The sequence below is a fragment of the Channa argus genome, chromosome 13 (assembly GCF_033026475.1).
Source record: "Channa argus isolate prfri chromosome 13, Channa argus male v1.0, whole genome shotgun sequence".
Taxonomy (NCBI): Eukaryota; Metazoa; Chordata; class Actinopteri; order Anabantiformes; family Channidae; genus Channa; species Channa argus.
The window spans coordinates 12,114,854-12,220,896 of record NC_090209.1 but is presented as its reverse complement, the minus strand read 5'-3'; the positions used below and the strand labels follow the sequence as shown (position 1 = coordinate 12,220,896).

General features: G+C 39.1%; 2 protein-coding genes across 4 annotated transcripts; one reads left to right on the top strand and one right to left on the bottom strand.

The window, feature by feature from the left end:
* Positions 1-224: 224 nt before the first annotated feature.
* Positions 225-105,798, top strand: cacna2d3a (calcium channel, voltage-dependent, alpha 2/delta subunit 3a). Of its 3 annotated transcripts, XM_067528081.1 has the most exons (38): positions 226-2,903; positions 3,186-3,267; positions 23,801-23,917; positions 31,762-31,821; positions 43,566-43,728; positions 47,225-47,356; positions 48,350-48,561; positions 49,475-49,549; positions 51,795-51,884; positions 52,538-52,651; positions 58,694-58,772; positions 61,138-61,271; positions 62,432-62,449; positions 66,069-66,140; positions 66,469-66,549; positions 67,151-67,225; positions 68,571-68,654; positions 68,753-68,824; positions 69,620-69,681; positions 69,823-69,890; positions 71,761-71,806; positions 72,252-72,349; positions 72,471-72,564; positions 72,762-72,857; positions 73,006-73,127; positions 73,927-74,004; positions 87,466-87,527; positions 87,718-87,762; positions 87,900-87,962; positions 89,783-89,853; positions 91,848-91,923; positions 92,137-92,189; positions 93,295-93,350; positions 95,522-95,636; positions 99,233-99,348; positions 100,816-100,895; positions 101,018-101,106; positions 104,299-105,795. In XM_067528081.1, exons 1-38 carry the CDS (start codon positions 2,779-2,781, stop codon positions 104,345-104,347), a joined length of 3,324 nt encoding a protein of 1,107 aa, XP_067384182.1. In that variant the 5' UTR covers positions 226-2,778; the 3' UTR covers positions 104,348-105,795. The 3 variants fall into 3 exon arrangements, with proteins under 3 accessions (XP_067384184.1, XP_067384182.1, XP_067384183.1); XM_067528082.1 differs by lacking the exon at positions 62,432-62,449; XM_067528083.1 differs by lacking the exons at positions 99,233-99,348; positions 100,816-100,895; positions 101,018-101,106 and having other exon boundaries at positions 225-2,903; positions 104,299-105,798.
* LOC137140037 (leucine-rich repeat and transmembrane domain-containing protein 1) lies at positions 77,568-83,138 on the bottom strand. The gene is made up of 4 exons (XM_067528084.1): positions 82,818-83,138; positions 80,752-81,136; positions 80,432-80,637; positions 77,568-79,141 (listed from the first exon to the last, which is right to left on the bottom strand). Exons 1-4 carry the CDS (start codon positions 82,822-82,824, stop codon positions 78,621-78,623), a joined length of 1,119 nt encoding a protein of 372 aa, XP_067384185.1. The 5' UTR covers positions 82,825-83,138; the 3' UTR covers positions 77,568-78,620.
* Positions 105,799-106,043: the final 245 nt, after the last annotated feature.

Below are 106,043 nucleotides of genomic sequence, written 5' to 3'. Positions count from 1 at the left end.
GCAGATTGGAATTCATTAGAGATTAATGAGATGGTGTACGGTTCCCATGGGACTCGAAGGAGATGTTATACGACAAAAAAAAACAAGGCTTGGGACTCGATAAGATGAATTTCTGGTCAATAACCTTATTGTTACCCAACTTTTATTTACATTGGGGCCATTACAGCATATACAAAGATTTACTTTGACACAATCATAAGCTATAGACTGGATAATACATTATATTTTAAAAAGGCAGTCAGAATATAGTGCAGATGAGTGTGATCTAATGCAGTGTCTTTACGTTGTTTACTTTGCATTTAAAATCACTGCTTAGACCTATAATTTGTGAGAAAGCTCTGTTATACTTATCATGGTAAATAAAAACCTGTCCTGGAAACAAGAGTGAAAAAGGACGAGTTTGGATAAAATAAAAAAAAACACAGAAAGAAATGATCCTTATGACCCACTGTTCCTAAAAGTCCCCTGAACTAAAGTGGCCATTTATTCCACTCACTGTATTTGATATTATTCAGACCTGATAGTACTGTCAAATTAAATGGCTCTTCTTTGCATAGTTACACTTCATAGTCAGGGACTATCAGCAGTGACTTTAGTCTTGTGGATAAAACACCCAACTTTAGCCCAACATCAATTCCAGAAATTTAAAAAAAGTTCCCTCGAATGCCGTTAATTCCATGTAATATGTTTTAGCTCAACCAGCTGAGTTAGCAACCGAAAGTAAAAGGAAGGCATCAGAGAACAAGAAGCTATAATGAAATCATTGTCTAATGACTTTGACATTATTTTGCTGTTGTTTTTGAATGCATGTAATGAAACATTGCCCATCACGCCTGGAGCAGCTTCTCTGAAAATATCGGTATGAGAAAAGAAATGTGAACGTGGCCGGCTGGCAGGAAAAAGTAACTGTTTGTGACACTGTTTGGAATTTCCTGGTTTTCTACATAAATCATGAAACGTGACCGGATCTTTACCAAAGTCACAAATGTCAACAAATACAATATTTCTAAGCTCTTAAACACACCCATTAAACCCGCAAAGTGATGAAAAACGTAATGGCAACAGTATTTTTATAACTGGTTGAACCACCTCTGGCAGCAATAAGATTAAGCAGGTTCTTTGTGTAGCTGTGATTTAGACCTGCACAAAATTCAAGAAAATGCAATTTTGGACATTTCTTCATTACAGAACTGCTTCAGCTCAGCCATATTCTTACATCTGATATGTGAAGTGCTAAGGTGTTTTATATTGGTAGTGATGATTTATTGGGGCTTTTTGCCTGTAACCATTAAATATAACAATGCAACTGGTAAACTGTTATCACTTTGTGTTACAACAAATATTTGTAGTACTATTACATCCTGACACAGACAGGAATGGATGTCCTCTCCTGTGCACAGTTTGCCCTGTTCCAGCCCAGGCTAAGTTCATTATAATCTCATCTTCATTAGAACAGTCTACGTCTGCTGGTTTGAAAACTTAAGAGCTTTTCCAGTGACATGAAAGTAGCTGGCGCTGTCAGGAAAACAGTAAACATAAGAACAAGAGAAGAAAATGCTGATTTGCGTTGTCTCCCTTACTCAAGTGACTTTCAAAGTGTCATCTATGCCAATATGACTGGCAACCTGAAGCTGAATTTTGCTCTGTACAATAAAAAATGAAGCCTTCTTAATGTGATATTGACCTCAGTGCATTTGGAAGCAGTCTTTGTAGGGGTCTTTGTTGTTTTGTTGTGGGGTTGCTTAATTCGCAACAGCTGTTAGACTGATGTTTAACAGTCAAAGTCGAGTCTTCTGGTGTGAAACTTCTGATGAACAGGGCATCCCTTCTGCAGAGCTAAAGATAGGCTGTTCAGTCAGTCTTCACCCCCTTCCAGTGTCTTTCCAAAACCCTTTCAGCTCTGTGTGAAACGCGATCAGTCACACGGGGTCTGTCGCCTGGGGGCTCTCATCCTCTTTCACAAACCACAAGCCCACACACTGCTTCTGCACATCACTGCTGCAAAGTGCCTTTAATTGACAATCGTTAATTCAGCATAACATACTTAAATTTTGGTCTTTCCACCAAGGGACTGGACAACCTGTACCTTTTTAGGCACTTTTTCTCTTCTCCCTTTCTGTCCTGCGTCAGCACTTTGGCAGTAATTCCTGCTTCAGTGAACTGCACGTACAGTGAATGACTTGATCTGAGCTGAAAGCTAAAGGCTGTAGTCCTGTATGAGAGCCCGTGGATTGGAGGAGAGAGAGGAGAGAAAGAGATAGGAACGTCAAAATTATGGCGTAATTCAGCAACAACAAAAACAGCATCCGTGGTAGCTTCCTAGAGAAAGGAGAGGGAGAGAAAGAGAGAGAGGTTGTTCGCATCACTCAAGAGAAGTAGGCGTGCTCTTGTGCGCCGCATCGTTTGATGATCTTCCCGGTTCCCCGAACCTCCACTCTGATCTCTTGTGGGTGAGGTCGGTCGAACAAAGCGACTAAGCGGACTTTTCCAGACGGAGGAGTCGAGCTCGACTTTCCGCAGGGCAGCATAGCCGTGTGCACGGCACCTGTCAGCGTTGCCACACCGCACCACTTTGGATAACTCACGCAGCTTGAGGATTCTGCCGTTCGCCAAGGCGCATTGCTCAACGCATTGTCATGAATGCTTTACTCAGACAGCTTAGGTGACTTTTGATTGTCCTGCTTTTGAGTTATTTCTTGGATTCTCTGGTGCTGAAAAACAACACACAAGCCCAGAACTCGCGCTGTGCGCTTAGGGAGGGTATTTTTTTTGCCCAAGATGCTGATGGATCGGAGCTGTGTGGTTCCCCGTGCGTGGTGTGCATGTCTGCTATTACTTTTCTCAACTCTAAGCGCCGGGGTCACTGAGGTGGGAGGCACCCACCAAAGCATCCCTCCATCAGTGTAAGTAGATGCCGATGCTGTGTTCGCAAATGTGCGCGCATCACTTGAATCTTCAACTTTTCAACCAGAGTGTGATTACAAATATCCCAGCTGTTTGAGGGTTCACAAACTGATAACCCAAAGTTGAATGCTATCCATATATTTATTTCCACATTGCATTTTGCTACATTTCATGAAAAAAAGAACATACAAATGAATACATCGCATGCTGGTCGGGAGTGTTTTCTTAGGACATGTCCACTTTTTTCTCAATTCATTCTAAATTTTTTCTGTTGTATGCAGGGTGAAGCTGTGGGCTTCAGCATTTGGCGGGGAAATTAAGTCTATCTCGGCAAAATACTCTGGCTCCCAGCTGCTGCAGAAGGTGAGCTTCAAGTGTCAAATTTAAAGTCCCCCCCTGGAAGTCAAGTACTTTTGTACGATATTTTTCCATTTCACTGAACAACTTGACCATGGCTTACATTTTCAATGTGAAATATCGCATAAAAGATGAGAAAATGATTTCTTTATAAAAGAAGCTTTGATTTCCTTGTAATATGTTTTTAAATACTCGGGACACACACTCCAATGCAGTTATTTTTTGAAATTTCAGGCCTACTGTGGGTAAAACAGCTGTTTATTTATCAATGTAAAGATATATTTATATATATATAGACCAGCCTTTGAGAGAAAATTACTGCTTTTGAGTAATTTTAGAGTTGAGAGAAATGTCACTCAATACCTCTTAAACTGCAGAACGTTTGCTTTTTAGCCACTTGAGAATTGGTAATGCACATTGACTAGATAAGCACAGATTTAAAAGCATATTCAGAACATGGTCCTGTGAAATAAGTGCCCAGGTCTCAAGTACTCTGACAGATGAATTCACACACAGATACTATCCAGAAAGCACCATTTCTTTCACTAATAAACTGAATGTTCGGCATGTTTGTAATATCCCCATAGCTTTTTCTGTACCTCTCCGCAGTCATCCCCCCCCCCCCACCACCACCACCACCACTTTGCTTTGTGACATTATTGCAAGATTTGCGTGTGATGGAATGAAAATTTTCCTAATGGAATGTCAGTTGATGAAGCATGAGGTAAAATGGCTAATGGATAGCCCATGGAAAAAGGGCCAAGCAAAGCTAACCTCTCAGCAGGCATCTAGAAATAGTGTTCTGCTTGGGGCCAGCAGTTCACAGCTCTCCTCCATGCAGAGACCCACTGTGATGGGTGCCTGTTGTAAGGTGTCATAACCCAGAGAACTGTGACACCCAACCAGGACCCATCTCTGTCACTTACAATGTACTGTGTGCACAAAATCTGCATTATAGAATCACACACACACACACTCACCGGAACGTGCAAACATTCTACACACGCCACAGTCACATAGACACGTATGGCCCTATAGCATGGATTTCATCAGCTGCTGATAAGGCAGAGGAATGGTGCTATCTATTTGACAGGATAAAAAGTGTTCCCCTTTTCATCTTTTTTCTGCCTCCAAAAAGAAGATAACCCTCCCACAGAGTGACGGCCTCTTTATGAAATGCAAATGAGGGCCGCAGGGTTAATTGAGCAAAGAAAAGACTGGGGACCTCTTGTGGGAAAAGTGCATCTTTTCACACTAAACTGTAGTGTTGTTAACTGTGCCTACTTGCTGGATCACACAGTTATTATGCGATGTGCAGAATCTGTAGATGCACACATGCTGTGTCCTGTATGTTGTGCCTTATTGCATGTCTGGTACAGTCTGGTAAGTCTAAGAAGGGGCCACTGTTCCCCTGAGGCCACATATGCTTTTAAATAGGAAGAAAGAATGTGGGTTATACACTGTTGTACATAGAGAAGATGATACTGAGGAGAAAAAAAAACAAGGTTTGCTTATGTGTGTGTGTGTGTGTGTGTGTGTGTGTGTTCCCGTAGGCTGGGAACCGATGGACTACGTCTCTCTTCAGTTATCGTTAGCGTAACAAAACTCCCTTGGAAATAATAAGCACATATACCATAAGTGAAACCTTGCTTGGTTCATGATAAACCCACAGGGATGAGGTGTTATATTTATAGACATGTTGCTCTCAGTATGGAATTTTAGTTTTAAAATTGTTTTGTTCCATCACATCCAAACCTCAGAATTGTTACAATATATAGAAAACATACGTTTTAAAATATACAGAAGGAAATAAAATATGGATCAATAGGTGGGAAAGGGGTTTTCAAAGCCTACATTATTATAACGTACAAATCTAGATCCATAGAAATGCCATAAGGTGTGAAGTGCAGGGTTCTTGTTTTGTTTAGTTTTTTAACATCTCTTTACAGTTTTGAACATCTGGCAGCGATTTGTGATTCACAAGTACTTTGTCTTGCAAGCTGAAATGATACAAAATGTATTTGATTTTTGCTTTGCTTTCATCTAATGCTTGATTGGAAATTTGTATTAATATTTTTAATGAAGAGATATTCTTAAAACATGCGAAAATGGGGTTAATCATAGATAATAAAACAAAAACCGTACCATAAATTACTTAATTATTTTGAATTGAGTGACAATCCTGAACCAAACACAATAGGATCCTAAATAATTACAGATTACAATGTTTCCACAAATAATTAAAATGAGTCTTTTCGGTAATTTTATTTTTCAGTAATTTTATTCATCTGTTCAGTATAATTGCTGAACAGATAAATTATTGCATCTGAACAGAATATTTTGCAAAATGACCCAACATGCAAAAAAAGGACATTAATACTTATAAATATTTTTGAGAATAATGACTTCTTAAAATAAGCCATCTTGTTTGCTTCAATTTCCACAGACACAGTTGAGATCTTAGCTTTTAAAATTTTAATTGCACCAGGTTTAGGCTTTCGTAAAAACTCTGCATCTTACTCTCCTGTCTGCATCAGTTCTCCCTTCCCACTCCATAACCTGCTTCTTATATCCAGGTTTCAAGGTTACATGAGTCAGGGAGTGTGTGTGCATGTGTGTACATGTGATTGCGTATATTTGTTCTTGTAGTAAAACAATTATTCATTAATAACTCAAAGTCAGATGTTTAAAGTTGTTTGATGATGACATCAAGGTTTCTGTTAGAGACACATCAAACACTCCCGCTGTCAGAATTAGCTCCGTGTGTTTTACCCTCTTCACCATGCTAGTGAATTCTTTAATTTCATGTATCATTGAGCAACCTGTCTATATGAGCTAGCCTGTCTGTGATGGCTTTCTCTCTGTGTGTTGTTGGCTGGACTAGTTTTCACCTCACTGGTGTTATGGCTTTCTGGAGTCAAAGTAGTGGGACATTATGCCATGGTGAAATAACTTCAAGCCTCTATGTAATGGAAGATACAAGAAAAATGATTATTCTGCGGGGCCACCACCGCGACTTTCTGAAACTTATCCGTGCACATCTGCTTTCTTATTTTTCAAAGTATAAGCTGTGTCGGAGGGTGAGGAATAGAAAGCAGAAAGCGTATCGGCTTGCTGTGTCTATGTGTGTGTGTGTGTCTGTATGTTAAGTTTGTATACCTACTTAAAGCATACTCAATCATAGACACATCGGCTTTCTCACACTCAGAGGCTCATATACAGAGCAAAAGAGCAGAAGATGATAGGAAGGTGTAATGACGTGTAACAAGAGTATGCTAGAATCGATTCGCCTGGGTGAGGAAGGAGAGTGTGCGAGTCTGGATGTGTGTGCATGTATGTATGTTTCAGGGTGTTGCTATACCATTTTCTTTTAGTGCCAAAGAAAGTGGAGAAATCCGATGATATGTCTGTGACAGCTTTCCTGAAGAATGAGCAAAAGAAGACAGAGTCGACTTGTTCTTCATAATAAAACTGTGGATGACAAATACACCAGTCAGCCACAGCATCTACTCTAATTCGTGGTTTTAATGTTGTAGTAGGCAGAGGTCAGTGTGGGCACTCTGACTTTGCTGCAGCAGCAAGCTGCATGGCACTCTGGGTTTTCACGCCTATCGTCCTGGCCAACATTAAATTTTGTTCATCCTGAACCCTGTCCATCACAACATTAAAAACACCAGGTGGTACTAATGTTTTGGCTGGTTTCCCATCTAGTCAAGATGGAAAAGGCTCACAGAGAGACATGCATCACGCACGTGCTAGCTTTCTTGAGTAAATGTGCAGTAAATAGAAGGAGAGGAACATTTGCCTAAATTTGTGTTCACTGATGCGAACGGTAATCAGCTTTTGCAAGAAAATATTTACTACTAAATGAGTTTAAAGAACTATCATTGTCAGAAATGCAGGTATATAAATCTGTACACTAGAAAATCATACATACATATTTTTCTGACTACATGAATATATGCATTTGGTGAAATTTTTAGTACACACTTCATGCAAAAGTTTTCTCTCTCAAAGTTTTCACTTCCCTTTTGATCTTTACACATGGAAATAGAGAAAATGACCCCCCCCCACCACCATTTTTTTTTATTTGCTTAATACAAGTTTATTTAGGTTAAGTTAGAAGAGTTATATGATTTACACATGTAAATGAATGACTGTATTAGATACAAGACTTGCTCCATGAGACATAATTAAATATTTCTGCAGAAACCTGTTTTGTGTTGGTTAGGGAAGAAATGCTCTATATGTGTTCTGAATATGTATTTTAGTCACACTAACCAGATTTAAGACCATGACTAATTGTCTGATTTGAAGGTGGAACTGATTATACTTTTCAGTTTTTCACATTCATTTAAACCTAATCACATATTTGGATGACAGCAACAGAAAAATTACTCTTCCTGAGTGGAAAACAGATTTTTTTTGTTTTCCACTCAGTGCTTGTATTTACCAGCCCTTATGGTTTTGGTTTGATTAAGCAGTCCTTGTCTTCTTATTTACACATTTCTAATAAATTCTATATGGTAATCCTATTTTTAGGTTACATTGATAAACCTTAGAATTTCAGAAAGACTTTTTTTATATTGTGCAAGAATCAATGTACAGTGCAAAAAGCACACACAATATAATGAGGACATGTCTGCAGTAATGCTTTCGGAAATGAATACATATTAAATACCTGATCATAATGAGGAATTTATACTCCACGGTTAGCCACACATTACACATACAGTAGTAGGTTTTAGGACGATTCTCTAATATTTAAAAATATTACGTTTTCCTTTTTTTGTCTCCTGTTTGCCTTACATGCCCAATGGATGACTTTGCATATACATGTGTGTGTGTGTCTGTGTGCGTGTGTGATTGTCTGTGTTGAAGTGGAGGGGGAAGTATGTGTGATGGTGCCAATCTGCTGCCAGGGATGGGTGATGGCTGAGGCGTTCCAGTGTAACAGTGTGTCAGTGAGGGGGAGATGGCTGCAGATTAGATTTAGCTTTGGGAAAATTGAATAGCTGTCAGGTTTGGTTCAGCATGGCTGGCGATGAGGTGAGGGAAGGGGGTGTGAAGGGGTGTGTACTGATGACTGTCCTTCTTTCTATAACCTCCCCGTACCCTCCCATCTCTTCTCCTGTTTCTCTATGCCTTTCTCTCTTGTTCTCATTGACCAAAGCATGATCTGGCTAAATTTGATTCCTCCACTGTATGAAGAGAGAAGGTTGTGTGTGTGTGTGTGTGTGTGTGTGTGTGTGTGTGTGTGTGTGTGTGTGTATGAGAGAGAGAGACAGAGAGAGAGAGAGAGCAAGAGAGAGAGAACAGAGAAAAGAAGGAGGAATGCCGTGTCACAGAGTTAATTACAGCGTTAGCAGGAGGGAGTGCAGCCTGTGCTGATATCCTTTCATGTCCTAGCAGGCCAGCTTTAGCCAACACAGCTACTCACTCATACTGTAATTAGTGCTTTGTTGGTGAGAAAAGCATAGAGAAAGCCAATGTGAATCAAACACCCTCTGTAGAGTGTTCAGGAGCAGGGAGTGAGGCCCTTTGCTACTGGATTAAAGAACTTAAATTCCTAAAGAGCACAACTGCTGACACTGTGTTTGTGGGTTCAGAAACTCAAGTGTCTTTTGATGGCTTGTTGTGCAGTTTACTTCTTCATTTATCCCCAGTCTCCCTAAGTTCATTTGCCAGCATAAAAAGTGTGATTTAGTAGTTAATTTGGTTTTGGAAGTAAGTTGATTTTTCCTCCCAGTTGGAGCTGAAGATACACATACGGTATACACACAATGTTTCCATACAATGTTACACTGTGTGCTCTGTGCTGTTAGGATGATAAATGTGAACAGTGAAGATAAATATCCACTGTCATCTGTCATCAGTTGCTCAGGTTTGGCTCTGCTTCTGTTAGCCTGCAGATAAAGAGCATCTCACCGTGGCTGCACAGGACATTAATGGACATGCACATATACAAGCGCACACACACACACACGCACACACACACACATGCTTTGCTTTTGCAGATTCTGTAATTATGACAGATTGTTTACCTGGTGTACTCCAGACTCGATTATGTGCAGACAGTAAACATTACCCAAGTTGGTAAAAAGGCGGGACCAGCACTATTATGCACATTAACGTGTGCGGCATTGTGTGAAGGGCTGTCTGTGACTTGCTGCTCCCCACATCAATCATCCTGCCATTGTCTGGGTCTACCCCGTTCGCTGTAGGTAAGGCAGGGACTTCTAAAGTAATACACTGAATATGGGAAAGGAGATCAAGCTTGATGGAGCTACTCCATCAATCACAAATGCTTCCTTACACAGTATGTCCTAAACCTCTGCTTGCTCAGATAATTTTGGTTTATAGGTTATGCTCAAATAAATGATGTACTGCTCTTCTTTCGTTCTCCTTCTTTCCTTACTTCCTTCCTTTTCATCCCGTCTGTTTGCATCCTTGTGCTTCTCCCAATTATTTTTGCCTCCATTTTTCTTTTCCCCTCCCTTTAACATTTTCTCTCTACATCTCTCCTCCTCTCCCTCCATCCCTATGCTTTAATAATGGATAGGAAGTGGCTATGGCACTAAAGAATACATGGGAGGGGATCTTGGGACACACCAGAGTTTAAGCCACGTGTTGTTGCCCACACCCTAAAAAAGTAGCCCTGTCCTGCACTTGCTGTACCCTTGAGTGGTCTCAGTGTGTATACATTCACTCCCTTTGCTTTAATAGTACATCAACTTTGCCAGCATAAACACTAACACATACAAACTCAGTTTCACTGTATTTTATTGAGGTTTGCACTGCACCTTAACACTTCCCATAAACTGTGAGAGTGAGGCCGAAAAGAAATCAGTGGGCCCTCCTCTTGATGACCTTTACCTACACTTGATATCACACATGATACACAATCACACACACTTAATCACACAGTGTGAAGAAGGACATGTTTGCATTATCTGCAATGGGAAAGCACACAGCAGTGTACACACACTCACTTCACTGAGCTTTTCCCGGTCACTCACCGAACAGCATCTCCATCACTACATATCACACAAACTTGCGTTACTCTGAGCCAATGTATTTAAATTCCCTTCTGTGTCCCCTTTACATTCCATGTAATGCATCTTAGGCCTGTGCCAGCTAATGTGCAGATAACTGAGATAACTGTGAACACTGAGTAAGTGACAATTGATCACTGACACAGAGGACCAGTATGGATCAGTGTTGAGCCATATTGATCATGTGGTGTTGCTGGCATTTGCAGTAAGATGGTGTGTGGAAGGGTTCACATTTACTAAGACAAAACTGTTGCTTTTTCAAAAAAAAAAAAAAAATCAGCCTGTTCTTCTCCTGCATATAAATCCATTTCATATTTTAGTTCAAAGTAATGCAGCTGTCACTCACCCAGTTATTATAATAGGAATGTTAATTGATGAATTGGAGGCCTGGTGACTCAATGGGTAGAGCATTGGGTTGAGAGGCTGAAGGCCATGGAATTGAATTCCACCCCGCTAGGTGTGGCCCTGCCCAGCCATCAAGGGCTACCTTGGTGCTGGTCCCGAACCGGGATAAAAAGGGAGGGTTGCGGCAGGAAGGGCCGTAAAAACCTCATGCCAAATCAACGTGCGGAACACGTTCCACTGTGGCGACCCCTAAAGGGACAAGGAGTTTATTATCGGTAGTATTTTAGGGGGGTTAGCAATGCACACACAAACTCAGACCCCAAAATTGTACAGCACAAGTTCTGGATAGCTGGTACTGCTGTAGATTATTCATGTCTTGTCTAATTTATGTTTAAAATATAATAGTAACTGCAAAATTAATTATAATGTTTTAATATTGAATGCCACCAATCAGTTATCAAACTTTTGTGAATGCATGTATGTTGCTTGTTACATCTTACAGATATTAAATTATGTTTATGCTCTGAGCAGAAGGTTGACAGATACTTCCGTAACATAGCAATAAAAATACATTTCTCAGGAGGCAAACACAAGCTATGCTGTAGCTTTTTCTAAGACCTTTCTGATGTCACAAAGAGTATCTTAGTTCAAACAACCCATCAATCCCAGATTCGTAAGGATTGGTACTTTGCTTTTACTTTACTGTTTATTCTTGTTTAGTGTTATGAAAAGCACAACATTTTAGTTTATATCAATGCTTTCTGTCTAAATTGCATTGTTCATTGATTTATATAGTTCAACTTCATAGTGTCCACAGATTAATGTTTTGCAAATCTCAAAACAGTTCTTAGCCACTGGGTGGGTTATGGTTATTTTCTTTGATCTCTTTGTGAAGCAAACGTAGATGAAACTGTGGCACAAAAATTCTAACTTTGAATAATCTTCTTTTGCAAGAATGAACATTGCCTCTATATATTCACTACAATGTTTTGCTCTCTCCTTGCACTTTCACGTTGACTGCTGCAAGAATCAATTTAAGACTGTGAGAATGTATGGGGTGGAATAGGGAAGCAGCAGGCCACATTGTGTGTGCTGCTGTGCATGAAAAATGTTTTCCTGGACTCTGCTGAAAACCAACTGAATGCAGGCAACTACAGATAGACTAAGGACTATTAATCAGTTCCATGTGAACAGATTAGACCTGCTCTCACTGCTATTATGTTTTTTGAAAGTGATTTATGGCTGAATGAATAACAAATCGAGTCAAAATGTCAGAGAGGTTACTTCTTAAGTTTTAAAAGAGCCTTGGTAAAAATATATATATTTTTGGGTAGATAAGTTCTAATGCTCAATGAAGTAAGCCTCAGTCCTTTAGGAGCCTTTGTGTATGTGTGTGGGTATAGATGGGGGGTACATGAAAGTGGCAAGGCATGTGAGGACATTGAAAGATGGCGGTCATTAGAGAGAGCAGAGATTTGGCACCCACTCTGAGGGGCAATGGTGCATACCCAACAGATGCAGTGCACCCTGGGACAAACTCCTGAGTGTTGCTACCCGCCTTGCCATAAGACTGCGTGTGTGTTAAGTTAGTGTACAGCTGTTATTCTACTGTTCATCTCAATAGCCCTCAGGCAGCCTTTAAACACTCTACTACTACAAAAGCACACACACACATACACGCACACACACGGGAACTGCGAGTGGATGAGTTGTGTTGAGGAGCTACATGGGTGAGGAGTGTGAAGAGTTTCAATAATGCTGAAATAAAATGGAGGAACGTGAACTGAAATATTCCACCACATTATTACCAGATCAAAGTAAAAAATGTTCCTCTACTGTGGTTTATGCCACATACTGTACAGGCAAATCAGTTTACAGATCTATCAACCCGTGTTTAGTGCAAGTTGTTTTAGTCAAGTCAGTTAGCATTTAAAAATTACATGAAAGGTTCCTATAAAAAACAATAATTGTACTGCATCTATAAATCCAGTCTCCATAGTGTAAATGCCAAATAATAACAAAATGTCGCCTTCCCACTACCCATTTTTTGTACTTGTTAAATTTCTCTTTTTATTAATTTGTCAATGTTTATTTTTAATTGATTAGATTTTTTTCGTTTGTTGTGTGCCTTTTTGGATTGTTTAACTGAGCTCGGTCACAGGCCTGTGCCCTGTAGGCTCATTTAAAATCCATTTACTGTACAGTACAGAGTCTCAAAGCAGTGACATCCATGACAGCTCTCAAATTGCAGTAGAAGTAATGTTGGAAAAAGAACTAAAGTTCATACAAATTGTTGGAAATCAGCTGTTTATTAAACACAAATAATGGGGATAGGGATCTCTGTCATAGTATTACACTCAGTTGTCCACGGGAAAAAGGACAAATAGTTGTGTTAAATAAAAAGAACTATAGAGCAAACCCTGAATATTAGATTGATTGTTTTGGAAAGATACAGAACTGTTCAGACAAGAATCAGACAGTATGCATTTCTGAAGATGTTCAATTACCTGCCACACAGATACGGTGACACAAATTGGCCAATTAAAGTTGAAAAGAAACTCAGCCTACAGTTTTTGTGTTTTGTGTGTGTTCATTTGGACAATCTGTCCTTAATTAGGCTTTACCCCACAATGAAAGACAGTGATGAATGTGTTTTTATGCCAGTGAATGACTCCCACATTGTATTTATAAACCAGAGTATTTATAGTCAACAACAGTCAGATCAAATTTTAGCCCTATAGGTGATAAATGATTTGCTGTTGCTGCTGTCAACACACCCAAAAATGGGAAACCTAACAGTGATAATAAAAAAGGAAGTTATTTAGCAGTTGTTATCTGGCTGCACTTACAGAACAGGAATCAATACAAACAATGAGATAACCAGTGTCGAACATTGTTATTAAGTCTGATACAGGGGAAGTCAAGTCTACTATTTTAAGTCATCTAGTCTTTTTTATGTCCAGTAAACAAAATGATATGGGGAATAGGTTTGAATTTTTACTCTGTATGGTCATCTATATGTCCAGAACAATTAATTTAATTAGAAAAGAAACCTGATTGTTATTTGATTTCTGCTTAGCCTTTGTCTGCCTCCTTATTATGTGTCTGACCATGCAGTGGATTTTTGGGGGCCAGGGACTGATCACAGTGACATCGTTCCCTGCTCACTTCTCATGCCACATTCAATTATCCTATCTTTCCACAATATGATTGGGTGATCTGTCATAGCTGTGCATGCATGTGTTCTCACAATCCTTTCCACTTATTTATAGGGCATTGATAGGACTTTAAGACATCAACACATTATAATCAATACTACTTTCACTCCCACTGACACAGTAAGTTGTGGTGTAGTGAAGAGAGCAGGAATGAAGGTGTGACCAGTCAGGCAAGAAGAGTTTCTGGTCACCTGAGTTTTATTTGTATTGAAACTTTCTTTATGTTTTTAATTTTATGTCTTTGTGTTTAGCATTTACAGTAAATAATTGATTTACATGTTACATGTGTGTGTGTGTGTGTGTGTGTGTGTGTGTGTTCACGGGGAGTGTCTCTGTGCCACCAGATACGGGACTCAGACCAACATGTTTTTGAGGCAGGGAGGACAAGCGTGAAATTAATTGTTCCACTTCATCTCCGGCCAGCACTCTTCTTTTGAGGGAACAATTTGTCGGCTGCCATACAAGGAAGGGTACGAAAGAAGAAGGGCATAGCAATGATTAGGCATTCCTAGGAGATCCTGTGATCCAGCAGTGATTTCCTCCTGTGGATTTGGCCTGATGCTCCTGTCTCCCACTCAAGTAACAGACAGAGTGTTTCACAGTGGGTGGAATGCAACATTAGTCAAAGTGCAAACGCTTGAGACACCCTCACCTCACTCCTTTTCCCTTGTTTCTGCACATAGGCACACATTCACTTGTGGTGCAGCGACACAGTGGCAGAAAACAGAATTAACTTCATCTGTGTGATGCCTCTGGGTATTTCCTCTTCTCTTTTTCTGTCCTCACCTTCTCTCTTGTTGTTTCTTCACCCACTGCTCTCCTTCTCCTTTCAGAGCCATGTTGGCTGTAATTACATTCATGGCTCTGAGGAATCAGGGGCCCTTTATGTGATATGGTGACACTGCAGGACATCCTGAACATGTTTTAGCACGATATATGGTCACACTTTAGGCACAATCAGGTAGCTTTATTTATGTATAGTCACTCGAAAGCTTACACAGATGGATACACTTCACAATTACTTGCTTAACAATTTTATTTATTTAATTTATTTTCAAATTGTATTACCCAGTTTCAAAAATACATACTGTCCACAAGTACAGAGAAAGAACATGTGGATAATATGTAGATTAGACTTACTTAAGCACATAATTTATACTTTGTTTAGTACCAGGTAGACTAATGACATCATAAATGTATTTTACATATTGCTAGATGTATTCGGAACTTTTGCTAACTTAATTAAAAATTGCAATATTGTATAACAAAAATTACTTTATGTCAAATAAATAGTGTACATATTAAATTGTATTTACTTTCTTAGTATAAACTTGATTATTCACTGACTCTGGCATTGTGGAGCCTGTCATTTATTATGCATTTTACATTATGTATCGGACTATAGCCTTGTGGATTTGTTTCCTAGCACACATTATTGCCAATAATGGTTTCCCACTATTCCATTGATCTGCAGTTGGCATTAATGAATCAAGATATGCAGCAGTGCACTAGCAATAGCTGAATAAGAGTAGAATAAGAGGACATACTAACAGACATGTAAATAACAATCCACGAATTCAAATACTGAAATGAATTTTTTTTTACACAAAACCTTCACAGTGCAACTTTATTCAATGTGCATGGGCAAAATATTTGATGTAACATAAAAAAAATGGCTAATATTTGGCCAGAAGAAATGCACTACTTGGAATCTTACCAAGTCAAAAACTGCATTTCTTTTACATCTATTATTTCACCATAAACTACTGATAGCAGTTATCAGTGATTATTAAATTGAACAGCCAAATACCATTTACAAATGTAAGAATTGCTGCAAGGTGCTGAACTGACCTACCATAAGCAACTTGGGGGTCAGGGACTTGCCCAAAATGATCTTGACGTAGGTAGGAGGCCGGGAGACTGCTCTATCTCTCCTGAGTCCGTTTTTTTATTTATTTATTTATTTTTGTCCTTTTGGCTTATCCCGTGAGCTACAGCAGATCATTTGTCCATATGCTGATTTGGCACAGTTTTTACGTTGGATGCCCTTCCTGACATAACCCTCCCCAATTTCTACCGGGATTCTGACTGATGGGGGTTCAGTGACTTGCCCAGAGACACTTCTACATGTGGTCGGGAAGTGCGGGGCGTGAACCTCAAACCGTATGGTCGGTAGGTGACCACTCTACCAACTGAGACGCTGCCTCTCCTCTATATCCTGAGTCACTGCCTCCCCGATTTTGTCTCTACTTCCCTGTCTTTAAACAGCTATACCCTGTAATAACATGCAATATTATTTTTATTTGGAAGAGTCTCATGCCAGCCTTTCATATGCAGCTTTTTGCCTGTTTCAGTAGCTTCATACCTCAGACAGCCAGCTAAGGGATGAATTGGTCTCTGTGTCCCTGTGTTGTCGCTCATTCCCTCTTACACATGCACTTTCACATATACACGTAACGTACCCACTGTCAGAGGCTTCTCTGAGCCGCGTCTCTTTTGGTCTTCAAAGCAGATTCTTCCACTTTCAGGCAAACAAGCAGACAGAAGCAAGCAAAACAAAGTGGACTGCTTTTGTGAATGAAACCCAAATCATGCAGCTTGAAGGAGACAGGATACTGCAGCACACAGAGATGAAATTAAGTGTATAGTGTGCTTGAATTCTTGGCACATGCTTCCTAATTTGCCTCTTCAACATTTTATAGTGTGAATAATAAATCTTTGAAAAATATACATTTCAAGGAGGAGATGAATGGGGGGTGAGAATCCCACCCCACTAGGTGTGGCCCCGCCCAGCCACCAAGAGCCAACTTGGTGTCAGTCCTGAGTCCACATAAAATGGGAGGCTTGCAGCAGGAAGGGCAAAAACTCATGCCAAATCAACGTGCGGAACACATTCCGCTGTGGCGACCCCTGAAGGGACAAGCGGAGAGCTGTTGATCATTAAGGAGGAGAAGAATAATGTTTAAATGTTCGTGTCTGTACATGTGAGTGTGTGTGAGACTAGCTGAAAGAGAGAGAGTTAGAGAAAAAGAGAGAGAGAAATAAGATTCAAATAGCTATGTGCTAGTCTGAGACTGGGCCAAGGTAAAGTGGGCTCTGGTGATGCTTAAAATGAGCTGGGATTTAGGGGATTGGGGTTCAGTGTCAGTGTGAAATGAAGTTTTTCCCCTTCATTAATTACTTAAATATCAAACTCTAAGGAAACCACATAGATACAAACACGTTATGTTACTCACACGATTACACAAAACACTTTGACCAATTAATGAATTTACATGACGCCTACTGTACCTGTCCTGTATTTGCAAGAAAATTCTTTGGTGTGACAGCCATAAACCTTTTATTAATCTTTCCCCATAATGTCTGAGTTTTCTCACGTTTCTGTGTGTTCTGAGTGAAGAATGTACATCAGTAGTTGATTTATCCTAAACTCTTATATTTTAGTGGCCATGTGTCTATCATTATCCTATAAAATGCTAGGAGAGACATACATTTATGCCTGGACTGAAGATAGTTCAATAGATGGGCAAAGTTATTTCAACCTGAGAAGCATTATTACGTACAAATTATATCCAACATGCTAAGGCCCATTCACCAAGACAGCTGTCAGTCCCCAAATTTGGTTTTTTGGAAGCTGGTGTTATTACACATTATTGACGTAGTTTTATGTACTATGTACTATCTAACTTGGTTGCTACATCTGCAGGTTTTTGTAAAACACACTTAATCAAGGAAAGCAATTCAGAGATTGTTTGCAGAATTGCTCCAAAGTTCCGTTAAGACTCCCTAAACAATTACACATGCTATAGATGTCCAATGTAAGTTTGTGTCAGAGATTCAAAAGGGGTCCTCTGACAAACTGGAATGAAAGTTTTTGCAATGTCTTTCAGGGCATCCTCTAGAAAGACAACGTAGACATCAAGTACAAACTTATAAAATGTCCAGATTGAAAGGTTTTGCAATGTCTTTTCATGCATTTAGCATGTCTTGGGTGTTCCACTGGCACATTTATTCAACATGACTCACAGGTGAAGACACACATATACACTAGGAGCAACTTAACCAAGATACTTTACATATGGAATGGGGATGCCAGGTGCTAAATTGCTATTCCTGAAATGAATTCTTCGCTCTACCTCCTGAGCTAAAGGCAGCCACATCTACACAAGGGGAAACAAACCAGGTGCAGAACCAAAAAAATAAAAATAAAAATCAGACATGTTGAGGCCACTACACTCAGGAACAAAGTGCAATGAAAGAATGCTCGACAAGACTATTAAAAGAGGTTGTTCATCTGCATAAGCAACTTGTATCCATTGCAGGTATCTAAAATAAATTCCAGCAAAAAACATATTTATCGACTGACCACCAAAGATGATCCATTTTGGACATCTATATCCTGCACCTGTCTCAAAGTCCCAAATAGATGTTCAGATATTTAGCTTATTTTAGAAATGTGTGGACATCCCTGACAAATGGTCCGAGAAGTCTTTGTTTTGAGTTTGTTTTCGATTCACAAGATTACAGTTTGCTAGCCCCTCTCTCACACCTACAGTGATGTTCTTCAGAACACATATTGTATAACAAACTTTGACAAAGAACTACTTTGAATTGTCTCTTTTTTTGTATGCAGTGATGCATACACACTTCAGCCACAGTTCCTTATACCTGGCTCAGCTGACCCACGCATTTAAACGCAGCATTAGCAGATTTGTTTTCAGCTAAGGTCATTTTCACTACAGTTAGCAGGATGGAAGTTAAGCTCGTGTCTTTACCCACTTTCACTCACTTCCTTTACAGATGGGGGAGGGCAGATCTCTGCCTGTGAAGCCTGCAGGAATACTTCTCTTATTATTATAAAACTTTTGTAATTTGAAAATTGTGACCAGTTAAATTGGAGTATTGATTGAAAAACAATTAATTTATTTTTTCTTTGTCCTTCAACTTATCCTGTGAGTTAGCTCTATAAAAATATTGCTTAATCAGCTACTTAATAAATTATATTTGAGCAAGCAATAATTTGTTTCCAGCTCAAAGAAGCTACCAAACCCCATTGTACTGTAGATGTCTTTCTCCTTACTCTTCTAAGAAATGGTGGTTCTGGATGTATGTCAGTTGCCTTTTCTGTGATGATGATGTGATGTGAAGAGGATAGCTTCAGGCTAATTGGGCTTGGTCTGCTCTGGTCAGCCTGACTGAACACAGCACTTTAGACAGCCTGTGGTGGGCTGGACCCTCTTAGGCTCTCACTGACCACACAAACATGATCCCAAACACAAACACTTTGGTTTTTACCACTGGCACTCAGTATTTCCTTCTGCCTTGGTAAAATGTGCAGTATTTGTCGGTTGTGGGCATGAGGAATTACTGGAGCAATAGACAAAAATATATTGGTTATAGTGGAAAACACTTTGTGAACATCTTTAGAAGAAATAATTCTTAGTTGTTAATGTGAAGCCAGCCCATTCATTTTTATAATTAGAAAAGGGATGTGGGTGTATTAAGAAAAAGAGAAGATAGGTAAAACAGATGATACTCAAAGTAGAGAAGAATAACCTTATAAAAAGAAAAGAAGACCATAAAAAAAAAGAAAATTTATAGAAGAAACCAGTCAAGTCAGTTCAGTTTTGAGCTGCCACTGACCTGTCAGCTTTAGCAACCCGCCACAGCCAGCCAGGAACCAGGATTGTCTTATGGGATTATAGGTGCGATATTCATACCATTTCGGTTGCTGTGATTTGGCTTCTGAGTCATCAGGCAGTCACTTTGATTGGCTACAGACTTATGTCTGCAATTAATTAGCAGGGATGTTGTGTAAGGGGGGAGGTTTGTGTGAAACTATAGGAAACTGGGTTCAGTCCTTGCGTCCTTCATACTTTACATGTTCTGGTGTCTAATCCTGTCTTTACCGTATGCAAAGCAGGAGTATTTCAGGATGTCCTCACCACCTTTGAAAATAATATTCATTTTTTAAATGTTTTGGCCTTGACATGCAAAAAAATAAGATCATGCAGGCACTGCTTCAGCAATAAGGCACACGATGGGGCAGCATCAATATTATGGACGAGCCACAGGGGACTGGCCCCGTCCAAACAAGTGTGCGTCCTCACTTAAAATCCCTCACTCACATAAAAAAAAAAAAACGAAATGCTTTTACAGCTATAAATTTAACTCATTCATACATTTTGGTGGTGCAATATAAAACAGGAAACAGTGTTAATGTGTGCTTAGAGAGAAAATAATCCTCTGTGTAGCCAATTAAAAACAACTACCATATCCACATTATTTGACCATCCAAAAGAGGTGTCAAGTGGTGCACACTCGCAAGAGTTAGCTTGTGCAGCAAGCGTTTGAACAGGATTTAACATGAAATCTACAAAATTAATGGAAAGATGTCATGTTAAGGAGATTTAGCAACTTGGTTTACGTGTTATATATATTAGTGCTTATTGAAGCACAGCTGTCGATGGAAAACATTTAACTAATCTCCTGCTGAGCATCTTACTTCATGTATAGGGTTATGTTGGGGTTACTATAGCATGTGGTTGCATGCGCATGGATGGTATTTATTCTTTATTTACATGTATTTACTCTGTTAGTTTACTTATGTAAAATGTTAATAGTAATGAAAACAATAATACACTAAAAGGAAAGATGAAAAAATGCCCCCCTGTCAAAATTGATTGCCCGTCCATTCCAAACTCTCTGGTGCCGCCACTGTGATGGGGTACTGGTGGAGATACAGTAAAGATTGAACTGTGAACTTTTCTGGCTTCCTCTGCTTCTCGTTATCTGCAACTCTTTCCTGTTTCTGCTGCTTGTTGTTTCTGTCATTAAATAAACTAGTAGAAACACTTTTCACCCCCCCAGTTGCCATTCTGCTGTAAGCCAGACACTCAAAAATCAATCAAAAAAATCTACTCAAAAAGTACCTTGATGAATAAAACCCTATTTCTTCTAAGCACAATAATTGCTGTTAAATACGCTTCCTACTGTAGCTTATTTTAATTCATTCCCAAGCACCTCTCTTACAGGATCAGTCTGGCACATTGAACCTTCAGTCTCTGGCCCTTGTACTTGGTTGTTTGTACTGTTGTGCCAACTGTCTGGCACAGAATTTGTATAGTATTCTATTCTTCCATTAAACAAATATCAGAAATTATTTTTTTAGCATACTGCAACAGATTTGTTTTTAATCCCAACATTGTTTAAACACAGAAAAACTGTAAATATTAAAGTAAAAATGCAGCACAATAAAATGAAACCAAATGAAACTGGAATGGTGGAATTATTCAAAAATCTAAATGACGACATTACATATTCAGCATTTTACATTTGCTCCTATCAATGAGGCCACAGGTTCTCATCAGCGTCACACTGAATGTTTGCAATTGTTTTTGATTCAGATATGCAAATAGCAACACACAAGATAAGGACTGATCACTGATTGAAGAGTTTTGTGTATGGACGTTAACACATATACACTGACAATCCATCAGCTGGGAAACGTGTTCTCGTTTTGTTTACACGGTCAAAAGTGTTGGGTCACTGTGTTGTAATGACATGTGTGTTAACTGTGTTGAAAGAGGTTGTAATACATGTTTGCAATTGCAAGAGAATACTTCTTATGTGCTAAGAAGGTGATGATGAAGATCAAGTGGATTCCAGTCTCAATTCATCTTAGCAATTAATAAAAACTGTAATCTGTAACCTTACACAGTTCAAGTCGTTGTTTTTAGCATTTACCAAATGGAAATGTAACCTTCCTTCTTTTCACCTGAAGGTCCTCACATACAGATCCAGTCCTATGATAAAATTAACACACCCTCAGAAAGCCTGTTTGTTTTTTTATGTTTGGACATTCGAATATCTAATATCACATTTAACAACACAGAGCGATTCAAATAACATAACTAAACAATTACAACTGAAGAAAGACTTTTTAAAACTTTCTGTGAAATGTAATTTAAAAAATGCAATTTCTGGGGAGGAATAAATTAGGACATCAGGTACACATGACTAAAACATGGTTACTCATGAATTTTACCATGTATCAGAGGGTGCTTGAGGAACATGTGAGAACATCTGTAAAAAAAATTAAAGCGGAAGCGGAAGTGGACCCTACACCATGACAATGACCCAAAATATGCCAGTAAATCCAACAAGGACTAGCTGAAAACTAAGAAATGGAAAGTCCTGGATTGGCCGAGTCAAAGCCCAGATCTTAATATCATTGAGATGCTGTGGGGTGACTTAAAAGCACCCTCTGACCTCCCACTTCAGTCTCCTTGTCTTTCTTTTTGTTTCCCTTTATCTGTCCTTTGCTTTCTCATCTGATTGTCTGTCTGGCTGTGTTTTTCTCGTGGGATGAAGCAAATCCAAAGGTGCCCAGATCCTCCTTGACACACAAATGCCCAGATACAAAAGGCAACTTATCCAGCCTTGATAATTTGCTAAAAAAGATTTCAATCAGTGGTCAGATTCACCATTGTATCTCTGTTTCCCCTTGGTTCTTCATTGTTGCCACTAATGTTGCACAATAAATTGACTTGTCTTTAGGTGCTGTTCACTCAAATGACTCAAGAACATTTGTTCAGTCGATCTTCTTTCAAATTTCACCTTCAACTACAAGTAAAGATTTTACTCAAAAGTTTTTGTCATGAAGCAGTTAAAAATGATCTCTGTTAAGCGACGTCCTGCAGTTTTTCTGATGATTGACTAAATCCAAAAGCTGTTGCCTGAGTGTCTGATGCTTCCCCTTTCCCCTCCTCCTATCATGAGCGCTCTCCCTTGATCCTGCTTCTCATGTGTGTTGCTATACAGGAGGAACTAAGAGCATGCATCTAAGCAGGCTGGCATAACATTATAGAGGGCATGCTATTTGATGTGGTGGTAATCTCCTGTTAAATCCCCTAAGAGTGAAACACAGCTGACGGCAGCTTTGCACACATTTCAAAAATGATTTCCCTTTCTTCTTCTTTTTTCTTTACAATTATACCCACTGCTTAGATCAGTATATTTCTGCATATATGTGTGTGTGTGGCATGCATTGGTGTAGAATTAGCAAGACTCAGTGTCACTGTCCCGAGTTGGGGCACTAGTTAAGCTTAGCACCCTGGTATAGATTTATAGCAGAATAATGTGATTTAGTTTAGTGTAGACAGTGAGGGCAGCAGTGTGTCATCGATGCTTAGTGTGTGGTCGGTAAAACTTGAAGGTGGTTAATAATTTTCTTGGCTAAAATTTATATGTAGATTAGTTTAGAAAAGCAACTCCTACTAAGCTACATCCCACTTTTTTATTATAATTTGTGTCTTTATATCTATTTTTAATTTATTCTTAGGTCTGTACGTGATAGATTCCCTTGCTTCCATATTTTAATTGTCATGTTGTAGTTTTTTTTTACTGCTAATTCTGTTTATTCCGAAAGAAGAATCTCTCATATGCCGCTTTTCATCAGTTTGTTTGTGAAGGTTTTCCTATTACAGATTTAAGAATAGATAATGTTTTATGCTGTACAGTCCCTAGAGAACAACTTTTGTTGACAGTATTGAGTTGACTTGGTGTAGAATCTATTTATATAATTTCCACCCTTCAAAAAGTATGTGGAAAGTGTTAATGCTTTCAATATTAATAATGAGTTTTAAAAAGTCAAAATATGGGATTACTGTTTCCCCATCACCTTGCTTTAGCTGTAAAATGTGTCACATGTGAGCAAAACAATACTGACTGACTTAGATACATTGACATGAGCTCATACTGGGAAACACATGCCATAACCTTTTAGACGAAGGATTTAGTGAAGTTAAGCATGCTTTTTTCAAGTATCCACTGATCCTGTTTAATGTAATATCAATGCAGTTAAGTGTTAAAATTGTGGCAGTAATTGTAACCTGATACAAGTATGTGGTCTTCTTTCAGAAATACAAGGAGTTTGAGCGAGCAGTGCGGGTGGAGGAGATTGATGGGCTGCGCCTAGTGAAGAGGCTGGCAGAAGATATGGAGGAAATGTTTCACAAAAAAGCTCAAGCAATGAAGGTAGTTTGTTCCATAGCTGCATAATTATTTATTCCACAGAACCAAAACTTTTCTTAGCATTAAACCAAAGGAAAAAAGAACATTGAAGGTTTGAGTTACACAACAATGTCAAAACACATTCATGGATGTGTCTTGTCGTGTATGTGTGAGAGAATTATGTCGAGGAGCGGGTGTCGGAGATGAGGTACTGAGGTGAGAGAGGCCACTCATCTGTGTATCTGCAATTATTTGTTTGTTAAATTCTGTGTATATACTTGTTGGTAACAGTTTACCACATTTACAATATTGTACTGACAGAAACATACAGTAGACTCACTGAAGGGAGGACTATCACTATTTTTATCCATATTTTCATATTGTGGTATTTCTACTTTTTAAAAAAGGTCTGAATGCTTAATTGTGAATGCTATTTGTACATATGTACATGTAAATTACAAGGATATTTGTCCATATCTATGTATGAACATGTCTGCATGTCTGTGGATATGTGTGTATGTGTGTGTCAGTTGTAACAGGTGCAGTTCGGGATGTGTCCACGGTACACTGCCTCTCTGGCTGCAGCTCTAGCTCCAGGTGATAGATCCTATCAGGACAACACGTTGCTGTTAACATAAAATTGGATTTTTTTGAGATTCTGGTCCAAGGATACAAGCTATAGAGAAATGAGGGAGGGAGAAAGGGGGTGACAAACCATTTTCATGCTTTAGCTTTACCTGTGTTATTATTCTTATGTATCATAACATATCCTGCTTGGACTGACAATGCCCGTTTTAGAGTCTTACATTCACTTTGAAGATGTACACATTTCCACACATCCACATGCGTAAAAGTCTTCTCTGAGAAAAGCAATTCAATTTCCGTGCAGGCCCTCTCCACTGTCTGTCAACGTGGTTTTATCTCCCCGTCTCCACAATGATTCCCCCTCTTTATCTATCGCTGCCACCTTCGGAGAGACAGTAGCTTTTGCAGCCGTGAAAGGGTGAACCTTTTAATGTGTGTGTAGGCTTGTTGATGTCATTATTTTTAAGTGTGTCCATGTGAGAATAGGTTAAGCGGTTTATGCATATGTGTTAAGTTATGCTTATTGATTTAGAGACAAAGATGATATGGTAGAAATACATGGTTTAAACTCAATTAATTCTTACAAAGTTGCCTGGAGGTTTTGTGTGTCTCTGTGTGTATGTGTGTGTGTGTGTGTGTGTCTGTATGAGAGGGAGAGAGAGAGAGATAGACTGTATGTTTGTGTGTGTAATTGCATTTAGAAATTGGGTTTGTGTCTCACGATAAATTCTTTTATCGTCTCCACATTATTATGCCAAACACAGCCTCTTCTCTGTCCGGCAGTAAATAAAACTTTGGGCAGGAGGAGCTGTGTTTATAGCTGCTTCAACAGTTTAATTGCAACTGCACTATTATAGATAAGATTAAAAAGGTCAGTCACACAATGTTTGAAAGTAAACACATGCTTGTAAAGGACATTTCTTGTTTGTGTCCTTGTGTGTAGCTTTTGTGTGTGCGCTGTAAATCCATAGGCATATGTGTTTATCTGTTTATTCCTGGGCTCAGCAAGCATCTTAGTTTGCCATTGTTATTTTTTAATTGCTGTTACCTTCATCAGTTCTTCAGTCAGTGGGATATTATCATTGTCTAACAGACAGCAGCTTCTCCTCTCCTCAAACTAAAGCTCGTCTCCTGGCTGGAAATGGCAGCAACAGCAGACGATTAAAGAAACACTGAATAGGTTTATATCAAACTTAAAAGGTGTGGAGCTATTGTAATGCCCTCTTTGAAGTCAAGCAAGGCTGTGTTTCATGTGACAAATGCACTTCAAAGCAGAGTGGATGCCTTGCTGCTAGGTGCTTGCCGCACAACAAGTCGTTTCCTAAAAGCCTATTTGAATAAAGTTATATTTTCTCTTTTTAGCTGAGAAACATAAATGTTTATAGGAAAATTCTACTTTTTTAGAACTTCCTTTCATAGTTTTGGCATGATTTGGCCCATCAAGATAGTTGGTGGCACGAGTGCTGTGTGCGATTCCCCCACTTTATATATTATCTCTTTATTCCCTTCTTTATTTTATTATGTGCACATTGGGATCAAAATGAAATATAATTTGTCTTTACAGTAACTCACTTTTCAACATTTTGTGGGATGTAATCTCACTATAAAAGAGAAAAAACGTGCATAACAAAGCTGTAGGTGAACTAAAGTTGCTTTTCCCAGACTTTGCCTAGTCAGTTTGTGTATAGCTCTGATAAGGATTTTAACGTGTGGTCTGGTCTTTTCCTTGCCCTCCTACAAGGTACATCACTGTGTCATGCTGGGCTCACAGCTCTGCTCCCTCATTTCCCTTATTTCATTAGCCTTTCTCTGTCCCAGAATCAGTGTCACATGTCTGTGTGTGTGTGTGTGTGACTGGTTTTGTTGAGACTGGTAGCTACTGATGACAAGGCATGGCCAGCCATTAGATGTCAGGGCAGAAGCAGTCTGTTTCTTCTCTTTGGTTGTTTTCTGTCGCCAAGACATCAATGGCAATGTCTTCAAAACCTATCAAATGAGGATGTACTGTAGGCTGGAAGTATGAGACAGGTAAATGTCAAAAAAAAAAGGAAAACAAGTCAAGAGTTAAGTCTAACCATAGAATGAATATGAAGAGGTGTGACCAAATATGAAATGTGATACAAAGAGGAGAAAGATGCTGTGTCTAGGGTTAAGCACTTCATGTTCTCTTTCAGTCAGCAGAATCGCTAAGAAATTGTCAAGTACGGTGTATTAGGATCTGATATTTCAAAGCGCAACATTCAGCTCTTTGTCTGTGCCTATGCCTCTGTCTTTTTCGTCCACGTCTACCTGGCTTGCACCCAAATAAAATGTGCAAAACAGAAAAAGTAAAGTGTCACGGAGCCCTTTTCATTTTGTTGATGCTGCAGCTCTTCCTCGGCTGATTTGACAATATTAATTGCTGTACCCAATACTATTGATGGTCTGATTCAAGTCAGTCCAGGTCAGCTAATCCTCAATGAATCAGGCCTATGCCAGAACCAAGACCTAGGGCCTGTCCTCATCCAATAGACCAAAGCTTAGTTTGCACTTCCTATAAGATCCAAGAGAAAATAAATCTATACATTCGCTCAAGCAGGATTATGCCAAGTTAAGTAAACATGTTTGTTTACTAGAAACACTTGATTTCTATGTATAAAAACCACGAAACTATTAAGTTTCAAAGCTACTATCTACACACAGTAAATTATACAGTAAATGTAGCCGATCTCAATGTGTTGATACACTGTAATAAAATAGCAATCTGCTCCTCACAGGGCAACATGTTCAGATCTCTTTAATAAATTGTAATTACAAAAGATGATTTTATGGAAAAAAGTGAAGTAAAGTTTGAACCCAGTGTAGAAATGGATTATTATTTTTTCTTGTTCTTGGGCAACTTTGGAGAACATTAACATTCAGTCCACTGCACTTCTCTCTTCTTAGCAAAAGAAATGCCCCCTGTGTGACTCTCATCCACCCATTCTCTGCTCCCCTCTTGTGAGCATAGCTAAGCTATATACGACAGGCTTTGCTAGCCTTCACAGCTTTATGGTGGCGTTCATAAGTGATAGGCATTTGTTAAGTTCAGCAGCTTCGACCATCAGGAATCCCACAGCACTGCAAGTACTGTGCAAGAACAATAAGCCAATCGGTTATGAACTTTTAAAAGTGTAAACAAGCTGAATCCTTTGCCAGGCAAATCATAATCACAGGATGTCAATAAGAATTGCCAAAGTGTTTTTCAGTATCACACGTAATTGTTAACACAACGGATTGTTTCCTGTGGTTTGGATCATTGGTATAAACAATTCAACACATAGAATGAGTCACAGGGAATATATGAAGCCTGACCTGGACCAGGCCATATGGGTCTAATCATTTAATTATGCTGAGAACGTAAGATAGAGACCAAGAGAAACACATTGGGGATCTTTAACCCTACAGATGCCAGACTCTGTTAGCGCAACAAGGCTTGTTAGCTCCCTGCGCTCAGCTTTTAGCCTGTCAGATTGAGTGAAGGCTTGTGAATGTGTACGCGTGTACACATGTGTTTTCGTGGAGACAAGAGGGTCTGCCTCTTTGACTGTGTCAGTTTAATTATTGCTGTCATCTTGTATCAAGGCCAAGCGTCAACAGAAAGGCTTGAGAAGAAAAGTAATCTCCTCTCACTTTTTAAATGGCATCATACTCTTTGGCAGGACCACCTATTGACAGATATCAGGCTCATTTGAATACATGCGAGACACACACCAACACAACGCAGACTGATTGAACCCACATGCACACAAACAAGACAAACACACCACCTGCAGTGTTCAGCTTAGTTATATGGCAGAATTGAAATTCACAGGAGTGAGTACTACATACTTATCTCTAATCTGTTTTTCCGATTGAAAAACTCCTGCAGTTTGCAAGTTATGCAGCTTTAACTTCCATATTCCTGCATAGTAAGTCATCCTCTATGAATAATATGCCAGAATAGATTTTCTGGAGGTGGGAATTTAGTGTTTAATATTTCAGTAGAGTGCAGTAGAGATAAAATTATTATTAGCCATGTATCTATGAATGTATTTTAAGATATGATGTAATTCTTCGTAACTCTTAATGCAGATGTTTTCTATGTGCGTAAATATGATAAATTAATTGGGTAATTTTGAAAAAAATACATGTTGATACTTGTCATCATACAGTCAGATCTCATAACACACATACTGAAATACTTGCACGGGCTCACATTGACATTTTCAAAAGAGGCTGTAAGACAGAATAGGTCAAAGGGCTAATATCTTAACACATGTCAGCTGAGAACAACATTAACGCTTATGGACATACTCACAGCCACACACTGTCACCCACTCACAGATGCTGAAATGTGTGTTTCCATCAACACCAGCTTCACAGGCAGCGTCTGACATTTCGCTGAGAGTGTGAGGCTAAGCGTTTAGACCTTTAGAGAATGTTATTCTTTCGTTCCTCTCTCATCCTCCCTTTGTTCGACTGCCATTATCTTTGTTTAGTCCTACAGCATGGTTTGTTGTGGATTTCAGGCAAATGTACCAGCCTCAGGTTTTGTGGTATCTATAAATGCTGGGACCCAAGTACAACGACACACACACATTCCCACATAAGTGTAAGACTTTTTTATTTGACTTGAAAAAGAATCTGAACAAGTCTCATCTCTCTTTACCACAGAGTGCACAGAGGTGTTTTCTCTGTTCCTCTGTGTTGTCCTGCAGGCTGTCAGACAAAGAAAAAAGCAGAACAAATGTATATATGAATTTATAGCTGCATGAAATGAAACACAGAATAGTATGCAATGATATGCAATAGCCAGGTGTGTTGCTATGGTGAAGAAAATGATTGGCCAGGCACTAGATTACAGTGTTCACTTCCCAAAACAGCACAAAAAAACACACCACAGCAGCACAACACACACACACACGCGCACACACACATGGCTGAGCTGAAATAAGCTGGCTGATTGCAGTAGTTTTATGAGTAAAGACATTTGAAAGGAGATGCATAATATGTGAGCATCACCAAATGTCCTAGACACAAGGACCAGCTGTGAATAAGAGAAATTAGTCACTATGAGAACATACACATCACAGCTGAGAGTACAAAGAACAAAGTTGATGAGGAATGTCACCAAAACCTCTTTTCCACATACTATAAAATTGTTATACCCATATTTATGACTACTAAATGATAATAGCTTTCTTACTTTTTATCAAATTGCGGCGGCGGCTGTAGCTCAGTTGGGACTCACCTCAGTTGTCCATGGCCCACAGGGTCAGTGGTTCGATCCCCGGTCCCGGCTATATGTCGAAGTCTCTCTGGGCAAGACACTGAACCCCTAACAGCCCATTCCCCTCCCCAGCTGTGTAGTGCCGGTCCAATTGGGGAGGGTTGCGTCAGTAGAGGCATCCGGCTTAAAAACTGAGACAAATCAAAAAATGTGGACAATGATCCGCTGTGGTGACACTAAACTTATGGGATAAACTGAAAGGACAAAAAAAAAAAAAAATGTTTATCATTTGTCACGATATAATGGTGCACAGAAAACTATTAATTCGTCCATCCATTATCTTATCCTGTTAGAGTTTCAATGAGATACAGCTTGGACAGGTATCCCTAAAAATGCTAAAAGATAGTGAAATCAGAATAGACCACAGACAAAACACTATGGCTATTCATAAACAGTTCCATAAAAAACTATGACTACAATTATATTACATGCTGACTACTAAATACAAGTTTGTTTGCCCTCAAGTTACTCAGATGTGATTTGGGTAGGCAAATTTACTGAATCACTTTTTTAAAAAAAATCTGATCTGTGCCAATTGGTCCTAGAGCTGATTCATATCCATTTGCTGACAACTGCTGTCAGAATAATCAGATAAAAAAATCACAGTTTGTTTAGCTTCCCACTGCTGTACACATGTGTATATAGCATGTTACCACCAGTCAGTATCTGCTTCTGGTAAAAAAATAAAAACAAAGAAGATCAACAACAGAGATGGGGATAACTAGATTAAGAAGTTTGAGTTTTGTAGGATTTTTATGGAGAAGCTTCTGTTCAAACCAAACTGGAAGAGAAATGTAGTAATCAAGCAGTTTTGGCGGAAACTCCCACCCGTGTAGACAAGTATATGCTGGGATACAGGTAGGGGTATGAATGTGTGTATTGTGTATATGTGTATGGGGGCTGTACCTGAGAAGGTAGAGCATGTCTTCCACCAACAGTATAATCATGTTTTCTAATCCACATGAAATATCCTCTGAGGTTGGTCGGGACTGTGAAAACAACTCTAGGACCATCAAGACTATCACACACACACACACAGGGAGACATTTATAATACACATGTACTGAACATGCTAATCAAAGAACAAAATTGGATTTACGACATGAAAAACTACCAACAATTCACTGGCTCTCTGCTCTCAGTTGACACATTTATGTCATTGTAAAACTGAGTACATTTTAATTTTAGACTAGTTTTAAGAGTCCAAAATTAAATTGGATAAAGCAGGCAAAGTAAAGTCAATATAAAACTGTATTGATGTGCAGTCTCTGAGATGACAAATGCTCCTCAAACCTACCATCCATATGGTGATCTAAGAGTGTAAAAGTTGGATTCTAGCTGTATTCTAACTAATTTATTTAATGCTGTAATGTTTCTGTCCCGGTTGCCACTGCACAAAGAGAGCAGGGAGAAGTTTTCTTTGAAAGGGACTGTACAACTTACATTTTTCCACGATTATCTTTCATTTGAGAATGATTACAGTGATATCATGTTGCCTGCTTTTGATGAAAAGCTATTTTCAAGAAAGATGATAGTTCTCATAAAGGAGAAAGAGAGAAAGAGAGAAAGGAGGGCGAGCATACCATTGACTCAAAGGAGCACAGATACCCGCACCACCCTAAAGGCAGACACAGCAGACGGTAGCAGCAAGAGGATGATGATAGAGTGTGTGTGTTGTTAGGAGAGTGCATGTGTAAAGCAGCATGAGCTCATGATTGAGTTTGTTGTTTGGTGTCCAAAGAACCTGAGGCAGTCATTACTACTGCTGAACTGTTTATGAAAATAGCCTCCTCTTTTCACTAGATGGCCAAATGTCTATCTGCTATCTGTGTCTGTTTGTGTTGTTGTATGTATGATTCTAGTGTCACCCCAGTGTTGAGAAACAGCAAATTTTAAAGCTACTTCCTGCATGGATGTTTCCACTAATATACCGTATATATTAATTCATTCTTGTAAATTATATAAAATCTTTTTTATTTCTCCTCTCTTGCAGAGACTGGTGGAGGCAGCAGAAGAAGCTCACCTACAGCATGAAGAGGATCCAAACCTACAGGTGTGTAAACACTGTATGTGCATGGATCTACATTCTATTGTAGACACACTAACATAACACACCTGAGAGGTAAGGCCTGTAAACAGAGGAAAGTCAGGAAGGAAAGCATTAAAAATCTTGTTCTGTAGTCTCTCTCGCTTGACTGCTCTTAACAGTCTTTTTTTTTTTTTTTTTGCCTTAAAAAGCGTGTCAGTTCACATCTCCCCTTAATCATTTTGTGAGCATATGTCATAAACTGACATTGTAACACTGTCAGGTGTTCACTGTCCTACAGAGGCACATTTGATTGTAAAGATGCATTCAAGTATACATTTTTTAAAGATTTTTAAGATGAAACCGGTTAGTGATTATTTACTATACATTCATGGGTCTGTGCTCAGTGCTTTCAGTTTGAAATGCAGTTTTACAATACGAGGATAAGAGCCACATACAGAGTTTTCTATAAAGTAGCCTTTTTCATAAACACTTAAGCATCTTCTCTCATATGCATACGTTTCTATTGTGTTAAAAACAACCTAAGGGGGAACCCAAGAGTGCTGCATTTCAAATAATCACAAATGCTTTCAGTCATCACATTAAGGCTTAATAATGAATAGTGGCTGAATCATAAAAAAATAGTTTCTTACTGTATCACTATCAGATTCCCACTCAAAACTTAACACATTTTAAACTTTTCTCAGTAAGTTCCAACTTAAGTTCTGCAGACTTGGGCAAATACACGCATCTAATAATATCTGCATACAACCCCTGAAACCCAGCCTCAGCTCTCATGGTTCTGCCTCAAATCCATTTGAGCAGCTTTAATTTTTAGAGTGCAGATTTTTATTTTATTTTGTGTGTGTGCGTGTGTGTGTGTGTGTGTGTGTGTGTGGGAGCCGGAGAGGGTGAGCAGCAGAATAGTGGAGTTGTGTATGTGGTTGTGCGCTTGCAGGCAGCACGTCATGCACATACTGTACCAAACCAGACTTTATTAACGTAGGAGGAGCAACAGCTGAAACTTGAGTTTTAAAGATGAAATATGAAGTTAAGCTGTCTTGAGAGCATTTGGTGATAAACTACTTTTAAAGTCTTTGGTGTGTGTGTTATGTGTAACTGTATCTGTGCCTGTAGCAGTGAGTGTGTTTACTCTGTCAGCTCTTTGAGGCATTAAAGTGAATGCCCTGTGGTATTTTGCTGTCATGGGACATTAAGAGGATCAATTACTAAATTTAAGCAAAGATTTCTTTCCACCTCTGAATCATTCTCACATACACACTTTCATTTTTTGATTTTTGGTTTCTTACTCCAGATGTCCTGCAATTTCCGTGCTCCGAAGAGCAGCAGGACCTTGCATGTGTAGGTTCACTTTAGTTTCAATTGTGTATATTGTGTCTTTTTAACTATATTTTAATAATTTTTTAAAAATTATTTAACACTGGGTTAACACTCTTCTCTGTACTGAGTCTGGGGATATTTTTAGACAAACGACAAAACATTTCATAACATAATAAAAAAAAAATTGATAATGGAAAAAAAATATTGCTGGCCTACGGAGAATTTGATTGAATTAAATTTGCTTTTAATGTACTGCTGTACTTAACAATTCTGGCATGACTGACAACTCTGCGCTGAAAGCTATGATTCAAATGTAGAATGTAACACATTACACTTCCACAATGCTATGAATGGAAACAAAAGGGCTTTTTTTTCATTTATAATAATTTCCATCAGTTGCTATTGCTCCACAACTCTCTCCATCATTGATTGTAGTAGTTTCTCTTTAGGTTTGCACACCACTTTGCAAAATGTACTTCTCACCAGCTGAAGCATCAGGTAGGCAGGCAGATCATTCAGAAAAGGAAATTACAATTTTTATTTCAAAATGACTTTGTTGCGTGTGTCTGTTTGTTTCTAACCCTTGTTGACTATTGCATAGTCCTTATCAACTGACTGCGGTTAGTTACTGATGATTAAATTCTGGGATTTTAACTGCAAAAACAAAACTGCAGTTATCGATACATGCGTGTTCATTGACATGTCACTGTATGTCCTTGTTTGTGTTGCTTGTTGACAGTTGTCTGTGTGTATGTGTTTTTTTTTTTGTGTGTCTGTGTTCATATGGTGCTTGAGGGACAGCAGCACTGTGTGGGCTCACAGCAGTGTTTTATGGCAGTAATTACTTGACGACGATGAGATGAGCCTAGCGAAGTGAGTGTCCCTTTGTTTCGGCTTTAATGACACAGCTACAGAGCTGATAATGGCTGTTTGAGAATCTATTGTTTAATGTAGAGTTTCACAATTTCTAGGGCAAAGGGAAACAACATTATCAAGTCAAAACATTGATGTACAAGTTGATATAATTGCACCTTGTATTATGTCTGTTTTTTTCTGAACATTTGGAAAAGGGGAAATAAACAAAAGAAAAAAGTGGAAAGTGAAAGGAGAAATACATAATCTAGGAAAGAAAAAAATCCTGGCGACGATCACATGTACAGTGACCACAGTAATAACATCTGCTTCAATCAGAGATTAACATAATGGCAGATCTGTATATATTACAGTGTTACTTCATTAGAGCTTAACTTCTAAACCAGGTAGACGTCCCACACAGTTTGTGGGTTAAATTTTCGCATCAGACCATGAAGCATGGTTTAAACCATACTCAGTTCACACACAAGAAATGTAAACCTTTTAACAGTGGGTTTTTAGTAATAAGTTGACAAAACTATACACCCTAAAAAAGACACTTTTCACTGCCTACTAGTATTGGAAAATTGTCATTAGCTTTATATTAACTATTGTCATACGTTGCCTCACTCCTCTAGGTCCTTATTGTCTATCGATCATGAACAGCACATATTGATAATACTGTGGTTTACCAAACAACAGATCTCATCTTCTCCATTTTAATCATCATTTTCTTAGTCTCTTTTTTTGGCCACCTGTGCTGCTGTGACCACCTCCCAGTTGATTCATGAGTAAATGGAATGGAAATGAAACTTTTTCAGGAAACATTTGAATGATAGTGATAGTTAAAGGATAACTTTGGTCATTTCCTAAATTGATAATATTGTACACAATCATCATACAGGTGCTAAAGCCAACAGTGAATCGTCTGTACTCATGTTTGGTTAGCTGTCAGCCTACAGCCTGGACATCACTCCACTGGATGACATATTTCTTTATTCCAAAACCGGTGACCTTTCATTTTAAACAAACATCTCACTGTTTGCTTGTGGTTTATTGTGGAATTAAAACGACTTCAAGTATGGGCAAGGGAAGAGTATTTACAAGGGTCTTGGTCTTTGGAATGAAGAAACACGTCACCCAATGGAGTGATGTGCTTTTAACAACCAAGAGTGTGACATCAAACAGTAGAGGGGATTTAATGCTGGCTTAAGGTTCTTTAAGGTTATTGTGGACAACATGAATCATATAAAAATGATTTAAATTTAAAGAGTTATCGTTCAACAAATTGCAAAATTATTCCCGTTCCAAGTGTGAGAGGCTCCTCATTGGGTTTCTGCATCTGTCACAAGTGAATTCCTGATTTACTAGCGCACTCATCACGGTTCTAATAACAGATTGTGCTGTTATACATCCATATTAGTTTGCCCAAGTATGTGTAACTGTGGCTGTCTGTGTTATTATTTATCCTTAGTTAAGCAGATTTTTCAGCACCTCTCGGCAAATTATGTTGCAGCCATTAATTTTTCATTGCTAAGTGTGTTTGTGCATTGAGCGTAAAATGAAATAGCTGAGCATTATTTAGCTGTGATCACAAACTGCTCTACCTTTATTGTTTCTTGTTTACATGCATGTTCACACACATGTACATTTTGTCAGCACCATAAGTGATGCCCTGTATAGGTGTGTAGGTGTGCATGTCTTTCTGTCTGCACAGCTGTGATGGTGGCATTTCTATAAGTGCATTTTACTTTAGAACGTGGTGAATATACGGTAATTATCACCAGCTGTGCTAAAAATACCACATCCGCGCTGTAGGGTGAAACCTCCTCCATCACTATTCGGGGTTTATTATAAAATGTTTGTGTTTTTTTTTTTTGCTATTGGATACATATTTGGCTGGCAGCGGTTTGATAGGAATTTTCTTATCTGTCTATTCCAGAGCTCTTCTGCTTCCATGTGAAATTGGCACGGTAATCTGCTGCGATTTTCCTCCCTCACTCTTTTACCCACAGTGCTCATGTACTGTAAATAGGAAAGCAGAGAGCAGTCTCCCATGCCCTCTGCAGCCAATGAAATCCTTCCTTGGAGGTTGGAGACAAACAGCCAATTGCCAAGCCCAATGTTGACTGAAACTGTAGCCCCGGTCTGGAGGGCGCAGTGGCAGAGAAAAGCTTAATCTTTTTTATTCTCTGTCACTTTTGTTCTCAGCCTCCCATGTCTAGAGCATTACCATAGAGTGCAGAGAGGTGGCCACATGCTTGTTGATTTGCTTTTATTATAACTGGAAACATGTGGTCAGAATGCGTTTGTCTTTGTACACAGAGTATCCTCTGCCTTACTGTTCAGGGACATGGCCAGCAATGCGAATCTTGGGTTTTAAAACAATTTATGAATTTTTGCATCAGACCATGAAGCATGGTTTAAACCATACTCAGTTCACACACAAGAAATGTAAACCTTTTAACAGTGGGTTTTTAGTAATAAGTTGACAAAATATACACCCTAAAAAAGACACTTTTCACTGCCTACTAGTAATCTATTTTGCTTGCCTTGTACCTCAGTTGTAAGTCGCTTTGGATAAAAGCGTCTGCTAAATGACTAAATGTATATGTAAATGTAAATGTAAATGTATTTAAGTTGGCCTTGACAATCCGACATATAAATCACAAACACACCACACACTTGCACATACACAACACTCCGTCCTTATTCCTTCCATACCATCAGTGACCTGCCTATCAACTTCAGACGGAAAGCATTTCAGCACTACCTTCATCTACAAACTCATAGAAAAAGGTTGAAATCTGAAAGATTGGGTGCTACATTGAATTATAGACTTTGACAAGCCTCTACAAGGTTTCTTTGTAAAAAAACAAAACAAACAAACACGTTTTACAATACAGAGATCATTTATGAACCTGCAAGAATTTAAGAAGAAACATGTTTCCATACATTTTTCTTATGCATGCAGAGTGATAGTATATTTTTTTTAGAAAACTAACCAGATTTAAAGTTGGGCAATAAAGAGTCATGATGTAGCCAGTGAATCACACAGGAAACAAAGCAAACCTGTTTCCTCTGTATAAGATATATATCACACAAAACCTTCTACTGAAAAAATAACAAAAACTGACAGGTTAGATAAGGAAAGATACATTCACCCTTACCTGACGTGACTTTAGTGCAGTCTTGCTTCGCCATTCTCTGTCCAGAGTGAGTCTGGAGAGATACAATCAGTACCCAGATATGAAATTAATTATTAAAATCTCTTTGGACAAAGACCACAAGATGTGTGGTAAAAGCATAAATGACATTTTACTTGCTTTTTCCAACACACTCTTAGTTTCAGCAATTTCACAGTATATTAAATATTAAGTCTTGATTTTAAAAACAGTTCTGACATATTTAATAAGCATTACCGCCTTATATATCGCTGCTATGATGCGAAGTGTTTTCCAGAGCAAGTATAAGCTCTTTCCTTTCCTCCAAGTTATTTGCTCTGTCTTGTTTACTTACTGATTACTGCCAACTTCAAAAGTGTAAGAGTGGTGTCTTTCCCTTTTCCAACCATGAAGAAAGAGAGTGGGGGGGGAATTCAAAGTGGTGAGCAGTTTAAAGTGAACATCAGAGGATGGAGTGTCATGGTCAATTCTCCTTTGCCTCTGTGTGGTATCCTCCGTATTGCTCTGTCTTTTGTCCCCTAAGGCTGTTTACTCACTCTTGTGCTCTTTGTAGCAGGAGTATATATATAGTTATATAGTATTTATAAGTTTTTTGATTGTCTTTGAGGACATGGATGTACTGTAGGTACATGACTGCGTGAATGCATGATACTGATCCTCTTGGCAGGAAGGAAAGCAAAAAAAGATAGGGCTGGGTGGAGCAGAGTGGATTGACTTCAAGTCAAATGCTAACGCTAGTTTAAGTAGCATACTGGAGCTTTAGTAATTGCATTGAAAGTTGGGGTTAAGGTTGTCACTTCCAAAAATGTCCCAACCAGTAAGAAACATGGAAACTTCTTGTTCAGAAACACTGAGATAGGTCTATTTAAAGACCATAATTTCTACTGAGACCATGTCCAAGGGTTAATTAATAATTTAATAAAGATAAAAGATTAAATATTAGATGATATCATCCTATGTTAGAGCACTTTAAAAATTGTATATATATTTTTATTTTAAACTACTGTTTAAAGCATTTTCTACTTCCAATGAAAAGTGGAAATGAGGCCTGTGCACATGAATTAATTTCCATAATGACTGAATTTTACACATGGGTGAAAAAGGTTGCATCTACTTGTTTTGAAATGGCAGAAACAATAACATAAAGATTTTTTTCGCTTATGTAATTTATTTTACTTTGTATTTTATGTTTGTATACACTCTTTAACGGTTTTTGTTACCTCTAATGATGAAAGAACATTTGTTCTAGCTGATGTACATTGTTATTACAATAGGTTTACATTTACATTTAGTCATTTAGCAGATGCTTTTATCCAAAGCGACTGACAAGTGATACAGTGATACAAGGTTAACGTTCTGGTTAAATTTAGCCCCTTAGAGTGAAATGTATGGTGGCCCTGAGAGCTCACAGTACCGCAAATTGAGAAAATACATGCACATTTTAGTGTCCCCCATAATGTTGTAGACAACAGCATTATCCTGCCACCACCATGTAGGATGGTACTGGCCAGGTGGTGAGCGCTGCCTGGTTTCCTCCAGACATGACGCTTGGCATTCAGGCCAAACAGATCAATCTTTGTTTCATCAGACCAGAGAATTTTATTTCTCATGGTCTGAGAGTCCTTCAGGCGGGCTGCCATGTACCCTTTACTGAGGAGTGGTTTCCATCTTGCCTCTCTACCATACACGCCTGATTGGTCTGCAGAGAATCATGTTCTTCTGGAAGGTTTCTCCACAGAGAAACGCATGAGCTCTTTCAGAGTGACCATCGGGTTCTTGGTGGAAAGAGTGATTCCAAACTTTTTCATTTACAGATGATGGAGGCCACTGTGCTCATTGGGACCTTCAATGATGCAGAAATGTTTCTGTACCGTTCCCCAGGTCTCTGCCTTGATACAATCCTGTCTCAGAGGTCTACAGACACTTTCTTGGACTTCATGGCTTGGTTTGTGCTCTGACATGCACTGTTAACTGTGGGACCTTATATAGACAGCTGCATGCCTTTCTAAATCATGTCCAAACAGCTGAATTTCCCACAGCTGGACTCCAATCAAGTTGTAGAAACATCTCAAGGATGATCAGTGGAAACAGGATGCCCCAGAGCTCAATGTTGAGTATCATGGCAAAGGCCATGAGTACCTATCACTTTTTTTTTCGTTATTTATTTGTAATAAATTAGCAAACAAACGTCTTTCACATTTTAATTATAGGGAATTGTTTGTAGAACTGTAACATAACAAAATGTGAAAAACATTAAGCACTTTCTGGATGCACTGTACCCCCACTAACCTATTCCCACCCTCCCCCTCTCTGTCTTTCCCACACTGAGTGAGTGGGTGCTGATGGTACATGTGCGATCTCTCAGCATAATGCACTGCAGCGTTAAAGATCAGGTTGTTAACACCATGATCAGGGACTGCATTAGTGGCACTGGGCACTCCTTCACTGTAATGCTGGAATGGCATAATTGACTTACTCAACACATACACCCACACTTGGACACACATTCACACACATACATGTACACATTTCCATACACGCTGTACACACACACAGCCTCAAATCATGCTTGGGAGCATCCACAGTAGCACACCATGGTTGGTCCCTGCCTCTGTTCACACACCCACACCCACTCCCACATTATTGAAACTCAATAGCTGATGGGTGCAATTTTAATCAAAATTGAAGCCCACATGCTGAGAATTTAAATAGGTCTATTAACAGACTCATTAACTGATGTTTGTTTTACTTTTTTTAGTTATATTCTCTATACTTTTAAAAGCTAAAGTCTTTTGTAGTGCTTCCTTTGTCTTTTTCTTCTACTAAACTGTCTTTTGAGACATTTACTTAGATTATAAAACCAGAACATCTGAACAGCTTAAACAGTTTATTTAGTCAATTCATTAGCAACTGTTGTTTTCTGCCTAAGATCTTTAGCCATTTGTGATTTAAATTGTGAAGTCTTACACATTTCCTTTGCTCTTCTGCTGTTGGACAAAAAAGAGCTGCAGTTGTGGTGAATTACATTTAGTTAGAGAACAGTGTAAAGTGGGAGCACAGACAGTGAGATTGGAGTAGATAGTGAGACAACCTGGCAATTTCAACAATGGTCCTAAAGATAGAGCTGATAATAGTTAGACTTTCCAAAGAAAACGGTATGCATAAAGAAGGAGCCCTTTTGAGTTGAATATTGGAAAAGAGACAGGGGATAGCAAGAAGCTTGATGAGGACTACATATGATCAATCGACAATGAGTGAAAGAAACAGGCTGAACCAGAAAAGGAAAGGGATAAATCAGATTGGAAGGCAGAGACAGAGAAAGTGAGAGAGGGGATGACGGAACAGGTACCAACAAGACAATGGCAAAAAGAGACCAGCGTGAAAATGCAATGGGGACTCTTCTCCTGCAGGTGCAACTGACTAGGCCTCTGTTTACCATCTGTGTGTGCACATGTCTGTGTCCGTACATTATGTATAGACTAACCCAGAATTCTAAAGTATCCTAAAATTGGTGTCAGCCAGTGCAGATGTTAGTTAGAGTTCAGGCCTATTCTGCAACAAGGTGAGAAAGTTTTTTTTCTTCTCATTGAAAGTTTGTTTGCCAACAAGCAAGTCAGACAACTTCTGATTTAAGACTAAAGTGTTTCTAACATCCATTTAAAGAATTAAATAAATATTTTAATGGCCTAATCGTCGCTGAAGGTGGTACATTTTACAGTTTTGAAAGTAAATATTTTGTATGGATATCTTTGGACTGGAGAGCAACATACTGAAAGAGACCTGGAGAGGTTCTGAAGGTGATGCACTATGGCCCAGTTTGGCAGCAAGCACAGGAACAGTTGCCAGAGGAAGAGAGGTCAGGAGCAGTGGAAATTAAAGTAGGTGAAGAGGACATCTTAGCAAATCTCTGGATTGAGAAAGGGTTCCAGGCTTTCCCGTTGCCTGAAGGTTTTCATTCCTGCAACCTCATCACATTTTGTGCCAAAGTTTGAGGCCTTGTGATACTGTAGACAGTATGTAGGAATTCTCAAGGTGCTTTCTTTGTCTTACAAGAACAGTATAAGAAAAAAAGTAGAAGACGTTAGGCCCAATGAAACTTAGCACAGAGATGGTATGGCATATCCTTTTACTTTGAAAAAGACAGATTAAATAGATCTTTATTTGCCTACGTATTAGGGTTTTATTGGCACAGCTATCCTGTCGGCTTTAAAGAAAATATTTATTTCAAAAGATATTTCAAAATTTTCCTCTAACTTCCATCCTTGCTTAGTTTTCTGTCTATACTTTAACAACACAGTTAAAGCGATTCCACAGTGAAACAGAGGAAAACCCTTGTCAAAGTCAACTCATTTGGATTCAGTTCAGCCTCTTGCCCAGGAAATTAGGTACCATGCTGTTTTTAGAAAACGGGCAGTAACCCAAAAGGTCAGATTTTCACAATTGGAGGGCCAGGACTCATGTCTCAATCAGACATTCTGCTAAAAGAGTGTGTTGCATACATGTAAATGCTGACTGAAGAAACCTGTGTCATTCTCCAACTGGCATTGTGTGAAAGGTTTCCATGTGCTTGTCTACTGTATTTCCCTGCAGTTTGCACCATTTGACCTTCCCATGTCACTCATTTTAAGATGATTATTTTATTTTCTAAATAAGTATAAATTTTTAGGTTTTGTCGACACTTGGGTAGAAGAGGTGAATGAGAAGAAGACAAATATAGGCAGAAATATGCAACACAGTTTTCCCTCACCTTGAAGTGGCAGTGTTCCCCTTGATAAAAGGCTAATAAGACTAATCAGGCCTGATTAATTACACCGATAGGCACTGTGTTTGCCAGCCTAATTGATGGCTTTATCTGTGTTTTGCACCAGGCTGAAGGGATGACGACGTTCCTCAGGAGGAGCTTGAAAGACTAATACCCAAACTGAAGGTTACTGGTGCTAGAGTAGAAAAGGTAGGGTGGTGTGGGTGTTTTAACACTCACCCTCATCACCCTGACATAGAAGAACGAGTCCAGTGGAATGCGTGTTAGGACAGTAAACTTTGCCTTAGGTTCAGGGGTTTTGGCAGGATTATGTGGTGAAAAATAGGCAAGACATGGAGACTTTAAATGTGTGCTCCGTGCCTTTTCTTCTCAACACAGATTCCCTCTTTACTTAGTGCTGTGGTCTTCATACCCACCCTCAAAAATCAAAGTCCTGTGAGTTTCTATTCCCTTCTGAATGATAACACATGTAGCTGTGTATTGGACTCCTGAGAATGGCAATTCATTCTTTGCAGAGACCCTTTTCAAACCCTATTCTCTTGGTCATTACAGGAGAAATCAATGTGGCCTTAAGCCATGTAATCACAACCATTCGCCTACAGGAGGAATTGAACCACTGCTGCTGCTGACATTGCTCCTGACAGTGAGAACAGTAAAAAAAAATTTTTTTATTGAAGTAGTAAATAAAGCTTGTTCTCTGCTTTATCTTTACAGCATATACCGTTTTTTATTCTTGCCCACTCCATGACTACAATTGTGCTGAAGATAGTCATGTATTCATTTTTGCTTTGAAGTAAATTTCTGGAACTACAGTAGTTTTGAAAGAGTTTTTGGTCAAGTTTGTACAGCTTGAAAGATGCTACATAGACTTTACTTGTGACCTGGGAACTAACTGTTTTGTAGGGTTAGTATAACAGACTTTGACAACAATATCCTGCTTTTCTGAACTCAAAATTATGATGACACAGACAGGAGAGTACAACAAACGTGAGAAAAGTCAGCTTGTACTAATATAATGTCTAATAAAGTATTATCTAATTTCACCGCCTCCATATTGTATGTTTACACCAATTTCATGTAAACAGACAACAATGTTTTACTTAAAAGAGCCACATTTTCTTTTGAATCACTTGAGTATCTTTATCTCTTTGTTGTCTTTTGCTCTGAATTGGCTTTGCAAGCTATGGCCCTGCACGCTATCTCAGACTTCAGAACCTCTGCGATGCAGGGAGCCATGTGCTCTATATTTATCTACTGCTATGATTTATTAATAGTCTCCCTGGTATGCGCATTACTAAAAATACAGTGAAAGCAGAGCGCCACATGCAGCATTGAGCTTTGAAGAGAGAGTGCTGAGGCTGAGGAGAGATTTGTCAACTCAGCAGCTCCTCACTGTTGCAACATGCACATCTGGGATTACCAGGGGATTCAGATTACCCTACCTCTTTAAAGGAAACTATTCTCTGACTCACTAAGTCATCCTACACATTGACAACACACTTTGGCATGCAGTTAAAACTGAGTCCTTTTTAAAAGCTTCAGTACATTGAAGTATTTAGTTGTATTAGTGCACCTATTATCTTACTTTTGTGTCTTATGTTTTCCACCTTTCTACCTGTGTCTTTGTCCAGTATGAATACTTCAATGCAGTGCTGATCAATGAGGTGGATGAGGAGGGGAACAGTGTAGAGCTGGGAGGCGAATTCATCCTGCAACCAAATGACCACTTTAACAACCTGTCAGTGAACCTCAGCCTCAGTGTTGTCCAGGTGCCTACCAACATGTACAACAAAGGTATGTTCACTATCTCTCAAGCACAGGTATCAATACAGAAACGGTCATATTTATAAGGTCATATTTAACACCATGAGTATACAAGAAAATGTACATCTGAGCCTCTCTGGAATTTTAATTGTTTGCTGAATTGTTGCAGCAAATAATTTTGATAATTGAAACCCCCCATTATCACGATGGCTTATCCTGTTAAGGGTCACAGGGGGCTTGTGACTACCCCAGCTACTACAGAGTGGGAGGCGGTGAACACTCAGTTTATTGCAGGTCTGCCATACACGGACATACAATCATTCGTGCTTGCATTCACGCCACCCCAAGTCACCAGTTAACCTAAATGCACGTCTTTGGACTGGAGCACTGGAGAAAGCCCACACAAGCACAGGTAGAAAAATGCACAAAGAAAGGGCCCAGCAGGCAGGTGGGTTTGAATCGGGGACCTTCTAGCTGTGAGGTGGCAGTGCATACCAATCCACCGCTGTCTAAAAATAAGCAAAGACCAGCGAAACCGTTAGTATGTGTGGCAGTGCACATGGATGTACAGTACATGTTTGTCGGAAGGAGGATTTGACTTCATTAACTGTGACTTCATTAACTCTTTGGATCATCCCTGCCACACACTGACTTAATTAGCTGTTAAATAATCAGACATTCTGCTAATTTACCATCCACTCAAATCCAACCAATGAAGTCATGGCCTCTTACAATCCTCAGTGGACAGAGAGAATGTCATGTCGGCTTAACCCAGCAACCACAGGCAAAGAAATTACATGGCCAGAGACAGAGGATGAAAGAAAGGGAAAGAAATTGAGGAAGAAAGTAGGTTAATTCAGACTGAGCAGTCTGGAAGGTTTGAGCAACAGATTAATTACAGGTAGAAAAAAAAGAGAAAAGCAAGTAAAAGTGACAGGAGGAGAGTGAATGAAATGGAAAGAAATTAAATGAAAGTGTTAGAGGAGTGAGGTTGGCAGGCTGGCAGGCCAATGCAGGGAGAGGAAGAGTAATTTTGATTTAATTCACATTCAAATCAGTAGAGCCACACACACATATCCTACTGTATGCACAGCTTTAAGAGTTTCTGATTTGCAGGCTTTGTTCACCGAGACTGAAACATGCCTTAATATTGGTTATGACATCAGGAAGTTTGTTAGTGGGCAAAGACTCACTGTTCTGTTCTGGGTCTGAGAGAGTCTTAATCAGGAAAGATGATTAAAACATTGAAGTATTTTATGTATATACATATTTTGCCCTTCAATAAATAAATTGGAATGCATTTGCAATATAATCTTATAATACAGTGATAATAATACAGTGTTGGCAGTATTGTCAACAAGGAATTACACAAGGAAATGTGTAATTTGTGTACTGGTGTACATGTGTCACTTTCAGTTATGGAGTTTTCAGAGAGAAAATTGCACTGGTGAAAAAGTCATATTATTATTATTATTATTATTATTGTTGTTGTTGTTATTATTATTATTATTATTATTATTATTATTATTATTATTATTATTATTATTATTATTATTATTATTATTATTATTATTATTATTATTATTATTATTATTATTATATTCTTGAAAATGAAATCTGATCATGCTAACATAAGAAAGGACGTTCACCCTGCACCAGGCAGGGGTGACAAATAGGAGGTTCAGTCTATGATAGCAGAGAGTTTTGTGCCCCCGGTGATTCATTGCAGGAGGAAAGCATCACATCAAACATCCATCTTTCAAACTCACATTGCAGCCAAAACACAACTGACAGCAACATACATTATTAGGCTACATGACAGAATCATATAATATAGATGCCGTGAAGCCATGTACTCATTTGCAGCAGGTCAGTACACTTCATATGATACATTTTTAGTCTCTTTGATATATTAGAGTATTGAGTATTTTTTTACATTCATGTGAGCACAGGCACTCCCCCTCCCTACTGAGCTAAAAGTGTGGTGTGTGGGGTAAACTACGCAGATCTACTAATAGTGTACTAATCTAAGAACACGTGCACTTCATGGAATCATGGGAGCTTCTTTGATCAAAATGACACACAAAGTAGTAGGTGAGATGAAATTAAGTTAAAATCTCAGCCTAAAGGGAAAGTAGAGACCACACTTTCTTCCTCATCATGATGAGTTCAGATAGTAACAGACACTCATGCTGCAACAGAAGCCACTGTATTGTTGTGTAAATAGGGCCTGGATCAAATCCAGCCTCCTCTACACTCCACTCCACAGAGGTGGTTGCATGTTTACAGTCAAGAGAGGGCTTCAGTGTGCTAGCTTCCAGAAGACTAATTCAATCATGGCTTATTGGCATGACTGTTGACAGCAGAACAATGTTGCCAGCTTAGGAGATGATGGGAAATCTGTTATCTGCTTTTCTTTCTCTCTGTCCATTAGGTACTTGTCTGTCTGTCTGTTTCCCAGTAATTTTCTGCCTGCCTTTCCGTCGGCCTCTGTGGCTTTCTTGTTTATCTCTTTCTAAAGGCTTTTGTGTAATTGGCTTACTGTATGATTGTGTCTGTCATCTGTTCATCCATTTCCACTCCAAGCTTCCCTGCTCAGCTTTTGAACCAAGCAAAGCCACAGTAGTAAGCAACCACAATAAGCTTTGCTGTTTGGTCATTTTTCTCAGCCTGTCAAAAAACAACAATAACAAAACTTCAATAAGCATCATCATATATCACAGTTATTATGGACAGAATTACTGTAACAGAAATAGTTATGCGAGACAAAAGCTGTATATTACATATGTACACACATTAATGCTGCTTTACAAAGACACCACAAAATAACCACATTGAACAATGTAATTTAATCAAAATCAATATTTTTCTTTTGAAGAAATCAAACACAAACAACTAACAAAAAAAGATTTTAGATTTAAATTTTAGTCAAACCAGCAAACTTTTACTTGATGCATTTCTGTCCTTTAGCTGTGGTGTTGGTGAGCTACAGTATTTGTGGAAAAGTGCTCTAGTGTTACAGCCCAGATATTATAGGCCACGGTGCCTTGGGTTTGGTAATTACACAAGCAGGTTTTAGCGGTTGTATTTTCGCTCTATTTGTTGTCACTGCAAATTGTTTTCACAAAATGTAAAACAGATGTCACAATATCAGATACATGTCTCGAGTCAATTTTGACCAGTATTTTGCCTCCAATGGGCAATATAGTCTGCAGTCTTCTGGGAGCAGTCTGTGAAGATACTCAGTCATAGTAATCCATGATCTACAGTCTTTCCTATTATTTTTCTTTTTTATCTTTATTTTTCTCTACTGCCATCTTTTTACTTTTTCTTCCTCTGTACTTCTGTATGAAGAATAACTTCTAATAGTAATTTTTGTTGGTGTAGTGTGTGTGATGGTATATGAATGAATGGGCAGGCACAATACCTGTTCTGAGCTTTTGGACTGTGTTTTTTTATTCAAAGTGCTTCTTCTCTCCTCCCTGGCCTTGTCTTTGTCCTGTCATATTTTCCCTTTAAACCTTAGACTCGGCAATTGTCAATGGAGTGTACTGGTCTGAGGCCTTGAATAAAGTGTTTGTGGACAACTTTGAGAGAGACCCATCACTCATATGGCAGTACTTTGGCAGTGCTAAAGGCTTTTTCAGACAGTATCCAGGTAAGTGTTTGTTTGTGAGGGTAGATTTGTGTTGCGTAGTGGATGTGTGTTTGTAATCAAGCTTTTGTCTCCCTAAAACAGATTGAAGGCTGTGTGGGAATCTTAGCTGGCAAGGAGGGTGAATAGAGGAGGAGTGGATAGAGGAGGGGGGGGGGGGGGGGGGGGGGGGGTGAAGTAGAGACAGGTGAGAGAGACTGTGGATATTAAAGAAGATGAAGAAGATGGATAAAATGAATAACGTTAATAAAAACAGAACTAGCATACTGTAATTAAGAACAGTAGCCCATTGAATATAACGTGCTGAATACATACTCTGGAGCATATAGCACTGAATAAAATGATGCAATAGCTTCTTCTCTGGTATTTTATTTTTTTATCTTTTGACCTCTCGAATTTGCATAGAAGTGTTCCTTAATTATGCTTTTACTATAACATGCCTCAGTTTGCATCTGACCTATGCAGCCTCCATGGTCTATTGTTCGTATTCTGACCTCTAAAGGCATCGCAGCAAAATGACACTATAAACCTAAATTATTTTATTTTATGCTTAAAGAAAAAAAGATTTGTGGGTTTTTTTTTCCAGTGAAAACAACTGACAGTGTGGATTTGTTTCATTGTTATTTGGACATATAGTGCAAGAGAAAGTTCTAGATGTTTTTTAAATTTTATTTTACTGTAATTATTTAGCAATGCAGTCTCCTCTGTTGTACTGGGTGGACAGCAAAACTCTAAAATATGTATCATCGTGATGTCTGTGTCTTTTTGTAATTTGTTCAAAGAGAACATTCAAAAGTAGAAAAAGATGATAATTTTTTGAAAAAGTAGATGAGAAATGTGAGTGTTTCGGCAGAAAGCTGTAAGGGCTGCAACATATTTCTTGGGCACAATTTTCTTCAGTTTCCACTAAAATAACAGTTTCCTTTTTGAACAGGTCATGCAGCTCAAGCACTATTGAAGTTTATTTTTTATCTTTCACCTCTGTTGGTCTTCAAGGGATTAAATGGAAGCCAGATGAACACGGGGTCATAGCTTTTGACTGTCGTAACAGGAAGTGGTACATCCAGGCTGCCACATCTCCAAAGGACGTGGTTATCCTGGTGGATGTCAGCGGCAGCATGAAAGGCCTCAGACTGACAATTGCCAGGCAGACTGTTTCTTCCATACTGGATACGCTTGGAGATGATGACTTTTTTAACATCATTGCTGTAAGTCTAAACAGATGTTCACACAAATGTGAGGGGGGTACAAACAGTACTTAACCTCTTTTTTACACACAGATACACACGTACACACGCAAACACACAAGCCCATATCCTCTTCTCCTCAGATCAGAGAATATGCTGGAACGAATCAGCTTTCTCTCCTGTCACACAACCAATTAGCAGTCAACTGAATGACAATTTAAATTGCAAAATAGACAGTTTTGATTGGATCCTGCTTCAGGCTCCCAAACCACTGTTATCACTCCTCAGTCTGATGAAACTGAATGAGTGTAAACGTGTGTGTGTACGCGACCATGCACTGGCACATGCGTGTCTGATGATATTTCACATCGAAATGTTTGCCATTCACTTTGCCAGCCTACATTCTCTTTCTCAACAGAGCAAAGTCTTCATTATCATTTCACATCCTAATCGTGTTATTTTGAAAATTATTCTTTTGAAAAATAGAGAAAAAAAGGAGATTTAGACAATCAGGCAGAAACATATTGTTTTTCCCAAGACTTTTAAAAGGTTGTGTCATTTCGACTCATCTATTTGTTCTTTTACTTTTTTATTTTTGTTACTTTTTGTATAAGGAAGTTCATTAAGAGTTGCTGTGGACTTTGTCTAAAGTGCCCGAAATTTTCTTATGGCTGCAGTATATACTGTGTAACACACAAAGACAGGTACACTGATTCACACATTCACCATCCATTTTCTTCTATTTTCCTAAAATAATTTTTATGCATGAAATGTTACGCATTATCACAGAAAGGCAGGCAGTAAGTAGACTGTGTGCTGTATAGTGTGTGTAATGTGTGCATGTGTGTCTCTGTGTGTGTGTACCCCCTGAAGAAATATTTGTTTTTGTTTTTTTGTTTTTTTTACTCAAATGATTCCTTTTGTGTCCTTCTAGTACAATGAGGAATTGCATTATGTGGAGCCATGTCTGAATGGAACTCTGGTCCAAGCAGATGTCACCAACAAAGATGTGAGTCCTTGTTTGTTTGTCTCCTATTTCTCCTGATACAATAATTTGGAAATCACCAATACACTTTTGTGACCAAGATGCTGGTCAGTTAGTGGGAAGAAATAATTAAAGAATGTATAATTTTATTAGGAAACACTGACTAAAACACTACAGACAACAAACAATCTTACTACTGTGACTGCAGCTGTTGGTGGTCTGTAACATGAATCTCGTCTTTATCTCGGTAATATCAACTCCATCTCCAGGTGTCCACTAAAAATTCCATCAGCTTCATGTTCTTTAAAATTCTATTTAAAAATGCATTTTCTGACCTCTGTTAGTCCAGGCCAATTGTCCAGGATGCAGCTGTTTATTAGCCAATGCTTCAACTACTTTCCATGTGCCATGTGGGAGTACCGTAGGATTATGTGTGTGTTCATATTTGTGTCTGTGTGCGTGTGTGTGTGCTTGTTAGTGTTTAAGTTAGTGTGTTTATTTCTGAGTGTACACTTATGCATATGGATTAGCATTATGAGTTTAATTCCAGATGGTAGTTTAACGTAGTGTGAGTCAGCCAGCTAAGAGGGGAGGCAGTCTGCACTAGCAGATAAGGCTAATGTCTTTTACTTCAGCTGGGGGCAGGAAGGGACTTTTGCGCTGGAACCATAAAGCTACAAATTTCCCCTTCTAAATCTGTTTTTTTTTATATTTAACCCCCACATTGAGCTGGATCCTACCTGTTATCAAGTTTAGATGGGACGCATGCGTCTGGCTGTACCAGCCAAAGTGGTTGTTTTTCTATTTAGATTTATAATAAGGAATTTGAGGAAGTGAAGTCCATCCTGTTTTAATTTTTTCCTCACATATAAAGTGGTTTCAGTAGGGACAATAATTTTTTGTATTTAAAATTAGCTTTACATTATATACTGTAGATTGTAGGGTTGCATTTTTATTGGAAATTTTCCAAATCTAACGCAGTTTTTTTGCTAATCAAAGCATAAATAAAGCCAAAACAAGTCACAGGTTTTGTTTTGACCACTGCATTACCTATTGATCTGGCTTTAAAACAGGCCTATCTTACTCACATCACCACAGTACTTACGGCTTTAGCTCAGCGATACCAACTCCTTTCTAGTGTTTTTATAGATTTATCAGAACAGCACCAGTCCCCATTTGGTGATAAATAACTTACCATAAAAATTAAAACCTTGGGCTTCAGCAAGCTGCAATTTAAGATATTTTTGTTAATTCATTATTATGTCCCTGTAGCCAGGCTGCATCAGATTGATTGCTGTGATCATATTCAAGTATAAAAGGTGTCTGCAGCATTGAAAGATTTGATGTCCAATTTACTGTACATTTCTGAGTCATGTGGTTCAGCACAAAAGCTTGAGAACATTCAGCATTGCATGCATGAGCAGACACACACACACACTTTCTGAATCTAGCCTTTTAGTACACTGCTGCGCCAAGGATTGAACGTAGCCTGCTGTGCTGAGACAAATCACTTTGATCTTAACTCACAAACTGGCGTACACTCAAAGACACATGCGATAAGGTAAGGTTTGCATGCTCCAGGGCACAACCTTTTGCTAGAACTGATTAACCTTTTAAGACACATCAAAAGAAAAGTTTTTGTCTTTTCACCATAGCGTGCAGTCAGTGCCGGTTGTTTAAATGCACATATTTATTTGTGGGTTGCTAGTGCTTTTTCATGTGTGTTTGTTTGCTGAACATGCCTATCTGAGAGATAAGCTTCACTCTGTGGCACAATCACACCTATGAACAAAACTAAACACACACACACACACACACACACACACACACACACACACATACACATACACACATGCATGCACACTTGACCAAATGGTTTTTGTAAAAAAAAAAGCAGAGGGAAAACAGGTCATTTTGGTCCCTTCAATAAATATGTGACATTTCAAGTCAAGATAACGTTGCTGCAAAGCTGGCTCAGGGCTGAGTTACAGAGCATGTTAGACAATTGGTGCATTCTCTATTCACACATAAATCGTGCACACAGTGAACTTCAGTGAAATAATGTGCTTCTCTGTGTAGTATGAGTAAATGGAATCAATATCTGTACATTTTATTTTTATGTAGGTAACAAGCTTAGAAAAATTGTGTTTTTCTCCATCAAAACAATAATAACATCTAATTATGTTGCCCGGTATAGTTTTTACAGTTAAATTATCTCCTTTTGACACCATGACCCAAATTGGCTTCTCTCCAAACTTTATTTTACCAGCATTTTCGAGAACATCTGGACAAGCTGTTTGCTCAAGGCATTGGTATGTTAGACATAGCTCTGACTGAGGCCTTCAATCTTCTCAGTGATGTAAGTATCACACTCATTGATGCAAGCATACACAAACGTGCACACGCTCAAACGCACAGACACACATAAAGCCTGAAAACAAGTAATTTCAAGTGGCCCAAAATTAACGACCGGCCTGTAATTAATTGCAACATTTACAGATTCTTGCAAAAACAAAAAAAAATTGCACTGATGACAGAGGTTACTTGTTTGACTCCTCATCATTATGACCAAACAGTTAAAGCACAGAAACACATGTATTTGCAACATTCATTCATTCAAAATGTTTATATTTCAGGAATATGTGTTTAAGTGTACATTGCAATGACAAATGTTTCAATTGTGCTTAATGACTCCTCTCTGTAATCTCAGGGTTGTAATGTATTCTTACTGTAAATGTTCTTGTGTAAATGTTCTTGTGTGTGTGAATGTTCTAGGAGAAGGAATGCTATTAATAGTCCATTAGCTGGCTTATATGATACAGTTAACTACAATGATGTGAAGGTACAGTAAGTTAGATACATTACAAGCTCTAATAGGAAAAAAATAGATCAACTGTTTGGTAAGTGATTGAAAAAGTCAATTTTGTGTGATGTAAATAGTAAAAGAAAAAAAGTTTTCTTGTTTTTCACCTGTTGTAACCCCTCCACCATCCGCTTTCCATCTTTCTCCAGTTCAATGAGACTGGGAAGGGTAGTGAGTGTAGCCAGGCCATTATGTTGGTGACAGATGGAGCAGTGGACACATATGATGCCATCTTTGCCAAATATAACTGGCCAGAGAGGAAGGTAATGTATTACACACACAAGCACACACATCAAATTATTCTGCCATTGTGTTCAAGGACAGTTGCATTTTGAGGTTTGCTAAGTTCCGTTCCCCATTAAACCTTGTTTGATGGCGCTGTAAACATGTATTCCAATGAATGAAGAACATTGGAGAGCAGTGGACTAATGCCCTACTGTGGCTATCAATCACTTTTTAAATTCACTTTTGAAAAGGCGGGGGGGCAGAAATTATGAAATTAGATAGTAGATCTATTGAAAAAAAATGAAAAAGCATATGAAGGAATCTCAGATTTGACCCATTGTTAGGTATAGCTCTGTCTCCGAAGACTGAGTTGTCTCTCTGCTGTGCTGCAAAGTGATTGTGCTGCTCCTGTGACAGGCCGTGAAATGAAAGGGCAGGGTAAGAAAAGCATTACTGCTAGGCCATTTTATTTTATAAAAAAAAAACAAAAAAACATCAGGGTCTTCAGTCTTTAAGAAATTGAAGCTAGGGTGAAGCCTTGTTTTTTAAGGCGGCTTGAAATGCCTGATTATGCAACACTTTTCTTAAAAAACAATTGTGATGCATGTCGCAATGTTTTATAATGTTTGAAATTGTAAGGTCCTGCAGACTTCGTGGGGGATCGAGTGAATTACTGATGTGATTGTGACGGGGATGTGATTGTGAAGGGGGGATACGTTTTTGGAGTCAATTATTGTGTCTAGCAGATGATAAGAGTTACATCAAAATGTGAATCTGTCTGAGCCAACTGTATGTTATTTGCAATAATACTGAGTCCTTTTTATTACCATTTCTACAGTATTTCCCAAATATGCTTTTATTCTGTGTTTGTGTGTTGTCTGCACAGCCATCAGCAGAGAGGGGAAAAGGAAAGATAGTTTCATTTAGAAGAAGCCCCACTGATAATAAAAGTCTTCAGTCTCTGTCACTCTCTCCAATCTCCCTCTCTCCCCTCCTTCTCTGTCCCTCTACTGCTGCGTTTTAATGGTTTCCATCCAACCAGCTGTTCCACCTTACCGCTTTGTAGAATTAGCATGCTCAGGAAAAACAAATATATATAAGTATCTATAAGAACATATAAAGGTTATAGAAAAGTATCTTAATGGAAACAGTTGCCATGAAAAAATCCAAAAAACAAAAGATGAAGATGAAAAACATTTAAAATGTGTCTTTACTTTTTGTACCACTACCTCAACAATCACAATTACAGTACATTTTATCATTCTGTCTTATTAGCAATTTATCACTCTCCTTTGTAATTTTAATACAAACAATAAGTCTCTTCCTTCTGCTATAGAGGAGGTTTAGCCACATCCTAAAATCGGGGCCAGATATTTTTAAACACATCAAAAGTTAATGATCTATTTTGTTTCTGTTTTCATAAAAATTGCACTACATTCTTAATTCACCATGTTTTGGATAATCATGATTTTTAAAATCAAACCAGATTTAATGTGCTGCACTAAATTTCATAATCATTTGGTCTAAGGGAAATTTTGGGACAACAGGACCCTAATATTCCACGTGAAAAGGAAAACAATTAATGGTGTAAAACAGGAGATCTGATCTTTTCACACAGTAAGGTAGAAACTTATCCTTGATTAAAACAGTGGTGGTCTGTCTTCTCTAAACGAGTTGGACCATCTCTTTCTATGGGGCTGTGAGCTCCCCAGACAGATCTGCTGACACACTATCCATGGACTGTCCTCTGTGACAGAAATTTCCGTTGTTTCCTCAGAGTTTTTGAAAGCTACAGTAGATATAGTGTTTCAAGATGGCACAGAGTTATTCATTCAAGTTTATCTCCTCAGCTTTAGGAAATTAATATGCTGGGCTACACACTGCTCATACCCATGTCACAGTGTATCAGAGGCCCCTGTCTTCTGCATGTATTGTTGTCCCACTATCAAAGGGCCAACTATCACATGGGGGCTACACTGCAGCAGTACAGAATAGAGGCACAGTTGCACTAGTCCATGTGTAATAGGGTCAGAAGAATGGCCCTAACTGGTGAGAAGATGAAACACCCCGTGGCCTAGAGCCTGAAAATACAATGTGCTTCATCTTCTGAGAAGCTGGTCAGAATCTAGTTCAGGCTAAGTGCAAAGGCATTTCAACCAAGCACTGTCTGTCTTTTCCACTGCATAATAAGGGCTCAAGTCACTTGTAATTGCATTCTTTTTGCTTTTGCCATCAGGCAAAATTTGTGGATAGTGTAATTGTTTGTGAATAAGGAGGCGCCTGACATGACATGTGCCTGACACAAACTGCTCAGTGTGTGTAGATGACATAAGTAGATGTATGTGGTAAGAGAAGTTTCAGAGGTTCCTCTGTCTTAAGTATTACTACTCAGAATTTCAGCCCAGGAGGAGCGTGTGGCAGAGGCAAAGGTAGATAGTCTGGTTAAACTGCAAAGAGCTAGGTGAGCAGGCATGGATAGAGGCAATGAAGATGGTGTCAGAAGGCCACACTAAGTGTTAGCATCCTGGTCTGGTACTTTCTGGAATTCACCTATCAAAATGAAGCACCTGCTACCAACGGCTAGTAGAGAGAGAAGAGATGAGCTGAGTTGAACTGGTACTACGTTTGTGAACAAACGGCCAACTCTAACACTCTCTATTAGACTTTGAGCTCAGCGAGTGTTTTTATGTGAATATCTTATACACACACCTCCTTATGCTCATCTTAAAATACCAGATCGATATTAAGATAAAATATTATTAGAATAAAACTTAGAAAGTGATTAGAAATGAGCAATTCCTGAAACTTTGCATAGACTAATTAGGATTAGGCCTGTGTTGGTTCACCAGCTTTTGTTAATGATGCAACGAAAGGTAGCCTTCAAGATAAGGATTTCATTAGAGGTAAAAGATAGATAAAAAAAATGTAAATGAGAAATTAAATCAGCTTCTAACTTAATGTTTAAGAGTGGCAGAAGGTTATCAAGATCTTTGGATTTGACTGTCAAAGTTTGTATTTTTTCCACATATTAACAATTGAAATTAAAAGGATTGCTGTTAATAGAAAAGTTACCAATGGGAATGAAAAAACATTTTTTTGCTGCCTTTAATTCTCACTTCACAGTTGAGTAGAGATTGATAACAAAACAAAATATATAAAATACCCCAATCACTAATCAGTAAAATATTAGAACCAATTCTCACACTTAACCGACGATACTGTAAAACAGGGGTGGTTTGATAATAAACATAACTTAATGCCTTTTGCAACTCATACACTGCAACGTCATAACACTTAGCCAGCTGTTAATCTGGAACAGTGCAAAACCCATGTAGTATAACCTTACAAAAGCACAGCACCAGTGAAATGTTGAACATGAATGTTTACATAATAAATGTTAACGTAACACATGACATGGACTGGGTTTACATGCACTGAAGATGTCAGCATTCTCTTGTAATCACTGAACAGTGTTTACACGCATTTAAAAAACCTGGTTACTGGAAATCTGCGTAGATATGCAGCAGAGGAGTAATTTCTCCTCCACTTTTCACTTATTTTGGAAGCCTGGCTCATAGACTTTACAAAAATTGTTGCTTTCTGACTTTTCTTAGTTTGTGTGTATTCGTGTTCCAGCAGAGTGACAGCACAGGGGAGAAAAAGGGAAAAAAGGGGCGAATCGGACAGCAATAGTCACTGTCTGAGTTTCCAAAATCCATGGGGAAAGTGACTTACTTAGACTTCTAAAATGCACTTTGTGGTAGTTAAGTTTTCTGATTTACTTTTATAAATAGGTGGCATAACCCTGATAAAGATCTTTCCTTTCATTCGGCCTTTCACTCCACTGTGTGTTCCTGTCTGCAGCCTTTCGTTACGCACATGTGCGGTTGCAGAAAGCCTATTAGAAACCTGGTTACACATATACATGGCAGAGAAATCGTCAGATATTTACCTGGGGAAACCAAGTTCTTCTAATCCCACCATCTCGGTTTTGGAAACAAGCTTTCCCGTTTACATGACAGTTAGGAGCCGACTGTAACCTGCTTAGTTAAGTCCATGTAAACATCACTGATGGACGGGTGCACACGTATTAGTGAGACAGCAGCCTATTAAGGTTTGGCTCTGGTGCAAGTCCTGCATAACGCAGATACCTGCTGTAGTATTATTTAAGAACAAACATGTTTAAGGAGGAAGTTACGGTGGATGGATGGAAGCAGAGAGCATCCAGAGTGTAAAAAACGTTCTATTACTTATTGTAACCAGTCATGTGAGATATGGTCATGTAACAAATGTCACGTGAGAAATTAGTGAATTTAAGCAAAACTACAACGTTGTAACTAAAAGTAACCATGTTCATTTTGTGCCCAAACCTAAACCTGAGGCATCCGGCCATGTTAGCACGGTTGCATTCCAGTGTGTTTGATGTTCTAAGTTGAAATAAGTGTTTGACCAGTTGCTGTTTTGGTGCCATTGTAAAAGATGTTGTCTGTCATTTTGGTATCTTGTGGCAAAGGGCAGGTAATTCAAACAGACATTTGCCTCCTAACCCTACCTGTGTGAGGGTGTTGCTTTGTTGGTTGTTTGTGAGTGTAGAGACAAAAATCTGATTTGGATGATTATTTTTGGTGATTAGTTAATATACTGAGTTTAATAGTACCCTGCTGCTTTTTTGTTGACTTTACCTAAATCGCATTTTTTTTTAAACAAAAGATACTTGTAATCCAAAAGTTTGTATCAATCTGAAACTTGCCTGAGGACAAGTTACTCTTGTACACGAATAGAACTGCACGTCAGTGGATACAGATCTGTGCCTTTACAGTTTTGCATGCATGTGTATGTTTTTTTATGGCTGCCTTTGTAACATTTGTGCAGTCAAATAAGTTGAAGATTGCATGCTGTTGCTAGAGGTCCTACTATTTTCCTGTGCTTACCTCAGCTGTAAAGCTCCTCCATAAATAATAACCAGCTTACTGTAGTTTGACCTCCCCCTTGGATACCAGGGAAGAAAAAACCTAACCACAAATAGATCCCGCTGTGACACCTCCTACTCACAGCCCTACATAGAATCGTCATGATCAGCTCCGTTGTTTGTATGAATAGAAGATGATTAGAGTCTAGAAAATGACTGTCTGTATGACAACTGTAGTTATTCACAGTGAAACTCATTACATTGGACAGTGAATCAATAATATCTTTACAAGACAATTAGCTGCCTGTGGTTATATCTTCTGACAAATCTGTTATAATCACTACTGGTTTAGAAATTACGCAGTAATATGAAATAAATATGACTTGAATGGCAATCCTCAAAGTATTCCTCAAAAGGGAAATGCCATGTTTACATGAAATATATTTCTACAATTTCCTTCACTTTTCTGTTAAGTGCAGTCGTCCAAAGTCATATAAAGACACATAACCACATCAAGACATTTGTGTATGAACATGCATAGATACACACAACACCCTGACACATGCTGTCAGGGTGAAGGGAGGCAGTAAAAAATGCAGGAGTGGGAACAGTGGCAGCTGTGCCCCCAGAGGCTTGCATCTGGTCCAATCTGGCAACATGCTCTTCACACACACTCATGCACACCCACATGCATTTATATACACACCTGCCAGCTACACCTGCTGCTAGAGCCAACTGAGCACTGCTGAGCACTGCTGGGCGAAAATGACTTTGGCAGCAGAGAGTTTAGAAGATTCTCTGGAGTGAGCGCATGAAACTCACATTTGGCTTTTTCAACTCACATTTGGCTTTTTCAACTCAAAATATTTGCTTCATGATTTATCATTTCTACTGATTCTAATTGCAGAGTCTAGATATGCTTATCTTAAATTTCAAAATGACCTGGTAATCCTTTTTCGTTTATTTTCTTGAGTTGATAAAAGTATGAAACTTTCTCTAGTCCTTAATTGTCTTTGTTAAACGGGGAAATTGGGTGTGTTAATGACTGACAGGGAAAGAATGAGCTTTCTGCCCAGTTATGACAGTTTTATCTTGTTTAGAGTTGGCGTGTTGCTCCCTATCAAAATGCCATTAAAATGACTGACGGAAGCTATTTGCGCTCTCTCTGCAGGTTCGTATATTCCCTTACCTGATTGGTCGAGAGTCAGCCTTCGCAGAAAATCTAAAATGGATGGCATGTGCTAACAAAGGTGAAATCTCACAACACATACATTGACTGCAGTATACTTTTCTCCTCGTAACCGTTGCAGAGCAATGCTGCTGCATGTTGCCGTCGGTGAGGCAAAATGAATACATTATGAAGCTTAGGATTTGTGTGGGTTGTTTGGCATATGTGACTGTGTGTGTGCATGTAGTTACATCGACACATGTTTGTCAGTGCTCATCAGTATTAGCGTCTGTATATCACAGGAGGCAGTTGATTGCAGTTGTGCAGAGCAGATATGTCATGTTAAATCTTCCTCTAAGCATAAAGTCCTGATCTGATGTGTCTTTCCATCTTCTTTGTGTGTGGTAATGTTGTCTCCGTGTGCAGAACACTTTCCTTTAGGGGCTATATTTAGCTGGGAGGCGGGTGACAGAGACAGTCTGGCTCCATTTCCTCACACTCCCATAGATAAGACAGGCAAGGCATAGGTCACACAAGGGGTGTGCGTGGGTTTTTAGCTGTGTGTAGTATATGTGTGTAGATAAGAGGACAAGGTCATCCACCATTTTGCTTTGAAGTAATTTTGGATAAACTATCCAGTCAGTTTGAGAGTGTTAGTGGTGTATTATGTGTTTGAATGCCAGATACTGATTCACACATGTGACAGTGACATCCTCTCTCTTATTTAAGTCTGCAGGAGTGTACTATAGAAGTCTTCTCTCTGCTAAATAGGCACAACACCACTAATTCGAACTCCAGCAAAAGAGTTGATTTCACTGTAGCGGATTGATTGTTAGGATTGAGATAGGCTATGGTAAACCTTATTACTATACTAACTACTAGGCTTTATATGCAGTCTGAGAAAGGTATTTGGTTGGCAATCAACAACAAAAAGATAGAGTCTTTATTAAAACCCAGATGAGATAGCTTTCGATACGTTCACTAACTTCTGTGGTGTAGGGCAGCTTTGCCTCGCATCCTGATGTTTTTCACCTCCATTTTTGAGGTGTCAGGACACCTTTTATTTTTGCTTACATATCACCCACACCAAGGTCCTTTACAATATATTAATACCCTCATCTTGACCAGATCATGCTGCGGCTGTCCTGCCCTGTATGTAGGACAGGTGTATCATGTCACTGAAAGCAGGGAGTGTTCATTTTTTTCTCTTCCCAACTCATCTCCCTGGCCCCAGTGGCTCAGCCAGAAGGACGCCCTCAGCCTTTTTACAAGGGGTAGTCATTTTTCACTCACCACTGTGATGAACGATGCAGTTAGACCAAGGCAGTTTGCTTTGTGCGTGATGTGAGTCAGTATGCTTGTGTTGTCATTGTACTGTCTGGTGGAATAATGTATCAGGTCCCAGTTTCTCTGAGGATGAAAATGAGGAATCTGTCAACGTTCACATCCAGGTCAAGTTCAAAGTCAAGTCAATTCTTGTTGCTGTAGTTATGGCACTAATCATGTAGTTTATATGCTTCCAGTCTTAACTTTTTATTTTGAAAAAATGTGTTTGTTCGATCACAGTTGTAAAGTTGGCTTATCAATGATAAAGTGTCTCCTTAGTTCCACTGTTTGTGAGAAACATGGCATCCATCATAGATGTGTGTATCGTGTCTAGACTCTGGCTTTTTTGTGACAGTGGAATAAAGGTTGTTGCCAGGAACGATGACCCCAAAATCTATTTCCTCCAGCTATGATTTTCTCCTTGGCTGCCTTGGTGATGGAGGCAGTTTGCTGCTTTTATGCTTGGGTAGAAAAGTGTTGGTCCCTCTCATTTCTCTTGTTTTCTGTTATTTCTCATGCTCACTCTGCCTCCTTCTCAGTGTCTTACTCTTTACTCCTTGTCCCGATTTCCTCTCCTCCACTCTCTCTTTCGGTCCCCCTGCGGAGATAATGGTATATTCCCTCCTGCACACACACATTAGCATGATAATGGTGGCATTACCATTGTAAGAAATGGCATCACATTTGGTTTAACTGAGATAGTTTTTCCATTACATTTATATACCACTTATCTATTCACAAACCCATGCTGGTTTGCTCTCACTTGCACATCACTGCGGGGAATTCTTCAGATATTGCTCAAACACGTATCCAGGTTTCTGACTGCTTCATCAAGCCAATATCTGCTGCCTACTGTACTGTATTTCAGAGGTAATTTCTCTGCTTCAGATCCACGGTAAGTAAAATCGAAGTGATGGTATAAAAAAGATTATGTAGCCAACCTGATGTCACAGTTACAGCAGTGTAACAGTTTGGAAGATTCAGAGCTCTACCTCTGAGGTGTATTGGGGCAGCACAGTGAGTGAGAAGACTGAACCAGTTCACACTCCACTGTTGGCAACTTAACTGATTCATCTTTTTTATTTTTCTCTCTTCCTCATGTCCTCTCTGCCTCTCTGCAGGCTACTTCACTCAAATTTCTACATTGGCAGATGTGCAGGAAAATGTGATGGAGTATCTCCATGTGCTGAGTCGTCCTAAGGTCATCGACCGGGAGCACGACACAGTGTGGACTGAGGCCTATATTGATAGCACTGTGAGTTGACTATCTCTCACGTGGTACTGAACTCTAGTTGCTTGCTAACTACACACATGCTACAGTAGACTGTGTACACCATGGGCAATAATTTTAACAACAAAACCTAATTCACAATGTACTTTGTTTCAGCATGTTTTCAGAAAATTACATTTGCAAGTTTCGGTTGGATGAATTGTATAATCCAAATGAGAATGGTAGTGATAAATTTAAATTGAAAATGTGTTTAGTACTGCATACGTGCTGCATGCGTGTGTGTGTGTGTGTGTGTGTGTGTGTGCGCGTGTGTGTCTATGGGTACACATAGCAGATGGAACTATTAAGTCAATGGGCCTCCTGTGTGTGTTTAGGAGTTGTGTAGCATGAGCCGAACATTGAAGGTTTGGTCTATTAACCTTGTATCCTACCCCAACACACAGAAACAAACATTATATAGACTTAGTTACGAGTTTAATTTGGACACAGAAATTAAACAGTTTATTAGAGATGGTGATTTCATTATGTTATACTTCCATGTGGAGTAGAACAAAGTGACAAACAGTGACAAAATTCACTGCAGTTTGTAATCTCCATCTCTCTCTACATACTAGAGTATTAATACGTGCACAGTGGTCCTCTTTTTGTTTAAGTTATCGCGTTTGACAGTGAACAGTAGGCAATATTCCTAAGATGTTTCTGAACAGATTAAGAGACAGAGAGCTTCAAAAATATAAGGAGACAAAGGTAAGTACCCTGAAGCTGAAATACAGCACCGGCAGGCTATCAACTCCACAGGAAAATAGTCTCTTTCTCTTTGCAATCCTCTTCATACTCCTCATGTTTTATTTTACCCCTTTCTGTCTTTCTCTGCCTGTTTTGTCCTCATTATACCCATCCATTTATTACAAAGTACATGCACTCAACACTGACTCAGTCAGGAGCAGCTTAAGTGTTGTTTCATCTGCCGTGAACCTCCTAGCCATAAAACTCTCCTCTCACAGTTTTTAAAGTTGCACTCAAGTCAATGTCAGTGAATTTAACACACCTACTGGTGCTGGAACTCAATTCAGTGGAAACAGCAGAGAAAGGCTTTCTGACACTTATGCACAAATGTATTGACCCTCCCCCCCTCCCCCCTCCTCTTCCTCCTTCTCGCTTCCTCCCGAATCTGTTCTCTTTAGCTCCCCCAAGCACAAAAGGTAAAACTTTTGATTTGAGGTCATCAGTGCATTGTTCTGTGTTGAGGCCTAGTGTATGTTCATGTGCATTTCATGTGCATGTGCATTTTGGTCTCTGATGTGTGTGTGCTGAAGGCCTAATTTGGGTGGACTAACTACCATACTCATGGCATTTTTTTATTGTGTTTCATGTGGCTTGTCAACCATGCATTGTGGTTGTCGTCAGTTCAGGTTCTCTTCTGCACGTTTGCTCAAACATGCACACACTTCTGTGCACATCCTCACACTCATTGATCATTGGTGATGCTGTGTTGACCATGCTTTGTCAGTATCTCCGAAGCTGGCACTGTGACCATGTATGCAAGTGTGAGGCTCTTCTGACTGTGTGATTTTGGTGTGAAAACAAGATTGCCTGTGTTATTTGTTTTGGTAGACTTCTCCAGAATTAGCTGTTTTGTCATCTTCTGGGTGAAAATCCAATAGCATATAATGACTGGCAGGAAGATCTGTTGTGATGCCTTTTTATCACCTAAAGCGTTTTATTTCTCAGTGTTTTATGAATCATATGTGGGTTGAGATAAGCAGCTCTATAATCATAACAACCATGATGGCGGAACAGAAGCGAGCTTTGCCCCCCCATCAGCATGAGCTGAGCACAGAGCAGTCACATCAGACAGCTGGCAGGCCACATGTTTGACATAGTACTGTTAGTGTGATAGACCTGAGCTGATTGACATCTAAGCGGCTCAGCAGAAAATAGAAATTAATATTACATTGTCAGACATGATAATTGGGATTAGCAATGAAGCTACACTGGTTTTTGAATCTAATCACGCCAGCACAGCTCTGGCATGGGTGCTTTGAAAAGATAGTGAAACACACACACACACACCCTGCATGGTGATAATGTCTGATATGAAGTTAGCAATAATCCTGGAATTGGTTTATTGATAAGAAAGTTGTGATAATCTTGGATTTGTGTTCTAAGGCTGCTGTGTACCATCCTACCAGCTGTCCCTGTTATCCTTTCCTTTTTCCTCTCCATTCCATCCTTCTTCTCCCCTTTCCTCCTCTGCTACATGTTGCATCTCCCTTTCCTGCTCTTTCCCTCCACCTGCTTTCACCTTCTCTCCTCTTCCCCTGCCTCTCCCTCCTATCCTTGGTCTCGCCAGCTTCATCCATCATTCTCTGGCTCATTTGGCTGTGTTTCCCACTCTGTCGGATGAACTGATACTGGAGCTCAGGGATGACGGGAGGGAGGTGGTTGTGAGAGGAGTGTGTCTGAGCGGATATTTAGGGACAGGTGTTGGAAGGATGAGAGAACAAATGTAAGAGATTCAAAGTTGAAGGATATCAGGGAATGTTTAGAAATGATTGCAAAGGATGTAAATAACAACATGGGGTTAAGAGGAGAGTTTTTTTTTCAAAGAACAAGGCTGATACTTGAATAAGCATGAACTCAGACAATTGAGAAAGCTGTGAGAAGTTGATTACACTTTGATTACAGCATTAATTTGTAGGAAGTTCAAAATGTCACAATGGATGAAATCAAACTTCACTCCTTCAAAGCAAAAGTTTTAATATTGATTAGGATTATTGAGAGCTTTCATAGATATTCTCAAAACAGTAAAAATGGAATGGGTTTGTTTCAATTCCACTTCCAGTGGGGTATTTTTTAGTTTTCCCAAGAGCCTACTGAGGGCATTGGCTTCAAAGTGCACACGCACCAACATCATTAAGCTTGGTCTCCAAGGAAACAAGGTCACCTCATCCACCAGTGCACAATTTGTAACAGCAACCTAGATTACTAGGTATCCTGTGAGACACCAAACATGGCACCAGGGCATGTATCTGAGCCCTCTGAGGGGTGTAAGTGTGTGGGTATTTGTATCAGTGGGGATTGTGAGTTTTAGAGGCAAGAGGGGTTCTTTTTCATTCTCTGACCCACAGCAGGGGAAAGGACTCGCACACCTCATTTACTCTGACTGATACAGATAACACCACAGAGGCAATGATGATGCAGGTTTTGCTCAAATGTGTGTGTGTGTGAGTCTTGAAGTAGCATTACAAGTTGGAGGTCATGTATGATTAGTCAGATTCTAGATACAGAGCAGTCCCTTAGAGGCTTGGGGTGTGGCCATGTTGGAGGACAATCGTTTAGGGTTCAAGGCCTCAATCCCTCTCCTTGCATCCATGTGTGGATCATTTGTATCAGTGATTCTGGCTTTGAATCCAACAGATGCCGCTTTCTGGCTGCCTTTCCCCATGTTGCTCTTGTTATCTGCTTAATTCCAGTATGTCATTAACCAGAGCAGCTGGGCAAGCCTAATTTTCACTAGATGCACATATACAAGAAATAAAGCTTCTCATATTTGTGTGCATATGCACACTTGAGGGGACTAGCCAACAACAGTTCGTGTGGCTACAAAATAAATGTTGGTCCATATGTTTACAGACTGGTGATATATGATACAATAGGCCTGTGCTTGGAAATAGATTTTGTATTTTTAGATGAGTCTCTGCTCGTTTCCTCTCTCCTTTCATCGATCCTATTCTCCAGCAGCAAGGCTGTCTATTGTTACAGCTGCTGTACTTAAGTGTGCTTTGTTCTCCCTTTAATGTCCAATGCTGTGCTCTGGATTGCTATTACCAGCTGTCTGAGCTCAGGTCACCAATTCCCCTTTCTCCAGTGCCTGTAAGAAACAAAATGGATGCGAGCAGTTTTCTGTCATTACCTATTATTACCGTAGGAATGAGGGGTGAGTGCCAGAGGAAGGAGAGTGTGTAACGTTCACTTAAGAGGTTTAATTAAATGGGTTATTTCTCTAAGAAAGTACTGTTTTTGAATCTAATATTTAAGTCATAACATAATCTAAATAATATATAGAATAATATTATTTGCTGCAGCTGAGAAAATTCATGTGTGACATGATTGGCAGTTTTTGACACCACATCAAACTTAAATCTTTGTGGGGGCATTTTTCTCTTAATTCAACAGTTACTTGTGACTTAAACACAACCTGCATGAGCGATCGTCATTTCGAGAGCTGCAACATTTCTGAGTGGACAAGACCAGACTTGTTGAGCGTTAAGCCTTCCTCCAGTCTCCTCATAACAGTGTCAAGCTTTCATCTCTAATTGATATCAACAACAGATACAGACAGCCACTGGAACGATACATATCATATTTATTCAAGCACTCTTAGGGGAGGGAAAATGCCCAGATCCAAACTAGAAGCACAGTCTTTGGATAAGCTTTTTCTGCACTACATCAAAGGCAGGCTGTGGATTGAAGATACTTTAAGGCAAATCATAAACATGAATAAAACATGTCATGGGAGTTTTGTAGGTCCCTCAAGAAGTCAATATGACTAGGTGCGCTCAAGGAATTCTTGTCAGTTTCACTACTGAAGGAACAGGCATTATGCAGCTTTGAAATAATCACTGTCTGAGTGTCACTAGACAAGATGGTTCATAAAAAATGCATCTGTGCAATGTGCTGTGTAGTCATAATTCTTTTGTAACTATAACAATAATCCTTCATCATTAGCTTCCCTCTTTTCCCTTAATCTCTCGTCTCTCTTTCTGTCTTACCCTCTCAATGTTCTCTTTTACCGTTTGTCTCTCGTGACTCACTCAGTTGGAGGATGGCCAGGGTCCAGTTCTGATGACCACAGTCGCGATGCCAGTGTTCAGTACCAAGAATGAGACGGTAAGTTCACATAGAGTTATGAAGATTCATTAAAATATAATAAGTTAACATAATAACAGGTTTCCCTAACTTGGAGAACGGCAACAACTTGCAGCTGAAATTATAAACGATGTGATCACCTCTTGCAGAATTACTGAAGAATTGTGAAATAATGGCTAGTTATGTACCTGATAGACACTAATTTAGGTTTAACCAGATTAGGATGCAGGAGAGGAACCACTACTTGAATACATAAAAATCTGGATGTTTTCTTTCATAAACAGTTGATCTTATACAGACTGTGTCGTGTCGTGTAAGTTCAACAACGTTGTATTGTGTGTGCTTCCAGAGAAACCGTGGCATCCTATTAGGGGTTGTTGGGACAGATGTGCCTGTCTCTGAGCTGCTTAAGACCATCCCCAAATATAAGGTACCACACTTGACTTCACTGTTATTCTTCAAAGTCATTATCCGACTGGCTATATAAGACAGCTCTTTACATCTTTACACCTTTTATAGTCAGAGCCAGACTTAAATGTCTTTTCAATTATAAGATTGGGAATGTGAGTTCTCTATTCACCTACATGCTAAGTCAGTAGACACACTAGAACAGGTGAAATGATTTAGCTTTTCACTCATATCTGCAGGTGCACCAGTCCAGCTCCATTAAACACGAAACCCAGGAGGAGACAAATCTGAGGTTTTGTTGAAGTTTTGACACTGATTATTCACGGCCTGTTCTGGACTCACTCCAGTGATGACAGGAAAATTATACACATTATGTATTTTGATGCATTATCATAGTGTCAGTGAACCTTGGTGGGGTGTAAGGTTTTGACATTTGAAACCGTATTATTTTGCCAGACGTGGATGAATGACTTCATCCTCTTGTATTGTGTGGTTCTTGGTGTTTTAGTATGCTACAAAGAGTCTCCCTGTAAAAATTACAAAGAGCTTGATTAGCCAGGACTTACAATGAGGTACAGATTTGTCATCCATCCTCTTTGGTGTGGTCTTTGTGTGTATCCTAGCTGGGCATTCATGGCTACGCCTTTGCAATCACCAACAACGGCTACATCCTCACACACCCAGATCTACGGCCACTTGTGAGTATTATCTCCAGCTCCATTCAGCAAGTCGAAAGTGTCAAACATATTATCATAACAATACTTTTGAGGTCACAGAGATCGAAGTTCAAATGCATTAATTTATTTTGTATAGGTGACTGAGGAATACTAACCCTTGAGTTCATGTAAATTACTGATTTTGTCATATTGAGATGCCAATTTACATAGAGCATGTGTGTGTAGCTGTGTGAGTGCTCTATGTCTCTATGCGCAGTGCGTTGTGAGTGTGTGTCTATGTGTTTGGCTGCGTGGTAGTATGTAGATGAGGGGAGTGTGTTCCAGGCCTCTGGTGTGCTGTGAATAGACAGAGATACAGCTTCTGAATGGCTGTGATTAACTCTATTGTACTCACTCTCTCCTCTCACAAGAGGATGAGAGGCGAGAGTGCTGAGAAGAAGTGAGGGAGGGAGACTGAGGAGTGCAAGGAACCTGTTAAATATGAGGTGCTGGGTGACAAAGAGGGGTGCGGTGCTGGGTGAAAATGGAAAGATATGAAGGGTTGAGAAAATGGCAAGAGGCAAGAGAAAGAGCAGACAGTGAGACAGACAGGCAGATGGTTTAATAGTGTTCTAATTAAAGATGTTAATGAACAGTGTTTAACAACTAATAAGGGGTGGGAGGCTGTCCTAACTGACAGATGAATGTAAATGAATACGCACACACAGTATGTGCACACACACTCAACCACAAACAAGAATAGCACACATTAATGAGCCCAGTGTTCTGGCCTTTCACCTTTAAAGGATCTGTGGCCATCCAGGTGGTAGGAGAGGCGAAGAGAACTGAACATTACACATGTAAACATTTGGTCATAATTTCTAAAAAAGCATATAAATAGTTATGATAACGAAAACCAAATCTTGAGTGCTGACACAGTTTGTCAATAAGAGGAATAGAACAGGGCCAGGCCAGTTGTTTCCCTCTGATACCAGTCTTTATGCTTTTGAGCTCGCCTTGAACCTTTAAGATCATCCCAACATAACAAACATTTTTAGCTCAAATAATGAGAGTGGACAGCATGGTAAAGTAGGAGACATCCATTTTGAGCAGTAAGATTTTGAAAATGAGCAAGAATCATACATGTTCAAAGATTGTTAATTTTCCAATGAGAAAAGAAAAGATTGCTGTGCCTTTAAGAATTTTCCATTTTTAATTTGCTTTACATAATTATTTTGTGGAAACATCACATGAGGCACAATACAATATTTTAAGTGACTTAGTGCATGGCTTAGTGATAATAATGAGTTGAAGCCAAAGTACAGTACAATTCTTCAATATATCTATATGTCTGCATGCATGTGTTTCAATGGGCCTGTGCGTCAAGTATGGGGATGGCAAGAAGAGAAGAAAGCCTAACTACAGCAGTGTGGACCTGTCTGAGGTGGAATGGGAGGATAAGGATGACACGGTGAGGCACTTGTAATAATCTACATTAAACACCAATACAGTAACGGTGTTGCTAACAATGTGACATTTGAGATTTGGTACATTCTTTTTTGTTGCTAGCTGAGAAATGCCATGGTCAACAGGAAGACGGGGACCTTCTCCATGGAGGTGAAGAAAAGTGTCGACAAAGGGGTGAGGAATCCAAAATTCAGAACTGCACAAATACATGCCAACAAGACCTTTTCACATAGTCCCAAAGGATGAGCCAAAGAAAATACTCAACAGGGAGAATCCACTCTGCCGAGGGGGTTGGCACTTGGCACAGTGATGTACAGGATTGACTGGGGAATTTAGTTTCTGAGTTGGTTTGCTCTGCATGCAAGAGTGTGTGCCTGTCTATGTGTGAGCTCCTTATCTCCACCAAGCACATGTTGCTGAATACAGGAGAGACAGGAGCCCAATGATTTTCTTTTACTCAGACCACTGAGAGATAGAGATAGAGTGAGAGAGAGAGAGAGAGAGAGAGAGAGAGAGAGAGAGAGAGAGAGAGAGAGAGAGAGAGAGATAGGGAGGCATTCCGGTGTGTGTCTGCATGTGAGCACTTTGCATTTTCAAAGCTTAGTCAATTAGAAATTAGCCTGATTATTAAGCATTCAGTGTGTTGATGTATCTCTACACACACACACACATACACACACACACACACACACACACACACACACACACACACACACACACACACACACACACACACACACACACACACACACATACACACTCAAGTGTACACACATATTACAAGTCTTATTCACATTGCAAACTCAAATCCTTCTGCAAAATCACAGGTCGTGTGAAAGGCCGCCCCTTGAAAGCATGCACTCCCTGCACCACTAGATGGAGGCAGAGTGCAGGGAATTACATCAGATTGGAACCATGGTACTGCCAACTACTGCAGCAGAGAATAAAATGTCCCTCCTTTTATTTCAGAAACGTGTGCTGGTTTTGCACAATGATTACTACTACACAGACATCAAAGGGACTCCTTTCAGGTAAGACAGCTTGCGACACTTCTGAGAGCGCTGAACAAAGTGTTGAGTAACTGAAGTGTCAGTATTCTACGTTTTTCTGCACAACAAAGAACTAGAGATTTGTGTTTTTAGAGAGACCTTTGTGTTTTGTTTGTATTGTAGTCTAGGGGTAGCTCTTTCCAGAGGCCATGGGAAGTTTTTCTTCAAAGGCAATGTCACAGTAGAGGAAGGTAGGAAATCCTCCTCTCTGCTTTGTCTTTGTTATTATGTTTATCTGTAACCTTCTGTCTGTTTTGGTCTCACTCCTTCACTCTGCTGCTCACTATATTTATATTCTACTATATATATATATATATATATATATATATATATATATATATATATATATATATATATATATATATATATATATATATAGTGTTTAGCTCATTTATTGTAGTACCATGTTTCAATTTTGGGTTTGAAGGGTTTTTTTTGTTTGTTTTTCTTTACCAACTAGTTGGAAACCTTTGAGTACACACTTTAATAGAAACATCATCTACTATACACTTACAGTCTATAGCAATAGTTGGCATTTATAACTAATGCCAGTGGTGGTATATAACTAAGTACGTTTACTCAAGTACTTTAGTACAACTTGGGAGTACTTGTACTGTGCTTTACTTGTGTATTTTCGATTCTACTTCCACTTCTGCTCCACTACAATTTAGAGCTAATATTGCACTTTTTTCACTACAGTCAACTTCCAATTTTAGTTACTAGTTTAATGTACTTAAGAACAAATACAACCAACTAATAAATTCAAATGTATTAATTTTCATTAACCAGCTGTCAGTACATAAAGTGGTTTGTATAAGTTCTAACTTTACCAGCTGCCATTGACTTTATTTTCCATAAATTAATATAAATTACTATAAATTGACTTTGCTATAATTTTACCAAAGCTAATATTGACTAGACTTGCACATTAAAAAACATCAATTTCTGTACTGTTTTAAAAAAAATATTACAGTACTTTAAGTAAATGATTGTGTGTACTTGACATGACTTCAACTTGAGCAAAGGGTCTAATATGTTACTTTTACTTTTAGTGGATTTTTGTTACTTAAGTATTGGCACTTTTACTTAAGTACTGAAATTTTGTTCTTGTTCCACCTCTGAAAATAGACAGTTACTAATGTAAGAAAACTAAAACAAAAAATTAACGCTTACATAATAGAAGAATGACTGCAATATAACAATATACATATATAACAGGATTTGTGTTACTTATGAATGATATGGTATTATTATAGATGAATGTGAAATGAATTTGTCTCTCCACTTTTACTCTGTTACAAACTCTTAGTACTGTAAAGGGTTCTTAACTGTACCTGGCAATAAACAGTTTTCTGATTCGGATTCTGATTTCTGATTCTGAAATACGGTGATGGCAGTGTAGTACACACCCCAGTGTTTCCCACAAAAATGCCTAAGCCAAAATATAGTTTAAGAAATAAAGTACAAGTCCTCAATACTTTCCCAAAGAACAATATAAGTATTGTTTGACTGAATTAACTCGCCACAATTCACAGCCACCATGAACATATCTATGCATAATTTTGTATGTTTAGTCTTTCTTTCTCGAGTTTCCTTCGATCTCTCTGTCTCTTGCACCCTGACACACACATTCATTAGTATTGTAGTTATAATGAATTTGAAAGCCACAATTGGACAGGAAGTTAAATATTGCTTTAGCAGCTCCTTAGGTGCAGTGTAGTTTATGTCTATGTATGTGTGCGTTTGTGTGTATGTGTCTATTTTTATGTACAGCCTCATGCATGTTAATATTCATGTGACGGTGATGTGTGTGTATGTGTGTGTGTTTCTCTAAACATGTCCATCATGCAGAGCCCTCTGAGCATGACTTGGCTCTTCCTGATCTAATCAGAACTGTCACATCCATTCAAAAAACACATTTTTCACCCCTGCTTTGTGTGTGTATCGGTGTGTGTGCATTTGACGGTTTCGACGCCTATTCTAATATGATGAGTTCATTTTGACTGCCTTTGCTTATTTAGTATTGCTTATTTGAGGTCTATAATTCTTATTTTGTTAAAGGACTTCATGACTTGGAGCATCCTGATGTAGCATTGGCAGATGAATGGTAAGAGTATATGAACACTAGTTACTTGTCACTTATTCAAATTATATTGTTGTTGGACTATGTCCTAAATACACTTCCAATTAAAAAAATCTAAGAAAGTTGTGATTTTATCACAATGCAACAGTTGCACAACAAGTTTGGGATCTTGGAATTTGACTTGATGGTTTTTGTCATTTGATGACTTGTGGTAACCAGGACTGGGAACCAACATCTAAACAAATTACAGTAAATGCTTTTCAAACTGGGAAAACCCGACTTTGTTTTAATTCACATCTGATTCATCGTAGATGTCTTGCAATCCAATAGCAACTGGAAGTAATTGAATGATATGACCGTTATTTAATAGTAATTATAGTTTTAAGAAGATAAAAAGTGAGTTTTGATTCAAAAATGTCCAGAGGAAATTATCAATGTATTTATTTTGTAATTTTTTGTTACATAACAGGACATACTGCAACACAGATGAACACCCAGAGCACCGATACCTGTCCCAGATAGAAGCCATCAAACTCTACCTCAGTGGACATGAACCCCACCTACAATGTTAGTTCACTCATCTACAGCTCACCTTAGCTGAAATTGACTAATATTTTCTGTGGTCATTGACTAGCTAATGATCATAATTTATATTTGTTCCTTTCATATATGCTTTATGTCTTGTTAGGTGACAAGGAGCTAATTCAGGAGGTTCTCTTTGACGCTGTCGTGACTGCCCCTTTGGAGGCCTACTGGACCAGCCTGGTGCTAAATAAATCAGAGTAAGTCACCCACTCTTTGTCCGTGTTCTTATACAAACGTATTATGTTTCTAAGGGCCAAATGTCAAAATGCTGCATTTTTTTAAATAGAAAAACAATAATATGGCTGTTGTAAGAGAATTTGTTTGGTTTTAGTTTACTGCTAGTAAACCTATAATTGCACACAATTACAGGTTATGTTTTTGACACAATATGCAGGAACTCTGATAAAGGAGTGGAAATCGCCTACCTGGGCACAAGAACAGGCCTGTCGAGAATTAACCTCTTTGTGGTCCCTGATGAGCTTACAAACCAGTAAGTATGCTGAATGTATCTACAGTATACAGTACATAATGTATTTTTTCTACATGCAGAGAGTGTATATGCAAACTCCATTTCTGGTTCCAAAGAGCATTTCTTGTCTTTTGCATGTTCATCACCTCTGTTTCCTGTCTGCTTCAAGAGACTTCCTGACAGCTGAAGACAAAGAGGGGGTGTTCAATGCTGATCACTTTCCCCTGTGGTACAAGAGAGCAGCAGAACAGGTTCCTGGCACATTTGTCTACTCTCTGCCGTTCAACACAGGTCAGTTATATGCTTTAAATAGTAAAATATGATAACGCTTCTTAGTTTCACATAGTTTCTATTACTAGTGCAATAATATTAAAACCGTCACTGTAGGCATAGCAGCACCAAGTCTTTGTAAGTTTGCAGTAAATTAAATTGGCAAAACAAGATTACACTTTCGAAAAAATGCTCAAATAAAATTATATAGTCACTTTTTCAGTTTTCCCCATCTTGCACATATTTGGGTATTTTCTCTTGCTATGCATCTTTACCTCCCCATCCTCTCTTATTAATTCTGAGCTGTGTTCTTGTGGACCGGACTGATTGCTGTGGGTTGAAATAAGATATGTTAGCAAAAGGTTCAGCCCTTTCCATAGTGACTTAGCCAGAACATTCAATTACACACTCACAAAACACACACTGACATACTACACACAACACACAAGCACACACACACGCACACACACCTCACACATATTCAGTTTAACTATGTCTCTAAGAAATGGTTTCCTTTCCAAAGGGAGAATGTGTTCTCATCTGTCCTTAGCCTCAGGCTTTCCATTAGTGCCAGTTAATAGACGTAATCTGAAAGCCTCTTATTTACTCGCCGGACTTTCCTTGGATGCACTCTTCCTCTCTTGACTATGGCAGTTAGCTGTAGCCATGAAATAGTAGTCTGTGGTATTTATGAACAGCGTTTCTCTCGCCAACCTCCCTGTGGTCAGTTCAGAGCTAATATAAGAAATTATGACATGACTGTGATATGAACTCTGTGTGATATGTGCTGTGTTTGTGTGTGCTTATGTGTGTGGCTTAGGAACAGAAAACAAGAGTGTTGTATTGGCCAGTACTGCCATTCAGCTTCTGGATGAGAGGAAATCACCCATAGCTGCGGGTAAGTGGGAGCTCAAGTGGCGCTTACGCTCTCACACACACTTCTACACTGACAGAGGCTGTAATATTCTTTGCTTTATACTGCTATGCAGGCTTTGTTTTCCTGGTTTACAGTTGCCTACCCCTACTTATTTCCCTCTATTTGAGCTGAAACACTCCCTGCCCACATATACTGACTATTGCTTTTTTTGTCTGTGCGCCTGCCCCTGCATGAACGTATGCTGAAAAGAAGGCGAGTGCAACACAGCATGGATGTTTGCATCCAGAAGTATTTCTATCTCAATATATTAATAGAAGGCAGTTTCATAAATGCCTGTTGTGCATTTGCTTTTTGCCATTTTTGCCTGTGCTTATTTAAGGCATATTGAGGCCTAGAGGATTTCTTTGTGGCCTCATGTCCTGATGACTCAGAAGCCCTACAATATCACGCCCATGTAAAGCAACTTGGTGCAATCAGCAGTTTAATGGTATAAAATGCAGTGATTGTTTTATTCAGTACTGTTTTGGTTGCAGAGGAAAGAAAGTGAAATGGAAAAAGTGAGAGGATCCAAAAACAGACAGAATAGTCATGGTCTTATCTTAAGGAAAGACTTATTTTGTAACTAAAGTCGTACTTTTAATGGAATAATTAATAGTACAGCTATTGATGGCAATTTAAGAAAAACTTTTTTTTTTGTTTCCAATTGACCAGAAAAAAGGACTGTTACGCCCCTGTCTAGGGGTAGGGGTGCAACATGCAAACATAAATAAGGCTTTTCCTTCCCCGGTCCCCAAACCAAAGTCCAGGATCCAAATGTTCCGAAAGTACGACATTTATTTTCCACAACAGAAAATGTCATACAAACATGACACTATAACTCAGGGTGAACCAAGGCCAAAATAATAAACAAAATAAGCTATTTCCCAAAGAAAGTGCTAGCTATCCTCTAGAAAGAAACAAAAAATTGAAGAGACAGTCACTAACCCTAACCCAGTCTGGCTGGTGGGAACCGTACTTTTTGAACTCCAGCAAGTGTAGGATGGACCAATCAGCTTCCGGTACTGCCCCCCAATCCAGCCAATCAGGCAGTGCACCTATAACTCAAACACAAAGATCCATACAACAAGAAAAAGACTCACTCTCATTCAAAAACATTCACACAAAATACAACTCAAAAGGAACAACAATTAAAACACATACGGCCAGGGCCGTAACACCCCCCTCCCTAAAACAACAGACACCCCATCTTAAATGTCTGACAATTACAAACAGGTAGACACACGTGACAAAGTGTCAGCAACAACATTTTCTGTTCTTTTTTTGTGATGGATTTCGAAATTAAAATCTTGTACGAGCAAGGACCACCTCATTAATCTCTGTTTAGAGTTTTGCATTCGTCCTAAGAACACAAGAGGGTTGTGATCAGTAAATACAGCGACTGGTAATGAGCTGGAGCCAACATAAACCTCAAAGTGTTGGAGGGCTAAAAGTTCTGAGAGGGCTTCCTTTTTCAATTGTGCTGTATTATAACTGGTGTTGGTTGAATTTCTTGGAGAAGTAACAGATGGGATGATCGACCCCCTGCCCATCCTCTTGCAGCAGTATTGCACCGGCACCACTGGCACTGGCATCTACCTCCAGTTTAAAGGGGCAGGCAAAATTCGGTTCTGCTAAAACAGGTATGCTGCACAGGAGAGCCTGACAGACTGAAAAGCATTTTCACATGAAGAAGACCAGACAAAAGATCTGGTGACAGTAGTAAGGCTGGTGAGCGAAGCAACAATATCAGCAAAGTTTCTACAGAATCCTCCATAGTACCCAGCCAGGCCCAGAAACTGGCGGAGCTCACGTCTGGTTTTAGGTATAGGGTAATCCAAGATGGTTTGGATCTTTGCAGTGAGCGGGTGAACCCCCACTGTATGTAATTTAGCAAATTACAAAATCATTTTTTTCATTTGATTCCACGTTTAATTCATATTGAAAGTCCTGTTTTCCCATTTTGCATTTATACTGTAACTTAAGTAATCACACATGTCTTGAATTAATAAGCTACAGCTATAGTATCCAGTACATTGTATAGTATGTAGGTATTGGAGTATTGTAGTCTTTTCCATTGCCCAACATGTGTACCAAAGACAAACATGGAGAACAGATATAAAGACTTCTCCAGATAATTAACTGTTTGAGTTCTCCTTTCAGTAGATAAAAGGTAGTAATGCCAGCTGAGGAATCAAACAATAACATGTAGAGAAGAAAATGAGAAAATAAAAAAGGGAAAAAAGTTTTGGAAATATTTAGGAAATGAAGTGATAAGTAGAAAAAAAGGGCAGAGAAAGGGAAAATTAATTCACGGTGCCTGAATGCCTTGGCATGAAAGCATTGCATTGTGGGTACTCTTGGCCTGGGGGAACCCACTGGAGCAGAAGGACAGAGATGGGAGAGTCTGTGCAGTGCCACAGCTTGCACACACATAAATGCACATGCACATAGAGTGTGCATCAGATTTGTAGCCAAGCGTTGCACAAGCAGCCCGCAGTTTACACCAGCCCACAGTATTATTTGACCCCGTTGACTCGATCACTGTTCTTTTAGGATATTTTTCTCTCAAAATGCTGTTTCGCAGCAAAAAAAAGACTAATCGTTAAGATTCATTGTTACAGTGGGTGCTGATGTACAGTAATGACGACCACGCTTGTCAGATCAGGGGATGTCTGTAAGGATGGGTTTATATAAGAGACTCAGATGGGAGGAGAGATGTAGGCTAGAATGCAAATTTAGCGTGGGCCAGTTAGGGCCAGTTTTCACTGCTCCGCGGTCCACTGAGCTGTAGACTTGCAAATACACAAATACACTAACTTAACAGGACAGGCTGATGACATCATACACCATGGACCCTGCAGACATTATTTGAGTCACAATGTTACTGTGTGTATGTACACGCATGTTTGTGACCACTGTTTATGGTCACATCCACAGCCACGTGCAGGAAACCATAAAGGCACATCAGGCATTAAGACCAAAAGCATCTGTGTACATTCATGTGCCTCTACACTATGCTGCGCAAGATAACAATTACTTATAATGGCAAATTATTAAAACACAGATAATATTAATAGACCGTGTACACAAAATGCTAAAATTTACGGTCACTGTATATTGTCTGTGTCAAAAATCTAAAATAATAGACAAATAAATATTAAAATAATGTCAAAGATGCAAACATAGTTTTTTACAGTTTTTTTCTCACAAGTAGAATATTGTTGAACATGTCACTTAAAACAAAGTGTAATCCACTTTGAATTATGTGTTTGTGATGACAGGTGATTTGCACAAAATATGTTACAAATAGAGAAATATGTATTAGTGTCAGTGGCTTTTTTTTTTTCTTTGCCAAATGTTTGGATTCAATTTCAGAATTGAGTGAGTTATTATTTTTATCACCAATGTTGCAGAATCCTGGAATGACCCTATTTATGCCTAAGTGAACACATTTTATCCTTAAAATACATCGCTTTTAAAAATGCTTCTGCATTTAAAGACGCATGCTTTCTCAAATTAATTGCCACTATACATACAGCCATCAGTCATATTGTTTTTTCTTTTTTTATTTTATATAACACATACTGAGGGACAGGACTACCATTATGTAATCAGCATTAACTTACAAACAAGACTTAGCTGATCTAAACAAAACCCTAGTTTTAAAGTTTGTGTGTTTGTGCGTGTGTATGGCGGTTTGACTGTGTGCAGCAGAATGATAAATTCAGACTTATGAACCCGTAAAGTTGTACAAAAAGCACAAGTCTGAGTCCTGGTTTTGTTGTTGTTTTCATTTTAGTTTGTTTCATTATTGCTTTAGTGAATTTCCCATCTTCACTTCAGATGTCAGAAAAATATCCTTTAAGAAAACATGTTTCTTCTTTAAAACTATATTACAAAGTACATTAATAGGCACAGACTCTTAGATTCTTTATAAATACAGAAGTACCGTACAGTTCACACACTCAAGCACAAATAAAACACTGACAAACGTTATCATTCCTGTTGTCATTCACTCACAGTAATGATATAAACGACTTAGAACAGAGCTAAACTGACTGCAGCTGCCTACTATGAGTTTTTAAAATTACCTCAAAATCAGATTCAAAATTATGAGCTTAAATAACTGAAAGACATCCAAAATCTACAATGCATTTTTTTTCAATACCAGAGTTCTGCTATTATACATATAAATACACAGTTATAAATATATAACAATTTATTTCTATCTGTGATATGCATTTCCCAGACAAAATGGAATAAACACATTTTAATTCTTTGGCCTGCCCTTACTTTGTACCCACATTTAGGAGAAGATACTCTCAACAGTGCATAGTCAGATACCTGTGGAATTTAGCTACCCAAGTCTCAGAAGAGAGGCGAACACACACACACACACACACACACACACACACACACACACACACACACACACACACACACACACACACACACACACAGTAAATAACCTTACTCTTTCATGTTCCTTTTACTCTCGCAAACATACATGCACCAACATACATCCCATCACAACCAGAAACAATTAGGTTAAAGGGTTGAGGCCCAGGTTTTAAGTCTAAAGTTCATGTTATAGTCTCCTAGGCAATAGCGTTCTCCAGTGGTTCCTTCTCATCTGCTGTGGCATGATCCGCCCCCTGCGCCGCTGCCAACTCCTCGTTCTTCTTCAACTCTCGCTGATACTTGGCCATGATAGCAGCGTAGGCACAGCCATACACTGCTGCAGCCAGCATCATCAGACACACGATCCCACACACTACGCCAGTGATGATTACTGTGGCAATAGCATGGCGCAAGTTGACAGGCCGCTGTTTCTGCTTAGGTTCACACTCTGGCATACTGCCTCCCCCTCCTCCACCGCCACCACCAAGGCCTTCCCCTATTGCCATGGGGACATGAAGAGCGTGGCTGGAGGGATGAGCATGGTTGCCATGGGTGTGGCCTCGCAGCAGCCTCTCAGACTCCAGGTGGTGTATGTTGGCAAACAGGTAATGGTAGCTTGTTGTCATGCAGGCATGAAAGAGCTGATATGGGATTTTCTGCAAGTCTCTATCCCGCATTTCTTCTGGCTGGGAGCAAAACACCTCATCCACCACTCCACCTTATGATAAGAGTTAAAGAGATAATTCAGAGAACATCAGTAAAGAAGAGAAAAGAGTGAGCGGCATGAATAAACGACGTGTTATTCAACACTGAATTGTTGTATATTATGAGAACATTACTGTTAATCATCAATTTACTTTTGGCAGGGTACTACAGAGGAGGCCAATCATCATGGCCAAGCCTGAACTGGCCTACCTTTAAGATACTAGATTTAGAGGGCAATGGTTTACTTTACTAGGTCACATTAGCAATTGTGATATGATTAACAGCTCAAATCGTGTCTGTGTTGAATGAGTGGAGCTAAATGAATAGAGTCTGTTAAAGACAGAGTTAGGACTTCATCCGCTGTCTTTTGTGTGTCCCGTAAATCCCGCAAATCTGCTATTCATCTGTATTAGTGTCGCGCATGCTCCATCACATGCTGCTTCCTTTCTTCCTGCTGCCATCAGAAATCACCAGCTTTCTATTAAACATACATCCCTGTATCGGGCTCCATTGTTCTGTTTTACAGTAATTAGAATTTTCAGCCTTTAAGACGAAAGTGGTGTGTAGGCGGATCAGCCAAGTCCAAGTAAGCCTAGCCTTCACAGTACAGTGGTTATTTTGTTATCTAATGCATGCTGGGGTTGGTCTAGCATGTGAAATAATGTGGTTGGCAATTTAACTCTTAATCGTCCATACACACTTTCTGTCTCTGGTTGTACATATAACCAGCAGCGACAGAGTAACAGTTAGAGCCTAACATCACAGCAATCACCTTCTTATCGATGCATGTGACTTTTTGTGAAGCTTTAAAGTCAGTTTCTGTCAGTGCTCGAGCAATCACACAATAAAGACCACTATAAATGCTTTAAATCCTCACTGTAATATTATTCTATACAGGTCTGACATGCGTGTGGTCACCTCTCCAAACGGTACTCATTAGATGTTATTTATAGCACAGCAGCCAGGACACTCTGCACTACACAAGCAGTACTCCACCGTATTTTAGCATGGTCTTAACTCCTCTGCCTGTTTTTCACAGGACAAAATGTATAAATAATATATTTTGGGCGTCAGTCAGTTATTTCTAATATCTAAATGCAGTTCTCATTTTATTGTATAAACAGCCATTTTTATATTGTATCCAGACTTTTGTACTCTGCTAGCTTTATGACACTGTTTGATATAATTCCCCAAATTAAATATTACTTAAATTTAATACTGTCCCCAGCAGGAAAGTTATTGTGATGGATAAATGTTGGAAACCCACATTTCAGCCACTGCCAAGAGCTACCAGGGGTCTAACCTTTAAATAGGTAGGTCTCCAGCCAGAGTTTGAGGCCTATAAGCTGGCAGTCACACCTCCAGGGGTTGTCTCGTAGCGTGAGGCTGTCCAGGTGGATCAGGGCCTCTAACAGGGAGCGGTCCAACCGTGTTAACCTGTTGTGCGCAAGCCCCAGGTGGCTAAGGTTCCTCAAACTGTCCCCCATGGCACCAGGCAAACCCCACAAGCTGAGAGGTGGCAGGAAAATGAGATGAGACATATTGAGTAATGTGGAATCAAACTTGCAGTCAGTATTGTTCAACAAATATGAAATCCGATCTGTTGCACTTTAGTTGCTTTACCTGTTGTGTGAGAGATCAAGGTGTGAAAGTGAGCGGATAGGTCCCAGCAACCGCTTGTCAATCTCTCTCAGGCTGTTGTAAGCCAGACTGAGACGCTGTAGAGTCCTGAGACCCAGCAAGGCAGTCGGTGACACAGATGTTATAGAGTTATTAGATAGATCAAGAATGCGGACAAGGGGTATTTCTTTGAAAGCCATTGATCCCAGCCCCCTGATGCGGTTATCTTGGAGATACAGTTCTTGGGTGTCTGGATGGAGTCGCCGCGGGATGTCATATAAGCCTCGGCCTCGGCAGTCTACTACTTTGGTGTTGCTGTTGCAGCTACACTCCTTTGGACAAGCATGTGACAAAGAGAGGAGGGAGAGGAGGGCACACACAAGTACCACTGTGGAGACAGGGGACATAATATTGAAAAAGTACTGAATGCTTTTAGTACAGCCAGTTAAATGTAAAAAAAAAATGCTACTGTACATGTATTTTGAAAATTATGCTGCATTTAATAACATCCACAAATATGTAGAAAACCAAATGATTTCAGAAAAGTTGTTTATTTTGTATGCGCTCTTTGTCTAGTAAACTTATTACTAATGTCCCCTTCCTCCTTCAACAGTGGACCTTTTAGACTTCACCAAAGGCTCATAACCCCTCACCTACACGCCACCTACTCACAAATCCATACACAGCAGATATTAGGTGTCTGATTCCCTATGAGATGACTCCCCATGTCCAATCCTTCTGGAACATTGCAGCAGTATTTATAGCATTGGCTGGACAAGCTCTAGGCTCAATGAAATGAAGCTCAGCCTGGAAGCCTGGACATGTAGTAGCTTATATGTTCCCATCACAGATCTTGAAGAGATAAGCAGCTTAAAATGCATCTATGCAGACGCAACAGCAAAAATGTTCTCTTCAGCAGCTCATTAGTCAATGTCTTGATTGGCATCAAATGGGGACACTTAAGTCTCTACTGTGTCAAGCAGCACAGTGGAATTTTTCAGATTTTACTTTTGTATTGGGTATTTGTAATTTCATAATCATATGATACGTCAAAAGTTATAATACGAAAGACTTTGCATCTATTAACAGTAATAATCAAAAAGCCACAGGGGAATGTTGTCACAAATGGGTCATCACTAATGACCAGGTAATAATTAGTTTCATTTAGAAAATACCAAAAGCTTTGTCCCACTCTTCCTCTTTTCAGTTTTTATTAAGCCTTTAGGGTGACAGTCTTTAAATGAAATGCATGTAATCCCTATTTTGATTTGCTTGGTTTTTGCACTTGCAGATATTTGTCATTTACAGATTTAAAACAATCCAGCTACAGACACTCCTAAACTCAGGTGTTAGTTTGGTACATTGTCTCTTGGCAGTGTTGGTGTCAAAGTATTATGTGGCATGTTTAAACAGAAAGCATCAGAATATGGCTGAGTTGAGATTAGGTTCACTGCTGTGCAAAGCCCTGTGGTCACTGCATCTTTGTTAGTGAAAAGGTAGTGTGTGTGTGTGTGTGTGTGTGTGTGTGTGTGTGTGTGTGTGTGTGTGTGTGTTTGCGCGCGCGCCTGCACAACAATGCACATAAACACATGTGTACATTTACCCCCCCAAAAAACTCATATACATAGAATGTATACATGAAAACAAATAAACAGAGTATCCGTTCAGTGGAGCTTTGTAACACAAGCTTTGGAATGGGGTCAACACGGGATCTTTGCCCCCAGTGTCCCTGCCTACCAAATTATAAAAAACAAGTACCACTTTAAATCAGTTAACTACTAATGACAGTAGCTACTGGCAACAGGAAACATTAAAAGGAAATTCTAATGTGCACGTTTAAACAAAAAAGTGCAAATGTAGTGTTGACATCTGTGTAGCATCTGTTTAAATCCAGGAACTGAGAAAAACAAGAGCTTTATTATCACTTACTTACAACTGCATACACAATGAACCCTTCTCAATAGCTGATAACAGGCCACCTAGCCAAGCATATCTAACAGCACACACACACACAAGCACACACACATCTGCATTCACATTGACATTGTTCCCAGTGATGGAGCTCCTACCTCCCATATCTGCCAGTCGTCGCTTGTGTTTGATGTTCCTTTAGCTCCCTTTTTTAATTCTAGTGACTGTCATTTGTTGATGGTCCATTACCAGCGAGTAAGGTTGAGATAAGCTCGTCCTGAGCCTCATCAGAGTAGTCGGACATAGTCAAAAGATGTAATTATAAAGACCAAGCTCAGCAGCAGAAACCTGTGTTCCCCTCAGGAGCGACAGCACGGGCACGAAACCCCATCTGAGCGGGCAAATCAGAGCACAGAGCTTACTGCCAGCCAGCCAGTCTGGGAATCACTGGCGTTAGGAAGCTCTGCCTCTCTCTCTCTCTCTCTCTCTCTCTCTCTCTCTCTCTCACTCCCTTTCTCTTTTGCTTTACCTCTGTATTGCTCTCTCACTGTCTCTAAACCTAACATTATGTCTCTTGTACTTTATATTATGTTGGGTTTTTTGCCTTTAATTCTATTTTCCTTTTTCTCTTGCTTGGTTTTTGTTTAATTTCTGCCCTTCGGTTGAATCCAAATCAACATCTCTCTCTCTCTCCTCGCTCTCTGTTTTGATCATTCATTCTCTCTCCCTCTCTCCACTTGTAGTGGTGAGTTACATGGTGTGTCATCTCCCAGTGGACAGCTGTGCCTCCTAAATCACAGCACATGCATGTTCACCTTGCCTCTTAGTGCTCTGGCAAGAGTTGAACAAGATAAAATTAGATCTTGATTGCAGCGTGTCTTCGCGTGTCTAATTTCAAACACTTCCACGCAGGGTGAACACAGTTGGAGGATGTCTGTTGTTGTGGCATGCTCTGATGATATTATGCAGGAGCCGTGGGCTAAAAGGCTGGCAGAACACGCTCGGTGCACAGAAACACAAAATGCACACATGCATACAGCACATGCAACCATGTAAATGCATTTGGATTGACAGTTGTGTTGCCTAAGGAAGAAACAAGAAATGGACTAAAGAAGAGCCAGGGAGACATTAATGATCTTATTATTTTTACCAGTATGATTAAGCTTACAAGTTGACCTTGGCTTGCTGTACCCTCCCTGGTATTTGTCTTCCTGTCCATCCATATTTATATCCATTCATCTGCTGAGGGGCATGGCTAATATTTTCATTATTTCATACTGTAAACAGTAAAACTTGAAGTTAATGTGAGTTTGTGCCAACGTATATGCAGTTATTGTGGTAAGTGTGTTAATGTATAAATGTTGAGCAGTTTTTGCATGCATGAATAAAAATATAAATGTGTATATAAGGGCATGCACCTTGCATTTGACACACAAATACATCCTCAAATGTGTGATGACACCTTTGTATTTGCTAAAAGCCCATATGGTTGATGTGTTTAGACACTTTGTTGTGCTTGTGCTGTAATGTCTAAATATGTTAAGCATCAAGTTACCAAAAAAGAAAGAAAAAAGAAATCACAGTGAGAGTGTGTGTGTGAACATGCCCTACAATTCCTCCTGTGACCAGAATGCCACATAAAATCACCATGTGACTCATGTATTATCTGTGACACATTCTATGCATGTGGCATTAAAGTCTTAAGGGCAAAGTACAAAAATGCAGGATTGCATATGATAGTTTCTATTATCATCATGGGGCCCATTCAGGACACTTTGTGATATGTTTCAAACATAGGATTGTTTTGTGTGCTTAACAGCTGTAAAGCAATAAAATGCTTGAGCATTTCAAAAATAATAATAATTACAGTGGAAGTTGCACAAAAACATACATTGTTTTCACACAGAACACACAGGAAAGAGGCAGGAGGAGCCTCAGTCTTGGAGCATCCTTGAAAACAGCCTCTTATTCTGCTCATCCTTTCAATATTGCTTAGCATGTTGACATGATACGCCCCTGTGCTGTGGAGCCGCTGTAGAGCTATGCTGCTGGACAAATGCACCACCCAATTTGCAAATCACTAAATCTGTCAGTGTGTGTATATTTTTTCCTAAGGTGTTTTTCCTACCACTGGGATGTGATGCAAAATGCATACACTCAGTGAATCAAGGGAAAAATATCTATGCAAAGTATTCATTTATGAATACTCTACATACATGATCACATGCACACACACACTCAGATGCAACCTCTAGCGTCTACTTTTATACAGTCCTTGTTAGAATCCCAAATATCTGTAGGCTTTAAACCATTTGTCATCTCTGCCCGCCTGGGATTGTGCTGATAGGAGATTGGTGATGGGGTGGATTTGGAGTGGATTTTTGTTTCTTCATTGCTAGACTCATAAGCCCAGCTCAGGCCATAAATGCCCACAAGTTTTCAAATCATGCCCAGGCAAATTAAATGTTCTCCCCCAGTACTGAGTATTAGTAAAACAGATTTGGGCTTTTGTCTCTGAGCTGACATTCAGGTACTGTAACAGGCAACTTCAGTGTGCATTTAACCTTAGTACTTTTTTATTGAGCAAACTTTGCACTGCTTATAGATTATTTGTACTTTCAATTTTATTCTTTACTCAACAGACATGCATTTTACCATTTCCTTTCAGTGGAACATGAGCTGCAATTTTAGGTATAAATTCAAATAATTTAAAAGTTCATGTTTTTAGGCTTACAGTATTTGATTTGGCCCCCTTTACTTCTTTATCTTCTTTGTCATTATTGCCTCTCTTTTTACAGCTTTTTCAGGGTAGATAATACTGTATCTTTTATTGGCTTAATGATCTAGGTTCTCCATATGTGTTTCCATAGCTGTTGCCCAGCATCTTAAATTAGACTCTCCTCCAGGGTTTTCCATGTGGGTGTAGAAGTGGTGGGCTGCTGAAAGGATCTGGCAAAGCTTATGATGGGATAATCTGCACCTGTTCCTCTGGGCAAGGGCTAAAACAGGCCACAGAAGAACCCCACTACACTTAAACAATCACACAAAAATATTATTGATATTTCCATATTGTTCCATATGTTAGCCTTTGGTGAAATTTTCTGTGTTTTATTTTTTAAGCTACAGCTTTTTAAATGATGTTCTTTTTTTATTTTACAATTTTAATTACTGGTAAAGGTATGATCGAAAATACAGTATAGGTCCAGATCACATTTAAGCATATCGGAACACCTATTGTTTAATTATACAGTAAACTAATAATTTAATTGATGAGCTGTATTGCAAAAGATATAGAAAAGAGAGACACACTGATGAATTAATACCATTTTATTTTCTGATACATCAGTGTATCAATACCAATCTGATCAAATTTCAAAACAATTAGTAAATTATGCTTGAACTCTTGACATCATCAGGTACCTCTTCAGAAAAACTGTAGAGGAAAACATTTTTTAGAGTTTAAATCTTTTTTTAACAATTCAACATATCAAGGTTTTAGCAAGAAAAAAGGGTTGTTCTAGGATAGTTTTGCCCTTTTTTGGGGCAGGGGAACTTGTATATATATATATATACACACACACAAACACATATATACACATATATATACACATATATAATTACATACATACATACATACATACATACACACATATGTATGTATATATGTATGTATGTATATATACATACATACATATATATATATATATATATGACATTTTGTTGCAAAATGTTTCTGCAAATTTTTTGCAAATCATTTATTTACGTATTTATCAAATGTGAAACAACTCCTTCTTTTACCACTGCTTCTTGGTATTAAGAACATTTTAGTGCATATACTTAGTATTTCAACATTGTAAACAATTTGAAATGGCATTTCAACTTGGAGTGTAGTACTATGTAGGCAAGTACTTGCAGTTTTACTTGGAGTTTATATACTTCTGTCACCACTGATTAAAAATAATTGCATTTGTTCTCAGTTCATTTAAGCTACATACAATAAGTGGACAAATGTTGAGACAGGGCAATCGGCATTTCCGCCACATTCTCTTCCATTAGTTTTGCTACCTGAAGACTGCTTTACATTTGGATGGAACACCAAAGCTTCCTTCTGGAAAGACTTACAGACCCCCAGAGCATGGCAAACCCCCACAGAGGAAAAGCTGTGGGCCTCTGAGTCTAAGTAGCAGGAGGTAGTACGAGGGAAGGATAGTGAAAAGAGGAGTTAACTTAAAGCCTGTGGTAAATGTGTCAATCTTTCCTCAGCCAACTCAGGGGAAAAACTGACAAATTTAAGGTTAGTGACAGCTTTTTTCCAGGCAAGGAATTCTGCTCAGATCTGTGCATTTGGGGACCTGCTGATATAAGACTTATGGAAGTATGTATTTTTACACACTGTATGTGTACCAGCTCTGGAAGTGCCTGTCAGTCGAACAACAGGGAGGCAGACCAAGGAATGGGCTGGATTTCATGTGGGCACAGAGAGAGTGGTCTGGTTTAGGATCATGTGAAACTGCATTTTATATGTGGTTAGTGGCCTCCGTGCAGATGTTGCAGTCAGTACCATATTACACAAACACAAATACACAGACACACACAGCCTGCTAGAAAATTATGCTGACACACATATGATGTGGTGTGATTGCCCTCATCGGCCATTTTGTCCGTCATTGACTGAAAGATGCACTTTGCCTCTTTGTGTATGTTAATATTCTCTCTCTTGCCTGTGGGATGACATCTGTTGTGATGAAGATCACAGTGCACTTGTCATGTGGCTGTGTCTCACGGACCATGTTGAATCTCTTTCAGCTGTGGGCATTCAGATGAAACTGGAGTTCTTTCAGAAGAAATTCTGGACAGCCAGCAGACAGGTAGAGATTCAAATCCACATACATCACATCTTAAAACCTCCACCTGGATAACACAGACACACTGGTAAAACTCAAGTAACTTAGCCATCTACATTGGTTGCTTGCCCCATATAATTTGTAATGTGGCCTCTGTAAAAACTTAGGGATTTTTTTTTTTCTTTTTAATTTTTTTTTTATTATTATTTTGCAGTGTGCAGCATTAGATGGAAAATGTTCCATAAGCTGTGATGAGGAGGTCAGTAATCCCCTTTTGTCTCACTTGGAATCCATGGTTCTGTCACATTTACTATTTATTAATGCTTTAATTACTTTGTTTGTTTGTTTGTTATGTGTTTGTTTGTCTGTCTGTTTGTTTGTTTGTTTGTTTTGTAGGATATTAACTGCTACCTTATTGACAATAATGGCTTCATTCTGGTAGCAGAGGACTATACTCTGGTAAGACATGAAAATTATTGCATAATTGTCTATTTATATAAACATATGCATTTCTGTTTTCTGTGCAAGCAAAAAACAAGTGGAAAAGCAGATGCGGGTTTATTCAAGTGAATCTAGGGAGTATTGACTTTAGTGGCTTTAGTTCCTTTTACAGACACTGTGGTAAGTGTGAGGTTCACATTAGGTTTTACAAGAAAACATGCATCTATCTACATGAGTGGCAATGCACTGTACTGTGAATTCATCACTGACTGGTCAAGTCAGCATCAGATTTATGAAATCAACTGTCATCTGTATCTGCATCTTTACCTCTTAGATTTGCTTTCTACACTGTAATATTGTTATTTGTAGGATTCTCTAAAAGACATGGTGCAGCCCTAGAATGTGTCCTCTGCTTAGCTGTTGTCAGACATGCTGTCATTCTGGCTTTGGCTCATCTAGTAGCCAGTCCGCTGGCTGTCAGTGCCCTTCTCTTCCCCTGCGTGTGCTGGCTCCTATCCTTTTTTAGATCTTAATTTGGTGGTGAAAGAACATTTAGGGTTCCACTTGTCAAATATATTCTCCTCATTGTTGTAAAATAGTAAAAATGTCACAAACTAAAGAGAAAACATGAATGTGATTCACCAAATCTTTGCATTATCAATGTGCCTTTGCTAGAGGATCTGGAAGGCTGTGTCATTTCAGGCCATGTCATGTTGTTTTTGGGTGGAGATTACACCGGGAAAGAAGCAGGTGAGGTGGCCTCCTCTACCTTCCAAGTCCAAGAAATTGGAAACGTCTATAGATGGAGAGTAACCAATCTGATCAAATTTTAAAAAAACAATACAATAAGTAAATATTATTCACTTATCCAAAACCAGTATCTTGCCCATTTCAACAACCCATAAATAAAAAAAAGTTTTATTTTTATTTTGTCTTTCCAGAAAGAAATGAAATATGTTTTGGCAACCATCCGATGGAATTAGGATGTGAAACTATATGTATACAGACAAAACTGAAACCACATTTATTCAATTACTTTAGAACTTTTTAAATTCGTCAAGACAAATAAGATGTGGAGGGAGGAAGGATATAGTTTTTCTCTAAAACCCTGTGTTGATGTGACTACTGAGTTTGTATGTTCTCCCCATGTTTGCGTGGGTTTCCTCCAGGTACTTCTGCTTCCTTCCACAGTGAAAAGACACACATGTGAGTGTGAATGGTTATCTGTCTCTCTGATAATGGATGGATTGATCGTTGGATAGTAATGGACTGCATTACACGCAGAAGGGATCTTTCTGTGTAATGAGTCATGTGCACGTGAATTCAGCTTGGATTGCTGGTCAGGGCAAACATGTATTTGATAATGTCGCCTTCTGAATTATTAATGTAATTTTTTCCTATGTTAAATCTGATTGAATAAAAAAACATTTTTTGTCAGTTATTCGTTCAATACTTTACCCGAAGGCCCTATAATAGGTACGTTGTGAAGAAGTCTGCTTGTGGAGATCGTTAGCTTTTTACAGCAACTGCTACCCATCTGTTTGTGCCATGTCATCATGTTATTTGTGTTTGTTTAGGACACAAGATCCTGTGGGATTCAGCTTTGGGAGGCTTTCTCTGGGGGGAGATGTATTCTTAGTTCGGTTGCTAAAAGGTGTCTTTGCATTGAATTTTCTCTGACCACTTGTTCATTTTTGCATTCTTCAAGGTTGGGTAATTAAAGGTTTCTGTTATGGACGTGTCAATTTTTGTACCAGCAGGATCCTCCAGCTATTATTTTAAAAGTTTGCTACACTTTATTATGGCATTAACGAAAAGCTCTTTCTCTTCTTTTTCAGACAGGAAAATTTTTTGGAGAACCAGAGGGAGCTGTAATGAGTAAGCTTCTGCAGATGGGCTCTTTCAAGAGGTATTTCCAACTGCATGTGTGTGTGTGTGTGCGTGCGTGTACTTACACATGAGAACATGTGTGCATTGAGTACACAGTGCGCTTATATGAGGGTATCTGTATGCATGTGTGTCAATGTATGTGCATAATATCAAGCAGGCCACAGAATGAGAGCATGTCTCCTCTTGTGCTGACAGCTCTTAACTTGGCCAATCGTGCTGAGCTATTCAGTGCTGAACTCCGACCCCTCGCTCAGCGGACTTCTCGGTTAGGGGATTACAGCAAATCTTTTCCTGAAACGAAAGAATTAGGAGAAACTTGAAGTCTCAAATACACAGACGCACAGATTTAGACACATTCACAAATATACTGCTTGTTGTAAAGCTGTGTTTCCTGGAAAACGGCAAGAGGAAAGGGTGGTGACGTTCTGCAAATCATACTTTAACTTGACAGACACATATTGTATTTAACAAACGGGTATAGTCTAATGGTTTTGCAATCTTGAGTTAAATTAGCTAGTCCAGTTAAGTGTAAATTTAGAAGCTTACAACCACATTTCCATCACTGCAACAAGCCTGCACCCAGCATTAACTTCTGTCTTGAGGATGTGGATGACAAGAGCGTCACCATGCTGCCTTGGTGTATAAAAAACAAGGGTGATAAATCAATGTACAAATAAACAAACACACCTATTTCTCAAAGGGATGAACCTCAAAATCTGACAGCAAATGCTTCAGAGTCCCACTCAGAAAAAACGAAGATGCTTTCACTGAATCTTTAATGTCAGATGATGAGGGATTGTTTAAAATTGAAGAAAAAGTCTGATGAATGAATAATAGTCACTTGTGTCGGTGAGGTATTAGCATGATGAGTAATAGCGCTTATAGATCTTAACACTAATGAATCCAGTATGATCTGACTTAACCCAGTGCCATCTGTGGAGATTTAAGGGGCTAAGTTAAAGCACGGTTTTTGTCTTGATTAAAAAACATTAAAGGCGTTTTAAAGTCCACCACTTAAAGTTGACGCAGGCTGGCAGCTTGAATTTATCTGTCAGCATGAAGACTGCCGATGAAAACAAATGTGAGTAAATTATTTTGAATTACTTTTGGATTATCTGCCTTTTGAAACAAGCAATAGAAAAATAAATCAATGAAAATGCTGATGTGATGTTACAGTACGTGCTCATGCGAAGCAAATGAACTGCATGCTCACACACCCACATACACATTCGGAAATTGTGCGCCAATGAAAATATGCACTCACACTCATACACAGATATTACATTGGCCTCTAGGTTTGCTGCTAACACCATTATGTGGCCTGGCTTAGCACTAATTGGTTCCTGGCGGTGTCTTGAAGCTGTGTGTCACCAGTGCTGTGACTGAGGTTTGAACATCGCCCAGGGCTGAGGATAAACTGGGCCCACTCAGACATCACACACACATGCTCGCACACACGTTCACGCACAAAGAATCACGTATATCAAAACTTGTCCACAGGCTATGAGAGTAGTGTGTATGTGTGTGTTAGGAATCCTTTCAATAACCTCACCGAGACAGACTCAGACCTCACACCCTCAGGCTTTATTAAGTCCTTAAATCCTCTGATATCCCCCCAATATCCCCAAATCATCTGCACACACACACCCACCTTTCTACATCACTTTAAAGGAACCTCTCGGGAAGCTCTCAGCTTTCAGTTGCTTTTCTTTTCCCATTCCTGCCACATCCATCCAATATGTTATCCACAGGTAACATAAGCAGGAGTCATAGCAGTGGTGGGATCTTCCCTTCCTGCTCCTGCACAGCAGTCCAAAAAGCCCTGCAGGCATGTAATAGTAGAGAGAATGCATGAATCCGAACCCATATCACCTTATCCAGGCTATATTTATCATCCTTACAAAAGCCCCATTATTAGAAGTCAAATCTACCTTTACTTTATCTCCGATTATCTCTTCTTCTCGTGTCTCTGTCTCACTCTTCATAGTCTCTTCTCTAACTTCATCTACCCAGGGTCACACTGTATGACTACCAGGCTCTATGTTGGGTCTTTTCAGAGAGCAGTGACAGTGGGCACAGACTGCTGGATGTGAGTATTGGATTTGTTCACGCTGTTCAAACGTCTTCTTTGCATATACATTTATGCAAAGTGTTATTACAAGTAAAAAACACACATCATAGATAACTTGGGGTTCAAAGTTTTCTCCTCTTTTGCACCGTAGCTGAAACAAAACAGAGACATTGTGTTACTTTAAGTGTTAAAATTTCTGTATGATCAATATTTTCTCTTCTTTTTTTTTAGCCTTACTTTGCTTTCTTCTCAGCCATAAAGTGGATCCTGTCCGAGCTCATCATGTAAGACTTCTGTGTGTCATGTGTCTGGTTGTAATAACATATGTTGGCTGCATACATCCTGTTTGAGGTTAACTGTGTGTTTGTGAGTGCATATGAACTTTTTGTTTTCAAATACCTCCGCATGTATGTTCATCAGACATGATTATCAGTAATCATGAGCAGTAATGGCTACCTGATGTTTTCTGTAGCACATATATTCCTGTGATGCCACATTATGGTTGTGGAGTCATCCTGTGTGGTCTGTTGTCACCACAATGCATTATGAGACGATTGAGTTGTCAGTGCTGATTTCACAACCTGTCACAGTGCAAACAGTGGTTTGTCCTTTGATTTTTTTATGTTTTTTTTTTTTTTTACATATGTGCTCCATTTTGCATTAATGTTTGAACTAATGAAAAATATAAAAAACCACAGACAAAATAACTACTGACAAAACTGCATCAAATGTATGTAAAATTTCTTGTTTTTACACTGGAAAATTTATTTGCATGTCATATGGAATGCAAGTCACATTTAATTGTATGTCTTTATCATGCATAAAATTTCCATTATTATTATATCATCTATTAATTCAACTGTAATTAGGAAATACCAATGCACTGTTGTCTTTACAGTAAATTTAAATTAGGTTGCTTTTTGGCTTTTCAGAATTTAATCATATGTTAGCACTAAAGTGAGAAAATGCAGCCATCTGGATGAAAAAAATGTAATCAGCAAAACAAAACTTGTTTTACAAGCTTATTATAGCTCCGACTAGTTTTACTAGAGTGGAGATATTTCCCCACATTACAGTAACAAAGTTATTCAGCACTACCCTGCATAGTCTGTTAGGCAAACCAAACAATGATTCTCAGTGGTAGTTTGTGGTAGTGTCAGTTCTTTGGATTTACTGAATGAAAAAATCCAATAATTCCATAATTAATGTAATAGAAGGCCTTAGAGGCATCTAAGAAATTCAAAAACAACAATTATCTGTTCCACAGTTGCAGGTATACTGTAATTTAAAAAAAACAATTCTGTAATTCTGCAGATGCATTATTGTGTTGGTAATGGAGTCGAGTATGTTACAGTATGTATTATCATGTATGATCCTCTCCATGTTTAGATTCCTGGTTGAGTTCAACTTTTACAGCTGGTGGTACTCTGATGTCACAGCTAAAGGTAAGAATGCACCCATGACATGCTTGTTCTTTCTAAAGTACACACATAAATACATTTATAATAACATGTGTACAGCTCATGATTGTATAAGTGTTTAAATACAGTACTGTACATACGACAGTGTTATTATGCATTCCTAAGTATTTAATATTGCATGTACATATATTGTAATAAGCTCAAATATAAAGTGGCAAACATTAAAAATTTACTTTGAATGTTTGGTGCAGTCTAAAATGGCCACAGTGGAGACCTAAAATGTTCAAAATTATTGTGTTGAACAAAGCTCACTAATACCACAGACAAATGCATTATCAATATAGTTGTGTAAAATAAATAATTATCATAACAACATCTAGTAAAATAAAGATTATAAATTTGCTGTTGTTTCTTCTAATTTCTCGATTCTAAAAAAGTTTAATTTCATTGTGATTTTTCCCCATTATATAACTTTTTATAAAAGAGATTTTCTGAATTTTCAAAAACTGCCAAGACTAAATGGCAAATGGCTTTCAAGTCAAAATGGGTATTGTTTAATTTTATTTTTTGGGTCGTTTGTCTTAAATTTTAAAGTTAAAAGGAAGTACTTTCCTGAGCTAGCACGAAGTTTATATTTTGAGGGGTTCTCAAACTGTGTAAGATAGGACTTCTCCATTTTGTTATATTTTGTATTTGTTTTTCTTGTTTCACTAAAAAATAAATTTGCCAAAGAAAACTTTTTTTTTCAGTTTGTGTGATAAAAATCCAACTTTTGACACACATTGTTATTATGCGTGGTCTTTCCCTCCATTTCCTCTCGGCCTGCGTCAATCTGACCAATGGAAAAACAGAATTAAGAGGCACAATCCAAGACCTAAAAGTACAAATGTCAAAAAATACAAGATTGCCTCAAATGACCTGTATGAATGTGCGTGTGTGTGTGTGTGTGTTGGGGCTGGGTAGTTGATGGATTTATGTTCTCTAAGGATATATGGCATATTAGTAGCTATGGGAAACAATATCTTCTCTGTCCCACAATGGGTTTATGTCACTCTTTGTTTTTCTGTCTCAATTTCTTTTTTTCTATGAACACACACACACACACACACACACGCACACAGTCTCGTATGACAAGCTATGAATGCTACAATGCCCAGTGCTTTACGAAGTGTTGAATACTCTTTGCTGCTGGAAATTAGAGCCTCACTAAGCAGCATCATATTTTAATAGTTCTATAGCCAGAACTAAATATGAAAATGTTGTGTATCTGAATTTGAGTGAGCCGAAAGAGAGTAAGAATCCCATAATGAAAGTCCATGAAATGCTTTCTTGCACAGTCTTATCACGAATGAACTGAAGCTGGGCACTGCTGCTTGCCAAGCAGTTGAAACAATTTCACAGCTGGCTAGCCTCAGGTCTTAGCAGCACTTTCTATATCTTTTTACAATAGAGACACGGGCCTGTGACACACTACTGAAACACCCCAACTTAGCAGCCTGTAACCCAATCGACACGGCCTCTCAAGCTGAACTAATCCCAAACATTTTTATATGTAGGGTGCTTTTTGCATGCATATAATTTATATACAAATGCACGCACATTTTTGCAAATAATAATGCTGGATTTGATGACACCCACTAATTAAACCGCCCCATTCAAAGCATCCATATAATTCCCCATCTTTGGAAATCTCTGTGTGTGTGTCTGTTTTAAAACATGTGTAGAGTAAAGGACTCTGAGAAAACCAAACTCACAAAATGAAACCACTTCTATTTACAGGATTATTGTGATTATATAAATTGTTTTTTTTTTTTAAATAAGAACATAAAAATATAACTATGATTTTGCCACCACACTTCTTTTTAGTGAAGCCTCTGGGGGGCAGGAGAGTACAAGCTATGTTGTTTGATTCACTGGCCTAGATTTATGCTGGAAATATTATTCAGCAGGACAACAGGAAGCTCTGGTTCAAAAATTGTGCTTTCTTTCAAACCTGGATGTTGCATTTTAACCTGTTTGCTTACAATGTTGTATTTGCATAACTATTTAAAAAATATGTATGACTTGAAAATGTATGTTCCGTGGATTTTATTTGTTCCGTTTTCTTCTTTTGTTGCTTCTTTCACGGCGTAGTTCTCTTTTCATATTTCATTTTTTGCCTCTTTTTTCTTTCTTTCCTTATTCCCTCTCTTCAGCCCAGAGAATAGGTCGGACCATGCAGGTGCCATGTGACACCGAGTATCCAGCCTTCATCTCTGAGAGAACCATCAAAGAAAACACAGGCAACATTGAGTGTGAAGGCTGCATCAAGTACGAGACACACAGACAGACATCTGAACATAAATTCACAACAAATTAACAATCAGCTGTGTTGCAGTAAACAAACCAACAATGAAAATGGATTATACTGCTAGCTGTCACCTTGGCAAATATTTTGTAGATTATAATCAATGAAACAATCACGATTTGTTGTCAAAAACACTTGTCCAGACAGTCTATCAGAGATATACACACACAGACCCTCACCCTATCCTCCAGCAGTTTGAAATAAGAGGCATTTAGAGATGAGGAAGAAAAAAGCTTCCTTTAAAAATGGGAAAATGAGTGTGGTCCCCATTAACAATTTGGGCTTTTCTGTCAGGCAATTGTGGGGTGTTCTCTGGATCCTTCCAATGGGCCCTTCATTGATCCCAGCTGTGGACTGCCAGGGAAGCTCAAAGTCTGTGTGTGTGTGTCTTTGTGTGTGTGTGCGCATGTGTGTGCATGCGTGTGTGTGTTTTCATTGTGTGTCTGCTGCCGGTACAAGGTCAGCGGGGTAACCACTGCCCTGGGTGCCAGGAGTAAAATGCAATTGGGGATGCAGTCAGAAAGACACACATATACTGTTTGTGTGTGTACACACGCACACACACACACACGTGGTACAGAAGCATACTTTAAGGAAAGTGTCCACATCTCCAATGATGACACCATAACCAGGAGGCAACGCTGTGTTCTGTGAGCAAAATGTCGCCTTCAAATAAATTGTTTTTAAAGCACAATGAATTTGACAATGTAAAATGAAGTTTTTATTTCAGTTATGTGGAACTTTATTGCCCGTATTAGTAATAGAGGGTATTGGTGATAAACATCTGTTTCATGTTACAGGCTGACTGAGGCCTTTCTCATATTTTCACTGGGAATTGTGTGTATGCTTTATGCTCCAAGAAATATGCCCTAAGCTCTTCCCTGTTAAACTTCTATATTTTGACTGTGACTGTATGCATATGTGTGTGTTGTTGGTGTTTGTATTTGTCTATTACTTCCTGATGAGTGAGAGAGTGACAGATCACAAGATTTATTTTTTAAGTCTGGTAAATGATATAATAGCTATAGTGGCTCTTTAGGATGATTCAGCCTCGATTAATCCATTGCCAGCTTCTCTAGACTGTAACATGACACTTTGAACAAAGATTGTGTCATGTCTCCATCTACAGATGATCTTCAGGGGGACTATTAGTGACAATACTCGCAGCCATATATCCTGCAGCTCCACATGCTCCTTTTATTTCTCTCGACCATCTCAGATGAGCAAGGCACTGAAAAAAAAAGAGATTTAAAGTTGCAAAGAGCTGCAGCTTTAGCTCTGCAGACATTCGTAGTTTCATCGGTCAGAGATGCTTGTCTGATTAGTAACACTAAAAATCACGTTTTTACTGAGATAGTTGTGCATAGCATTACTTCCAGACTGGTGTAATAAATTTTTTTACCCACAGCTTTGTAAACATTATACATTTTACCAATACAGCTGGATAAAAAAAGCGTGCGCACACACACACACACACACACACACAATCTTAAAATGAAGAAATAGCCGCTACTTCACCTGAGTAGATGTGTATTAGAGTTAAAAAAATACTGGAATCTTTGTGCCGGTTTCTTTCCCCAAAGAGTAATAACAGAAATGGAAATTAAATGACAGCATTGCTCTGAAAACTTGCCAATTTGTTTGTTGAGATTATACTGGAGCGATTTCAATTCACTGAATTAGTAATTGTTAAATTGCACACAGTAATTACTGTTGAATTTCCCAACTGTGATGATAGATACTTAAGTGCAGCGTGATGATAGAAACCATGCAGTGCATGTAGTTATGGTTATGGTCATCCAGTTATTAAATCACAGGAAAAATGTGAACATTCTTTAGAAGTCACACACAGCTTTTTAGTGTGTGACTTGTGTCACACACAAAAAAGCTGTGTACAGAATAATATTTGCTAATGGCTGCATCAAATGCAAAGAATGCAAACTTGAAACTGTATTAGTATGGTGATTTGGTAGCAGTATCATCTTTTCATTGCGAGACCCCTTAAATAAGCTTCAGTAATGCTAACACTTTAAAGATAAAACATGTATTCATGATCAGAAGGTGATAGGCAGTGTTAACGTTTATCAGCTTCACTTCCAGATTATGTGTATGTTTAATCAGAACTTTGGGAGAGCTTCATACAGTACGGTTATCTAACTCTTGATTTCTTTTGCATTATCTCCCTTCCTGTGGGAAGGACCATCATTATCTACCTTTACTGAGAAAAGCATATTGATTGTCCTTGTTTATCTTCTGGCCAAGATCATTTGAAGCTACAGCACTAGGAGACAGTATTCTTAGTGTTAAGTCCGTGTGTTTTGAGCAAGAATATCTAGTAAGTCTGCCTGTGAGCATCTGCGCATAATGAACACATCCTTGTGCATTTAAATGTGGTGCAGTGCTCTATTTCCCAGCACTAGGTATGTTCAAGGGCAGCAGCTGTGCTGTCAGGTTATGTTTAGGTCTTTTCCCCAAGATCACTTGTTCTGCTTTCTTTCAGGAGGCTGAGTTGGCTCAGATCGGCACTGTATAGGGGTGAGCACTAATTATTAAACGTGAGCAGATCCTAATTCACCCTGAGAGGCTTGGCCTCTTTGCTCTGCTGGTTTGGGTGGGTTTGGCTGGTCACAATGGGAGGACTATAGTACTGAGTGTGATGTACTGGTGCTGCTCTGGGATTGAAGGCAGTATGTGGTCAGATTAAATTGGTCATGGTATTGAATTAATATGGATGGAGATTCCAGTAGAAGCTAACTTTTGATGTGTCATGTCTCTGGCTCTTTGTCTTAGTTCTTGTCCTCCTCTACAAGAGTTCAGAAAGTCTATGTGTATACAGTATATTCTTGAATGTGGGTGTGTTCACTCAGTCATGTGTCTGTTCTCATACGTGTCTGATAAATGCCTGACAGTGAAATTGATAAATCACCCAGCTGCAGCTAAAGGCATACAGAGAGAGGAGCAAGAGATAAAGAAAGAAAGGGTGACAGAAAAAAAGAGATCATCTTTATGACCTCTCTTCTTCATAAAGCTTATCCGCACTCATAAATCACTGGCCAGGAGGCCGAGGCGAGGCCTGATCTTTCAGGCCAGTAAAACACAGCCATGGGAGGCTATAAGCACAAAAGTGTGGTTCCCATTTGTCTGCCTTTGGAATGTTTTATATTCTGCAACACTTCATTGGTGCTCGCTTTGGATAGGATATAACAAAGACAAACGAAAGGATGAAGATGAAGAAGAGAATGGTCTGAGTGTGTGTGTACATCTTATATGTGTGCCTGCTGCTGTGACTCGTATCTATGTCACTGCATGTTTATTGACAGCTGGCGGTAAAACATTTCATCCTCTTGATTTGCATCCAATAGAGTCTCTTCAGTGCATCTTTCCTCTGCCAGGGGAGAATGTGAACACTCATAACACAAATCCTCTGACACAATTGGAAATTTACATCAGACCCATGCGCCTTGTCTACTTGCCAATCCAACTCTCAACCCTCTCTTCATTCTTCTCCCACTTCCTTCCTCAAATCTTTGTTTCTGGCTGTCTGTGCTGTGATTGGCAGGTCCTTTGTGATCCAGCAGATCCCCAGCAGTAATCTTTTCATGGTGGTGGTGGACAACAAGTGTGACTGCAGCATGTTCGAGCCAATAACCATGGATCCCGTCGAAATTATGTATATCCTTCACTGGCCAAACACTGGGAAGGTGGTAGGGGGTTTAGCACAGGACTGCAGTTTATTCGATTTTCATGGTATCTTGAAGGAACAAAGGAAATAACATGATAAACATTTGGATAAAAGTAGGAGACATTGTTATAACAGAGACTGAAGAGCAGGGAAGTCTGTCAACAAAAGAAAACCTCAAAGATACACTTACATTTTTATGATATATTTAATAGAATTAGGCTCCAACACTTAACGTGTAGAGCTGAAGTGTAAGCCTCTGGTGACAAAGACCCATTATACAGCACTGGCAGCAGTGCAGAGACAATCACTTCTACAAACATTTTAATAAGCCTTACCCTACTGACCAATCAGAGAAAAGCAAAAATTTGATCTATATGTTTTGGAGCATTTTTATTTATCCTAGCTTCAAACTGATGACTACCTGAAGGACTGTGCAGAGCTTGGCAGAGGGTAAAGAGTGATGTAAAGCTGTTTCAGAATAGGGAGAGAAGGAGCTGAAGAGATAAGAGAGGACTTATTTCTGGTGTTAATGCTACCTTAAGTAGTAACTTTATTCAACACATCAATAACTAACAACCAACAGTCAGGATCTTACATTTTAAATGGGCCTATGACTTTACAGTCAACATTTAGAGATATTTGAGATATTGAAACTGATGAATAAACAAATTATAAATCCAATGGATGGGTTTTGATCTTAAATTCATTCGGTTTTGGGCCTTTTGTAACATTTGATTTTACTCCTCACTGAGACAAAGAATTTTTTTTATTGTTGTTGTTTTGCTTTCTGCAGTGGCCTATTCTCTCCCAGCTCATAACTTCCAGTGTCTACATCATTATAGCCAGTGTGTGTCCATCAACTGTAATGTGATGGGAATAGCATAGAGTGTTTGCCCTGTAACCCTTTGATTGATGAAATAGATGAGAGTCTTGTTGGGGCAAGAGCAGAAGCCAAGGCTTTGAGACAGCAGTACTACTTCAAGTCTGAAAGGTGGTGGTGGAGGGAGGCGGGGGTCTGTGTTTGGACTGTCTTACACAACAGCCCACGCTCTGATGGAATACTGATCAATAGCAGACACAGCAGAGTGGATTCAGACTGAAGGAACTTCCTAACCCAAACTGGATTCTCCAATGTTCATTTCTCAGAAATTTTTATGCAGCACAGTCACACTGTATATACATGTCCACCAGTGTTTATTTTGTCGTGGAGTGCTTACCGTAGCATAGAGCCTGCTATTCTGTTGCTATGCAACAAAAGAAATTTCTTGAAACATTGCTCAAAGTCTGCTTTTTTTGTTTGTTTTTTGCACATCATGCTGTGCCTCCAGAAGAACCTCTTTCCATGGTGCACTGAAAAACATGCATGCCTTTCCATTATAAACAAGAAATATACTCCAGCAGGAAAACACCCTGCAGAGGGTACACATTATCTGTTATTGCCTTGACTCCAGCTGTACATAATGAATCTCTTAAGTGCGAGAGATTGAAGATGCAAAAGGACAGGAGGCGCCCAGATACCTGCCATCCTTTTCACCCAGAGGTATTTGCACCACACATACACAAACACACAGTATTTTCTTTCATAAAATATCCTCCGCTTGTGTCTTTTATTAGGATATTTCATATTAGTCTGAACTGTATTATGCCTTTTCCTGTCTCTAGGAGAACTCAATGGAGTGTGGAGGAGCTGTGACCCACACCGCAAATCTTGCCACAACACTGCTCAGTGTACTCTTGGCATTGTTCCCAAGGTGACCATAGCTGGCCATGCCTCTCCATCCAGAACTTGGCTCGGCATGCAAAATTACTCAACAATGCCACAGAAATAACTCTCCTGCTGCCCCTTACACAATTGTGCCCAGTTCAATTCACCACCTTAAAAAACCCCTTTCCCTGAGCTCCCCCACTACAAGGTACTTAAGAGGGATGGAAAAGGGATAGCGATTGTAGCTGCTAGGTAGTGCTAATTAAGGTGCTCCAGAAATATCACATGAGCTGCACTGGCTGACAAAATGTTTTGAACATAGTAATAATGCTAATAATGCACGGAGTAGCTTAGTTACTGCACAAATGGTCTGATAATATCCACTGACACCCACACTACTGTGTTCAGACCTTCCATGAAGTAGCAAAGGGTTGGGGTCTGTAGCTGGGCTTGGAACTGGGCAATAGAGCCACGTATCACATATGAGGCAAAAGACAAGTGCACCGTCCCTTGGTCTACTTTGACTTTTATAGACAACAAAGATTTTGAAACTAAATAATTATACTGAAGATGAGGATGATTAAATGTGGCTGGAATTGTATAAAAATGTGTCTGAATCTTTTATTCCATGATAAGTATAACGTGTATGTATATATATATATATATATATATATGTGCGTGTGTGTGCATGTGTGTGTGTATATCTATATATATATGTATATATGTATGTGTATATATGTAGTTTATATATAAACTACATATATATACACATACACAGTATATATAGGTGTGTGTGTGTGTGTGTGTGTGTATGTTTGTATGGATGGAGAAAAATGTTTTATTTATTATTTGCAAGTGGTACCCATTAACTGTGACTATGAGATTCTGAGTCCTCTGATGTGAGTGGTTGTTAATATTTGAGCTTTGCCTTACTGAACAATATTTATCCTTTTTGTGTACTTTTGAAATAAAAAGATGTTTAAAATGTTGTTGAAATCAATGTCTTTGAAAGGCTCCTGAGGAAAGCAGACCTTGAATAGAACAATGGTCTTGATATGAGGCTTCAGTTTTCACCCCTATAGATTGTTTTATTGACATTGGCAGATTTGACTGATTGTTACAAAATCTGCTCCTAATAGTCGTCTGTGGGGAATAGTTTGACTTGCTTTTGGCCTCCATAAAAGCAAAGATGTTTTGTGTGCACATACAGTGTGTGTGTGTATGTGTGTGTGCGTGCATGTGGTGTTTCGCGCTTCCATCACTCATGTGCGCCTCTGCCCAAGAGGCTTATCCCCCACATAAAAAGAGACAATGAAGACCAAGACACTGGAAATGAAGGCCAGCCACAACATACTATACATCTGTATTTGTTTAGGAAAAGAGCACAAACAAGCATCACCATTTCCTAAGAAACACGCCTTTACACATATTGTAAATGCAAGAATAGGATTATTGTGCTATGCCAGTTTGTGTGCTTGTACAGAGAACAGTAAGTAAGAAAAAACAACAAGAGGTCTCAGAGACCCTGTCAGGACCAGTAAGAAGCCACTCTACCACTCTGTGGTCTGCATTTCAATGCCAAGGTCCCTGTGGCCAACGACAGGACATGCTTCATCTCCCTCTCTTTCCCCACCTCTTAACCAGCTAGGTCCATCAGCCCCTCATTTCCTCCTCCTCTGACGAGGTAATTCTCACCACCATAGTGGTCTATAATCTTTTCCTCCGCTGTTTCCCTGATCTTCTTCCTTGAGCATTCTCTCTAATCTCTAATCATTCCCAGTTCATCCTGCTCTTCCTCTTTCTATGTTCCAAAGACTCCCTGACTTGCTGGTGGGTCATTTATCACAGCATAATGGGATTGGAGCTGTTTTGGGTCAACACACATCCAATCCTGTCTGTGATTCCTTCCTGTTTGCCAGATGAGTTATGGGAAAGTGCATCCAATGTGTGTACAAAAGGCAGACTTGGGAAAGCAGTCTTCTTTCTGGGAAGCTGCCACAATGGCAGCTCTGTTGCCACCTCTCAGTCCTGCAAGTGATAAATGCTCATTTCTGTTTTCTGTAAGCTGTTTTCCCATACACTGGTGGGGGGACATACCCCATGCAGATGCTTAAAAAGTGCACAAGTGCATAGAGACATCATTTCCTTCCTGCAAAACATATTCTAAATGCTTATAGAGTCAACAGCAGACATCAAGATTCATTTAGTTGTGCAACAATAAATTTCTTAGAAGATGTGAATAGTAAAAAAAAAAAAGACAATAAAAAAATGGAAAAACATCCTTTTTTATGAAAACATAAGTGTGTGTCTTTATAGGTTGTCTTAGCACACATGTGTTCATGTGGACTTTTAATAATAATAATAATATTTTTTTTATATAGCATTTAAAAGAAAAAGGATCCTACATCAAATCTGTCACAGTCAAAGACATAGCAAGTGAGTTAAACATCTCCATAGGTATTTTATGAGAAGGCATCCACATTCCCGTCGAATGATCTGATCTGTGCTGCTGTTTATGCTGGGAAGGGTCTCCTTAGAGATCATTCACTGGGACACAATGGCCTAAAGAGCGTCTGCAGTTCAAAACCCACCTATCCATCAGCACTCACTATTCTAACCCTGTTTGCTCTCCATTATCTTCTTTGCTAATATGCCAGAAGACAGATGACAGTGAATCACACATATAGTCACACATTCAGACATGTGTGCATACAACCACCATCTGAACCATGCAATAGCACACACACACACACATGAACACAACATGCACACAAAGAGGCGGTCACACAGAGGGCAACGTTTCTGGTGTTACCTCCAATGGAGTGGATAACATTGCTGGTTTGCTTTGAGGACCACAGATATGTTTAAATGGAAATGATTCTGAGCAGCTGAACCACACCAGGACCACACACAGGCCCGGTGACCACAACACGCCACAACTACAACAAGCTGGGAAAACACACGATTATGTCGGCATTCCATGGACTGAATAGCACAATCTCAGCCCTGCAACTCACCATGGGCACATAATCTTATGTTTGCATTGAGGATAGGCTTACAGTAGTGAATATCTGAATTTCAGAGAACAATGAGAAAAACAGAGATACTTATTAGGGGACTTATTAGGATTTGTCATTTAGGCTTTAAATATGAATTGTACATTTGCTGTGCCACTGTCATATCTTTGATATTTTTAAATATGTCTTCTCTAATCGTCCTTACTATTCTCACTTCTCAGGCTCTCCTCCAATACCAATTGGCCACGAGCTCTCTGGTTGCAGCGGTGATGATGACCAGACCTCTCGACTCCTTCACCCACACACGCACACACACACACATGTTGGAGACACAAACCGAAGCAAACCCCAAAGACAAATTTGTTTCTGTGGGTGCCAGGAGACATGCTGCTGCCAAGATTGAGAGGTGCCAGCTGAAAACATACACTGTTTAACACACATACACAAAGTTAGTTGTGTACCCCATGCTGTGACAGGAAGAAAAGCCTTCAGTCCTTATGGACCTCTTGGTGAGCTTCAGGACCTGACAGCCAGCTGAACTAATAGTCCCGCTCTGTGTGTGTGTGTGTGTGTGTCTCTGTTATGCGCTTGCGCAGAACAGAGAAATTATATCTCATTGATTTTGTGTTCTGATTAGGATTAGCATTCAGTATGTGTTTATAAATAGGAGTGCCCATAATTCACTGGCTTTTAGTCCATTAATTTTCTTTCAGACAAGGCAGCTTACTTTCATCAGTCAAATACCAAACAAAACCAGAACCAATCATAGGCGTATAATTAGAATTCCATTCTGTGTTTGTGTAAACAAGCAGAGGAAGATTTTTCAACATTAGCATATTCAGCAGAGTCTTTGTAGCTGTGATCTGAGCTCTGCCAGTTTGTCGAGCCTCAGAAAAGCCTCATTTGGTTACACATGGCAAGCTGAGCAATGGCCTGGAGGGGCATACATATTGGCTCCCTCAAACAGGAAGTGGCTAAATGGAGACCCAGGAGCCCCCCCTGCCTTGCCTCTGCCACTCAAATGCACCCGGGCTGTTTTTAGAGTCTAGGCCAACTTAACAGAATGGACAGTCAGGAGTCGAAGAACAGGGAGAGAAGGGAGGGCAAGCAAGGGAAGGAGGAAAGCTAGATTGGAGGTCAGGGAGGCAATGGAGGGAAAAGGCAGGCTGATTGCAGCAGACTAGGTGGTCTACTGATAGCTGAAAGCAAGAAACACCATTGGCTCCCAGCCCTGGTTTGTCCCAGGTCTCCACGTTGGATTACAATGGAGAACTGGTCTAAGTACAGTACTGTGAGCATTTTAGAGTTCTCTCAGATCACAGTTCATCAACATCAGCATGTTTGTCTTGGCTGGAGGACCAATCAATGAATTAGGGACTATTGGCTGTTGGCTCCCCTGCCGGCCTGCAATAAATCCCACTGTGTTGATGAAGGCTCAGTGTTGATGTGGTAATTGATTCAGTATTATTTTGTTCATGGCTTCTCTGGGCATAGTGGTTACATCAAACTTTTATAGACGTCTGTGTCAGTATGTGTGTGTGTGTGTGTGTCCATGTGTCGTGTTTGATTAGTATCTGTATACCCCAGCTGGAGAGCTGCTCCTGCTAGACCTCGATGAACTTCGTGTGGACAATACTAAATGATTGCTCTTACTGGTACATTAGTGTGTGTGTGTGTTTGTGGGCGTGTCCATGTGTCACGCTGGTTTAGTTTCCTTCAGTTTAAACTGAACAAATACAGATAGAATGTATCTACATTTAAAGTGCGGGGGGTGGGGGTGGGGGTTCTGAGGGAGTTTTTCCTTACCCCAAGGACAGAGGGGGTTGTATGCTGTGCAGATTGTAATGTCCCTGGAGGTATATTTGTGATTCGTGATGTTATGTTATATAAATAAAACCTGACTTGACTTGACATGGTTTGTATTCATGTTTAGTGTGCGAGTGCCTGATCAAAAGTGTGTTTTTGT

Bases quoted from the DNA above. Each gene is read 5' to 3' on its own strand.
- cacna2d3a (XM_067528081.1), top strand. From the start codon at position 2,779: ATGCTGATGGATCGGAGCTGTGTGGTTCCCCGTGCGTGGTGTGCATGT. The intron at 51,885-52,537 runs GTAAGTATCACA...ATCTTTCTCCAG, and splicing joins CCTTCAATCTTCTCAGTGAT to TTCAATGAGACTGGGAAGGG. The intron at 89,854-91,847 runs GTATTTCCAACT...TCATCTACCCAG, and splicing joins CAGATGGGCTCTTTCAAGAG to GGTCACACTGTATGACTACC.
- LOC137140037 (XM_067528084.1), bottom strand. The intron at 80,638-80,751 runs GTAAAGCAACTA...GCCACCTCTCAG, and splicing joins CTTGATCTCTCACACAACAG to CTTGTGGGGTTTGCCTGGTG. The intron at 79,142-80,431 runs GTTAGACCCCTG...TCTTATCATAAG, and splicing joins GGAGACCTACCTATTTAAAG to GTGGAGTGGTGGATGAGGTG.